At 39.5% G+C, this 142,919-nt stretch overlaps 1 protein-coding gene, 2 long non-coding RNA genes and 1 pseudogene across 3 annotated transcripts in view; 3 read left to right on the forward strand and 1 right to left on the reverse strand.

Annotated features, from left to right (window-relative positions):
• The window catches only part of LOC109047794, a 13,441-nt gene extending 10,412 nt beyond the window's left edge, over positions 1-3,029 (forward strand). The window contains exon 3 of the long non-coding RNA XR_006157412.1: positions 2,713-3,029. This is a non-coding gene — a long non-coding RNA (uncharacterized LOC109047794). The remainder of the gene's footprint in view (positions 1-2,712) is intronic.
• Positions 3,030-23,778: 20,749 nt separating this feature from the next.
• Positions 23,779-24,477, reverse strand: LOC109060113. Its single transcript, XR_006157413.1, has 2 exons — positions 24,245-24,477; positions 23,779-24,094 (listed from the first exon to the last, which is right to left on the reverse strand). It is a non-coding gene; the product is annotated as an uncharacterized LOC109060113 (long non-coding RNA).
• Positions 24,478-48,313: 23,836 nt separating this feature from the next.
• LOC109076602 (NACHT, LRR and PYD domains-containing protein 12-like) lies at positions 48,314-119,104 on the forward strand. The gene is made up of 11 exons (XM_042746018.1): positions 48,314-48,584; positions 59,141-59,226; positions 80,289-80,348; positions 80,443-82,257; positions 82,423-82,596; positions 83,743-83,916; positions 91,752-91,925; positions 102,981-104,774; positions 111,198-111,371; positions 116,725-116,898; positions 119,056-119,104. Exons 2-11 carry the CDS (start codon positions 59,177-59,179, stop codon positions 119,102-119,104), a joined length of 4,638 nt encoding a protein of 1,545 aa, XP_042601952.1. The 5' UTR covers positions 48,314-48,584; positions 59,141-59,176.
• Positions 119,105-123,937: 4,833 nt separating this feature from the next.
• Positions 123,938-126,226, forward strand: LOC109070940 (annotated as a pseudogene).
• Positions 126,227-142,919: the final 16,693 nt, after the last annotated feature.

Genomic DNA, 142,919 nt, shown 5'->3' on the forward strand with positions numbered 1-142,919 from the left:
AATGTACTTGTCGGGCTCGGGCCGAAACCTGTCGGGCTCGGGTCCTGTCGGGCCTAACTTTTATGGCCCGATTTACAGCTCTAAGGCAGACAGCTTAGCCATAACTAGCTCGTCTGATGAGGGACAGACGGAACAGCAGGGAGAAATATTACCCTCAGAAGGTGAGGAAATATGTCACGATCCCGGCAAATGGCCAGCAGTAATAAATCCTGGACTTAAATACACTTTGGTACAGGGAGGGCCACATCAAACCAAAGGAATTATTTTCCCAAAAGACAGTTGGAACAGGAGATTTTCAGAGGCTCATTACAGTCGCACATTAGCTAAACGGGGAGAAACTTGACATTGACTTGGACATTTTCTCTGGTTTATGAAATTATATCTTTTCATGAATTAGAAAGTTTACATCAAAATGGCTTTACAATGATTTACACAAAAATTAATTCTACTCGTGTTTCGTGAATAAGGCCCTTTGTCTGTCTCTCCTCTCCTCTTCTACTGAAATGTTTAAATGTTTTGAATATTTTAGCGATTTTTTAATTTTTATTGAACAAAAATTATTTTTTATTGAAAATGAATGTGTAACCCAGGTGTTTTGCCTTATTCTCCTTATTTGCGGCTCTCCCTCCCTGTGTTCGCGTTGTCGACGGACTTGAGACAGAGTGTTAGCCTATTTTTTGCGTCACTTCCCTTTAAATATGGACCGAGCGCTGTTGCTTTGGTGTGTGTGTGTGTGCGGGAGCTGGTGTGTTGAGCTGGTGTGCTGCTGCAGGTGGGCCTTTAGCCGGTAAACATTCTATTAATTAAACTGCTGGTTTAACTATTATGTATGCCAACCTTTTAGATTGCCCCTACCTTTTCAATTGATTGCTGTTGAGTGACTTAATGATACGGGAACTGGTGAGTTGTCATTGGTTGTTATACGGTGCTAATAGTGTATTGTATGTGTATACGGATCTGTTAGCCGGTGCTGGTGCTGGCTGTACTTTAATCATACTGAGTCTGACTATATTGTGCCTATTTAAATGAGTAATACACTAATAATTAATCTTAATATTGTTGTTAAATTATGAAGTCGTCAACTACTCTTTGATTCTGAAATGCATTTTGAAGCTATTTATTGATATTGTCTATTTATAAGAGTATTCTTGCTGATTGTTAAATTATTTATATTGCTATATGCAGCATTTATATTGAATAATGTGCATGATGAAACGAATGAACTGAGATTATGATTATGATAATATGATGACTTTATTGTATTATGATTATGGTGATATAGTTGCGATGCTTGGAACCAGAGTGGTGTATTAATTGGTCCTGTTTTGTACAGGCCAGGTTCTGTGCATTGATGGCGAGCCACTAGGCCCAAAACTGATGCTTCGGAGTGCATGCATCTACCGATGTGGTAGGAGGTGCTGCAGCTGCTAATCGATACACCTGCACACACACCCTCAGAGACATTTTCACATACCTTTGGATATTTTTATACATCTATATATCGGTATTGAGCTTATGAACTGTTCCATCATGGACTTCCTGGACTCTGCCTGTCTCGAGGGCTGTGTGTTGTGAACCGCTGCAGCTTCATGCACCTTTATATGATTTAGAGAATTCTGAATTCTAAGATTTTTGTATGTTCATTAATAATTTTGAACTGAATACTTCCTATGTGCACGTGTAAATATTGTAAATGCTTGTTGTCCTTTATGTAATACAATTCACAATTGCACTGCAGCCTTGACTCTGTGTATCATTGAACTTCACCTCTTCCTCCTTGAGCCAAACTAGAATCTACTGACACTGGTCCACTATTTTTATTTATAATTGCAGCACTTATATATGCTACAAATGTCTTTCTTATCTGATATGAGGAATGAGTTCAGTAAAAGGTGGATTCAGACTCTGGTGGATGCATCAACACACAGAGACATGCACTTTACACCATGAGCCTGCAGCAGGACTCGTGTCTTTAGTAATGTTGTCTATTCAGACATTGGTGGGTGGAGCTTGTGTAAAGAGTCTCTGCCAACAAGGTGGGCTATTTGTACTTAGTGTAAATAGAGACTCCAAAATGTTCCTTCCCCTCGCTTGGGCCCCAAGTGCATATGGGTCCCTGTGCCTGTGTCCATAATACCCATTGGATAATCCAGAACAGCTCAGACGTTATTCTGAACACATCAGCTCTGAGATCTTCAAGCTCCACAGAACTTCTACAGATTCTTTCTGTCATTGTGAAGAAACATCTTGAAGAATGAGAAGGCTGATGTGTGTGCTGTTCCTGCTGATCTTCTGCACTAAGCAGGGGACTTCACAGTGTAAGGGCTTTCATTTTCAATCAAGACAAAATATATTGTTTTCAGACAGTTTATGGCAGGTTTAGTTTCATTTGTTGCATTTGCACAGGTTTGGCTAATGTTAGTTTTATACCCATTCTCTCCTAAAACTAGTTTTAATCTCACCAACAGATCATCATGCTGAAGTTCCTCTGAGATGTTGCTTTAATTTTATTGACTTTCAAATTCCAACCCAAATGATTGTCAGTGCTGTGAAGATAGGTTCACATTGCCCTGCTCCTGGCATTATGTAAGTATTTAAACCCTGAAATATAGAAATGTGTTCCTTTATTGATGAATCATAATGAATGATTAAATTATTTTGTGTATGCCAGCACTTTAAACAAACATTTTGAATGTGAACTTTTCCCCTCAGGGTTACGACACCTAGAACTGAATTTTGTGTGAGACCAGACGAGTCTTGGATAAAGAGCTTCATGGAGAGGCAGCTTTGAAAATGAAAACACAATACATATGCACAAAATAATACTGTTAATGATTTAAACAACTGTAATCCCTTCTTAATTTTGTATTTTTTATTTTTTTTTGGCTGTATCTCATCAATGTTACAAGATTTGTAAAAAAAAAAAAAAAAAAAACCTGCTAAATGCTGAACCTGTTCACATTTAGCACTCAATATGCTGACATGTGCAGGATGATGATACAAATGAATATTAAAATGCTTGGATATTAGCGGGTGTCTCAACATGGTGTCAAACTCCTTTGAATTTATGAATATTCATGTAAATTGGCATACATACTCATAGAGAAAGACAGCAATAATGCAATTAGCGTATAATTTACACTTATACAGAAAAATAATAAATAAATAACAGACAGATTGTTTGTTTCTGGCTTGTTTTAAGTGCAGTGTCTGGTGGTCAGTCTTCTTAAGTTTAGTGCTTTAATTAAACACATCTGAACAGTTAATCAAGGTCTTTGGGTTTACTATAGGCTAAGTAAGGGCCAAGGATTTACACCTAATTTGGTGTGAAAGCAAAATTCAGATGATGATGAAGATATTCAGATTGAGGTGCTGACAGGACTGAACAAGAGAAGCTGTAGGCCATGTTATTTTCCTGAAGTGAATTTTCAGTAAATTCTGAAAGAAATGTATTTTTCACATTCTCATGCACAACAAAGGACAAGAGAAAGAAGAAGAAAAACAATAAACACAACAGGCTTCCAGCACTTTGTACTTGGACCCCTAATAATAATTCTATACTCAGAAATGGATTTACAAGAATGTATTTTGATAAAAATTCTCTGATATAATGAAGTACCGTCATTCTGGACACATCAGTGAGATACAAAGTAGCTACACAGTGTTGTGTGTGTTGTTATTTTTTCATATGAATGGCTCTAACATCCATTAATGGTTTTATTTACTCTGAGCTGAGTTATGAAATGCTGACTGTGTGGTGATATTTGTGTGGACAATACAAAGGTTAGTTTATTTTGGCACGTTCACATCGGATGGAGGTTAAAGAGCTTAAATGCGAGATTTAATGCACCAGCTTCATACAATCAGAGCAGCTGTGAGAGAATGACATAAGGGAAATTAAAAATTAAGTTAAAAATTAAATTAAAAATAAATCTGTTTTATATATATATATATATAAAATAATATTATATAATGATATATTTTGATTCTTACAATGGATTGTGAATATAAACAGTGGTAATGGTGAAATAATAATGGATCTGGATCTGGATCTGGATCTGGATCTGGATCTGGGGCAGCTGTGGCCTAATGGTTAGAGATTTGGACTTGTAACCAGAAGGTCGCAGGTTCGAGTCTCAGTGCTGGCAGGAGTTGTAGGTGGGAGGGAGTAAATGAACAGCGCTCTCTTCCTCCCTCAATACCCATGGCTGAAGTGCCCTTGAGCAAGGCACTGAACCCCCAGTTGCTCCCTGGGCGCTGGATATAGCAGCCCATTACTCCGGGTGTGTGTTCACGATGTGTTCACTTCTCACTGCTGTGTGTGTGCACTTGGATGGGTTAAATGCAGAGCACCAATTTCAAGTATGGGTTACCATACTTGACAAATGTCACGACTTTCACTTTTCATCTGTTACAGTTTCTTGAGGTATAATATTTGTGTTTTCTAAAATGACAAGATGCTCTAGCAGTCTCTACATTGATTAGTACTGCTGTATTGTGTGTCTTCTAGTGAAATAATGCATTTTTATTAACGCTAAAGCATTATGTACATGCTTCTTAAAACAGGAACTCTGTGACCGTGTTTTGATCAAGTATGACAGAATCAGTTGTGTGCGTTTTCCTATTTTATGGAGACTGAGTCTTCTGAAGTGACATATGGCCTCTGCAGTGTCACTAATATTGAAATATATATATATATATATATATATATGATATATATATTATATATATATATATATATATATATATATATATATATATATATAAAATAATACAAATATTTATTTAATATATTTTAATGAAAAATAACATTTGCTTACCAGTAAGGAATATCGATGGCTGATGTGTTTTTTAATTAATTCACCACTGGCAAGTGTGGCAAAAACAAGAGTTTATTTTAGAGCTTGATTTCAGCATTCAATGCTTTTGTTATATTAATCACATTTATTAATCGGTTTATGTTTTGTACCTGTAATAACTTGTCTGCTGAAAGCATGATAAATAATTAAATGTTTCTTGAGCAGCAACATCATAATATTATACTGATTTCTGAAGATCATGTGACACTGAAGACTGGAGTAATGATGCTGAAAATTCGGCTGCAGATCACAGAAATAAATTACATTTTAACAGATATTCACATAGAAAACAGTTATATTTTAAATGTAAAAATTATTTCAAAATAAAAATGTAAAATTATTTCAAAATGTTAATGTTTTTGCTGTACTTCTGATAAAAAATGGCATGTGTATTGAATATGCATATGCCAAGTCAGAAAGTCAACTTTATTTATAAATGTTGTTTCTATAATATAAATACATTGTAAACAGAAATGCAAGGGGCTCTTTCTCAAAACACTGAGTTTAATTTCTATATGAACAAATGGTGTCTAAGTGTTTTGCAGACTTGGACTAAAGATTATATGAGTGAATGGTTTCACTGAGAGGGTCTCAAGTACCACTTTTAGTGTCTAAGCACTTTTAAAAACACTGTAATAAACAGTCTATTAAAGTGCAAGAGTCAAATGTTCGACTGTGTTTCTGACGTGTGTATATCACATTTTTTCTAAAATGATTTATGCATTTGGCTTCAGTAATTCAGTAAAATATAAATGATAAAATTATCTTCATGTAGTAACATTTTATCCTCTACTGCATACATTTAAATGTCTTATATTTTTATTCAGAAGTCAATGTTAAAGGTAGATATTTTGATAACGGGCAACGCAAAAAAAATGCATATGTATGCTGAGCTCACAACACATGCACACAACAGAAAGTAAGTGTATAAAATTGGCACGGGTCTGAAAAATGTCAAAAGATGAGCATGCAGTGAATCCACACTCTCTCTAACACTACTCTAACCCTGCAGCGCTCCACAGGACTAAAATGTTTGCATGCCATTTTAAAAAGTCAAATTACTGTTTTCATCTGACTCAAAATAACATTTCACAGTGAATGCAAACCCATAGATCACGACATTTTCATCTTTAAAGGCTGCCATTTGCTGTCATTACATTTGCATATTTTAATTCTGTAAATCAGTTTGACTGGTGGCTGAATCAATCAAACTTTTTTTTAGACCAAAAAGTGTCACTAGAAAGAAGAATCGGTTTTGTTTTCTTAGATCAGGAGCTCTCAGCCCTGTTTCTGGTGGTCCAACTTAAGGTTACTGCTTTAATTAAACACCTGAACCAGTTAATAAAGGTCTTTTGTTTTATATGTGAGTAAAGGCATCGAGGTTAAGCACCTGATATCTGGTGACAGCACAATTCAAATTTGATCATAAGATCTTCTGATTTTGTTGATTTAATGCTGAGCTTGACAGGCCAGAAAACATGTTTTCAGAGAAGAAAAGAAAAGTGTTTGGAACATTTTCACGAGTGACAAAGCAGAAAAAGGTTGAGGAGAAGGAGAAGCTAAAAACTACTCTCATGCAATGTTGATACTCAGAAATAGATTTACATTAATGCCTTTATGTGGAATATGTCTATGTGAAGCTGCTCAGTGGACGTTATTCTGAACACATCAGCTCTGAGATCTTCAAGCGCCACAGGAACTTCTACAGATTTCTTTCTGTCATTGTGAACAAACTCATGAAGAATGAGAAGCCTGATGTGTGGTGCTGTTCCTGCATTTTGTAATGTTGTTAGTGGGAAATATTATGGATGTGGATCCACTTTGTAGGGTAGAGCAAAGACACCAACATGCAGTCGCTATTTTAAATGGACAAATTCAATCAAAGGCATTTAAAAGTCCACCATGGCATGACAGTGTTTCTTTGAGTGCACTCTAGGGTGTCAAGTGGCATGAATTCTAAGTATGCTGAATTTTCTGGCGTTTGTGATGTTGTTTTTAGGGGAAAATATTATCAACGTGGATCCACTTTGTAAGTGAGAGCAAAGACATCAACATGGAGTAGCTATTTTAATTTGACAAATTTCATCAAAGGCATTTAAAGTTTTCAAAATTTTCAAATAATTTTGGAACCAGGCTGTAAACATGTTTTTTTCTGCTGTAAAGTTGTGCATTTTAACATGGGGAGTCTAGGGGTTTGACTCCCTTTTGCAGCCAGCCTCAATCGGCCAGTCAATGAATTACAGTTTAAGTCACTTCTGTGTTGGCCTCACAAGAGAGAGCGGGAGGTTGCCACTTGGTCAAAACTGAACGGCATCCTTCCGGTCTTTCTCGTGAAACCAACACGGGAAGTGTTAGGTGGGCGTATATATAATAATAATAATAACAATAAAATCAACAATGACATGCACCTGCTTATTTGGAAGATGTCTTTATGGTCCTACAACTGAATTTAAAATACAATGGAACATGTTTCATAAATGAAGCATTAGAAAAAGGTAATCCACATGCATTACATGTTATTTTACTCTAGAATAATCTTACGTAAGTAAAATATGTTCTGCATTAAGTATGTATTAGATTAGTGAAAAAACAGCATTTTGTCCCGTGCCTCACCAATACCACTGTGGTGTCCTGGAGAAAGACCCTTAACTAGGTGTAACTCTGTAAAAGTTAACAGGACACTTCTGAAAGACAGGTGGTCTTTTAGAGAACGTCCCCTGAATAGATAAAGGGCAACAATAAAAATGATATAATTAATAGACAAGGAACAAGAGAATTTTTGAATGTCATAATGCCAATATTAGCTTGAATCACAGTATAAAGGGTGGCTTTGAGTGGCTTCTTTTAAAGTTGGTCACCGGCCCTCGTATTGAATTTGGCCATCAAAGCATTTGACATGCTTTTTAATCTGCTAAATGACTAAATGTCCATCAGGGTCCTTCCTACTTAAGGGCAATCCTACTGCGACTATATTTGGCCAAAGGACTGACGTTGCCGGGGTCGGGACGAATGTTTGCTGGGATCTCTGTTAAAGTTTTTAAAGCATTTATACACGTTTGCATAAATTCTGCTTTCAGAACGGGTCCATAACAGAGAGATATCACATCCTTAACATTGATTTTTCCTCTGAAACATGAAAATGAAAATTGAAATAAAATTGATCAGGGTTTCCCCCCGCCGGGTCTTAAAAAACCTTAAATTTAGTTGTAATCAAATTTAAGGCCTTAAAAAGTCTTAAATTGTACACAGAAAGTCTTAATTATGATTTCAAGAAATAAATTCAGGGATGGAAAGACCAGAATTGCGATATGCATGAAATGTGATGATAAACTTCAAAAGGCTATGATTTCATGAGCAAAAGTGCTCATTCAAAACACGCCCCCACATGTCTATGTCACGATTTGCGTAATGCTACTCAAATGTTCACGCAAAGAAAGAAGGCGTGGTTTCAGTAACTGCATAGTGTTGATGCAGTCATGTCAGGAAAATGCAGTGTGTTTCTGTGCAAAAGCAAAAGCACTTTGTGACGAGTGGGGCGGGGCCGAGAGCCGTGGGAACGGAGCGAGGCCGGTGGAGTGATTGGGAAATGAGCGACAGACACCTGGCTCCACTCAACCGGTCTCGAGTCCCACGGAGGAGATTGGGAGGATACAAAAGAGGAGCGACGACAGTGAAGGACGAGAGAGGACCAGGCCTGGGCTTTATTTTGTGTTTGGTTTTTGTTTGTGCGCGGCAGTCGCCCGTGAGGGGCTGTTGCGCTGTTTTGGGTTTATTTTGTAATTAAAGTTTTATTGGAATGTTCGCCGGTTCCCGCCTCCTTCTTCCCGTGATTGTGAAGTTTTTATATTATTACACACTTTATCTGGCCTTCCGACAGTAAATGCACTGAAGAATCATTGGTTAAGAATTATTTACAACAGAACAGCACAACCCAGATGTTCGAATTTGTGCTATGCATTTTATTGATGAGAGTTATGTGAACCTAGGAGAGTAGCCTAAAAGGATGGCTGCGCACAAAGGCTATTTCTAAAAAAAAGGGTCAATTTCAACTTTGCTATGACAATCTGGCGTTTATTCTGAATCAGCTACTGTAACTATGTTTTCTTAGTTAAAGTATTTCCTATTGATTGTTCAAATGCGGAGTTTTGTGCCATGTAGAATATCGCGTTGTGTGTGTGTGTGTGTGCGCGCATGAAAGAGAGACAGGGTCACATCAAGTTCAGTTTTATTTCTAGAGCACATTTAAGCACAAAACAAGGCTGACCAAAGTGCTGCACATCAACATTAATATACAGCATAACGAGGAGAAAATCCGTAAACAAATTAAAACACTTCAAAACCCATACAACAACAAAAGCAGATTAAAAGGATTCAAAGGCACATATTACTACGTGTTAATCTCCAGAGAGACAAAAGATGTGTTTTTTTTTTAACTCAATTCGATAGTGAACTGGCAGCCAAGAACCTAGCTGCTGTATGTTTTGAACTACCTGTAACCGAGAGATTTTGGGACGTTGATATAACGAAATAGAGGGTGTTGCAATAATCCAGCCGAGACGTAATAAAGGCATAGATAGAAACCTCCAAAGATCTTTTTTACTTGTTTTTCAGAAAGGGGGGCGCGACGATGAAAAGAAGCTAGAAACCGTAGACAGGACTAATTTGTTTATCAAATTTTAAAGACTTATCAAACACCACACCTAGATTTCGAATATGTGGAGAGATGAAGGAATTTAAGGTCCTGAGATTGGGTTGAATAGCCTACTTGTCCTATGTTCTGAGGGACTAAAAACAATAACTTCGGTTTTATCTGGATTCAAGAACAGAAAGTTTTTAGAAAGCCATGATTTGACATCAGTGAGACGAGCAGTAAGAGTATCAATGGTAAAGTTTGTTTTCTTACTCAAAGGTAAGTAAATTTGTAGGTCATCAGCAGGATCACATCACAGTGGAGTCAGCTTTCTTAACAGTTGCTTGTGTAGCTACTGCAGACACAAACGATCTTCATCACTGTGTCTGTCACGCGATTCTGTTCCACTTTCCTGCTTGAACTGATGGTAAAACTAAGGACATGTTTACTGTCTTTATATTTATGTTTAAACTGAAAGCTGAAGCTTGTGAGGGGCGTTACATTTCCGATGTGTGCTTATGGTGTTCGGCCAATCACAATGCACTGGGTCAGCTGGTCAATCAGAGCAGACTTTATAATATGATATTTCCACCTGTCACTCAAGGGGCCACGCACTTAATTATGCAGAACTTTAAGGCTTAATATCATTTAAACAGATGAGTTATAAAAAAATCACCCCCCTCAGGTTGCCACTATGTTCTAACACATATTTTGGCACTCACATTAATTTCACAAATTATGAAAGACTTGAAACTTAGACTTCATAATTCGCTGATGTATTTCAGCAGGTCACACATACTCAATCGTTATCTGGCCTTATATTAACACATTTTATTCCCATATACAGAGACCATGACATGCACAAAAATTATGTCCATGAATTAAGAAATGTATCACTTTTTTATCGTTCCTTTGGATTAATTAAAAAGTGTTTAAATAATAATTAAATATATATATATAGATATATATATATATATATATATATATATATATATATATTGCTGACTTGCTGAGTTGATCTTGTTTGATCAATTTAGCCTTCTCAAATCATCACGACTGATAGGGGGGTGTTAGAGAATGCTAAGCAACTCAAACGAAGAGCACCCTCAGTTAAAGCTGTATCAATTGCATTTTATTGCAGATATGGCAAACTATCCAGTGCGTCATGGTTTGCACTTAGGACATTGATTTCTGTTTCAGTGTGTTTTTGCAGCATTGTGTAATGTACCCAATCACAGAAATATAGACTATCTGCTGATTTCTTGACTCAGAGGTGTTTAAGTTAACATCCACTCATCACTCAATTTTTTTTATTTATTTTTTATTTATTTATTTTTTCTCAGGTTTTGTGTTCAGCATAAATCAACTCATTATTACGCCCCCCCCCCCCCATCCCAACCAGTCAATAGTTTTTGAACAGTGAGCTTGTTAATGTTTTTTAAAGAAGCCTCTTCTGTTCACCAAGCTTGCATTTATTTGATCCAAAAGTACAGCAAAACAGTAACATTTAGAAATATTTTTACTAGGCTATTTAAATTAACTGTTTTCTATTTGAGTATATTTTATAATGTAATTTATTGCGATTTCAAAGCTATATTTTTAACATCATTACTCCGGTCACACAATCCTTCAGAAATCATTCTGATATTCTGGCTTGCTGCTCTAAAAAACCTTTATTATTATTATTATTATTATTATAATTATTATTATTAATAATAATAATATTTATTATCATTATTATTATGTTGAAAATCATTCTGCACATCACAGAAATAAATTACATTTTAATACCTTAACAAAATAAAATAGAAATAAGGGTGAGACACTCTGTGGTTTCAACACACCACTTGTGCACAAGAAATGCAACTCACTTTCAGGTATTATCACTTGACAAACAACTATTTTAACCTTGCAACATCAACAAGAAACACAACACAGGTCTGGAGCAGGGGAGAAGTGAGCCTCTCCAAGCGGTGTTCACTCTGCTCTTTTGTAGCAGCACCGTCTGCAGCACACACTCTGATGAGCACCACCTGTGGGTGATTTGAAGCTGCCAGTCAATCAGAGAGTGAGAAAAATAGAAAAGAGAGAGCACACACACGGGATACATAACCACACCCCAAAGGGTGGGAAAAAAAAAAAAAAAAAAAAAAAAAAACATACCTCAACAATTAATAATTTCAAAACATACATCCTAGGGATGAAACACCCCCACCACCAAGAATACAAACCATGGTTTGTAGTCATCACTGTCACAAAACCATTTACACTTAAACAGGGGGAGCTCCAAGGACTCTGGCTGGGCGTAGCAATTCCCTGATGCAGCATATACTCAACTTCTGTCTGCATGATCGCCCGTTTCTGTGGATTTACCCTATAAGGATGTTGTTTTATAGGTGCTACATCACCAACATCAATGTTGTGCACACACACGGTTGTTCTGCCTGGCACACCGTTCTGGACCAAAGCAGAGCAGTGGAATGACACATTGACCCAGATGTATTGTATCTGGTGCATTTCATTACCTGCTGCGACGATGTGGTGCAATCGGTCCAAAATTGTGAGAATGTGAGGCGTGTTGTAAGGGCCCATTTTGGCATGACGTAGGAGAACCCCATGCTGTGAAATGGCAGTGCACAGATAGGTGATGTTACCCCCACGTTGCCCTGGGACATTGATTATAGCCAACCTGTGGCCAATGATATTTCTGCCTCTCCTTCTTGCTTTTTTGAGGTTGAACCCTGTCTCATCAATATATATGAATTCATGCAGGATTTCCTCAGCATCCATCTGCAAAACTCTAAAATACAGTGAAAGACAACATTGTGTAGTTCACGATAGGTCTAGTATATTACAGTCAATGTAAAAAAGTAATGTGTGGAGTATGCAACATCACACTGCTAAAGTGAACGTGAACAATACAAACCTTCACATACTCATGCCGCAGCCGTTTGACCCTCTCTAAATTCCGCTCAAGAGCTCTATATAGTTTTTTTTTTTTTGAATGTTGTGTTTTTTGGGTGTGTGTTTTGTGAGAGACCTGATGGACATTATTGAAAATAGGCAATGGTCACTGATAATGTTTGCTTGTAGTTCTCTGAGCCTGATAGCATTATTGGCCAAAACCATGTCTATTATCTATCTCTCTTGTTCTTGCGTGAATATGGGCCCCCTTCCTCCTTGTCGTTCCCGAACCTCAATCCTATGTAGAGAATAATATATGTAACTTACTGTACAATGTCACAAGTGCTGATATGCAGAGCTGGGTAGTAACAGATTACATGTAATCTGGATTACATAATCAGATTCCAAATCTCAAGTACTTGTAATTAGAGTAAACTACTTTTTAAAATACTCGTAATCAGACTACAGTTACTTTATGGATTACATGATTACATATTTACACAATGGTAAAAAGTTGTTCACAATTCATTGATTCTCCTAAATTTCCTTTTTTAACGTTTATATTTTTTCCTAATAAACCTGCCGCTTATATATGTTCGTGATTCTACGAGTTTTTGCGGCGGAGAGGGGGAGGGGTGTCAGTATCGCACTCAGAAGAAATCAGCAACAAGATAATGGAAGATGGAGGGGAACACAGCCTTTAATCACTGGATGTACAGACATAATTTAATTTTTAAAGAAAGACACGGGAAAAATGTCACTGTTCAGTGTAAACTCTGCCTACCACGGATTAATTTGCTGTCCACGGAAATCTTTGACCTAGCAAAATTATTGCTGGGAATTTCATGTTCTTTAATATATTTTTTGTAATGTGGATTTCTCTTCATTGTTACTACCTTATGCACTTCAAGGCCCCGTCCACACAGAGATGGGTTTCGCTGGATATGCATAAATTTTGTATCATATAGGTGTTTCGTCCACACGGATCCGGCGTTTCGGGAAACTGATATTTTTTGAAAACGGGTCCCAGAGTGGATAAATTTGAAAACACCGCCTTTGCGTTTTCGTCTGGACAGCAAATCCGTATATTTTCTGAAACGATGATGTCATCATCCCACGTCTCGCCCCTAGTCAGACACCGCTACGTCACGTATCCGCAACAAAAACATGAACAAACACCGAACGATTGTCTTTTTATTAACTAACATTAACACAGATTAATAAATGTATTGTTCCATGTTCGTTTGTATACTGTGCGCAAGGTTTATGCGCATAGTCCATGTCTTCTCCATTTTTAGTGTAACTCTGTGGCGGAATTACAGCACCACATGCTGGTCTGGCATGTTGGCTATACTACATCGTTTTGTATCGGTTTTGTGGTTTCGTGTGGACCCAGATATTTCTTGAGACGAGGGGGAAAAAAAAGTTTGGATAGGGAAAGCTGTTTTGAGATGAAAGATTTGACCTAGAAATGGTCTTTAATATATATATATATATATATATATATATATATATATATATATATATATATATATATATATATATATAAGCAATGTTATTTTCATGCTCTTTAATATTCATTTTTGTAATATTGTTTGTCTTTTCCTCATTGTTACTATGCACTTAAAATGTTTTGAGATGGATAGAAATGTCATTGCTGTGTGAATTTAGTCTTTTTCAAAATTCATGTTTGCAATGTAGCTATTGTTTGATGTTTTTCATTGATAAAGTCATATACACTTCTAGTGTTTTTTTAGATTTAATATTTGACCTAGCAGTGATATTGCTGTGAATTTCATGTTTTTAAAAATTGTTTTTTGTAATGTAGCTGTTTTCTAAATTTACTTAATTCTAAGTAAATATGCTTTAAAATCATAAGATGTGATTTTGTTTTATTCAGTGTTACTAGCAAACACTAACAGCAAGGTACATTAGTGTTTGTATTTTTTAAGTATTAACTTTCCATACATTGCACTTGAAAATAAGCTGTTGTGGCTTGTTGGTGAATTAAATATATTAATATTAAATATATTAATATTATATATATATACTATCTGTCAATATAGTACAAGATTAGGCTAATTCAATATGTGATATCAAATAAGGGTTAGCACAAATGTAATCTAAATGTAATCCAAAAGTAATCAGATTACGTTACCAAAAATGTGTAATCTAAGAGATTATATTACTGACTACAAATTTTGTCATGTAATCTGTAATCAGTAACTGATTACAATTCATAAGTAATCTACCCAGCTCTGCTGATATGGTGCATACAAGCGGCTGATTACTGTAACTGTAGACAGATCTTCTTTTACCTGTTTTCCTGTCGAAAAGTCCTTATGACACATGCCACTGTATATCTGCTAAGATTTGGCTGAACTCTCAGTCCAGCCTCCCTCAGCGTCAATCCGTGGTTCACAACAAGGTCCACTAGTGTTGCACGAATGTCATTTGATAAGTTTGGTCCTCTTCTTCTTTGTACACGTTCTCCTCCTGCTTCAGGTCTTCCTCTACCTCTTCCTCTACCTCCTTCTCCTCCTCTGTGTACTCCTCCTCTCACCCTCACTCTTCTTCTGACTCCATTTTGGTTGAATGCAGGTGAACCTACCTGCTGTTTTTTTTTTATAGTGTTTAAACCTGATTGGTGTGTCTACAATTTAGCAATCATGTGTTTGTGCACCTGATGGCTGTGTTTAACAGATTGGCTCATAGGTGTCCTAATTTGACAGTCAGTGGTTTGGAATTGCAAGGAAGTGGCATCATGATATACTTCTATGTCTGATGTATACAAGCGTGTTTAGTGTTTTGCAAATCACTGTGTGTAATGTTTTGCAAATAGTGTGAAGCTGACAATGTGCTTACAGTTGTGCAAATCTAGCCTTGTGTTTTGCTCCTTGAGTGTAAGGTTTTGCTTATTGTGGGAAAAGTTTAATTTTAGTGTGTAAGCAATCGTAAAAAACTGTAAACTGAAAAGGAAAGGAAGGGAGAGTGTTGTGGGAGGTACTGGAATAATGGGACCAGACACTCTAGTCTGTCCACTGCTTAGTCTGTCTAAAAATGTATGTGGTCTGTGTTGTAAGGACATATGTTGGCATGTCAGTGGAGGACCTTATTCTGCGTGATTGCAGCATATATTGTGATGTTACCACCACGTTGACCCGGGACATTCAAAAGAGCTCTCTGGCCAAAGATGTTTCTCCCTATTCCTCTTCCTGCACCACTGCCTTTCATTTTTGTTGAAGACGAATGAAGATGAATTATTGTTTTAATATGACTGACAATATTTTAAATATTTAAATATTTAATATGTTAAAGTTAAAGTAAACTCCCAGGTAAAACTGGCTGTAACAGAAAGAAAAGCTGCAGTTTTCCTAGCATTAGATTTACATATTTTAGTTTTAGAACTCTCAGATCTCATCAAAAATATCTTAATTTGTGTTCCGAAGATGAACAAAGGTCTTACGGGTTTGGAACGACACGAGGGTGAGTAATTAATTACAGAATTTTCATTTTTGGGTTAAATATCCCTTTAATGAAACATTCCTGAACCAATCAAGGTCTGGTTTTACTGCAAGTAAGGGGTCAAGGTTTAGCTCCTAAGTTTTTAAAACTCTGTCTTCTATTAACATAATGCATATTTATTAATGCAAAAAGTTATGCAAATGTCCTTTGTTTTGACCAAGTATGACAGAATCAATTTGGGGGTGTTTTCCCACCGTCTAATCAAAATGTGGTCATGACTTGGACAACAGACAAACATTGCTAGTGTGACAGAATCCATATTTTAAAAAACACAGATGGCTATAGTAAAAAGTACATGTAAAGAAATATATAAGTGTTTACATTGTATTCATTAGACTACCATAGCATTTTACAATTTGTAAAGTGGTTTACTGTTACTTTATTTAATGCAGTGCACTCTAAAACTGGTTGACACTTGACATGTGGTTGAAATGACTTCAGGTTTTTTTCTGGTGTTTTGATTACATTTTGACAGTTCTATATATAATTTCAAGTTGCTTTGGAATTGTATTCATTGTGAAAAGTGTTTTACAGATAAATCTGAAGTGAATGATTTATTTAATGCAAGTGGGTAGAAAAAAAAAAAAAAAAACTTCATATGAAATAAATATTTCCAGATAACATTTTCTTAAATTTGCTTTGGCTTTAGCACAGTGGAAATTTAAAAGACAATAATTTAATTAAAATTAATTTATATTTATACTAAATACATAATATAATGCCTAACATTTTTCTCATACCTCATAAGTGGGTCTTTATACATGTAAAACATAGCTAATTTTATAATTTAGGAAGGGAATCATCTCCTGAAAGAAGATTTTCCAGCATGTAGCGTGAAAAACAATTTTTTTATAAATAGGCCTATATTGATAACATAAATTACAGATATAGCCTACATAAAGCGTGCAAAGAGAGCTCCCTAAAAACTGTCACTTGTCTTAGCTGATTGTGATCTCACAAAGGTATAATCAATGCATCTCTCTGTACTGCACAATAATCTTTTATTTACATCGTTATAATAAGATGGTCCTCGAGCTTGCAGAACTGGGCACTGGACAGATACTCCAGTGTTTTAATCGTTGAATGAGTTCTAACTTTAACCCCTCTGATTGGTCATTGCGTCCAATAACTCAACAGGTAGGCTATGTATGTGATTGGCTACATTGCTGAACGCTGTAAAAAGTAAATGGAAACCTGTTACGCTCTCCGAAGTGCAAACACAAATGTGCCAATACCTTTATTGAAAAATCCTAATAGCTTACTGAACACACTATTGCATTGACTCAAATTTTTGCTTCCCTCCCTACTTAAACTATAAATCCATGTGAATATCGGGCTGATATTTCTTCAAAGAAGTCAGAAGCACTTGTGGAGAGGACGCTGGCGCTGTCTGTTCGCCGCTTCTCCAGTTGCGCCAAAATAACGTCAAGTTTTAAACCTTTTTATCTTTTACCTTTTTATCTTTTACTATCCTCTACCCTCGCCACCGACCAGTGGACCTTTTACAAAAAAAAAAAAAAAAAAAAAAAAAAAAAAAAAAAAAAAAAAACCTGTTTACCTCCCGCACCACCGAACTGTGGACCTTACTGGATAGCTAACGTTATCAGGTAGCTTTTGAGTCTAGCGGTGGCCTACCTGTTGCCGCTAGCAAAACACCTGCTCGGAGACTCCCTGGAATTGGTCGTCGCTGCTCGTGCATCGCAGCTGCTACGTGGCTAAAAACGGCCGTTTTTCCGCGCCGCCGCCTCCACTATGTTGAGTTACTCCGTCAACCAGCTGATGAATCTCAACAGTTTCCTCACTCCACCGTGCATTGCAGTGCTTAAACAACTAGGAATTCTCCGCCGTCCACGCTATCTCCATAGAAGTTCCCGCAGAAAGTTTGTCTGCTCACAGATAAGTCCTACCATCCCGGCTCTCTGGTCAGCAACACGAACTGTCGCACCACATACACTGAAGCTGAATGCAAAACGTGGAGTGGACTCCAGTCTGCTATGGCCAGTGCAAAGATTTGTTGCTTCATCAAGTAGCAAAATCGAACTCTTAAATGCACAGTCTATTACAAACAAATCCTGCCTCATTCATGACCATATCCTGGAAAAATCTCTGGATTATATGTGCATTACAGAGACCTGGCACCAACCAAATACCTTTTTTTCTTTAAACGAGAGCTGTCCCCAAGGATATAGCTACCTCCAGAAAGCTCGCAGCACGGGCGGGCGTGGTGGCGGCCTGTCAGTCATCCATCGCAGCGATCTGGATTTATCTCTGCAACCATTACCTGAACTATCTTCATTTGAATGCCTTGCATTTAAATGTAAGTACCCTTCCCCTGTGTTGTTCCTTCTCATCTACCGACCACCAAAATCAAACCCATCATTTATCACTGAGATGTCAAATCTCCTCACAATTTTCTGCACATCCTCTGCCGATGTTATAATTTTAGGTGATATGAACATCCATGTTGACACCCCCTCCTGCCGTTTTTCAGCTGAATTTCTTCAACTACTGGACTGCTTTAACTTAAAACAACTTGTTGGTGTTCCCACACACACCAGGGGGCATACCCTGGACCTGGTCATTACTAACTCTGCCCCTCTCACCAACCTGCAGGTGTATGACCTAGGTGTGTCCGATCATAAGGTAATCTCTATGGATTTTCCATCCCCATCCAGCCTCTCCAAGCCTAAGCGGAATATCTGTTTCAGAAACCTAAAAAACATAAACCCAGAACTCTTGGCAGCAGACTTTCAGCATCTTTCCACACACTTTTTATCAGCTGACGAAGCAGTGGACTACTACAACAGCCATCTGAGCAGCCTCCTGGACCTCCATGCACCTGTTAAAACAAGAACAGTCACCTTCACCCACTCAGCACCCTGGTTTACAGATGGGCTTCGTAAGATGAAGGCAGCAGGGCGGGTCCTTGAGCGGCGTTTCAGAGCCTCTGGCCTCACTGTACATAAACAAATATACCGGAAGCAACAACAAAAATATGCACAGTCCCTTAAAGAGGCAAGGTCACAGTTTTACTCCGATGCCATCAGAAACAGTCCAGGAAATTCCAAGCAGCTCTTTTCCACTATAAAACCACCTTCTCAAACCAAAATCGACCCCACTTACTGCCGCTACAGAAGAGCAGTGCAATAAATTCATGGATTTCTTCACGTCAAAAACTGCACATATTCGCTCTGCCCTTTCTGGTCCTCCCCCCCAAACTGTTCCCCCAACATATACCATCTCCCAACCCCTAAACTGCTTTCCTGAGGTTTCATCAGAAGAGGTGCAGAACATCATCAGGAAGATGAAATCCTCCACCTGTCCCCTGGACCCTCTCCCAACCTCCCTGGTAAAAACTCATATCACCGTCCTAAGTCCCCTGATCACTGCTGTTATAAATCATTCCCTCAAAACTGGTCACGTTCCCCCTGTCTTAAAAAATGCCATTATCACACCTCTGCTCAAAAAACCCACTCTTGATTCGGAAGTCCTATCCAACTATAGGCCCATCTCAAATCTCCCCTTCATATCAAAAGTACTTGAGAAAGCAGTTGCCAGCCACCTTCAGGACCACCTCAAATATAATAACCTCTTTGAAAAATTCCAGTCAGGTTTCCGCTCTGCTCACAGCACAGAGACTGCCCTCGTTAGAGTCACAAACGACCTCCTCATATCATCTGATGCTGGCTCCCCTTCCCTCCTCATCCTCCTGGACCTTTCTGCTGCATTTGATACTGTCGACCATGGTATTCTTTTAAACTCGGCTCCACCTCACTACTGGACTAAATGATACTGCCCTCAGTTGGTTCAGATCATACCTCACAAACCGGACAGAATACATCTCCCTGGGCCACTCCAAATCATATCCACACACAGTTACTTGCGGTGTCCCCCAGGGGTCAGTCCTTGGCCCCATCCTCTTCATTCTATACCTCACCCCCCTTGGCCAAATCATCAGCCGTCACAAAATCTCATTTCACTGCTATGCCGATGACATACAGATCTATGTACATGCCACAGCTGAATCCACACCCTCACAGTCATCTCCATCAAAACTTAGCACCTGTCTGGAGGAGATAAAGGTGTGGATGGAGCACAACTTCCTTCAACTAAATAGCTCTAAAACCGAAGCCATCTTGATTGGCACTCCTCACCAAATCAAATCATCATCCATAACCAGTATCACCTTTTCTGGCACTAACATTCCCCTCTCATCAACAGTAACTAATCTTGGTGTAAAAATTGACTCCCAACTCACTTTTGAAGCTCATATAAATTACTTATGCAAGACCTCTTTCTACCACCTCCGTAACATCTCCAAACTCCGGCCCATTCTCACCTTTTCAGATGCCGAAAAAACTGGTTCATGCCTTTGTCTCCTCCAGACTGGACTACTGCAATGCACTTCTCATTGGGATTCCTGGAAAGAGTCTGCAGAGGCTTCAATACATCCAAAACTCTGCAGCTAGGATCCTGATGAGAGTGCGGAAATATGAGCACATTACCCCCATTCTTCACTCACTCCACTGGCTTCCCATCTCCACCAGGATTGAGTACAAGGTTTCACTCCTCACACATCAATGCATCCATGGACATGCCCCCTCCTACCTAAAAGAACTTATCAACCCACAAACCACAACCCGTTCCCTCCGTTCCACTCACTCAAACCTCCTCCACATACCCAGAACCAGACTGAGGACAATGGGAGACAGGGCCTTTTGTACTGCTGCCCCGCATCTGTGGAATGGCCTCCCTGACTCCTTGAGGGCTCCACAATCTACTGATTGTTTTAAAAAAGGCCTCAAGACATTTCTTTTTAGCAAAGCTTTTGGTCCCTTTTAGATTATTATTATTAACTGCTTATCTTTTTGTTTTTGTTTTTAACCCTGTAGCACTTTGAGATCTCTGATGAAAAGTGCATTATAAATATAATGTATTATTATTATTATTATTATTTTGCTAAATGTATTAATGTAACTTTACGGTAAATGATGTCCTTTAACATACAGTATCTGACTTATGATAATAATGGGGTGCTCCTAACAATTGCTTGCAGTTTAATCTCAGCTAAGAAAAAAACTATAGTGACTAAGGGATTATATTTGGGGATCTGTGGCATTAATTGTTGGACAGCGTGTTCTCTCTCTTACACACACAAAGACGTTATCAATAAATACGTTTTGGGAAAGCCGGTCATATGCGAGTAATTCACATTCACGCGCTCTCTCTTCAGTAACTGCATACGGCTAAATCCTCCGTTAGATCAACATCTTTTGTAACGGAGGCTCTGGGTGTTAGTAAAAACATTCGAAAGTGGTTGTTTCACGTCATGGCCGCTCTATCACATTGGGCTTGCTTTTTCGATAGGCTACTAGCGAGAGAATGTCTCCACTCAAAAGAACTGCACTCAGTGCCGCTCAAAACACTGAGCGTCAGAATCACGAATTTCACACAACAGTATGGGACACCATTAAAGCGGAAGCTACATGACAGTAGACTTGCGAAGCAACAAAACAAGTGGGTATACCGAGGGTATACGCAAATATTGATCCTTAGAATCGTTCTTGCCTTTTTTAGTAACTTAGGTGATACTGTATGAAGCAGACGCGACTGTGCAAAGACAAAATCTGGTAAGTCTTTTATAAGCCCAGAATTTAGATTTAGAGGAATAATCTGAGCAAAATTTTAAAATAACTATCTCTAATGTCGTGCCAGTTCATGATTTTTCTGTTCTGTCATGCTCAAAATAGGACAAAATATCATAAAATAACAGTAAAAGTAATCAATATGACTTATTCTTTACTGTGTGTTGATTATTTGTGTGGAGTTTGTTGCCCCCCTTTTTAGCCTTACAGTCCATCACAGTCAGAATCACTATTTTCTTTTATTTTGCATGCTTCCTTTCATTATATAAATATATCTTTAGAAAGTCAGATGTGTGGATTCACTGCGTACTCATCTTTTGACATTATTTTCAGAGCCGGGACAATTTTATACACTTACTTTCTGTTGTGTGCACATGTTCTCTATAGTGACCAACACCTCACGTGTGAGTACTGCAGGTCTTGTAGCTCAGCATACATATGCATATTTTATTCATTTATTTATTAAATTTCTTTTGCTTGTTTTTGTTTTTTTGCATTGCCCATTATCAAAATATCTACCTTTAACATTGACTTCTGAATAAAAATATAAGACATTTAAATGAAAAGTTTTAAAATGTATGCAGTAGAGGATAAAAATGTTACTACATGAAGATAATTTTTACTGAATTACTGAAGCCAAATTTGAGAAAAAAGTAAATATAGTCGAACATTTGACTCTTGTACTTTAATAGACTGTTTATTACAGTGTTTTTAAAAGTGCTTAGACAATAAAAGTGGTACTTGAGGCCCTCTCAGTGAAACCATTCACTCATATACATACTAATCTTTAGTCCAAGTCTGCAAAACTACAAGCACATTACGTGCTTTAAACTCAGTTTGATATTGTAAAACAATCTTTTAGTAAAACTCTAAACACAGTTCTCTTCATTTCACACATTCAAAACTAACAGCTCTTTTCTTTGATTTGGGAAACACTGCCATTTAAATGCCACACTCATTTACTGATGACCTACACACAGTGATCATGCGTGAAAACACTTGGACATCATTTGTTCACATAGAAATCAAAACTTCTGTTTTGAGGAAGATACAGAGGTAATTACCATGAGTAAACATCTTAGAATTGTCTTATTTGCAATTGTGACTGCTAGAGCATCTTGTAATTTTAGAGAATCATCTTCTCTCTGTCACAGCTGCTCTGATTGTATGCTGGTGCATTAAATCTCTTTGATTGCATTCAAGCTCTTTAACCTCCATCCGTTGTGAACGTACCAAAATAAACTAACCTTTGTATTGTCCACACAAATATCACCACACAGTCAGCATTTCACAACTCAACTCTAGAGTAAATAAAACAATTTATGGATGTTAGAGCCATTCACATGAAAAAATAACACACACAACACTGTGTAGCTACTTTGTATCTCACTGATGTGTCCAGAATGACGGTACTTCATTATATCAGAGAATTTTTATCAAAAGACATTCTTGTAAATCCATTTCTGAGTATAGAATTATTATTAGGGGTCCAAGTACAAAGTACTAGAAGCCTGTTGTATTTATTGTTTTTTCTTCTTCTTTCTCTTGTCCTTTGTTGTGCATGAGAATGTGAAAAATACATTTCTTTCAGAATTTACTGACAATTCAAAATAACATGGCCTACAGCTTCTCTTTTTCAGTCCTGTCAGCACTAAATGCACTAAATCAGAATATCTTCATCATCATCTGAATTTTGCTTTCACCGAAACTTATGTGCAAATCCTTGACCCCTTACTTAGCCTATAGTAAACCCAAAGACCTTGATTAACTGTTCAGATGTGTTTAATTAAAGCACTAAACTTAAGAAGACTGACCACCAGACACTGCACTGAAAACAAGCTAAAAACAAACAATCTGTCTGTTATTTATTTAATATTTTTTGTATAAGTGTAAATTATACGCTAATTGCAGTATTGCTGTCTTTCTCTATGAGTATTTATGCCAATTTATATGAATATTCATAAATTTAAAGGAGTTTTACACCATGTTGAGACACCCGCTAATATCCAAGCATTTTAATATTCATTTGCATTGTCATCCTGCACATGTCAGCATATTGAGTGCTAAATGTGAACAGGTTTAACATTTAGCAGTTTTTTTTTTCTTGTAATATTGATGAGATACAGCAAAAAAGAAAAAAAAATAAGAAGGTATTACAGTTGTATTAATCATTAACAGTATTATTTTGTGCATATGTATTGTGTTTCATTTCCATTGCCTTTTCTCCATGAAGCTCTTTATCCAAGCCTCGTCTGGTTCCACACAAAATTCATTTCTAGGTGTCGTAACCCTGAGGGGAAAAGTTCACATTCAAAATGTTTGTTTAAAGTGCTGGCATACACAAAATAATTTTATCATTCATTATGATTCATCTATAAAGGAGCACATTTCTATATTTCAGAGTTTAAATACTTACATAATGCCAGGCATAGGGCAGCGTGAACCTGTCTTTACAGCACTGACGATTCTTCTGGATGGAATTGGAAAGTCAATAAAAGACCAGCAACATCTCTGAGGAACTTCAGGAGCATCTGTTGGTGAGATTAAAACTAGTTTTAGGAAAGAATGTGTATAAAACCAACATTAACCAAACCTGTGCAAATGCAACAAATAAAACTAAACCTGCCATAAATTGTCTGAAAACAATAGATTTTGTCTTGATTGAAAATGAAAGTCCTTACGCTGTGAAGTCCCCTGCTTAGAGCAGAAGATCAGCAGGAACAGCACACACATCAGGCTTCTCATTCTTCAAGATGTTTCTTCACAATGACAGAAAGAATCTGTAGAAGTTCTGTGGAGCTTGAAGATCTCAGAGCTGTGTTCAGAATAACGTCTGAGCTGTTCTGGATTATCCAATGGGTTTTATGGACACAGGCACAGGGACCCATATGCACTTGGGGCCCAAGCGAGGGGAAGGAACATTTTGGAGTGTCTATTTACACTAAGTACAAATAGCCCACCTTGTTGGCAGATACTGTTTCCACAAGCTCCACCCACCAATGTCTGAATAGACAACATTACTAAAGACACGAGTCCTGCTGCAGGCTCATGGTGTAAAGTGCATGTCTCTGTGTGTTGATGGATCCACCAGAGTTTGAATCCACCTTTTCCTGAACTCATTCCTCATATCAGACCAGAAAGACATTCATTTTCAATAAAAATAATTTTCAATAAAAATGAAGGAAATATTAAAAAATGGAAACATTTCAGTAGAAGAGAAGAGGAGAGGAGGAGAGAGAGACAGACAAAGGGTCTCATTCATGAAACACGAGGGGAATTAATTTTTGTGTAAATCATTGTAAAGCCAATGAAAATTTCGAATTCATGAAAATGTTCGTATTTAAACAGATTAGATAAAACAGATAAAATTTTCTTTTTGGCAAACTGCTGACACTGAATTTTAATGCACTGCCATAATAATATTTTAAAAGTTCACCTCCCCGTTTTATTTATTTATTATTATTATTTTTTTTGTACATGACAGTTGAAAAATGTTCAACTTTGGGTGAAACCAAAGAAATGCAGCACTCGTTACTGTCACTGTGGGAAGTCGTGGCCTAGTGGTTAGAGAGGTTGACTCCTAACCCTAAGGTTGTGGGTTCGAGTCTCGGGCCGGCAATACCACGACTGAGGTGCCCTTGAGAAAGGCACCGAACCCCCAACTGCTCCCCGGGCGCCGCAGCACAAATGATACCCACTGCTCCGGGTGTGTGTTCACGGTGTGTGTATGTGCACTTTGGATGGGTTAAATGCAGAGCACGAATTCTGAGTATGGGTCACCATACTTGGCTGTATGTCACGTCACTTTCACTTTTATAATCAACGGAGGAGGGCCGGGATGAATACTACACCGACCAACCATACTTACTTTGAACAACGACTGAACAACAGTGGAGAAGTTAATATTGCTGGTTACTGCATTTTTATATTCGGTAATATTTTAAAAAATGAGATACTTGTAATACATTGTTGTCAAAGATATTCCAAATCATATCAACCAAATCATCTCAGCTGGAAGAACTGATGTAAACTCGGTTCCCTGAGAAGGGAACGAGACATTGTAAACAGTGTAAGTTGATTGTTTTGGTGAAACACCTTTCTCCTCAAATCATGAAGCCTTATTCTCTTGCAGTAAGGGATGGGAAAGCACCCCATATAAGCAGACGCTGAGCAGCATTTCATCAGAATCTTTTGACTAAGGCCTGGGACCAGGGCTGCATTAAGACCTCACTGGGCCCCGGGGCTATGACTGCAGGGCCCCCATCACAATAATGATATATATAGCTTAAAATGGGATTTTTATCCAATCAAAATTTCTGATGCATTGGAATTTCATAATTCTTGTTACCAATTCCAATATCACAAAATAATAATAATAAGAAAAATACTAGCCTATGTAAAAATAAACTTACTGAAGAAACAGTAAGTAGAAAGTAAACAGTCATGAATTACAACACAACAAGGAAATTGACTTACAAGCACTTCACGCACTGAATAAGAAATATTATATTATATATAAAAAAATAGACTACACATAGACTGAATAGTTTTCACTTTATAAATTCAATAAACATTATTTTACAAAAGCGATTCGGTCAAGGACAGTGAGTGATTTTCTTTCTAATGTTTAATTTACATTATTGACACAAATGGCAACAGCAGCTATATTAGGCTGCTTTGGTGGAATAGTTCACCCAAAAATTAAAGTTATGTTGTTGTTTTTCTAAACCTGTATGAGTTTCCTTCTGCTGTTGAATGCAAAAGTATATATATGGAACAATACTGATAACCAAACAGTTTCTTTGTCCCCATAACTTCCATATATGAATAATAATAATAATAATAATAATAATAAAAACACTATTTGAGTCAACAGGGACCAGAAACTTTCCGCTGGTTACGAATAATCTTCAAAATATCTTCTTTTGTGTTGAGGAGAACAAAGAAATTCAGTATTTAAATTTTTGGGTGAACTCTATCCCTTTTTAAATCTCATCATATACTGTAATGCCAGGATCTCATAATAGCCAACTAGTGCACATGCTTTATCTTTAACTATTAAGGTTAATTTAAGACACAAATGTGTTGTTAGGAGACATTTTGACACATAACTATGTGTATTTGAACGTTCAAACATAAGGCGCGAAAAATAACTTTCTATTAAATTAGTTTTTAAACCACAATGCTTAAAAATGCGTTTAAATGAAAAGCTTACATCATGATGCGCAAAATGAATTTCTCCATCCATAAGTGAATATACTAGACCTAAAGAGTTTGTTCAAACAGAAAAAGCAATATACATCTATCAAGTTAATAATCAAACTAACCTAAAATCTGTGTGGATGATGTCGCTGTGTTTTTATCTGCTCCATGTGTCCGGTCCATTTGCGGTTCCACAACTCCATCATCAGCTTTAGTGAAATAAACTAGCTGTGGATTTTAGTGACTAAATCATATTTTCCCCTCTCTCCTCATTTTTTTCTCACTATTTTTGTTTGTTTGTTTGTTTGTTTACATTTTTTAGAATAGTTTACATTTTTACTTATCGAAGATTGTTCTTTTACATTCAAAAACAAATTTGAATGTAAAAGAACGATACAAATCGTTGCAAAGCAACTTTACAGAAAATTATGTTTCTACAATATTTAGTAGTAGCTTATCAGTGATGACTGTCAGTTCATGTGCATATGGCAGAAATGTTCAGAAAAATCAATAAAAGACCCAAACAAACAGACGATTAACACTATTAACAGCAATTATGCAATCAAACTTATAGCAAAATGTGGTAGTTCTGTATGTTGTCTCTGGGTTAGCATCATGAGGTCCTCTGAGGGGTTGGCATCATCTCTTCTCAGGTGTTCTGGATCCAGACTGGAGCTTGTGTAAATCGGCAAAACAGAGAAACAAATAGAGACATAATTAGCGTAGCTGCTGTTCCAGTCAAGTAAAATTAATTGGTTTAACCCAAGCTAAAGAATAATAATGCACATTTGATCAGATATAACTGCAGTCCAAAATTATAAGATGCATTATTTGATTGCTTGGCCAAAGAGGTGTGTTTTTAATCTAGATTTAAACAGAGGAAGTGTGTCTGAACCCCGAACATTATCAGGAAGGCTATTCCAGAGTTTGGGAGTCAAAGTGAAAAAGCTCTACCTCCTTTAGTGGACTTTGCTATCCTAGGTACTACCAAAAGTCCAGAGTTTTGTGACCTTAGGGAGGGTGATGGGTTGTAGCGCGGTAGAAGACTAGTTAGGTACGCAGGAGCTAAGCCATTAAGGGCCTTATAAGTAAGCAATAATATTTTGTAACTGATACGGAACTTAATAGGTAGCCAGTGCAGAGACTGTAAAATTGGGGTTATATGATCATATTTTCTTGGCCTGGTAAGGACTCTAGCCGCTGCATTTTGGACTACCTGTAGCTTGTTTATTGAAGATTCAGGACAACCAGCTAGCAGTGCATTACAATAGTCCAGTCTAGAGGTCATGAACGCATGAACTAGCTTTTCTGCATCAGAAACAGGTAACATGTTTCGTAGCTTGGCAATGTTTCTAAGATGGAAGAATGCTGTGTTTGTAACATGGGAAATATGATTTTCAAAAGACAAGTTAGTGTCTAATATAACACCCAGATTTTTGAAAGTAGAGGAAGTAACAGTACATCCGTCTAGTTGCAAATTGTAATCTACGAGATTCTGTGTAATGTTTTTTGGTCGAATAAGTAATATCTCTGTCTTATCTGAATTTAATAGGAGAAAATTATTGGTCATCCAATCTTTTACATTTTTAACACACTCTGTTAGCTTAGATAATTTAGAGGTTTCATCTGGTCTTGTTGAGATATATAGTTGAGGATCATCAGCATAACAGTGGAAACTAATCGCGTATTTTCTAATAATATTACCAAGGGGTAACATGTATATTGAAAATAGCAGAGGACCTAGGACAGATCCTTGTGGTACTCCATATTTTACTGGTGATAAATGCGATGAATCCCAATTTAAATAAACAAGTGGTAGCGATCGGACAGTTAGGATCTAAACCATCTTAAAGCCTGCCCTTGGATACCTGTATAGTTTTGTAATCTATCTATGAGTATGTCGTGATCTATGGTGTCAAACGCAGCACTAAGATCAAGTAAAACTAGCAATGAGATGCAGCCTGGGTCTGATGCAAGAAGCAAGTCATTTGTAATTTTAACAAGTGCAGTTTCTGTGCTATGATGGGGCCTGAAACCCGACTGAAATTGTTCATTTTGATAATTTTTTTTGAAGGTCTCGCTGCTATTGAGCAGACACAACTTTTTTCTAAAATTTTTAGACATAAATGGAAGATTTGAAATGGGTCTGTAATTTGCCAGTTCACTAGGATCTAGTTGTGGTTTCTTAATAAGAGGCTTAATAACCGCCAGCTTGAATGGTTTTTGGGACGTGACCTAAAGATAACGACGAGTTAATAATATTGAGAAGCTGGTTTTTCTGCTACAGGTAACAACTCTTTCAGTAATTTAGTGGGTACAGGATCTAATAAACATGTTGTTGGTTTAGATGCAGTGATACGTTTTTTTAGCTCTTCCTGTCCTATAGTTGTAAAGCACTGCACTTTATCTTTGGGTGCGATGGATAAAACTAAAATATTAGACGCTGTAGAATCTACATTTGTTATTGTATTTCTGATGTTATCTATTTTATCAGTGAAGAAATTCATAAAGTCATTACTATTTAACTGTGAGGGAATATTTAGATCGGGTGGCGTCTGGTTATTTGTTAATCTAGCCACTGTGCTAAATAAAAACCTTGGGATTGTTTTGGTTGTTTTCTATGAGTTTGTGGATATGCTTGGCCCTGGCAGTTTTTAGAGCCTGTCTATAGCTGGACATACTGTTTTTCCACGCAATTCTAAAAACTTCCAAGTTAGTTTTTCTCCATTTGCGCTCAAGACTACGAGTTTCTTTCTTGAGAGCGTGGGTATTACTGTTGTACCATGGCGCAGTACGTTTTTCTCTAACCTTTTTCAATTTGATGGGGCAACAGCTTCTAATGTATTAGAGAAGATAGTGCCCATGTTGCCAGTCATTTCGTCTAGTTCATGTGTATTTATGGGTATACAGAGCAGTTGAGATAAATCAGGCAGGTTATTTGTGAATTTGTCTTTGGTGGCTGGAACAATAGTTCTGCCCAGATGATAACGCGAAGCTATATAGTTATTATCATCAATACGCAGAATGCACGATACAAGGAAATGGTCAGTAACATCATCACTTTGAGGTACGATATCTATATCAGTAAGTCGATTCCATGCGTTATAATTAAATCTAGCGTATGATTAAAACGATGAGTGGTCCTGGTGACATTTTGAGAGGACAGTTGACAGTGTAACATTAAGCAGAAGTATTTTGAATGATTTAAACCTGTATCCTGTTTTCTGGGTAACATTGAGAATATCACTATATATTGTTGCAACACCTCCCCCACGACCAGTCTGACGGGCTCATGTTTATAACAGTAGTTTGGTGGAGTAGACTCATTTTGACCAATATAATCATTTGGTTTTAGCCAGGTTTCAGTCAAGCAGAGTACATCAAAACTATTATCTGTGATCATTTCATTTACAATAACTTTGGGTGTGAGTGATCTAATGTTTATGAGCCCAAACTTTAGAAATTGTTTTTGTTCATTTATTTTAAGTTTTTCTGGTTTAATCACACTAAGATTTTTTCTAGATCCTACATTAAATTTATATTTTGACCTCACTATTTGGGGAACAGACACAGTCTTAATAGATTGGACAGCGCAAGTACTTCTAACATTTAAGCGGGTAGAACAAAAGCCATCATGTTTAATTTAGAAGTGTTTTTTGAATTTTCTTCTGTGAACAGTAGTATCAAGCAAAAAGCAACTGTACAAATTTAGAACTCATCCCACCCCATCCCACCCCCTGGTAGACTTAAGGGTAGAGAAGAAAAATAATAAATAAATACATAAAGTAAAATAAATAATAATAATAATAAAAATAAATTAAGTAATATTAATACATAAAATACAATAAAATAATATTTAGAAAAAACAAAAGCCATCATAGCAGTTATTTGAAAATTGTCTTACTAGTCAAATGGAGCGTAGAGTCCTGGAGATGTTGTCCGAGAGGAGATCCGCTCCGACTCTGCTGGGGTGCAGGCCATCAGCGTGAAAAAGCCTAGGACTCTCCCAGGAAAGATTCCAATTATTAACAAAGAGCAGTTTCTGTTCTTTACACCATGACAATAACCATTCATTTAGAGCAAAAAGTCTACTGAACCCTTTCGTGTCCTCGTAGATACGTGGGCAGTGGTCCTGACACGATGATTGTCGCCGCGGGCGTCGTGCTACGCACCGTCTCGATCAGGCTCCTGAAGTCCCGCTGCGTGGTGTCGTTAACCCCAGCGTGAAGCATGACCACTCTGGGGCTCTTGTCGGCCTTCAGGATCGCGGGTATATGCGCAGAAACATTGAGAACACGAGCACCAGGGAAACAGTGAGTGTGCACTTTACCTTCGGCTAACGTAGCACGGATGTGTCGGACGATGGAGTCTCCGACGATCACAGCGTCGCGTTCCATCTCACGAACGTGTCGTCACCTGCACTCAAAGGTAGACAAACATCCGCCATTAAATCAAGTAACAGTGAGTAAAGCAATGGTAATGTGTGTGAATAGAGTATTAGCAATGCACGTGGGGTTTAGCGACACCACGCTGGTGATGCTAATGGGCTATAAGCTACTAGCGGACTCGGGAAATCAAAATAAAACTAGTGATAACAAGGCGCTGTGATTGTTTTTGTTGTAGAATACGATAGAGGATATATTCACATGTTATAGAAACGAAAATGATGGTGTATAAAATAGATTTCAATAATAAAAAATAGACGATAGAGAAATAACGTGACGGAGCTCAAACTAGAGGCATACGCTAGCAACAAACCAATAAATGTGTTGATATGGCATGCTGGACTGGAAACAACATAAACTCTGAGTGAAACAAGCTTGATATTCAGATTATGATTACATTTGGTTACGCAATCCAAAATATATGTTCATGGCTTTGATTGATTATAATAATGATTAATGACTTTGTGTTTCTCCTCTGATGATGTTTCTGTGAAAACAGGTGAGGAGCTGGAGTTGGATGTTCTGTTGTCAAACGCTGATGAAGTGCAGCATCAGAGCAGAAGAAGCACAGAGTGGAAGAAGATCTGGAGAAGAACTGATGGAGTTCAGAGAGAACGGATCTCCATCAGAGATAGAAACCTGGGCCCGGTTCCCCGATAACGCTCACTCTTAGTGCGCTAAGAAGACTCGAAAGATATATCTTACCAAAGTTGTTTATGTTCCTAAGTGTGTTCCTCGAAGTGTCCCTTAGGAAGCTTCTTATCACGCTGCCTCTTACGTTCGACGTTACAAAGGCGCTGTCCCAAGTGAAGGTGCTGAATAAGTTGGCATCGATTGCTCAGGAATCGATTTTCCACTTCATGCGAAGGTGCATTACGGCGTTAAGAAAGACAACACGTTCTATGCAAACGAAACATTCCTCAAATTATTCCAGTAACATTTATTTTAACATAGTTTAAGTTATCCGTAAAATATAGACTATTAATTAAATTATCAAATCGTCAGTAATATGTTCACACGATATGTTGTGACAGGTAGACGAACCGGGTATCCCTCGCTAATCATCCACCCCACTTGAGCCGTTTCTTGACATGGATTTAACGACTTCTAAAAATTATGTAATACACTTTTATATTAATGGTAAGGTACTTTACAATCAGAATTCCCCTGCATGGCGCAGAAGGGCGTTGGTGCCAGTGTGGATGCACCTCCACACCGAGGTCTTGCTTAGGCTGTAGCCCTCTCCCACGACCTCGATGAAGCTCCCTGTAGCAAAAAACTTTAGCGCTGCAAGCAGCTGGACTTCAGAGCTTAAAGCAAAATTCCTCCGCATTACCCTGGCAAGCGCAGGTCTGAGAAGGTCCAGCAGCTCCATAATGAGTTGTCTTGGGAGGCGATTTTTTTTTTAATATAGCACGTCAGGCAAAATGTCAAAAGGGCTTAAGTTTTGCCGAATAAAAAAATTGACATGGACTAAATGCGGCCGGCGCCGTCTTTGATTCAATACAAGGACACGTTGGATCGCTGCCATAGTTGGTCGCTTACTGGACACCACCATGCTTACCCATTTATAGATCTTAGCCATTTAGAGACAAATTGTTTGCCAGATTTTAATTATCAAAAATGATTGCCAATTTAAACGCTTTAATGACATTACGAAATAGCCTCGGCTAATTACCCCCATATTAGTTCCGATACCAAATAAAGTCAACTTCATAAATAGGCCTGTATCCATTGCAAACATATTTTATTATTAGTCTTAAAATGTCCATAACATAAAATCATTGTTTAGCCACAACATTGTCAACATACCATAGTTTGACTTGTACTGCGCTGCGCTGATTTCTAAAGACTGCTGCACAGTGGCGGCGACTAGAGTCTTGAGCTTAAACAATGCTAAGAGAGAGCTTACGAATGGTCCAGACCAACCTTATGAAAGTGTGACTTACAGAAGATATACTTAGCGTACGAACGTGTGTCGGGAATCGTGCCATAACATTAAGAGAGAGGTTAAGGAATAGGTTAAGAACTACTTAGCGATAAGAACGTTTTGGGGAACCGGGCCCTGATCATTAGTAATTTCACAGCCAGAGACACAGGAACAAACAGTGTTCTGAACCCTGAAGGAAACATCTTGATCACAGTCACAGTCAGAGTAGAGAGAAACTCAGTGATGTTTAGAAATATTATGTTTAAACAACAAATTAATATTAAACTGTGAGATTAACATTTCAACATTCTGTACAGAAGCAAAGGAAAAACTGCACGACACTGATAAAGACAAAACTGATGACTCTAAATATCGTTGTAAGTACAGCAGAAGGCATCGATAGCTCTACAACAATCTTAAACAGTGAACATAAAAATCGAAAGAGAACTTTAAAAATAAAATATGTGCTCTCCCTACTTTTCCCTTTTAGCTGTAGGCTGCTGGAGTTTGGCAGCTGCACTGACTGTGTTTTTGTGGTTCTGCTGGCTCTGATTCTGACTGCTGTCACGTTACACAAGTGCCTGCACAGAGAGTGTTGCTACAGAGAGAAAATGGGGACTGAAGCATTGAGGGCCTATACTGACGTCTGCAGAGGGCCCGGTGGACCCTGATTAAACCGTACAGGTGTGAAGGACACCTAACTGGAATTCACCACGTGACTTGAACTTTTTTAATACCGTAGACATCAAACACTTTCTGACATTATAAACTGTTAGAAACAATGTGTGTTCAAGATTTGGCTCCAAATATCAAATGTGTGTGATATCCCTGGACTGCATGGAATCAAAGTCTGAAACTAAAAAATCAGTCTGTGCTCATCATTTCTGTGAAATCTGTCAGCTCTGACTGAATGAACAAAGGATAGCACCATAGCAAGGCACATAACTTTTTTTTTTTTTTTTTTTTTTTTTTAATTGGTACAAAATTCATGCAATTTATTCCATGGATCTGCAGAAGATACTGTCAACATATTTCTGCAATATATTAAAATTTTCAGTATGTATGCACACGCACGTGGGCTAGACCCCACGTTTTATGGAATCCCATGTGAAAAAATACTCTAATATAGTAATTCATAGTAAATTTTTTTGAACCATACTGTAGTAAAGTGTATTATACTGTATCTATTATAATTTTGCAACACTTTGTTAATGAATGCTACAGCATACTATGAACTATAGAGAACTGATAAACTGTAGTACATACTGTAGTATACTTTAGTTTTTACTACAGTAAACTGTAGTGTATTGTAGTATAATATACTCTATAGTTGTAGAAAACGTACAGGAATACCATATTGGGTAAAGTAATTTGTTTATACTATAGTTTGTTATATTACCACAGCAACTATAGAATTACCACAACAAATTTATTCAAGTACTTCACTATAGTATTGTTTCAAAAACACTATAGTAGTTATCATAAATTACTAAAGTATTTTTTTCATGTCTTATTATTGTGTCCTCATTAATTTACTGTATCTGGACTCACAAATCTCACAGAGTTTCGTTAACCACGCGTTTATGCAAGATTATAGACTACATTAGAGCTAGATCTGCTTTGACAGAATCATCCAGCAGAGGACAGTAAACACCAATCATACTCCTCACAGTGTAGGCTCCACATTCCCAGACTCAGCTCATGCGTGGGAAATCATTTGTTTTTACTGTACTTAGATCTCACTACAACGTGCAATGGTTTACAAAGTTTTAGACACATATCAGACTACAGCTTGCATTAAGTAATCGGGTAAAATGACCAGGAACATAACCATCATAATATTTGTCTAAATACTTTTATTTACATGCACGTAGATTAAAAAACGAATATGTAATAGTAAATATGTGAAGAATATGTAACTCTATGAATTACAAGCGAAAGGGCATTTTCCAAAGAAAATGTTGCAATAATGTTACAACAATATTATTATTCCAAGGGAATGAGCCATTAACGCCTTTAAAATATATATATTTATATACTTACTTGGTTTAGACTACACCAATAAATTACATTTGTATGACGGTAACTTCTTTTCCATATTATTATTATTATTATTATTATTATTATTATTATTATTATTATTATTATTATTATTTTGCTCAGCGAAACGTCAAACGAGTGTCCAGAATAAAAACAAGTAGCTACCGCCCGCTCACGAGACTATAGCCTATACTTTCGGTTTTGATTTTTTTTTAATGTCGTCGAACACGCAATGGTTTACAAAGTTTTGACACCTGAACATTAGACCCCCGCAGAACTTTCTCCATGTAAGTGTTCATGTTTTTAAATATTAATACAGTCTGTGTGTTTTGTTGTTATCTAGATTGTTGTGTTTCCATTTGTGGGAACTGTACGCAGTGAGTCAACATGTTTATTCTGTGCGCGATTATGACGATGTTTTTAGCGAAGTTTTTAATATATTACATATATATAATCTTATAGAATCGTTACAGTGTTAGCCTACTGAATGTGTAAAGCCTGTTGTAAATTTGACTGATCATTTTGAGGAATCATTAATTAATTATCATTAATTACACCAAAGATTAAGATTATAGTTTGATTAAGATTATAGACTTCTTTTAACGTCACATTAAGTTCCACAGGTGTTAAATATTGAGATAGAATGAAAGTGAAAGTGAATGTTTATATTTTAGCGATCAGGAGGGGGTTTAAAAAAAAAAAAAGAAGGTGTTTGTAATGTGTGTCTTCATCTTCACATAAACCATCTTTTCTGTTTTCTCATCAGGTTTTTCAAATCTCTGCGGCTGCTGTTCTGCTTTATCTGTTACAGTGGTAAGTATTTGTGTTTACAAATTGTAACTTTTATTTATTTATTTCAGTAGCATGTAGAGATGTTGTAGTTGATTGTTTCACTTTCATTTCATTTAGTCAAGTGATGTGGGTGATTGATTATGAAAATTTCCCACCATGGTATCATCACACACAATGACATAAATGTGTTATCAATGCAGTTCGGTCCTGTTCATTAATTAATAACTGCACTGACACATCTGATACAGTTTAGCATTTTTGTCATCAACATTTGAAGCTTTTGAAATGTGGCACAGCTAATGTTATTGGCTCATTATTACTTTCATTTATGTAGTCTTTAATCCAGTTAACTAAAATATTTTAGATGACCTTGATTACAGAGAATAAACAGAAACACATGTATTGATACTTTTTATTAAATGAACTGTCTGTATTTGCAGGAACCCCTCGTGCAGGAACTAAACTTGTACATGTGACAGGAAAAAAGGGAGACAGCGTCATCCTGCCGTGTGAATTTGAGGCCAGACAGATTTCTCATTATCATTTAAGCAGTTGGTCAAAAACGATCTATGTTTGTCAGAATGAAGAATGTGAAAGTGAAAATGGACGATTATTTAAACAAGGAAACTGTGACGTCGTCATCAAGGATCTGAGCTTCAGTGACGCAGGGAAATATGTTTTGAGAGTCAATTACAATAATGCTCAGTCAATGCTGGAGCGACTGACCCTGGAGTACTATCTTCATATTCAGGGTAAAGTCCAACTGATTAAAGCATGTGGCTTCTGGTTTTCCTAAAAACAGTGTAATAATGTTGGTGTTGCATGCAAGGCCATAACCAAAGACATAAAGATTGACACGTCCCATCTAATATTCAGATTATTTAAATTCAATACAGACTTTCCAATGGCTGATTTTTAAAATAATCACATTTTGTCCCCTAATATGTGTTTATGGTCTGGATTGATTCCACTATAATAATAATGGTGAAGGATGAACTGTCTGTCTGTTTGTCTGCTCAGATGAGATTTCTGTGAAAATGGGTGAGGAGCTGAAGCTTGATGTTCTGTTGACCAATACTGAAAAAGTTGTGCATCAGAACAAAATCAGCACAGAGTGGACGGAGGTCTGGAAGAGAAGAGCTGGGGTCAGGAGCGATCAGTTGACTGTCAGAGATGGAAACCTGAACATTAATGCGTTAACCTTCACTGATGCAGGGACATACAGAGTTCTGGACTTTGATGATGAAATCTTGATCACAGTGACAGTCACAGGTGAGAGACACTCAGTGGATGTTTAGAAATATTATTCTTAAAGTGGACAGCTGAGGTTTATTCATGATTTGAACAGCAACTGTATAACTGATCTTTGATATTCTCACAGGATCCGGTACAGACTCAAAGGAAAACCACACAGATGATGACAAAACTGATGACACTAAACAAGTTTGTAAGTAAAACAGGAGACAGTAATAAGGGATTCATTTTCTTCTAAAGGTTTTGTGGTCACTGATCAAAAAACAATAGGTGTTTATCAAAACTTTAAACACATTGAAAATTATATTTCACAAAACCAGGTGTGTGAAGTAACAAATTACAAATACTGCTGTTACTGTAATTGAAGCTGCAGTCCATAACTTTTTTTTGGTTAAAAATGATTTAAAATAGATTTTTGGGCAAATACATAACAAGCCAGTGTTCAGTCTTCAGTCTTCTTATTTTAGCCCGCGATTCACAACAGTAAGCTTGTAATAATGTTTTCTAATTTGAGTGGTACAGGTAGATTTTTGTGGGAAATTGAAACTTGAAGTTGAAATTGGCTGAAACTGGGTTATGTTCCAGTTTTAAATGTGCATCTGATTACAGATAGCCTATGCAGGATTACACAAGATTTGTATTTTAAAGAGAACCAGTTCAAAGAACAAAATTTTGATTTTAGTGTTAAACGATTTCGTTATATAAAATTTGAATGGTATGACTATTAGAGATTAGACTGTACAGAACTTGAAATCTACATGCTAGTAGATTTTATTAGAAAATGTAAAACTACTACAAACAAATGCCTTTCATAAATTTTCCCTTTGTATAATTATATTTTATAAATATATAACAATGTATATAAAAAATACTGGATATACAAATTGACACAGACCAGTTACACCACCTGGCCATGTTGCTTCTACACTGTAAAAAGATTACTGAGAAATTTACAGTAACTTGCTGTCAGCAATTGGCAAGTCAAGTCAAGTCACCTTTATTTATATAGAGCTTTAAACAAAAAAGATTATGTCAAAGCAACCGAACAACATTAATTAGGAAAACAGTGCGTCAATAATGCAAAATGACAGTTAAAGGCAGTTCATCATTGAATTCAGTGATGTCATCATGCAGCTCAGTTCAGTTTAAATAGTATCTGTGCAATAATTTGCAATCAAGTCAACGATATCACTGTAAATGAAGTGTCCCCAACTAAGCAAGCCAGAGGCGACAGCGGCAAGGAACCAAAACTCCATCGGTGAACGAATGGAGAAAAAAAAACCTTAGGAGAAACCAGGCTCAGTCGGGGGGGCCAGTTCTCCTCTGACCAGACGAAACCAGCAGTTCAATTCCAGGCTGCAGCAAAGTCAGGTTGTGCAGAAGAATCATCTGTTTCCTGTGGTCTTGTCCCGGTTGTCGTCTGAGACAAGGTTTTTACAGGGGATCTGTAATTGGGACTCTAGTTGTCCTGGTCTCTGCTGTCTTTCAGGGCTGTAGAGGTCCTTTCTAGGTGCTGATCCACCATCTGGGCTGGATACATACTGGATCCGGGTGACTGCAGTGACCCTCTGACTTGGAAACAGACTGGATCTGGTGGCCACGGTGACCTCGGAATAAGAGAGAAACAGACTAATATTAGCGTAGATGCCATTCTTCTAACGATGTAGCAAGTACATCGGGTGTTATGGGAAGTGTTCCCGGTTCAGGTTTACCTAATTAATGCAGCCTAAAAATCCTTTAACGGATTTGGATATTAGAAGCATATTAGTGTGTTATGTGTAAACCAGGTTAAAGAGATGGGTCTTTAATCTAGATTTAAACTGCAAGAGTGTGTCTGCCTCCCGAACAATGTTAGGTAGGTTATTCCAGAGTTTGGGCGCTAAATAGGAAAAAGATCTGCCGCCCGCAGTTGACTTTGATATTCTAGGTATTATCAAATTGCCAGAGTTTTGAGAACGGAGCGGACGTGGAGGATTATAAGTAACAAAGAATGGCTCATTCAAATACTGAGGTGCTAAACCATTCAGGGCTTTATAAGTAATAAGCAAGATTTTAAAACCTATACAATGTTTGAAGGGGAGCCAGTGCAGTGTTGACAGAACCGGGCTAATATGATCATACTTCCTGGTTCTAGTAAGAACTCTAGCTGCTGCATTTTGGACTAACTGGAGTTTGTTTACTAACCGTGCAGAACAACCACCCAATAAAGCATTACAATAATCAAACCTTGAGGTCATAAACGCATGGATTAACATTTCTCCATTTGACATTGAGAGCATAGGCCGTAATTTAGATATATTTTTGAGATGGAAAAATGCAGTTTTACAAATGCTAGAAACGTGGCTTTCTAAGGAAAGGTTTCTATCAAATAGCACACCTAGGTTCCTAACTGATGACGAAGAATTGACAGAGCAGCCATCAAGTCTTAGACAGCGTTCTAGGTTATTACATGTTACTGTAATTTCACAGTAACTTATTAAATACTGTATTTTTATTACAGTAAAAATCACAGTACATGGATTATATTCTGTATTTTTTATTACAGTAAAAATCACAGTACCGTAATTGCAATCAGAGTAATAGAGTGCTGTATATTTAACACAGCAAAATATTATTTTAATATTACTGTGTAAATTTGTGTGTAGTGTAAAAGGAGATGGTTTTTGCCACAAAAATAACATTTATCGGCTTTAAAATGTGAAAATACATACAAAAAGCATATAAAATAGATATCAATTTTGTATTTTTCAGTCAGTAATCACTTTTTATTTTGCATAAACCTAAAATTTATAGTTTTTTAACTTTGTTTGTGACTGACGTGGTTCCAGTACGGAGCCCCGCACATGGCATGCAGGAAAAAATAGTAGGCTAAATCATGTGCACGATTTACTAATTTGTTCCCTCTATGTACTAAAACGTGCACATGATTACTATTTCGTTCACTCGATTTATAAATTGTGCATGTTTTAGTACATTGAGGGAACGAATTAGTAAATCGTGCACAAAATTTATTTATTTTTTCTTGCATGTCATGTCTCCATATTCCAGTAAAGGGTATATGTCAAAGATCACATGACAATCCAGAAAACTCATTACTGCCGCTCGTCAGAGAAAGTATTAACAGCATTACAAATTAACATCGATAATGTTAATTATTTTACCAAAATAAGAGAGATCACACAAAATGACAGCGATATCTATTAATTTTATTCTGAGGTAAAACGCTAACTTAGCTAAATGTTTTCAATATCTTTTTCAACATCAGTGAGAAGAAAAATAAAGAACATTTATATATCAATTTTCAGACAGCTGCAGCCAAAAGTTTACATACACCCTTGCAGAATCTGCAAAATGTTAATTATTTTACCAAAATAAGAGAGATCATACAAAATGCATGTTATTTTTTATTAAGTACTGACCTGAACAAGATATTTCACATGAAAGACGTTTACATATAGTCCACAAGATAAAATAATAGTTGAATTTATAAAAATAACCCTGTTCAAAAGTTTACATCCCCCTGACTCTTAATACTGTGTTGTTAGCTGAATGATCCACAGCTGTATATTTCTGTTTAGTGATAGTTGTTCATGAGTCTCTTGTTTGTCCTGAACAGTTAAACTGTCTGCTGTTCTTCAGAAAACCTGATTTGTGGTTTTCTATCTAATTTGTTGAACCTGAAAAATCACTCAGGTCCCACAAATTATTTTTGTCTTCCAGCATGTTTGTGTATTTGAACCCTTTCCAACAATAACTATATGATTTTGAGATCCATCTTTTAACACTGAAGACAGCTGAGGGACACACATGCAACTACTGTATTACAGAAGGTTCAAACACTCACTGATGCTCCAGAATTTAACTTTTGTCTTCTTTGAAACATGTAGCTTCTGAGCAGGGACGGACGGGGAGTAAAAATGGCCCTGGATTTTCCCCAAATAGGCACCACCACAACTACAAACAGCCAGTAATATCTCACAGTATATTACAGCAGTCAACGCATCGCATTTATGGCAAATGACATAAAAAAACAATAGTGATTGAAAAACAAATTATTATATTAACTAAAATACTTGAAATTTACATAAAAAGAGCAGAATGCAAAAAATTTATATGACATGATAAATGTAAACATAGAATCTAGAAACCTTAAACAACAGAACTTTTCTACAATTTGAGTATTTGTGTGTGTGTGTGTGTGTGTGTGTGTGTGTGTGTGTGTGTGTGTGTGTGTGTGTGTGTGTGTGTGTGTGTGTGTGTGTGTGTGTGTGTGTGTGTGTGTGTGTGTGTGTGTGTGTGTGTGTGAGAAATATGTGTTTGTGTTTGTGTTTGTGTGTTTGTTTTTGACCTTTTTTATTCCAAGGCCCCCCTCCTCTCCGAATCAAAACTGCAAGGCCCCCAAACCTTATATTGCCCCTTAAAATTCATTTTTAAATGCCTGATTCAAAATGTATTTATTTATTTTTGTTATTCAATTTTGCATTTGTATTTCAGTTTTGTGTAATATATATATTTAGGTGTTTTAACATTTTTGATTCAATGATTTGATTATTTATTTATTTTTTTGATCTGTGACTGCAATAACTTTGCTGTAAAATTAATCCCACACAATGAGAGCTTTAAGAGTTTAAAGAACATTAAAAAATGTGTTCTCTTCTAATTTCCCTCTTCCAGCTGTACTTGACTGGATTATGCGTGTTGGAATGGGTTTTTCTGTGCTTCTGCTTGGTCTGGTTCTGATTACATTCATCATCAGGAATCCCCAACCGGTACACTATGCATTTTACGGTTATAATAATTTCAGACAATATATGTTGTCGAACTAATGTGGTTCAAACGACGGGGATGTGACCGTGTTCGGGAAGCAGTCGTTACTAGTTCATTTCCACAACAATGCATCATACTTTGGGTGGTTAATCAGTGAGTTACCTCGTTACAAGAAACACACCCCAGATCAACAGCTCTGCAAAGGATTCTGTCAACATATGTCTGAAATATTGAAGTTTGTTTGCATCAATGTTTATTTCTTTTATGTTTATCACTGTAAGTTGTTTTGAAGTAATCTGTATTATATGATCTGTATTGTATCTGTAATTTTACATTTATATTTAATATTGCATGAGGAAGAGTCCTCACTTTTCCTAAATTATCTTCATCTTCATCTTCATCTACAATGGTTTTCCTTACCAATTTTGCTTAAGCTTAATAAAGAATTTGCATTATTCTTTTTAAAAATGCTTTAAAGAGTTATTGTAAAAAATAAATAAATAAATAAATTTAAAAAAAGTTGCAAAGCATCGTTTAAGAGGCCTCTTTGTTGATGTTATTTGTCCACATGTATTTTTTGTACGAATTAAGTAATTTTTTCCACTGTTCATAAAAATATTTGTATATATTATGAATATATATATAAAATGATCTGAAAAGAAAATGTAAAGTTAATTTCTGCTGCATTTACTAACAATCTAAACAGCTGCATGACAGATTCAGACACAAGTAGAGCTGAAATCTGCTGCTCAAACTGTTATAAACATAAACATATCTCTGAAACTCTAGATGCTTCTTTTTTTCTCTCTTTCATGCACTGAAAACCAACTAGCTGAACCAACTTAAAAAAAAAAAAATTCGTCTTGTTACAAGTAATCGGTTTACTTTTTCTTAACTGAAAAAAAAAAAAAAATTAAGTTTGACCAAATCAAATTTCTAAAGTCAACTGAAACTAAAAATTCACTATCAACAAAATATATTTTTTTGATTGTATCACAAATTATCAGTATACATCTATTTGGATTAACTTAAATTTGTACACATTTTTAAATCAAATATCCAGATAAATACAAATCTAAATTGTACCTTGTTTGGAGAAGAAGAAAAAAAAAAAAACTTTTTACACTCTTGAGTGTCAAACATTATGTTTATTACATCACAGTGAAATCTTCAGTACTCACTGACACAATTTCCACTTTTTTGCATAGAAATCTGAGGAAGAATTTACAACAGTTAATAATGAAATTGCTTTAAAACTTGCTTAATAAAAGCATAACATTCCAGAATAGAACATTCATACAACAAAATTAATGACTAAACCCGCTCACAGTCCAGATGGACTTGCATTAACTTAAAAAATAAATACATAAATAAATAAAAATTATTTTAAAAAAAGAAGAAGAAAGACAGTCTCTAATATTTGGACAAATTTAAAAAAAACAAAAAAAAACAAACAAACAAAAAAACATTAGATTTAGTGTCAACATTGTAAACTTTTCAAGATTTCAATACATTTCATTTCACTTCATTTTTCAGGGAAATCGTCATAATAATTGTCATGTACTCACCCTCTTGTAGATCCAATCTATCAGACTTTGATTATCTTCAAAACACAAATTATGATATTTCATAATGAATCCTGAAAGCTTTCCTTCCCTTCAGTGACAGTCCATGTAACCAAAACTTAGAAGATCTAAAAAAAAAAGTCATAAATGTGTCATAAAATTAATCCGTATGAAATGTGTGTGTTTATATGTGAATAAAAACATGAATTAAATCTGTTCATCATAGAAAGCAGTTGTATCTCTTCACAAGAAAAAACAAAAAAACAACAAATTTTTGGTTATCTAAACTTTCTATGGGTGGACAGAACAGAAATGTCTCAAGATTCATTACAAAAAAAAAAAAAACTACTGGACACGACATGTTGACACATCATGCCGCAGCAGCTTGAGGCTGTCTACACTGGACGCGACAAAGTGACCTTTACAAATCATTTTGAACTTTGTGTCAGTACGTCATAAACAGAGCGAGGCATCAGTTTACTGTCAGGATTTGTCATGTCGAGTCGAGCCAGCGCTAGTGCAGCATCACTGATTATAATGGACACAGTGAAAGTCTTATGGGTTTGGAACAATGTGAGGGTGAGTAAATCACAGATTTTTCATTTTTAAATGAATTAACTCTTAATTCTCTGTGTCCAGCTGTAGAAACCAACAAACAAACAGGACTGTGTCCATGGGAACAGAGCTAGTGAAACACAGGCCATGCATTTTAGCCTAAAACATGTTTAATAGCCTATTTGCAACCAGGAGCGCAACTGCACATTTGCCGAGGGGTATGCAAGATCAGTGTCGGTGCCCCGCTGTATTCTAGTAGCCTCTAACACTAACTCACACAAAACTTTCTGCAACTTTTTTTTTTTTTTTTCATTTTTATTTAAAGAGATAATTCATGGAAATGTGCCATGCTAAGTGGAAGATTTCTGCCAAGATTTGATACGGCTGTTCCAGATCTTAATAAGTTTTTAATAAATGATTCATTAAAATGCCAAAAACTGTTTAATAATTATTTTTAATAACTAAGCTTTGATTATTTATAACGTTTTATCTTGGCCAAACAACAGTGTTCTTGTACATATGTATATTTTGTACAATTTTCAATTTAAAAACACATGTTTAAATAATATATGTATATGATTATTTTGTCTGCTGAATAATGGATTTGCATTATTCTTGTAAATCTGACAGAGCATGTACTGTAAAGAAAAGCAACAAATAAAGATACATTTAGTTGGTTTGTATTCTGTATGAATTAAGTATTTTCCGAGTTATTTTACTGTGTTCCGTAAAATAATGATTTATTGATAATAATATGATGAAATATTAAAAGGTAAGCTGCATCAGTCAGAATCGGAGCTGAAATCTGCTGCTCAGACTGTTGAGATCAGATGGAAAATCATCAGAGATCTTGTTGAAAATAAATGTCAGTCCCTCTAAACATCAGACACAGCTGTATGTGGAGCCACACAGTCAGAAGCAGCACAGTATTTGGTGGAAAGTTTTCTCTTTTTATTTCTTATGTCCTCATTATTTGACTGTATCTGGACTCTAAAATTTTTATCCAAGTGTCTGCAAGCTAACAGACCGACATCTCCTGACAGCTCAGTCTGCTTTAAAAGAAAAACCAGCAGAGGGCAATAAAGAGCAGTGATCCTCATCAGAGTGGGAGGCTCCATCATTCCAGACTCAGGAAGCTCAGCTGTGTGGGAGCGATGCTTTCGGTTTTGTTTGCTCGGATCTCGCTAAAGCTGCAGTGGTTTAGACACACAGAAAACTCAAAAATGCTGGTTCAGCCTGTTGGGTCATTTTATTGGGTTGTTTTTAATATTTTTACCCAGGTGCTGGGTAGTTTTTCTGTAACTAAGTTGTTGGGTGATTTTTAACGCTGGGTTGAGCTTGTATCTGATGAAACATCCGAGAGTTACAGTCAGAAGAACACAGAAGAGAGCTGTTCTCAGCGCCGTCGATTTGGTGCACTTCTACAGCGAAATAAAGGTTTGTATACATTTAATATTTCATTTATAAAGTCTTCACTGTGCTGTAAATTGTATTATTTTATGAGATGTCAGTCAGCAGCGGTCGCTTCGCTCGATGGAAACGCCTTTTGTCTTGCAAAACAGAAATGGATTTTATTATATATTCGTCATGACTTTGGCATTCAGTTATTAAAGAATGAAACGGTACAGCAACATGAAAATCAACACAGTTTGGGGAGATAGAAAAGGAATCTGGTGGAGTTTGCAGAAAACTATTTGATTTAATATTTTTATGATTTTTTTAAAATATGAATGTATAGCGAGGTAAATAGCATTAGTAATGATTTTGGCAAGCAGTTATTAAAGAATGAAACAGTACAGCAACATGAAAATGCGCAGCCGGTATTTCAATGTTGATTCAGCGTTGAAACAACGTCAGGTACCAGGTTTGAATCAACGTTGAATAACCTTTCGATTTTGCAGATTGGATCAACGTTTGAAATCGCGACACTGTTTCAACCGTCTTTGGTTGAATAATGGTCGTTCTGGAGACCTTGGGTTAACGTTTGAATTAGGTGTTGATTTTGCAAAATGAATCAACGTTGATAACACGACGTTGTTTCACCGTGTACCTTGCACCATGTAGCCTATAGCTGTGTCCCAAACTTAAGTGCATGGACTCCGAAGTGCGCATTTGAAGTGCGAATGCGTCTGAGCGTCACTACTAAGGCTGACGAATTTCGAAAGCGACTTCAAATGCGCCCTTCATTTCCCATGAAAATGAAGTGTACATCTTATAGACACTTCGCACCCTACCATATCCCAGAATCACTTGCGTGCATATGACGAAGGTGTTTATATTCAGAGGCAGGTGAGAGTTCTGTGGAGGAATTCACATTGAAATGTAAGTATTGTGTTTTCATTTACTCAAATACCTATAGCGAAAGTGTTTAAAGCCAGGGTTTTTTTTTAACATAAAGCCCACAAACAATAAGACAGCCACTATATAAGACAATGGTCTTTCCCTTTGTTGGGTTTTTGAAGTGCTGTCATGCAAGAGATGTCTATGTTTTAACCAAACTTTAGCACTTCAGTATTTTGTATGCATGTCCTGCTGTGTCATATTTTCTAATGTTAAGATTGCAAACCTGTCTTTTTTCATAAGTGTTTCCATTTTCTTTTGTTTTAATACTATTCTGGAGAAAGTAAGCTTGTGTTTTTGTTGTTAACAGGCATGGTTTATTTGTGAAGTGTCCTGAGACAGGTGTGGGAGCGAATGGACAATACATTCTTCATTAGCCAAGAGAAAACAGTGGGGAAAAAATGAGTACATTACAGTTTTTGCAATGTATTTTTTAAATGTCATATTGTCAATGAAACAACCTAATTTCTGTAGTTTATTTTTGTGATGCAAGTTAAAAATGAAAAGCATAAATTGTATACATTATTCATTTTTTTTGTGTGTAATTTATTCGTAAATAAGCCTGAGTACTTTCTGTACATTTTGTATTTTTGTTTTGCATATTCACGTGTAAATAAAAGAAAAGTGCTTATGTACATTGTTAATTTTTTTTAATGTAACAATTTTTTCACAAAACATTCTTTTATATGTTTATTTGTTTGTCCTGTAAATACTTTTTTACACATTGAAACAAATTGTTCTATACATGATAGAAAGTACTTTTTACAACTATTTACAACATAGCTTAGGTTTAACATCAGAAAAACAGCATCAGTTTGAGCCCAGCGCTGCCTCCGTGTGTTCTGGGGTCTTCAGGAGGTCAGTCTCTTGGTGAAGGCCAGCACCTCCTCAGAGACTCGGAGGACAGTGCGGTGACAGTGGAACGAGGCACATGTCAAACACTCTGGAGACCATCTGTATGATGTACCGCTGGCAGACAGATCAGAAACACCAGGGTCTGGATCGTGGCACACCATCACTGTTGCCGTTCACTTCCCAGTAGATCCAGCAGCACAGTCAGGGGCTCCCTGCTCAGAACAAAACCATTAAACACTGTCCAGCACTGCCACATTCAGCTTTATCCTGCAGTACAGGGGTCTGGTCTGATTTAGGGAAAGAAGGAAAAGAGAAATTGTTTAGAGCTATGACAACGTAATTAGTACAGGAAATATTGACATACTTTAGTAAACTACTTTTAGTAACTACCAATACCATATTGGGGAAAAACTACTACTCATATTTAAAACCTTTTAAACCCAAAAATATAAATTACAAACCTGGAGCAACTGAAGGGTGAGTAAATGATTACACAATTTTACTTTTTGGCTGAACTATCCTTTAAGTAAAAGTATTATCTTGCATACTCTAATATACTTAAGGTATTGAGAGTAAAAGTAAAGGTATGTGCAGTATTGTCTTGAAAAAATAATTTGTCAGGATGGTTTTACATTAATGATACTGCTGCACTTATGTGTATGTTGCAGTTTACTTCTAAATATGCTCAAGGTTATTAAATTTAAAGTTGCTGGACATTAAGCTGTACTATGCTCTATTTTTTTTAAATACAGTTTTATTTTTATGGTTAACTGCCTAAAAATAGGGGTTGCAAACCTGTCTACATATGGTCAAGACAATAAACTACATAAAATTGCACCTTTGTAAGATATCAGTCAGCAGTTTTGAACTGCTATGGTGTGTATTTTGTAGTTTTTCGTATGTATCATTACATTATTCAAGCAAGCTCCAAGCCAGTACCTGCATTTAAAGTTGTAATCCGACAAAAGACGCAGCAAACCAGTGTAGTTTACCTGGCCTCGGTCTTGGCTAAGCCTGAGGTACATCAATGTCTCCTCCATTATGAGTAAATCAAAAAAACAAAAACGAGCAATTCTGCCTCCACCTATCCTGGCAGGACTGTCCTCTCGTAAGCGCTCTTCTCTCACCTGGTCACGGAATTAGGAAATCCTGTGAAGGCGGAGCATCTCACGCACTTCGGAGAACCCTTCGTGCACTTCGGAGGTCTGGTCTTCGAAGTCCGTGGCCTTCGAAGTGTGCACACTCAACTTTTGGGACACAGCTTATATGTAGCAAGGTAAGCAGGAGAAGGGGAGGGGTGATTGGGGAGCCACTACCAATCCCATTGCAGCTTGCTGATAGGGTTGGCCAAATTTAAAGGACAGGGCAATATGGAAAGGCAGCTGGGGTCCTTGTAGCACCAGTTAGCTGTTTGGCTAGTAGCCGTTGTGGGGCTGGGTGTCCTGTGGTGTAGCGCTTTCTCGCAATTGTGCGTAAGCCTGTATTTTTGTGGTGTACTACTACAAGGGATGTTTTATTGTACCGATGGAGTCACCAGCACCAGTATAGATTTAATTGTTTTTTTAATTGAGGGTATTTGAATCCATTCATGGGGGTATAAGTTTGTAATGATGGTAATATGGTTATTGTATTACATTTTAGAACTGTTTACCTGATGGAATAAATTCAGGACCATCATGTATTTGTTTGGCTGTGCACCTTAAAGGTATGGTTAGTAATTTTGAGTTTATTGTTTTTTTTTGTTATTTGGATGGACTGACACTCATGAAAAATATTCTAATTCTGTATAGGGTGTTGGATGTTGATTGCTAGTCGCTGTTCTCGTATATTATTTTTTTGTGTTATGTTTGTTTGGTTTTATGTGATAGTTGTGAAAGTGACTGCTCCCTGACTTATTTGTGATAATTAATTTCCTAGCCAGCTTTAGGTGTGGTTGTTGTTTGTTTATGGTCTTTTTGTTTGTATTGGTGGCTGGCTAGTGGAATTGTTGATGTATTTTTTTTTTTTTTTCTTCATGTATTTAATCTAAGCTGTTCTTTACCCTTGATCAAGCAGCAGGGGGTATTTTCCCATCGTGATTGGTGGAGAACTAGGAGTACAATTTAATAGAACCCTTATAGAAGTCTTGTGGGTCGATTTGGTGGTTACTAATTGTGAACGTGTATCACATATTCCAGTTTGTAGTGAAGGGCATATGGGGGTTTGCTGTGGTTTTCCTAGAATGCAGTGAAATGTCTCCTGTATAGGTAGCTCAGGTTTCTTTGTGTTCCTAGTTGGTCAATTTAAGAAACTGTTCCCCCTGTTAGCTGAATCAGTTCATGTCCTGAATAATTTTATGGTATTGTTTAATAAAGAATTCGTTTTTTTTCTATGACTTATTGTCTTTGATCGATCTCTTTTTTTTTTTTTTTTCCTTTTTTTTTTTTTTTTTTTTTTTTTTTTTCTCTGTTTTATTTGGCCCTTGTGGGTGTTACATAAATACACCATTGTATGTTCAATTAGATCCTAGTTTGCATTTAGATCAACACTGTACATGATAAAGGCTAAAAATCAAATGACTGGCAGCAAGGGCTTCACAATCAACTTCAATAAACTACCACATGCTCATAATTGTGTAAAACAACAGTTTTATTTTGGAAACATACTGTATAAAACAGATGAAAATAAACACAAACTTTATTTTGCAGAGTATGTATGGATGTATTGTTAAAAACATGTAGAAGAACAATCCAAATACAATAATATTTAAAGGTTTTTTTTTAAATAATTTGGCATATCTTTGCATATAAATGCATATTTTGTGCGGCACTTGCTAGAGAAACCTTTGTACCTTTTATGACTGAAACCAGCTGATCTTTTATTGTCCTTTTTATTGTCCTTTCTGACGCTGTCCTCTCCACTCTCTCCCACTTGTGCACTTTCTGTACTGTTCTGTATAAATTAAAACACCAAAAATAAATCCTCATAAAATATCAACTTTGATATTGTGAAATATATTAAACTGAATGCAAAATAAATCACACAATATTTTCAATTTACACTTCAGTAACAGTGGGGTTGGAAACAAAGTGCAACCACAACACTATTCATTAAACACTTATTTAATGTATTCAGATGAAAGTTTACAACAAATTATTTACAAGCAGTGTTTTCAGAGCCCTCAGTTACACTGTTTTTAATCAGAAACACTAGAAATACAGTGTAGTAAAACAAGTACATTTTTATTAAACTAAGTAAAATCACAACCTATCACAAAAGGTCCATGAATCTCTACCAGAAGTGACAGTGCAGTGTAGCAGATGAACGATTTCTTAGCAATGTTTCAAGAATAAGATGGATCCTTAATGACTCTACAAGGGGAAAGAAGAAATGGTTTACTGAAAAGTTCTTAAAAAGCAGGATTTCATTTTATACAATTTCTTTAAACCAGTGGTTCTCAAACTTTTTATACCAAGTACTACTTCAGAAAATATCTGTCTCTCTAAGTTCCACCATAATGACCAACATTAAATTTCAGCAGCCTAGTAGGCCTAACTATTCAGCTACAGTACAAAAATGAGGCAGTTTTATTTCTAATAAGAATATTTATTGTTGTCAGCCACTTTAACATTGTAAATACACAGTTTGAGCATTAAAACTGCACTGTGCTTAGATACAGGTAAATGAAAACTTAAAGGTTAAATTTAAAATGTGTTATAACTAAAGTTAGATAACTGTACTGTACTTAAATGTAAAAAACACAACAAAAGACGTACTCAAAGATTTAAATTAAAATTGATTAACATTAATTTATATTTAGTGATTCCCCTGCGTAACCACTAGAGGGGGCCTGACACTTTGAGAACCACTGCTATAAACAATCCTAATTAAATTTTTAATTTATTTTCATTAATTCATTTAAATTGTACCGACATTTGCAATTATGTTTCAGAAAACACTTAGACTATTAAAAGACCATTATAAGAATAAAAACATATATAACACACCTAATGCATGGGATTCATATCAGGAAAATGTGGAAAAATCTCTAAATGACTGGCATTAACACATAACCTACCAGCAACACAGCAACATCAGATGAGCATCTAACTTGAGCATCTGTGATAAAGCAATACAAAAATACACACACAGGTATTTATCTTCTGCAGGTTACATGTCCTTTAAGTTACCCATTTATGAACTCTGGTAATGATATACTTTACTATTTTCAAAAGATAATAAAGATAGTGCTTTTCTTACCTTATTTTACCAGGGGCCTCATTTATAAAACTTTGCGTAGATTTCATCCTTAAAGTGTGAGTACGCACATAAGGCAGAATTTGCGTACGCACAAAAGTTTTCAGATTTATAAAACCATGCGTACGCCAGAACCTGCGCAAAAATTCCTTTATAAATCCCAGTCAGGGGAAGATTGTATGTATGTGCATCTTTAACTAGACTCCTCCCCGAAATCACCATACATGGAGCTTACAACGCCTTGTTTTACTTTGCATAACCTCATCTGCATATCATTTCCATGCATATTCCCATGCACGTGACACGATGTTTAACACTGAGACATTAAGGAAATATGAGATGGGGACTATAATGCCATTTGTGCCATACACTTTAATTTTTATTGCTAAAAATTATCCAGTATCCTTGTTATGTTTAATAATATATATATGAAAATATCCATAAACACAAGATGGTTTAAAGTTGTTTTCAGATATATTTTAGAATAGAGTTGATCTCATTCTTTTCCACTGGCCAAATAGTATTTCAATTGTTTTAAAAAAATCAAATTAAATGTATGCAGTTTTTGCTGATGAACATCTTTTTAGCTTTTTTTTAGTGGAAACAGATAAGTCCATATTTACTGCAGTGTAAACACAATTGTCTGATTTCGGCTTGTCACTGACAAAGTATTTTAAAAAGGAAAGGTGCAAATCTTACCGTCGTTTCCTCCTAGTTATATCCTTCAAACATAGTGGTATTTTTCATTATGTTGTGTTTGATGCCTTCACACGACATCAACACCTCCGTGCAGCTGCGGTTGTACAGTAAGCTATTATCATTGGTCCTATACCGGACAATGGACCGTTTGACCACTGAATACAGCAGTGTCCGTTTGTTTTTAGGATGCAGGGGAATGTATTGAGGTTATAGATCGAAAAATAATAAGCATAAATAAAACATTTAAAAACACATGTACAATAATAACGCACAAAACTGAAAAACAAATGCAATTTTTTTTTTAAAATAACAAACAACGCGGTCATGGATCGAAAAATAATAAGAGTGAATCAAAAATGTAAACACATTTAAAATTATATTGCACAAAACTGAAACATGAATTCAAAATTTTCCAAAATCGCAAACAAAATCAGGTTTCCTGCTCGTATGTTATTTTTTTGTGTGCTTGTGGTCTTTTCCCCTTTGCTCTTGTTTCCACGTTCTGCGCTTTGCGTTTCTAAATGTTTTGCGGTTAGAGTTTCATGTAAATCAGGGCGGGCTTCAGCGCCACCATTGGGCCACAAGTTCTAGATTGACAGCTGCTCCTCTAGCCAATCAGTCCAAGGGGGAGTTGACGTCACTCCAATGCGACTCGTGGCTGCTGTGGCAGGTGTGTGTGAAGCTGGATAACCAGCGTCAGCAGGCAAATCCCGGACGATCTCAGGCAATTAGCCATAAATATTTTGTTAATGGGTGACAGAAACATTCCCTTTGTGTGTTATGATATTTTCTGCAAGCTCTGTGTAGTCCGAGTAGGCCGATATGTAGCACGCTAACACGTGTCTTGTTAGTTTGGTTTAGTGAGCAATACTTTATATTTTAGGCAGTAGGGCTGCACTATAAATCGCACGCGATATTTGATGCGCAGCTTGTCAGTAAAGCCGGTTCTGTAATCAGCGGTAAATCTCCATCACCTGCGCACTTTCATGGAGCAGCATTTACTACACAGAGCCGTTATGCTGCTCCATGTGAAAGCGCGCAGGTGATGGAGAATTACCGCTGATTACAGAACCGGAATGCAAATACAGTATTTTATGTGTTATATTGTGGTTGTAGCTAGAAGGGATACAGCTATATGAAACCAACATTAAATATTTTTTTTTCTACCAATTAGATTGTGTTTTTATTAAAGTTAACCCCTACCCCAACCCTACCCTTACAGTAATGCAGATACATTAAAAATCATTGTTTAGCACGAGAAAAAGGACGCGATATTGATGTGCGTAAACCCTGGTAGGAAATGTCAGGACACCGCCTTTACTGACAAGACGCGCATTAAATAGTATCGCGTGCAATTTATCGTGCAGCCCTACAGTGCCTAAAATATAAAATATTGCTTACTAAACCAAACTAACAAGACACCTGTTAACGAGCTAGATATCGGCCTAGTCGGACTACACAGAGCTTCCAGAAAATATCATAACACACAAAGTGAATGTTTCTGTCACCCATTAACAAAATATTTATGGCTAATTACCCGAGATCGTCCGGGACTTGCCTTCTGACACTGGTTATCCATTCTCACACTTCACACTATTAATCACGGGATTGGGATGGGACAGGAAAAAATGTCAGCGGGAGTGGGCGGGACCGGGAATCGTAATAACACTTTGATCCCCAACTTTATACACAAATATAGCCTACCTTTTAAATAAACTATAAACTGTAGGCTTATATTTTAACTTTGAACTCAATTCTACTTCCCCTGTGTCTTTATGTTCTCCTCCTGTCTGCTTTGGTGTGGCTGGTTCAGTGAATGACCTGCGCGTGAAGGACGGATTGTTAATGGCTGGTCTATGTGGTAATACAGTAGCCTACATCGGGCAGGACATCCAAAAGCCCAGCTATCATTCATAGACCTCAAATATAGCTTTTCAGCTAAAAGATGTATGTAGTCACAACTTTACATGGCCGCTCAATCTAATGTTAACCCACAGAAATGTGCGCTATTGAAGTGTGTGCGCAAACTGAACAGCAGCGCGCTCACAGCAGGACAGATAGAGGCACCGGTGCTCTCACTGGCTCTTAAAATACTCCGTAATCTTTGGTCATACAGATAAAATTAATAAATCTTTCGAATCCGTATACGTTCATTTGTGTGCACTCAGAATAACAACGAAACGTTGTGCTTCTGTAAAATAATTAAAGCAAACGATGAGGTTTCTGTCGTCTCGGTCATGTGAATTTGAGCGAGAAACTTCGAAACTCTGTGTATGAAAAATAAATCTATAGACAGAGAAATGTCTACGCTCATAGAAAAAAAATAAAATAAAATAGAAAACGTGTGTGTTAGCATGGATGTTTTACATTAAATTTAATGTGTTTGCAATGCACAATGTGCATTAAGATGGCTTTCAGTTCAATAAAATAAAAAAACTACATTTTTGAATTTTTATTTTAACTAAAGTGGGCATGCTGTGATCTGTACTGTATTTTATTTTTTTGTGACAGATTCCGCCAAAAAGAAATACAACATAGTTGGGAGGGAACGTGAGTCATTCTTCCGGGATTGAAACGGGAAGGGATTTTCCCCCAGCTTTTTTGTGTGATTGGGACGGGATGGGATTTTATTTTGCGGGAGTGGGACGGTAGATCACCCTCTACTTCACACACCTGCCAGAGCAGCCACATCAGTCCAAGGGGGAGTTGACGTCACTCCGATGCGACTCGTGGCTGGATTTACCACTGTGGCAGGTGTGGGAAGTAGAGGTCGACACGTTTTCAAATCTCTCCCGTCCCACTCCCGCGGAAAAAAAGATCCCATCCCGTCCCAATCACACAAAAAAAAAAACTGGGGGAAAATCCCTTCCCGTTTCAATCCCGGAAGAATGACTCGTTCCCTCCCACTATGTTGTATTTCTTTTTGGCCGGAATCTGTCACAAAAAAATAACAATAAAATACAGTACAGATCACAGCATGCCCACTTTAGTTAAATAAAAAAATTCAAAATGTAGTTTTTTTTGTTATTTCATTGAACTGAAAGCCATCTTAATGCACATTGTGCATTGCACACACATTAAATTTAATGTAAAACATCCATGCTAACACACGTTTTCTATTTTATTTATTTATTTATTTTTTTCATTTGAGCGTAGACATTTCACTGTCTATAGATTTATTTTTCATACAGAGTTTCGAAGCACAAGAAACCGCATCGTTTGCTTTAATTATTTTACGGAAGCACAACGTTTCGTTGTTATTCTGAGTGCACACAAATGAACGTATACGGATTCGAAAGATTTATTACTTTTATCTGTATGACCAAAGATTACGGAGTATTTTAAGAGCCAGTGAGAGCACCGGTTGCCTCTATCTGTCCTGCTGTGAGCCGCGCTGCTGTTCAGTTTGCGCACACACTTCAATAGCGCACATTTCTGTGGGTTAACATTAGATTGATCGGGCCATGTAAAGTTGTGACTACATACATCTTTTAGCTGAAAAGCTATATTTGAGGTCTATGAATGATAGCTGGGCTTTTGGATGTCCTGCCCGATGTAGGCTACTGTATTACCACATAGACCAGCCATTAACAATCTGTCCTTCACGCGCAGGGTCATTCACTGAACCAGCCACACCAAAGCAGACAGGAGGAGAACATAAAGACACAGGGGAAGTAGAATTGAGTTCAAAATTAAAATATAAGCCTACAGTTTATAGTTTATTTAAAAGGTAGGCTATAATTGTGTATAAAGTTGGGGATCATCATCAAAGTGTTATTACGATTCCCGGTCCCGCCCACTCCCGCTGACATTTTTTCCTGTCCCGTCCCAATCCCGTGATTAATAGTGTGAAGTGTGAGAATGGATAACCAGTGTCAGAAGGCAAGTCCCGGACGATCTCAGGTAATTAGCCATAAATATTTTGTTAATGGGTGACAGAAACATTCACTTTGTGTGTTATGATATTTTCTGGAAGCTCTGTGTAGTCCGACTAGGCCGATATCTAGCTCGTTAACAGGTGTCTTGTTAGTTTGGTTTAGTAAGCAATATTTTATATTTTAGGCACTGTAGGGCTGCACGATAAATTGCACGCGATACTATTTAATGCGCGTCTTGTCCGTAAAGGGTGGTGTCCTGACATTTCCTACCAGGGTTTACGCACATCAATATCGAGTCCTTTTTCTCGTGCTAAACAATGATTTTTAATGTATCTGCATTACTGTAAGGGTAGGGTTGGGGTAGGGGTTAACTTTAATAAAAACACAATCTAATTGGTAGAAAAAATTATTTAATGTTGGTTTCATATAGCTGTATCCCTTCTAGCTACAACCGCAATATAACACATAAAATACTGTATTTGCATTCTGGTTCTGTAATCAGCGTAATTCTCCATCACCTGCGCGCTTTCACATGGAGCAGCATACACGGCTCTGTGTAGTAAATGCTGCTCCATGAAAGTGCGCAGGTGATGGAGATTTACCGCTGATTACAGAACCGGCTTTACTGACAAGCTGCGCATCAAATATCGCGTGCGATTTATAGTGCAGCCCTACTGCCTAAAATATAAAGTATTGCTCACTAAACCAAACTAACAAGACACGTGTTAGCGGGCTACATATCGGCCTACTCGGACTACACAGAGCTTGCAGAAAATATCATACACACAAAGTGAATGTTTCTGTCACCCCATTAACAAAATATTTATGGCTAATTACCTGAGATCGTCCGGGATTTGCCTGCTGACGCTGGTTATCCAGCTTCACACACCTGCCACAGCAGCCACGAGTCGCATTGGAGTGACGTCAACTCCCCCTTGGACTGATTGGCTAGAGGAGCAGCTGTCAATCTAGAACTTGTGGCCCAATGGTGGCGCTGAAGCCCGCCCTGATTTACATGAAACTCTAACCGCAACATTTAGAAACGCAAGCGCAGAACGTGGAAACAAGAGCAAAGGGGAAAAGACCATAAGCACACAAAAAATAACATATGAGCAGGAAACCTGATTTTGTTTGCGATTTTCGAAAATTTTGAATTCATGTTTCAGTTTTGTGCAATATAATTTTAAATGTGTTTTACATTTTTGATTCACGCTTTATTATTTTTCGATCCATGACCCGCGTTGTTTGTTATTTAAAAAAAAAATTGCATTTGTTTTTCAGTTTTGTGCGTTATTATTTTACATGTGTTTTTAAATGTTTTTTTTTTTTATTATTTTTTTTTTTATATATGTGTGTGATATATTTTTGGGGGTTTTGTTATCATATTGTCCATCATAATATCGAAGTAAGTGGGCATCAATTGATCATTGTTCTCACTAAAATATTTCTCATAACATGTGATCTGTAGTTTAGTTTAAAGATGATTTATTACTCCTCGCTGTCATTAAAACAACATACCACAGGAATTTTTTTTAGCCTATTGTTAAAAAAAAATATGTAATTAAGTTTTTTTTTTTTTTTTTGGAAAATTATGTAATTTCAGTGTTTATATCCATTATTGCGAGTGGAGTATTTAATGTAAATGTGTATATCGACATGAAAACAGAGTTTAAAATCGCTGTTTTGCTTAATTACTTTTCTCACTCCAGGAAAAAGAAGTGCGTACGCACGGTCAAGAGCATCCTTACGGTGCGCACTTATTTACGCCAAGTTTATTTTTTATAAATCCCGATATGTGCGTGGAAAAATGCGTACGCATATTTCTATGCCCATTTTGTGCGTACGCAACGTTTATACATCAGGCCCCAGGACCTCTCAGAACACCTCTGACCCTTCTTGTGTTCACATTAGTTTTTGTTCTCCATTGACATGTCACAACTCAAATTCGCTCAAAAAAAAAAAAAAAATGTAACAGGCAAATATTAAATAATTAGGGACCGACAACGAGCAGCAGCTCACAGTCAGCCGCCTCACTCACAGAAAGACGATAATAACCGTCATATTTTCAAATGTAGAAAGGCGCGAACCATTTCATTGTCCAGTTTCCTGGATGACAGCCAGATTATACATTCATGCAGTAAAGCAATAAGCAATAAAGTAAAACCACCAATAGGAATTGTTTCAGTGTGATAAAGCAGCGAAATGTATTTAGTTTTATTGTTGTTAATGATGATAATATTTAACATATAGCCTAGTTTTAGATTTTAGAAAAGGTATCATGATTAAAATATTGTAAAATGCTATTAAAATAATAATAATAGTAAATAATTTAATATAAATAATTTAAAAGTTTGTTAACCTTTTTCAACCATTTAGCTTTAAACATTTTCAACATCGTTTCAACATTAAAACAACTGTCATTATATCAACCATATTTCAATGTTGAAGGTTGGTCATGTGCTGGCTGTTTTTCAACCGTTCAGTTTTAAACGTTGAATCAACGTTGTTTCAACGTTGAAACAACAACCGTCATTATTTCAACCATATTTTAACGTTGAAGGTCGGTCATGTGCCGGCTGGGTGACCACAGGGGGGGATGTAGAACAAGAATTTGCAGAAAAGTTTTATTTTATTTTTTTTCTTTATGAATTTTTAAAATGTCTACCAACACCAAGTGTCTCAGGCCAAAACATGCAAAAAACATTTTACAGACTCATTGCAAATGTTTTATTGAAAGTGTAATACATTAAATACAATTGAAATAATAAAATACCATTAAATAAGAAGTGCCTGTATAGTGTTTTTCTGTGTAAACTAAAGTCAGTATCTAACTGAAAAAGAATATCTGCTGATTCAGATGATGTCAGTTCTGAACATATACAATAATATGATGACAAATCTAATTAAGCCAGAAGTAAAATCTTGATTACTTATTAGAAATCAGAAGTCAGAGTCTTTTGTTTTCTATAAACACACACTTGTTGTATTTTGTTGTATCTGAGTGTTTCTGTCTCATCAGACGTATCTGTGCAGCTTCATGAAGACTGAATAAATCATGGAGGACACACAAGCATTCAGAGACGGAGATGTTTCTCCAGGATGCAGGTATGTCAAAGTCTTCATATGATCTGACACTGTACACCACATAACCAGGGTGTTTAGGACTTTAAATACTGACACCAAAACACCAAAGACACCACAGACAGATAGACAGCTGGATGGATAGATGACATTATCCCTGGACAGTGTCATCACTCTTTCAACATATCTTCAGCTTCATTTATTTCAGCATATTTATTTTTTGGATAGACAACATTCACGTGTGAAATTTATTTTCATGTAAAATCAACCAGTTAGATTCTTGTCTACTATAGGCTATTATCTCTGTTATAGGGCTGTGCGATATGGACAAAAAAAACCTATCACGATTTTTTGATCAATTTTGCGATTTCGATTTTAATCACGATTTTGACACACACAGACATGCTTTACAGTCATAAATGCATTCAGCATAAATTTGAAACATATTTCCAAAAGAAAACCAATGAGAGCTTTATCAAAAAGTTGTAACTCCTCTAGAACAGACATAAGTCAAAATAATCACTAAATAAAGATGTCAAACAAAATGTCTAGACATATGGCAAAATAAAATAAAATAAAATAAAATAAAACCTGTGTCCAGGGTTTTTTTTTTCTTTGCCATGCATTGGTCATAGAGCTCATTGTAGCGGTGCTGAAATATATTTATTGCCCATGGTTCACACGTACTCCGTCAGCAGTGCGTATACAGTATGTGTATGCGGTCCAGAAGCAGCAGCGAGAGCGCATCATTGTAACGCGAAAGCACATTAAACAGAGTTCCCACGCTTCTTGAAAGTACTTGAATTTCAGACATATGGATTCAAGGCCAGGAAAGTACTTGAAAACTAACATAGGTCCTTGAAAGTGCTTAAATTAAATTTGAAATCAGTTTTGTTTATGCTGATATAACAGAACAAAACACGGGGGGGTTATCTGTTTGATATCTGACACGATCGCGTGCAAAGTTGATTCTGTGCTTGCTTGATCTTATAATATATATATATATATATATATATATATATATATATATATATATATTATATTATATTATATATATATTTTAATGTTGTTGATTTAAGTAGCAAATGAGAATAGCTAAAATCAATGCATATATTTTGAAACAAAGGTCTTCTTTATGATTTTTGATTATGATAATTAAAGCAACGCTTTTTAAATGAAAGAATATGTAAATGTATTGTATTTGGGGTAAAAAGCGCCCCCGCTGTAGCGTGATTAACATGATAATTAATAGACTGCTGACTTTTCCCATTTGTTGACATGATATTCAGATGCTAAATACCATATTATGTTGGGTATCCTGAAGGTTCGGTATGTGGTGGTAGATCACTCTTTATAATAATGAACAGCAGAATGGAGACAGAAGACTTCCACAAGCGGCACTTTTTACTGAACACCGTCATAACAACAACACTTCCTTAAACACAGCCTTTCACGTGACGTCACTAACCAATCAGAAGCAAGGACTTAGACTGAGATAAACGTGAGCAGAATATCCTTACTGCATTAAATATGTAAACCCATAAAGGTGTAAATAATTAACTGACTAAACATTGTAAATATACTTCTAGTATATTAACTCAAATATAAATCATATTAAATTCTAAGCATTACAACTTTCCAACATGAAATATGAACTCCACTTCTAAACCTTACATTTCCTCCCCCACCCACAAAGGAAACGTCCCCGTTTCCCATCAAATAAACAAGTAACAGTCACCACAGCAATAAACCAACTGTATCAGTTCAGAACATAGTCCTTAAGGAATCTTGGAGGTCTAACTGAACGTTTCCCAGGGCGTAGCAAAGAACCAGAAGCCTGAGGAGTGGAGGGGGACAGTGTCAAACTGGCCTACTGGGCCAAAGGAGGGAACTGAGCAAGACTGAGTCAGGGGGGAGAGCGGGATAGGGGCTGTGGTCGGGGTTGTGGATGGCCAGTGGGAGGGACTAATGAGGGAGTATTGCCCTGGCCAGATAAGGTGTAGCTCCTCGTGGCTGCAAACTTTTAAAGGCTTAAAGGGCAAAGCACCTGATAATGCAGTCAAATGAGGGAGTTGAGACTGCAAAAAGTCACGTGTAGGTGTCTCATGTCCACAATCTGGCACAGGAGCATAGTAGGGTCTGAGACGGTTGTAGTGGACAATCTGGGACTTATCAGACTGATCCAGGAGATAGTGAATCCTGTATGTCACTCCAGGAGAATCCACATCAGATCCTAGGCACTCTAATATTTCAAAGGGGCCTTTCCAGTGAGGAGCAAGTTTTTGTTTTGCTGTAGTGGGGTCATTTAACCAGACAAGGTCTCCCGGAACATAGGGAGTGTGCTTAACACTCTTGTCATACTGTCGTTTCTGCTGATTGTGGGCATAATCTCTGTTCCATGCCGCAGAACTGAAAGCGGACTGAAGTTTCTGTGTCAATTGTGCAACATAGTCAGCAGGAGAACCCGTAATAGACAAAGATGGTGTGTTGTTAGGTAACAGCATGTTGACAGGCATCCTGGCTTCATGACCATGTGTGAGGAAGAATGGTGTGAATCCTGTTGTAGAGTGTGGGTTGGTATTGTAAGCCAAAGCAACTTGGTTGAGGCAGTCATCCCATTCCCCAGACTGCTGAAGAAGTGTCTTGGCTAACTGATCAATAAGTGTCCTGTTGAACCTCTCAATCATGCCGTCACACTGAGGATGATATGGGCTGGTTCGTGTTTTCTGCACGCACAGCAGGTCACACAGATTTTTCACCAGGTCAGATTCAAACTGACGTCCCTGAGCAGTGTGAAGCATTTCCGGGATACCATCCTCACAGATGAAGTTTTCAAACAGACATTTCGCTACTGTTATGGCACGCTGGTCTGGAATGGCATAAAGGTTTACATACTTGGAGAAATAATCTTGGACAACAAGCACATACCGGTTGCCACGACTCGTGATGGGGAGCTCGAGTATGTCAGCTGCAACCTTTTGGAATGGCTCAGTAGCAACAATTGTTTTCATTGGAGCTCTCTGATAAGGTGTGGGACTCCGTGTGGCGTCACATGGAGTACATTGCTTGCACCACATCTTGATGTCACGTGACATAAAGGGCCAGTAGCACAGCTGTTGAGCACGTTTCAGGACCTTATCAGCAGATGAATGACCAGTTACAGGATTTCCATGCAGCATCTGCAGAACAGTGTCTTTCAAAGCATGAGGGAGAATCAGTTGATGGAGCACTGATGTTGTGGATGGGTTGAAAACTTTACGGCAGAGTACACCATTATGAAAAGTAAGTCTGTGGAATTCTTGCCAAAGTGCCTTCTCAACAAGTGTGCGTTTTTTCATGCGCCAGTATGGGGGTTTCTGTCCCTTAACTGTCCAGCTAATAACCTCTAACAGTACGGAGTCTTGCTGTTGTTCCTTTTTAAAATCCTCTTCAGGGAACTGCAGCACAAATGTGGAGGAAACAGACTGTTGAACACACTGTGAGGAGGCCAGAGGAGGTTGTGGTCCAGTCAGGTTACAGCAAACTGGCTTTGTATCAGTACTGCAGAGGCTGTGATGTACAAAACTGACCGGACTAGACAGACTCACAGGACTCAGACTAGAATGTCTCTTGTCAGAGTGCGGATTACCAAAAGCACTGGAGGAGGTGCTCTGCTCACTTGGTCTGATGTCAGCGGGGCGACGTGACATCGCATCTGCATTGAGGTGACTGTGGCCATCCTTGTGAATTACAGTCCATTCAAAAGGATCAAGTTCAAGGGCCCAGCGTGCACGGCGACCAGTTCTGTCATTGTCAATGGGTATTTTCCTGAGACCCAGGAGAGGTTTGTGGTCAGTTACAATAACAAAGGGCTGTTTGTAAAGGTAGTGGCGAAAATGTCTCACGGCCCAGACAATGGCCCAGAGTTCTCTGTCATATGTTGACCATTTTCTTTCTGCTTTTGTGAGAACATGACTAGCATAAGCAACCACTTTTTCTTGATCCCCTTGTCTCTGAGCAAGCACAGCACCAATTGCAGAGCCTGAAGCATCTGTGTAGAGGGAGAATGGCACAGTAAAGTCAGGGAATGCGACCACAGGAGGGTTTGTGAGTGCATGTTTCAGGTAAGTGAATGCATCCTGACATTGAGAAGTCCATTGGAAAGGTGCATTCTTCTCTGTGAGAGCATGTAGAGGGACACTGTGATGTGCAAAGCTTCGGATGAATTTGCGGTAATATGAACAAAGTCCCAGAAATGCTCTTACTTCTGTAGCTGACCGTGGAGTAGGCCAGTCTTGGACACTTTTCACATTCCGCGGGTCTGGCTGAATGCCGTCTTTGGATACAACATGACCCAGAAACTGTACTTGATCCCTGGCAAAACAGCATTTTGAGGGATTCAGCTTCAGGCCACTTGACTGGAATCTGGAGAGAATTTCTTCCAGGTGCTGGAGATGTTCACTGAAAGAGCGGCTGTAGATGAGGACATCATCCAGATACACAAGGCATGTTCTCCATGGGAGGCCACGAAGTACCATTTCCATCAAACGCTGGCATGTGGCTGGAGCGTTGGTGAGACCCATTGGCATAACTTTAAAGTGATAAAGGCCACTACCTGTTGTGAATGCTGTTTTTTTCACGGTCTTCCTCCTGCAGCTCGACTTGCCTATAGCCATGTTGTAGGTCCATTGTGGAGAACCAGGCAGAGCCCGACAAAGCATCCAGTGCGTCATCGACTCTCGGAAGAGGGTGGGAATCTTTGATTGTCACTGTATTAAGTTTTCTATAGTCCAGGCAGAAACGCCATGTGCCATTTTTCTTGCGCAACAAAACAACTGGCGCAGCCCAGGGACTGTAGCTTTCTTCAATGACATCTGCCTTTAACAAGTTGTCAACTTGAGTCTGTATTTCAGCTCTCTGTTCTGGTGTCACTCTGTAGGCTCTCTGTTTAATTGGTGTGGCCTCACCAGTGCGGATTTGATGCTTGATGATGCTCGTGCGACCTCTGTCCTCTGAGTGTTTACTGAATACTGCTGAGTATTTCTGAAGCAGTGATTTCAGAGACTGAACTTGGGAAGGTGACAGGTCGCTGTCATTTATCTGGACAGATGGAGCTATATCATGCACAGGGGAGGTTGCACACCCTGTCCCTTCCCCTGATACGACGTCAACAGATGAAACCGAATGAAAACTCACCCAGGTGTTGACCTGAATGCAGCTCAACGTCATCTCGGGAGGGATTTAAGATTCGAACCACAGTTGTACCATTCTGAACCTCACTGAGAGAATGTGCCACAATGATGTCACACAATGGGTTGGGCATGAGAACACCATAATAGTCAGTTGGCATGGGAGAAGCAGGTGTAGCTGCTGACACACAGGCTGTGATGAGAGTTTCACTCATAGCTGGAATCTTAGTGGGCGCTAGCACAGATACATTACAGCAGGCGGCCACTTCATGTCCTTTGGGCAGGAGAGGAATTTTCATGTCCCAAAGTTGCAGCATTTTGTTGTTTATGTCAAGGAGGGCATGGTGTTTCCATAGAAAATCAAACCCAAGAATGACTGGCTGGCAAGCACCTCTGAGAATTTCAAAGTCCTGTTGCCATACCTGATGTCCAAGTCTGATACCAATCGTTAACTTGCCTAAAATGTCCAGGCACTGTCCATCGACTGAGCGAGCTGGCAGAGAGGAGGGTGTCATGGGGCGTTTTTTTCAATGCTGGGTGAGAGTTACGAAAATCTTCGCTCACAATGGAAACAGTAAAAACCAGAGTCAATTAAAGTGCACACTTCAATGCCCTCAACAATAGCCAAGATTGTAGAAGAGACAGAATCATCAGAGTGTGAGTCATTCTTGTCAGGCATTAACTTGGGGAAATCCTTCTGGGGCAGTGAGACAGTAGCTGATGTTTGCCCCTCAACAGCAGCTAATGGAAGTTTCCCTGACGGTTGGAATCAGAGTGCGGGTATCGTTCAGGAGACTTGAAGCGAACACTACCTCTAGCGTGTGGACTGGCATCCCTGTTTCCCTGTGGAGCAGGACTAGGGCTGCGTCTGTATCTGTTCGTATCATCCTTGTCATGGCGACCATACCTGGAGTACTGATAGGACTGGCGTGAGGGAGAGCGATGCCGGTCACGTCTGTCATTGTCATGCCATTGACGGTCTCTCTGAGTAACAGGGGAAGGAGGACAATGGTCATAGCAGGACCCTGTATCACGACCATGATACTGCTCAGGTGAGTAATTGTCCCTGCGGTGTTGTCTGTTATAATAGGGTTGTGGAGAGAGACACTGCGTGCACTGTATCGAGCATCGTCAGAGGAAAACCTTTCAGTTTGGGAGTCCAGACGCTGAGCCAGGTAGCTGTGTTTCTCTCTTAATAGGTGTACTTCACTTTGTAAGCTGTTGACAGTAAGAGTCAGCTGCTCAACTGCATGCAGAAGCTTATCATCAGTAGATTTAGGACGAACCATAGCTACCTGCTCTGAAGATTGAGAGTGTGGAGACCCTACAGTTGTCAGTTGGAGCGCTGCACGCGCCCTCTCACAGCGGCTGGCGATACGCAGGGCATCCTCAAGAACCTCCGCACCCATCTCATGGACTTTTGACTGAAGATTTGGGTCCAAGCCAGCAACAAAGCGGCGAAATTTTTCACCCTCCAGTGCATTGTGGTCATAGTTGGGAAAGGCTTCTAATACAAGACGAGTGATGTCAGCACTGTACACATCCAAACTTTCACCTGGTCGACGAGGTCGAGCATTCACATGTGTCTGGAAGAATGGCAGGGAGTATATTGGTCCAAAAACGTCCCTGAGTTTCTCCTTTACTGAATCATAGTCCTTCTGGATAGAAGAAGGAAGGCTGTCCCAATACAGAAATGCAGCATCTGCTAGGCGAGTAGGGAGGACGGAAGCCATCACTGTATACAGATCTGTATCAGTTGAACTCATAGCCTGCACTGCCACTTCAAAACGTCGAGACCAACTTGTGAATGATTCAGTCCCATCTCCTTTAAAAGCAGGTGGAAGATCAATTTTTAGGGCACTGGAGACAGCACATGTGGCTAGAGAAACAGCACCTGTTGATGTAACGTTAGCATCTCGCCGTCGTCGTGTGGGGGAAGACTGCAGCCCAGTTTCACTTTCATCAGCCGACATGGTGACAAAATGTCCAGTCCCAAAACTCACAAAAGCACGTAAAGTGGAAAAAAATAAAAATAAATAATAACTAAACAAATACCGCAATAGTCCCTTAATATCTCCACACTAGTTGTTAGGTAATCCACTGCTCTCAAAGAGTGTAAAATCCAGATAGCACACAAAAAAAAAAAAAAAATGACCGCATCCACAGTTCGTAGGAATAAAACTCGCCAAATGTGCAAAAACCACCAAAATAACACCACGCTGCCACCAAATGTAACGTGAAGGTTCGGTATGTGGTGGTAGATCACTCTTTATAATAATGAACAGCAGAATGGAGACAGAAGACTTCCACAAGCGGCACTTTTTACTGAACACCGTCATAACAACAACACTTCCTTAAACACAGCCTTTCACGTGACGTCACTAACCAATCAGAAGCAAGGACTTAGACTGAGATAAACGTGAGCAGAATATCCTTACTGCATTAAATATGTAAACCCATAAAGGTGTAAATAATTAACTGACTAAACATTGTAAATATACTTCTAGTATATTAACTCAAATATAAATCATATTAAATTCTAAGCATTACAACTTTCCAACATGAAATATGAACTCCACTTCTAAACCTTACAATATTATCGTGCATGGGTGGAGCAAGAGAGAGACTCTTTGTTCTTGTCATAGCATAACTATTTGGTGTTTTAAACCGCGCAGGTGCCCGAGAGAGAGGAATAAATCATAATCAAATAATCACCAATAATCAGAAAAAAAAAAATAAAAAGGAAATACTTTCAAACATACTGATAAACTAACGTTAAATATAAAAATACTGTATTTAAAACGGCTAATTAGTCGGACGCAACGGTCATATCGCGCGTCCTGTGACAAATTTGCCGCATCTGCGCACGGAAGTTATCAGTCTAAATGTTCTGCAAAGTCAGTAAACGGTAAAAATCAATAGTATATTTCATTTGAAGTCCAACAGTTTAACACTAATATTGGACATAAAAAAACACGGTAAATATAAAGTAGGCTATTCAAAACAGGTAAGTTAATATATTTGAAGGTAGTGTTGAATTGAACTGATGCATCAGTCATACAGCGCTCTGGACCGCGCGCCTCATGACGAGCTCGACGCACCGCCACAGAAACAATGAGATGCATTCTAACATAACTGTGGCATTAAACTCAGTTAGTGAGGGCTCGTTTAAAATATTACACATATATAGGCCGTTCAGATTACTTGTTAAAGTGCAATGAAAAACCTTATATCTGCAGACGATGTACGACGTCTGTTTGTGGATAGAGACTTCACCGGCTACATGTGCTAATCCTCGTGTGTGTGTGTGTGTGTGAGAAATGCGGTGCTGAAGTGAAATAGCTGGGCAGTTTGATAGCTGAATCATAATAGGCTGCCTCATAACCTGCGGGTCGGGTTGGGGCGGGTAAGAAAATTGTACTTGCGGGGATGGGTTGGGGCGGGCCAAAATAATTTCATAAAAAGCGGGACCCGCGGGTTGGAAAAAACCCCAGTATTGGGCGTGGTCGCATAGAGTTAGTGAAGGGAGATGTAAAAAGTGAGTGAAGTGAGTGAAAAAGAAAAGTGACGTGACATTCAGCCAAGTATGGTGGACCATACTCAGAATTAGTGCTCTGCATTTAACCCATCCGAAGTGCACCACACACAGAGCAGTGAACACACACACACACTGTGAACACACACCCGGAGCAGTGGGCAGCCATTTTATGCTGCTGCGGCGCCCGGGGAGCAGTTGGGGGTTCGATGCCTTGCTCAAGGGCACCTAAGTCGTGGTGTATTGAAGGTGGAGAGAGAACTGTACATGCACTCCCCCCCACCCACAATTCCTGCCGGCCCGAGACTCGAACTCACAACCCTTCGATTGGGAGTCCGACTCTCTAACCATTAGGCCACGACTCCCCTAAAGGTCCTGCCGGCCCGAGACTCGAACTCACAAGGTTTCGATTGTGGCAGGCGAGAATTCTACCACTGAACCACCAATGCGGCGAGAAGGTAAAATGTAAAAAGACTGGACATCGCGTTGGTTTACATTTCATTTTATTTATTACTTAATATTTGTTGTCGATAAGACTTGCTTAGTTTAAAAGTAGACATGTCAAGATTTCTATAGAAATATCTCTCATATCTTTTTGTAGAGTATTTGTTAAGTTTCAGTTCATTTTAATAACGTATTTCTAAATGAAGATCACGCAGACAAAGGCTGCAGACAGCGCACTCTGTTTGTTTTCTTTATTTTATAAATGCACAAAATTTTCTTATTATGTGTGTATACAAATAAAAGTAGACCCTTTACAGATTCTATTGATGAATTGCTCTTACCTGTACGATCAAAACTGAAAGTGTAATTTAAGTTATTTTCGGCGATATGCCACACAACGCCTATATGGAGACTGAATAAAAAATTTATATTTTTCAAAATGTGCAGAAAATAGTACAAACTCTGCGAAAGTGAATGTTTTGAAGTATTAACTTAAACATTATAAAAAAAAACAAATGAACAAAAAAAAAAAACATTATTTTAGCTTAAGGTATTGTATCTATGGTCCTCTGTGGGCCTTTTACCCCGTGCTGGGGCGCCTCTTCCCCCGTGTTGGGTAAAAGGCCCCTCTTGCCACCTCATACATTTATAGGATTTTTAAACAAAACAAGTAACTTGAATTGTTTATTTTCACACAAAATCAGTTGCTCTGTTAATAGTCAATACAAACATTTTTGTATTTATTATTTTGTATGTATTATTTTGAAATATAACATTTAAGGCGCAGTGAATAGCACAGTTTTTCTTAAGGTGTGCCTTTAGCCCCGTTGTACCCTACCTCCCGCGTTCCTGCATTGTGTTTCCTGCTCCCGTATATGGCATATAATTTTTCGCACATCAGTGAGCCGCTATCAATATGTGGGGTATTTAAATAGGGCAAATCTCACGGTAGCGGGGGTTTTTACCCTAACCGGAGATTTGCGTCCCGCGGGGAACCCAATCCCAAAGTCTAGCGCATTAACCTATGGAGAAGCAGTGCTAATTAGGCTATCAGTCTCAATGCCGGGAAAGTGCAAATTCAATGGGATTTACAATAAAAAGAGATTTACAAAATAATTTTAATAAATATTATCACAACATTTAGCAGCTATTTATTAATTAAAAATTGAGACATTCTTAATTTAAAAACTCTTACAAAAACCACAACAAAAACCAGTGTAATGCATTTTTTTATCAATATTTCAGAAACTGCATTTGAATATTAGCAGTATTGAATTTAATGGTTTTTAAGTCCTTTAAACACGACTGTCTAAAACGGTTGAAATTTAGAAAACCTACACATTCAAAACATCATTATTACTCTGACATTTCTTTATGTAAATATTAAGTGTAAGTGAAATGGTAAGAACAGTAAGGACTTTCATGAAGTTATGTCCTGGGGGTGTGAATTTCAAAGGTGCTTGATTTAATAAAATGGTACTTTAAAAAGTCCTTGAAAGTCCTTGAATCTGGTGTTCATGAAAGAGTGGGATCCCTGATTAAAATAATGCGAAAAACACATGAACAGAACAGAAGTCACTTCTGTCTGTCCCTAATAATACAGTACAATTTGACAAACTATCTGTACTCTGGGGTTTTAATAAAAACTAAGAGCCACGTTGACTTAGTACAGACACAGTGAGCACATCTTGACTGTAAATATGGGAAAACAGAAGAAAACATGACTGCTACAAGAAGAGTGTCAGGATAGGCACATGAGGCAGAGGTAAGTGAATTCAACACCAAGTTTATTATTCACAATACTAGTGCGAGGTGAAATAGCAGGAGATATTAGGTGCAGATTCTGTGACGATCACTCCGTGAGCGGTGAGGTTCAGGTGAGTACGTTCGGAGATGAAATGCTCGTCCTTTCCTTTGGTATAGGCTCAGCTATGTACAGTGCACTTGCTCAGCACATTCGAGACACTAGAGATCGAAGGGGAATCAGGGAACGAAGGTTTCTCAGGAATCCTGGAGACAGTAGCAAAGAGACACGGAGGTTAGTTCTCAAAAGTACGTATACGTTACGTCATGGAGCTTCTTCGGCTGAGGGGCAGGCTGAGGATGGAATCATGAGGTCTGTTCCTGCTGGAGGCTTGACGGTGAACTGAACTTGGGGTGAGTGCTTTATAGTGCCTTGATGAGATCGCTGATGGTGAACAGGTGAGGGTGATTAGTACTCAGGGGAAAGTGATCATTGTGGATTGGCTGGGACCGCGCTTGCCAGGTCCCTGACACTACCCCCCCTCCAGGGTCCGCTCCAGCGGGCCTTACTCTCCGACGTCGTGGGGGTCTGCCTCGGGGCCGCGGAGCGGGTTTCTCTGGATGCTGGGCATGGAACTCTGTAAGTAGATTGGGATCGAGGATATCTTGACGAGGTACCCAACACCTTTCCTCTGGTCCATAATCCTCCCAGTCCACTAGGTATTCAATTCGCCCACCACGACGTCGGGAGTCCAATATTTCTCTTACGGTGTAGATGGGCTCGGTGTCAATAGGTGGTAACGGGGGGTTGTCGTCAGGGACCGGATCTGCAGAGGGAACAGATACAGGTAAGCAAAGAGACATGAAAGGTGGGGTGGATTCAGTACTGTGCGGGTAACTGGAGTCGGTAGGTAACTGGGTTGATCTGCCGTTCTACTGGGAATGGTCCGATGGATCTCGGGCTCAATTTTCGACATGGTTGTCGTAAGCGGATGTCTCGGGTAGAGAGCCATACCAGTTGCCCTGGCTGGTAGGTAGGAGCTTGCTGCCGGTGAACATTTGCAAAGTGTTTGTGACGATTTACTGCTTGCTGAAGGTGGTGGTGTGCCTGGTTCCAAACCCTCTCACTGTTCCGGAACCAGGCATTCACTGCTGGGACCTCGGATGGCTCACCGGAACAGGGGAGGTTGATAGCCTAGGACACATTGAAAAGGGGTTAGGTTGGTGGATGTCTGTCATAGGGAATTTTGGGCATATTCTGCCCAGACTAGATAACGGTTTCAAAGGTTTTGGTTGCGGTGGCAAAAGGTCCTGAGGAAGCGGCTGATGTCCTGGATCTTGCGTTCCGTTTGTCCATTTGCCTGTGGGTGGTAGCCGGAAGTGAGGCTTACTGTGACGTTGAGCAGAGCGAGGAAAGACTTCCAAACCCTGGAGATAAACTGGGGGCCTCTGTCCGAAACAATGTCTTCTGGAATGCCAAAATTACGAAATAAATGATTAAACAGAAGTTCTGCTGTCTCAAAGGCTGTGGGTAGGCCCTTCAGGGGAATCAGTCTACATGCTTTTGAGAATCTATCTATGGCTACAAGGATGCAGGTATTACCCTCAGAAGCTGGGAGGTCGGTGACGAAATCCACTCCAATGTGGGACCATGGACGATGGGGAATCGGCAATGGGAGCAGTTTTCCGGTAGGTAAGTGTCGAGGTACTTTGGTCATGGCGCACAGGGCACAGCCTTGGATAAATTCCTTGATATCCTCTTGCATTCGAGGCCACCAGTACTTCGGCTGAAGAGAACGGTGAGTGTTTTGCTGACTCCGGGATGACCTGTTCCCACAGATGCGTGCGCAGAGGAGATGAGGGACGTACGGTGATCTTCAGGGACGTAGATCTTACCCGCGGGACATGTAGGTGGAACTGGCTGGTGTCGTGACTGTTCTAGAAGTAGTTCATCTAGGTCCCATTGTATGGGATTGACAAAGAGCCGAGTAGGGATGATGGGTTCTGGCTCCTCCGGTACTTCTTCATCGGCATGGAGACAGGACAAGGTATCGGCTCTGGTGTTCTTGGATCCGGGGCAGTAAGATATTTTGAAGTGAAACCGGGTAAAGAACAAGGCCCACCGAGCCTGGCGAGGATTGAGTCTCTTTGCTTCCTTTAGGTATTGGAGGTTCTTGTGGTCTGTAAGCACTAGAAATGGTTGCCTGGCTCCCTCTAACCAGTGCCTCCACTCTTCCAGAGCAAGTTTCACCGCAAGGAGTTCTCGATTGCCAATATCATAATTTTTCTCAGCTGGGGATAGTTTCCTCGAGAAGAAGGCACAGGGCATGGGTTTCGATGCACTCTCTGAGAACTGGGAGAGGATGGCCTGTGGTAGAGGCGTCTACTTCCACTATGAACTTCTTCTCGGGGTCTGGGTGGTGAAGCAAAGGGGCTTTGGTGAAGGCGGTCTTTAACGCCTGGAAGGCTTGTTCCGCTTCTGGGGCCCATTGGAGGGTCTTTGGTTTTCCTTTAAGGAGAGCTGTAAATGGTGTGGTGATCATACTATAATGGTCGATGAAACTGTGATAAAAGTTTGCGAAACCAAGGAACCTCTGAAGATCTTTGATGGACTTTGGAGTTGGCCAGGATGTAATGGCTTCGGTTTTCCTGTCGTCCATTTTAACCCCTTTTTCACTGTGGTAGCCCAGGAATTCGATAGAGGTTCGGTGGAAGACACATTTCTCGGCCTTCACAAACAAGGAGAACTGTCGTAGATGATGGAGCACTTGGGAAACGTGACGCTGATGTTCACTCTCGTTGCGGGAGAAGATCAGTATATCATCTATGTACACAAGGACAAACTGGTTCAGGAACTCTCTGAGGACCTCGTCCATGAAACTTTGGAATACTGAAGGGGCATTTACTAGACCATATGGCATTACTAAGTACTCATAGTGCCCTGCAGGGGTGATGAAAGCCGTCTTCCACTCATCTCCCTTCCGTATTCTAATTAAGTTATAGGCGCTTCGTAGATCCAGTTTTGTGAAGATCCGAGCATCACGGAGTTGTTCTAAGGAGGATGGCAAGGGAAGTAGGTAACTGAACTTTACCGTGATCTTATTCAGGGCTCTATAGTCTATACAAGGTTGTAAGCCTCCATCCTTCTTCGGAACGAAGAAGAAACTAGCCGCCGCCGGTGAGGTAGAAGGTCTAATGTAACCTTGTTTCAACGCCTCTTCGACGTATTCCCTCATGGCTTCTTGTTCCGGGATGGACAGGGAGTAAACTCTACCCTTGGGAATGGACTCTCCAGGGACAAGATGTATGGCGCAGTCCCAGGGTCGATGTGGTGGTAACTTGGAGGCGGCAATGGGATCGAAAACGTCTGCGAAAGAGGCATAACAGGATGGGACATTGACAGACAACTTTTCTGTGGGGCTCTCAATAGATGTAGAATTCATCGACAAGGTAACAGGGGAATCATTAGCGGCTTGTGTGGGAAACCAGTGATTTATGGCTAGGCAGTCGCAACCCCAGTTTAGAATTTTTCCCGTAACCCAATCAATGGTAGGTTGATGCTGAATGAGCCAAGGGCGGCCTAGAATCACATCTGCTTGACTATTGGTGAGAACAAACGGGGGAAAAGGATTCAGTATGGGTATTGTCTACACAGAGGGTAATGGGTGCGATCTTGAAAGTCACATACCCCTTGTTGATCTTAGCTCCGGTTACTGCGTGGCTGGAGTACGGTTTGTCGGTTTGAATTCTCCGGAGATGGTGGGTGTTGTCCCGAAATGAAGTTGCCCGCCGATCCAGAGTCCACAATGGCGGTGGCTGCCACATTGATATCCCCAGACCTCAGAGTTACACATATGGTGAGTGGGGTTGATACAGAAATGTTGGGAAGTACTTAACTCACCAATACCCATCGGGGACGTGATGGACAGGTTCGCACGAAGTGTTTTCCACTGCCGCAGTAGAGACATCGCTTGTGATCTCGTCAGGGATTTCGTTCTTCGGGGGACAATCGTTTGCCTTCAAATCTGCATTCTCTCAGGTTGCGGGTCTGGGATTTTCTCAGGTTGGCTCGGTTCCGAAACAGGAGTTGGGGCATGAGTTTCCTGGTAACAGGACTGGGATCTCAAATGAACTCGGAGGGCTTGTTGCATAAATTTCTCCAATCCCAGATTATCATCGTAGATGGCAAGCTGTAATCGTAGAGTGGGATTTAATCCTCTTTGGTAGACTGTTAGAAGTGCCTTCTCGTTCCATCCGCTAGCCTTCTGTCAGGATAGGCACATGAGGCAGAGGTAAGTGAATTCAAAACCAAGTTTATTATTCACAATACTAGTGTGAGGTGAAATAGCAGGATATATCAGGTGCAGATTCTGTGACGATCACTCCATGAGCGGTGAGGTTCAGGTGAGTACGTTCGGAGATGAAAGGTAAATGCCACACAATCCTGGGTGACTAATGCTCGTCCTTTCCTTTGGTATAGGCTCAGCTATGTACAGCGCACTTGCTCAGCACATTCGAGACACCAGAGATCGAAGGGGAATTAGGGAATGAAGGTTTCTCAGGAATCCTGGAGACAGTAGCAAAGGGACACAGAGGTTAGTTCTCAAAAGTACGTATGCGTTACGTCATGGAGCTTCTTCGGCTGAGGGGCAAGCTGAGGACGGAATCATGAGGTCTGTTCCTGTTGGAGGCTTGATGGTGAACTAAACTTGGGGTGAGTGCTTTATAGTGCCTTGATGAGATCGCTGATGGTGAATAGGTGAGGGTGATTAGTACTCAGGGGAAAGTGATCGTTGTGGATTGGCTGGGACCGGGCTTGCCAGGTCCCTGACAAAGAGAGGCCATAAAAACACAATTGACCTGTCAACATCTAAATTACTGACAGCCCAAATAGCTGTGTTTGTTCTTTTTTTGAGGTTCAGTTTGTAGTTATAAGTAAAGTCTACCGGAGACAACTGTAACAATAAAAACTCTTTCGAAGTGCCGCTTAATTTTTTCAACGAAAAATGTTGCTAATAAATTGCAAGTTGTTAGCGAGGGAGTCAAGGTTAGTTTCGTACTAGGGCAAAGATGTCTATTAATAACAGTGTATCTTAACATTAATAATAACAGCAAATTATTCACGTGGAGAATTATTAGCAATGATATTGGCAAAATAACTTGCTTTATAATACTTTACAGCATTTTGATATTTGATCAGACTATTCCTCAGCATTTGTAGGGAAATATGCAGTTTATCTTTGTTCCACTTTCTGCTCTACTACATCCCTGTCTTAGAGCTCTAGTCTATTCATTCAACCATGGTTGCACATTGGCTCTTTTTTGAAATCCATGATGCTAGAGCAGACATAGTTGAATGTTGAAATTAATTCTACTGGGTCCGCAGAGGGTGGTGCAGACTCAATTCAAAGGATTGAAGGTGTGGCAATATAGGCATTTAAAAATTCTGATGATGTGGAAGGAGAAATAATATGAGAATATGTAAAAGACAATGAAAAAGCTCGACATATACTTGGAAGATTTACATTAAAAACTACTAGGCAGTGATCCGAAAAACTATTAATCATGAGATCAAGATCACAACAGAAACAACTAGTGACAAAACAAGATCAAGAGAATGGCCATGTTCATGAGTACTACACGTCACAGATTGAGTCAAATTAAACGAGTCCAGCATTTCTAAAATCTCTGCAACCATAGGTTTTCCAGGGCAACAAACATGGATGGTAAAATCTCCAACAATTAGTATCAAATCAGACAAAGGGACAATATAAGAAAGGAAATTGGAAAATTCCCTAATAAAGTCATTGTGGTATTTAGGTGGACGATACACGTTTACACAAAGCAATGTTTTTTTTTAAAGAGATCGCAGTCCTACTGGCAAAGGATGCGATAGAGCCAGTCCCTTCAGCCGATATGGAGATGGGGTTATATGGCCACTACTTTGTTGTACCCAAGAATGGTGGTGGGTTACGACCGATCTTGGACCTGTGTGACCTGATCCGGGCCCTTCACGGTTACCGTTCAAGATGTTGACATAGGAACGCATATTCGTGTGCATCCGTCCCTGAGATTGGTTTGCAGCGATTGACCTGAAGGACGCATACTTTCATGTGGCGATCCTTCTGCACCACAGACCATTGCTGCAGTCCACATCCAAAGGACGAGCATATCAGTATGAGGTCCTGCCCTCCGGGCTGTCCCTGTCACCCCGTCTCTTCATGTAAGTTGCAGAGGCAGCCCTTGTTCCTCTGAGAGAACAGGGCGTTTACATTTTCAACTACCTCGATGACTGGCTCGTACTAGTTCAGTCTCAGGATCAGTTATCTGCACACAGGGACTTGGTGCTTTCACACCTCAGCTGGTTGGGCCTTTGGGTCAACTGGGAAAGGAGCAAACTCTCCTTGGAGAGGATCTCGTTTTGTGTTCGGTTGAGCATGCCACATGTAAGGACGTGCTCAGTCGGTGTTGAACTGCCTGAATATGTTCAAGGGCAGAACAGCGGTCCCACTGAAACTTCATATGAGACTGCTTTAACACTGGCTCCATGGCCAAGTCCTGAGGTGGGCGTGGCTATGTGGCACTCACCGGGTCCGAGTCACACCGGCCTGTTACCAAACCTTCACCCCGTGGTCAGACTTTGCATTTCTCCGGGCAGGAATGCCCCTAGAACAGGTCTCAGGCATGCTGTGGTTCACATTCCTGGTCTACACAACCTGGCAGCCGATGAGCTGTCACGAGCTGTGCTCCCGGGCAAATGGAGACTCCATCCACAGATGTTCCAGCTGATTTGGAGACATTTTGGAGCCACCCAGGTAGACCAGTTTGCCTCTCCTGAAACCTCTCACTGCCAGTTGTTCTACAACTGGGCACACTCAGCATGGATGCACTGGCACACAGCTGGCCACAGGGCCTTCGCAAATATGCATTTCCCCCAGTGAGCCTTCTTGCTCAGACACTGTGCAAAGTCAGGGAGGATGAGGAGCAGGTCCTGCTTGTGGCACTACTGGCCCACTCGGACCTGGTTCCCGGAACTCATGCTCCTCGTGACAGCCCCTCCTTGGCAATTTCCTCTCAGGAAGGATCTACTGACTCAGAGATGGGACACCCTGTGGCACCCACGTCCAGACCTCTGGAAACTTCATGTCTGGTCCTTGGACGGGACGCGGAGGTTCTAGGTGACCTTCCCCAAGAGGATGTTGACAATGTTGATTCGCATCACTTCGGCGAGAGTGAGGTATGTTTGTGACTTGAAGTGGAACCTGTTTGTCGAGTGGTGTTCTCCTCACCGAGAAGACCCCTGGAAATGTCCGATCAGAGTCATGCTGTTCTTTCTGCAGCAGGGGTTGTAGCAAAGGCTGTTTCCCTCCACAGTCTATGTGGCTGTGATTGCTGCCAACCACCCACAACCCTGTGGAAGGGAAGTCGGTGGGGAAGCATGACCTGATCATCAGGTTCCTTAGGGGGGCGAAAAGGCTAAATCCTTCACGGCCCCCCTCTATACCCTCTTCAGACTTGTCTCTAGTGCTCAGAGCACTACAGCAGGGCCCATCTGAGCCTTTGCAGACAGTCGAGCTGAAGTTTCTGTCAATGAAAACTCTGCTCCTGCTTGCACTGGCCTCCATTAAGAGGGTAGGGGACCTGGACGCATTTTCGGTCGACGATTCATGCCTAGAGACTCTGGTAATCCTGAGGCCCCGGCCCGGCTAAGTGCCCAAGGTTCCCACTACTCCCTACACTCGATGAATCCGTGAGAACCGGAAGAGGGCTGGGTTTCATATGTAGAGACCTAAGTGGATCCCATATGTGTAAAGTCCACAGTATGGCCTCAGACCCCGTGTTTCCCCGGCAGACTTCTGCCATTTCCAAAAGGGTTACAATCACCTCCAGTCTTCCATCTGCACCTAAACGGATGTTCATATGTGTATTTTCTTCCAAAACCTCCTTCGGGAAGGATGGGGCTTCGGCAACATCCCTGTTCCAAGTGGAATGGGTACGTTTTCCCAGTGTTATCCAGTCTTATTGAGTGTGTAGTGCCATAGCAGCAGTAGCTGGTCTTCTTGTTGTATGCCCTGGCCTGCGCCAAAAAGTAGGGGCACAAGAGGCTTCCACAGGACACTGGAAGGGGCAGTATCTGGGGCCCTTTGGTAGGGATCCCAATTCATCGGCCATCCGACGCGACGTCAAGAGTGACCGGCTGAAAGGGAACGTCTTGGTTACGTATGGTAATGGTATGGTAATGTCACATCCTGTCGCCACAGCTTCTGTACCACTGCTGAGCGGCCAGGTCACCGGCTCGGCTCCGAAGCGAAAACCTGAATATGTGCTGCACCGGCTGCCTACTTATACTCACGCTGTGATCAGCGCCAGCTGGATGCAATAATCGCATGCCAATGTGCATTGGCTCATTTAGTTTACACTTGAAGTAGATTGGTCTCTCTAAACGAGATCCCAATTCTTCGGTCATCCGACGTGACATCTCCATTCCCCTCCTTCAGGGAATGAGGGTTACCATACGTAACCGAGACATTACTTCCACAATAGGAGTGGAATCCACAGCGTTCATCCATGTTTCCTCAATAAATAAAAAAAGTCCAAATCATTTGATGTGTAAAAGTCATTTTAGGTAAATGTCTTGTTTGTAGGCGATCTGGCGTTAACTAGCACCATCCTTACCGAATTGTTCCTGATTGGCGCCCTTGTGTCTCCGTGATCATCATCCTTCCTCAAGTAATGTAATTTGTCCAGATTCAAGCCTCTCTTATGGTAGACCGATTTGGCAGAAAAGCCTAGACAGGGCACTCGGCACCTCTGGACAAAACATACGAAAACAAGGGAGTCGTAAATCACCCGCCCTCGAGGCCAAAGCGATCCTGGATCTCCTTGTTTTAGCTGACACACCTGCTCTACATCCACGTTTCCTTTTGCGTTTCTTCCTTCCGGTAGTGGTCTTACAAGCCAGGGGGGAAAAGTGGCATTGACCAGCATCTGGTGCTGGTCACTAAGGAAATACATCAACTTTGCACTGTGGATTGCCGAATCGGCTTTCACCATGGATGAAGTGGAGTCCAGCCTGGGGTCGTCACATGTGGTTGCCACAAGCTCCTTCGTCGAATCTGTCAGCCGCGCTGTTCTCAAGCTGCCTGCCTCTGCTCACTCAAGCCGGCCAGAGCTCACTCTAGGCCGCGGCTCACTCTAGGCCTCCACTCACTCAGCGTGTGTGACGCTGTTTCTTTGAGAAAGCGAATCTACTTGGTTTGGCCTTCCAAAAAAGGACATGACTAGAAATTGTTTATATCACGTTTATAATGGGTTACAAGTGGTTTATAATGGGTTACAGCACTTACAAGCGTGCACTTTGGTAGAAGTCAATTCAAATTGTCATCAGCAGCCATTAGTTTGGTAAAATTGAGCATCAGAATGGACAAATTTGTTTTTAAGGGAGAAAAACAAAATGTGGAAAATGCCAGCGAAGGAACAAACAAGAATAATTGCAGTATCAGCAGTGAAGGAGAGTGCTGGACTTTCGGTTTGCCACGCCACTCACTTGAAGATGTTCAGGCAAAAGGAAACATCCACACTATGCAGCTATCATCCTTAATTGCAGAAATGTGGCAAAACATCTCTGGAGAAACCCTCAGATTAGTGCTTTCCATATTCGGCTCAACATAGGCATTTGTGAATACACATTTTCTGCAATGTCGCGCTTCAAGTACGCTTACGTGCACGTCTTACATACTGCAACTTACTATCACAACTTCATTGTGCTGTTACTCCTTTCGAGCCGAATTTCACAAAATTGGTCAGCTCCCGACAGCGTCCGGTGTTTTGTTAGTGGGGAGTAGAATTATTTATTTCAATAAATGTAATCGATTAGCTATCATAATATGTAGGCTGTAATTTCAGGTTGGTTTGTATTGGTGACGTAATATGTAAATGATGCATGCGGCCCATGAGGCTTTGCACTTGAACCATAGTGTGGCCCAGTGGGGAAAAGTGTTGAGAAAAGGTTGGGTTAGATTGGTTTATTTGTTTTGATTGTTTTTTGTTGTTCTGTGTGAGAGGTTAATTTCTAAGATAATTTTCTGTCATTTCAACACAATTGTAAGAATTTCCCTTGCACACATTTGGTTTTTCGACTGTATTTCACTGCTTATTGTATTGTCTCTGTTCTGTCCATGTTTTTCCATAATTAGTGAGCAGTTAACGGACACTCCAGGAATATTTAGGGGAAAACACATGCCATCTAATCTGAGGTACAGGATTTCTGTCTAGGCTGTCGAGATTTTTTTTTTACTATCAGTTTTACTCATCTAATTTATGTCTTAATCTAATGTTTTATACTTTCAGTCATGACACTCAACTGGACCAAAGCAGATTCAAATCAGATCTGCTGAAGAAGTTTGAGCGTCTGCATGAAGGGACAGCAAAGCTGGGAAACCTAACTCTCCTGAATGAGATCTACACAGAGCTCTACATCACAGAGAGTGACAGTGGAGAGATCAATAATGAGCATGAGGTGAGACAGATTGAGACACAATCCAGGAGAGCAGCAACAGAGGACACAGCCATCAAATGCAATGACATCTTTAGAGCTTTACCTGGAAAAGACCAAGCCATCAGAACTGTGCTGACAAAGGGAGTCGCTGGCATTGGAAAAACAGTCTCTGTGCAGAAGTTCATCCTGGACTGGGCTGAAGGGAAAGAGAATCAGGATGTCCAGCTCATATTTCCACTTCCTTTCAGAGAGCTCAACTTGATGAAGGACAAAACACTCAGTCTTTTAGATCTACTTCATATCTTTTTCCCTGAAACCAAAGAAATAGAAATATCCAGTGATGAATATAAAGTGTTGTTCATCTTTGATGGTCTGGATGAGTGTCGTCTGTTTCTGGACTTTAAGAGTAAAGTGAAACGGTGTAATATATCTGAATCAGCCTCAGTGGACGTGCTGCTGATGAACCTCATTGAGGGGAATCTGCTTCCTTCTGCTCTCATCTGGATCACCTCCAGACCAGCAGCAGCTGATCTCGTCCCCTCTGAGTGTGTCCATTGTGTGACAGAGCTACGAGGCTTCAATGACCCACAGAAGGAGGAATACTTCAAGAAGAGAATCAGTGATCAGAGTCTGGCCAATACAATCATCTCACACCTGAAGTCATCAAGGAGCCTCTACATCATGTGCCACATCCCAGTGTTCTGCTGGATCTCAGCCGCTGTTCTGGAGAAGATGTTGAATCGAGGAAAGAGAGGAGAGATTCCCAAGACTCTCACTCAGATGTACACACGCTTCCTGATTCTTCAGACCAACATCAAACAAGAGAAGGATTATGATAAAAATGTCAAAGAGGAAGAAATGATTGTCAAACTGGGGAAACTGGCTTTTGAGCAGCTTGTGAAAGGAAACCTGATCTTCTATGAGGGAGACCTGAGAGAGTGTGGCATTGATGAGACAGAAGCAGCAGTGTACTCAGGATTGTGCACTCAGATCTTCAGAGAGGAGTCAGGCTTGAATCAGGGGAAAGTCTTCTGCTTTGTTCATCTGAGCATCCAGGAACATCTAGCAGCTCTATATGCACATCTCTCCTTTACAAAGAACTACATAAATGTGTTTGAGCAAACTGAACAAAGTCTCTTCTTTAAAGTTTTAAACTGGATTTATAACATGCTGTACTGGTTTCTGAATTATTCATTATCTTGTCTGCATCAAAGAGCTGTGGATGAGGCTTTACTGAGTAAGAATGGACATCTGGACCTTTTCCTGCATTTTCTTCTGGGTCTTTCATTGGAGTCCAATCAGACTCTCTTACGAGAACTACTGACACAGACAGGAAGCTGCTCCTACAACAAAGAGGAAACAGTTGAGTTCATCAAACAGAAGATCAGGGAGAATCACTCTTCAGAGAGATCCATCAATCTGTTCCACTGTCTGAATGAACTGGGAGATGATTCACTGATGCAGGAGATCCAGGGTTATCTGAGATCTGGACAAATAGGAAAAACCAAACTCTCCTCTTCACAGTGGTCAGCTCTGGTTTATGTGCTGCTGACATCAGAGCAGAAGATGGATGAGTTTAATCTGAAACCGTTTATTGGAGCCCAAAATCCAGCAGATGAAGTTCTTCAGAAGCTGCTGCCTGTGATTAAAGAATCCAGATCAGTTCAGTAAGTCAAACTGACAACAATCACTACACTGAGAAAACATGATCACATTTAGCACTTTAGCATGTGCTTTCTCACCAAAGCCGTAAAAGGAAAAATCATACTGTATATCATATATATCAGTGTTTCCTGAACTGAGAGACTGAAGAGTGTTATTGTTCTCTACAGGTTGTATGATTGTGGAGTCACAGATGAAGGTTGTGCTGCTCTGGCTTCAGCTCTGAGATCAAACCCCTCACACCTGAGAGAACTGAATCTGTCTGGAAATAAACTAGAAGTGTCTGGACTAAATCTACTCTCTGATGAACTGAAAGATCTTCATTGTAGACTGGAGAAACTGAAGTAAGAGTGTATAAATGTTACAGCCGCTGCCATAACATAAAAGAGGAGTGACACAAAGGCTCGGTCAGTTAGGGGAATTTACTAAGATAACATAATTAACTAAGTATGGGAGAAATATAGTCAGGGAAAATAAAAAGTAAACACAACAAATGTGTCAGGACAGCCGCTCAAGTTCCGCCGCTGGAATGTGGCAACTTGGCTTCAAGTCAGGGATCTCCAACCCTGCTCCTGGAGAGCTACCATCCTGCAGACTTCAGTTCCAACCCTGCTCCAACACACATGTCTGTAATTATCAAGGAGCCCTGAACACCTTGATTAGCTGGTTCAGGTGTGTTTGATTGGGGTTGGAGCTGAAATTTGCAGGACAGTAGCTCTCCAGGAGCAGGGTTGGAGACCCCTGCTTTAAACACATTCTAATGGTCTGCAGTTGTAAGGAATCTGCACAATTAAACAAGACAAAGGGTAATTGCCTTTTCCTAGATAAATCAACATACACATGTAACAATAAAAATCCAGCATATTCCGTCATTATCATCCCACTGTAAATAATGAATGATATACAAAAAAAAAGTTAAAAGTACAAAAAAAAAGGTGCAGTCAGATAACTGAGGATAACTTTTCTTAAACTTAATTAGATTATTTTAAAAGTGTATGACATAATTTTATAAACATGAATAAATTTAGCAGATGCTTTAATCTTAGGCATCTTGCATTACATTCCCTGGAATTGAACCAATGATACTGTTTGAGTAACAGAATTGCTTTATTCACTACAGTATATAGATGACGATATGATAATTGTTTTCATTTTTTACAGATGTGTTGAGGATGTTGAAAAAAAAAAAAAAAAATATATATATATATAATATATATATATATATATATATATATATATATATATATATATATATATATATATATATATATATATATATATACATATATATAATTATTTTTATTTTTTTTATGGTACCTGTACTGAAATGACCCCCTCTGAATTACTATGTAGAAGTGGGTCTAAACCTTTAACTGGATCTGTTAATCGTGTCGTGGATTAAGCCTTTCTCTTTCTGTTTGTGAAGTTGCTGCTGATCTGAGCTGTAGATCCTGAACTGAGAGACTGAAGAGTGTCATTGTTCTCTACAGGTTGAGGGATTGTGGAGTCACAGATGAAGGTTGTGCTGCTCTGGCTTCAGGTCTGAGATCAAACCCCTCACACCTGAGAGATCTGAATCTGTCTGGAAATAAACTAGGAGCATCAGGAGTTAAACTGCTCTCTGATCTACTGAAGGATCCTCGCTGTAAACTGGAGAAACTGAAGTAAGAATGTGTACAAATTCAAATTTTCCATTTTTTTCATCCGACTGAGTATTGAATAATATGAAAAATAAATTAAACAAAAGCAAAATACAAACAAACAAACAAACAAATGCACTGTCAGATAACTGAAGAGAATGTTTCCTTTAACTTAACTACAATATTTTTTACAGTGTCTTACATCTTTCAGTTACATTTGCATTAATGCATGTAGCAGATGCTTTAATCTTAGGCAACTTGCATTGCATTCAAGTTACACATTTCGTGCATTGAACCAGTGATCTTGGTGTTGCTTGCACCATGGTCTTGGTTGCTTTATGTCATATAATGATGATGTGAAGATGTTTTCATATAATACAGATGTGTTGATGATTTTGGGGTACTCACATAAAAAATTTCAGTATCATTCTTATGATGCTGAAATTAACCTCCTCAAGCACCATGAAGAAGCCGGTCTGAACCTTAGACTGGATCTGTTAATCATGTTGTGGTTCCCTTTCGATACTTCACTCATACTGCGTATAGGGAAAAGCTAATTTTTCCTCGATACTGAAGCCTTTTTTCAATAACGCAGTGCTACTGCACTGCCATTGGTTTAATATGTAAACTTTTTTTAAACCAATGACAGCGCTGCGCGAGCCTGTGGCGATGCAGCGTGCCAAAGCCTGCCAAAATGGGCAGGGCGAATGGCTATATAAGCAGGCAAATCGCCAGAGGAAATCAGATCTTACTCCTTCAGCGACAACTTCACTTCGTTGGATCTCTGCTGAATGCCTTCGCCTGGAACGTGCTCTCGCCGTCGAAGAGGCACCGCAGCGGACCAGCTGAGACCGTCGACCGCCTGCAGCGCCGGCGTTCTAGCATCCAGCCGCTTTTAGCGCCGTTCTCGGGCCGGCCGCTTCTCAGCGATCTCCTGCCGCCATCCGGCGATCACAAAAAGAGCTTTTTCCAGCGGTTTTCACCGCTCTAAAAGAGCGTTTCTAACGGCGTTTTAACGGTGGCGGCCATGCCGCGCCACAGCTGTGGCACATGCAGAGCCCCTCTGCATGATGATGACGGCCATGGTGAGTGTGTTTTCTGCCTGGGTAAACCCCTCGCTGAGGCTGCACTCACTGAGACCTCATGCTGCTTTTGTGAGAGCATGAGTCTCACCTCTCTGTGCTCGCGGATCGCTTTCTTTAATGAAAGTGATCCCGCCCCTCGCGCCCCCCGTCTTTTTCCTCCTGCGAGCTGGCCAGGAAAAGACAGCGGGGAAGAGGGGCTCAGCGCCCGGATTTGGGTGAGCTCATGCCGGCTCAGCACCCGCGTGCCTCACCCTCTCCAATGAGAGAGCCATCCCCTGTCCTCTTCTCACGCCCAGAGCAGCGTCCCTCGGCTGAAGTGAGCGACCTTGTCTCTTTTGGCGGATCGGAGGACGAGCCGCTTGACGACTCCATGTCACTTGGCGCTTCTGAAACGGAAGACTGGGCCGGGTGATTCTGACCCCGCCCACATGCCGTCACTAGAGCCCATCGACGCCAAAGCTGGGATGGATGCCGAGCTTCTCTGCATCCTCTCTAAGGCCGTTGAGGAACTCCATCTGGAGTGGGCTCCCCCTGAAGAGCCGACACACGGCAGGCTGGACGAGTGGTACCTGCCAGGACCCCGCCAGGCCCCCCGCCAGCACTCTGCCCCGTTCTTCCCTGAGGTTCATGATGAGCTGACGAAGTCGTGGTGCGCCCCCTACTCGGCCCGCCTACGCACTTCCTCTGCAGCTCTCAGCTCAGTAGACTGCTCTCAGGAGAAGGGCTATGAGCAATTGCCGCCCCTGGACGAGGCCGTGGCTGCTCACCTCTGCCCCCCTACAGCTGTGGGGTGGAAAAGCAAGAGAGCCCTTCCTTCCAAGCCCTGCAGGACGACCTCTGCCATGGCTGGCAGAGCCTACACTTCTGCGGGCCAAGCCGCTTCAGCACTACACACCATGGCCATATTGCAAGTGTTCCAGGCAAAGCTTATCGGTTCCCTGGATGAGTCTAGCTCTAGTGAACCTGCTTTTCGCGACCTCCGCAGCGCCACAGATTTGGCCCTGCGTGCCACAAAAGCCACGGCCCAGGCCATCGGACGATCCATGGCCAACCTGGTTGTGCTGGAGCGCCACCTCTGGCTCAACTAACAGAGATTAAGGAGAGCGACAAAGTGGCCTTTCTCGATGTCCCAGTCTCTCCATCCGGTCTCTTCGGGCCAGCCGTAGAAGGGTTTACAGAGCGCTTCACTGCAGCACAGAAGTCGTCCCAGGCCATGTGACACTTCCTGCCCAAGCACTCCACCTCTGCCCCGAGTCGCCCCAGGACTGCGCCGACTCAGCACCAGAGCAAACCTGTCCCTTTTACCCCCCAGGCGACGCCCTCTAAGGAGCAGCACCCAGCTCGCCCCACTAAGCGCGCTAAACCGCCTAGACGTCAGGGCCCCTGGCAAAGGATTGTGCTGGACCCGATGCCCTCTAAATCCTCCTGATCATTGGGGATGAAAGAGGAAGGGGCAAAGTCCCGCCACGGCCGGACCACCCCAGAAGCTCTCTCGCCTGCCTGCTATGCGACCTGGGCCCACCGTTGTTGCGTCCACGCAAAGCGACATTGTTATGGCGAACACAATAAATATTTCACATTTTCAAAAAGAGAGCAGTTTTCCGCTTCCACACTCGTCAGTGATCAGGCCCCTAATCAGCGGCCTGCCATCCGACACTATCCAGCCTCTTGTCATGCGGGCCATCCCCGGAGTGTCCAAGTGGGGGTTGGGGATAATAAAACACGGCTACTCACTGCAGTTCGCCCGAAGACCCCCGTGTTTTCGCGGGGTGATTCCCACCTTGGTAGAGCCGGACGATGCTCAGGTCCTCCGCACCGAAGTGATGACGCTGTTAAGGAAGGGAGCCATAGAGATGGTTCCTCCCTCAGAAAGCGAATTTGGGTTCTACAGCCTTTATTTCCTTGTCCCCAAGAAAGATGGTGGTCTCAGACCCATCTTAGACCTCAGACACCTGAACCTCTCCCTCATGAAACGAAAGTTCAGGATGTTGACATTGAAGCAGATCCTCACGCAGATTTGCCCCGAGGACTGGTTCTTCTCGCTGGACCTGAAAGACGATTCTTAACCCTCTGGAGTCTAAGGGTATTTTTGGGGCCTGGAGAAGTTTTGTCATGCCCTGACATTTGTGCTTTTTTCAGTTTCTTATAAATATCTAAATGGCTAAAGTCTAATCTCACTGTAATCAGCACAAACTAGGCTATAATAATATGTGAGCAGCATGTATGTACATGATTGTGTTTTTGAGAAAAAAAATGTTATGCGTGGTTAGTGAAAAACTAAAAAATGTTAAATCACTTGAAAAAGGCAATAAAACACATACAGAAAATTGGTTCCCAGGAATTTTGAGAACTGGAGCTTGTAGCCTAGAATTTTTTTTTTTCTAAATGATGTGTAAATCATCTTGTTTACTCACTTACAGAAAACGATATATTGATTTAAATTTTCTAAGACAGTTTTTGTTGGTAAAAGTCATATGCGAGTAGGCGTCAACTATCATGAATTCACACCTGAGAAGACAAAGGCCTGCATAATGAGCTGCATAATGAGCCATTCAGTCAGCTGTGTCACTGAGAGGGATGAGTTACAAGAAAGAATGTGAGGACAAAATAAATCTATATAATTTTATGTTTGTAGTTTATTTAGAATACATTTAATTATCCCACAACATAATTTAATATTCACTTGTGAGTGCAGTTAAACAGTTTATTAGGAAAAATCAAAGCTGACTTTCAAACTGAATTTTTTGCATCATTACTCCAGTCACACAGTCCTTCAGAAATCCTTTTAACAATCTTATTTTCTACAAAAAAAAACATTTATTGTTATTATTATCATCATCATCATTATTATTATTATTATTATTATTATTATTATTAATGTTGAAAAGAGCTGAGAATATTTTTTTTTAGGTTTTTTAGGGGGGATAAATTGAAAGAACAGCAATGATTGTTACATTTGTTACAGTTACATTTATTGTTACATTTTATATTATTTACATTAAGCTTTTGAATGGTATAGTGGGTAGTGTATTGTTATTGAAACTTCATAATATTTCACTTGATTATACATTTAGTCAGGAATTATAGTTTGGAAAAAGTCTTTGGAAAAAGTCTAACTAGTAAAATGTTTACACGTTATGTGAAAACTAGTACAAGTATATAAATAAATAAAAAGAGACTTACTCATGTTTATGAACTCTGCTGAATAAAGTGCTTCATTCTTTTTTCTGAGGAAATCCAAATCTCAAATCCTCAACCACATCACATCTTTTTGGGGTGAATTATGTCTTATTCCTCTCATCGCGAAGCAAACAGTAAAATAATAAAAACTTGAAGAACAGTCTCGCTGCGTTGTCTTCTGTTGTGTGGGCGTATTCAAAAGCCGCGCGCTTCAGTGAAACATTTGAATCTCAAAAGCGCGCTCGGCGCGCGGGGGCGTGGTCGCATTAGAAGATAATGAAGTGAGACGTGAAAAAACGGACATCGCGTTGTTTTCATATGGATTACTTTATCACAGAATATTTGTTTTCAGCAGCACTTGTTTAGTTTAAAAGTAGACATGTCAGGCTTTCTATAGATATCTCTCTCATGTCTCTTCGTTGAGTATTCACTGAGTTACAGTTCATTTTAATGACGTATTTGTATCTGAAGATCAGCGCAGACAAAGGCTGCAGACAGCACTCCTTGTTTGTTATCTTTATTTTATAAGTGCACAAAGTTTTGTTGTTATTATGTCTGTATACAAAAAAAAGTAGACCCTTTACAGATTCGATTGATGTATTGCTCTTATCTGTACGATCAAAACTGAAAGTGTAATTTAAGTTCTTTTCGGGGTTATCAGGAGAAAATACCACAAAACGCGTATACGCGTTAATCGACTCCAGAGGGTTAAGATTGGTTTTATAGGGTGTGGCTTACCAATATACAGTCCTTCCCTTTGGGCTGTCTCTAGCTCCCCGCACTTTCACGAAGTGCATGAACGAGGCGCTTTCCCCTCTGAGACAGTTCAGAATGTGGATTCCCATCTATCTCGACGACTGGCTCATTCTGGCCCAGTCACGAACCGAGCTAGAACACAACAGATCCGTGCTCCTGAGCCACTTAGAGTGCCTAGGACTCAGGGTCAATTTCGCCAAGAGCTCACTGCTCCCCAGCCAACGTATTACATTCCTGGGAGCGGTTTTCGACTCAGCCAATATGAGGGCGGTCATATCACCAGAGCGCGCTCTGGTACTTCAGCAGCTCACGGCCTCCGTCAGGAACAAAGCCTGTTTCCCTCTGAAGTTCTTTCAGAGGATGCTAGGGCTGATGGCTTCCGCCTCCCCAGTTTTACAGCTCGGCCTCCTATGAATGCGGCCCCTGCAATACTGGCTGAAACTCCGGGTCCCACCTCATGCTTGGCGGCACGGCCGCTTTCGCATCAGGGTCAACCAGGCCTGTCTAGCAGCCCTGGAGCCTTGGATGAACCCTGTTTGGTTCAGTCGTGGAGTACCCCTACAGGCGGTTTCCAGAAGGACGGTGCTCTCAACAGATGCGTCCAACCTAGGTTGGGGTGCTCTGTGCGAGGGCAGACCAGCCTTCGGCTCGTGGTCGCACGAGGAAAGCCATCTCCATATCAACTGCCTCGAGATGCTGGCAGTAGAATGATGCCCTTCAATCCTTTCAGGCGATCCTGGAAGGGCGCCACGTCTTAGTCCAGTCGGACAGCATGACAGTGGTGTCCTACATAAATCACCAAGGCGGCCTTTCGTCCAGCCGCCTCTGTGCACTGGCAAAGCGCCTCTTGGAATGGGATTACCCAGGTTGCGATCGCTCAAGGCGACACACATACCTGGCTAGACGAATCTGGGACCAGACATGCTTTCGCGGAGCAATGTCCCCTCGGACGAGTGGATGCTCCATCCCCAGACGGTTCTCAAAATCTGGGAGATTTTCGGGAAGGCAGAGGTCAACCTCTTCGCCTCAGAAAACAACTCTCATTGCCCAACTTATTTTTCAAAGGACACAGATGCGCTGGCCCACGACTGGTCCAGCCTCCTTCTTTATGCTTTTCCCCCGATCGCTCTGATCCCTCAGGTCATCAGACGAGTCAGGGAAGACAGGCACAGAGTCCTCCTGGTGGCCCCACTCTGGAGGAGCCAAGTTTTGGTCCTCAGAGCTATTCAGGCTTTCCATGAAAGCCCCATGGCAGATCCCCCTGAGGCGGGACCTCCTCTCTCAGGCGAACAGGACAATCTGGCATCCACAGCCAGAACTGGGCTCTGCATGTATGGTCCCTCGATGGGAGCCTCTGAGCCTCCCCGGGGACGTGCTACACACCATTGCTCAGGCAAGAGCCCCGTCTACAAGACGCCTCTACGCCCAGAAATGGTCAGTCTTCGTTGACTGTTGCTCAGCACGAAAAGAAGACCCTGTTGAGTGTGACGTATCTCCGATACTGTCATTTCTCCAAGAGCATCTAGACAAGGGTCTTACCCCTTCCACGCTCAAGGTTTACGTAGCAGCCATTGCAGCATTTCATGCTCCTATTGCTGGCCAATCAGTGGGTCGAAACAGCCTCATTGTGCGTTTCCTGAGAGGTTCTAGGCAGTTGAAGCCCCCACGTCCTCTTACCGTTCCCACTTGGGACCTTCACACGGTCCTTGGAGCACTCAAAGGACCTCCCTTTGAACCGCTGCGGTCAGCTGACCTTTGGCCCCTAACGCTCAAAACCGCTCTGCTACTTGCTCTAGCATCGGTCAAGCGTGTTGGCGATTTGCAGGCCCTCTCGGTGAGCCCTGCATGCCTTGAGTTTGGGCCCAATGACTCGAAGGTCATTTTAAAACCCAGGCATGGCTACGTCCCTAAAGTGCTCTCGACGCCATTCAGAGCAGAGGTAATTTCCCTCTCAGCTCTGCCTCCATTGTCAGGTGAGCGAGAGCTGGATTTGCTCTGCCCAGTGAGGGCTTTGAGAATATACATTGAGCGGTCACAGCCGTTCAGGCAATCTGACCAGCTTTTTGTCTGCTTTGGTGGCCGCACCTAGGGGTCTTCGGTCTCAAAGCAACGCCTCTCACGTTGGATAGTTGAAGCTATCGCTCTGTTATTCCTCTATGGGCCTTGAGTGCCCCATAGGAGTAAGAGCCCACTCTACTAGAGGGATGGCCTCTTCATGGGCCTGGTCTAGTGGTGTCTCTATCAAGGACATCTGTGAGGCGGCCGGCTGGTCCTTGCCGTCCACTTTTGTCAGATTCTATAACTTGGACATCCCGACCTTGCATGCTCGGGTTCTTTCGGTTTGATACGACGGCCTCTATCAGACTCCGTCATCATACCACCTCCAGGGAGCTAGCTCCCTCTTAGCAGTGTAGCGTCAAGGGTTCGACGGCTCCGGCCCTCTCACTTATCCTCTGGACCCCAGGGTGTTCAAGATAAGTCTTGTCATTCCCTACCGTGGTACGGCGCGGTTGAATTCATTCCCCATACGCAGTATGAGTGAAGTATCGAAAGGGAACGTACTCGGTTATGAACGTAACCTCGGTTCCCTGAGATACGGAACGAGTACTGGGTTATATGCCGTGCCACGAGGCTGCGGCTTCTGTGTGGTCGCTTCAGTCGTATTACCTGATTTCCTCTGGCGATTTGCCTGCTTATATAGCCATTTGCCCCGCCCATTTTGGCGGGCTTTGGCGCGCTGCATCGCCACAGATTGTGATTTCTGATTGTGAAGTTGCTGCTGATCTGAGCTGTAGATCCTGAACTGAGAGACTGAAGAGTGTTTATTGTTCTCTACAGGTTGAGGGATTGTGGAGTCACAGATGAAGGTTGTGCTGCTCTGGCTTCAGCTCTGAGATCAAACCCCTCACACCTGAGAGAACTGGATCTGACTGGAAATGAAATTAGAGATTTGGGAGTCAAGCAGCTTTCTGATCTACTGCAGGATCCTCGCTGTAAACTGAAAATACTGAGGTACGTTTGTATAAAATGTATAAACATCCTCTGTTTTTCTCATATGGTGAATAATGATTGCTATGCAAAAAAAATAAAAAAAAATGCTGTCAAATTAGTGATGGGAATATTTATTTTGTCTTCACTAGATTCTTTCCAACGTGTCTTACATTTACTTATTATTGTTTTTATTAAAGGAAAACATTATTGGATGAGGTGAAGATATTACTAGTATGTCCATAAAAATGTGTTAACCCTCTGAGGCAAAGACCGCACACAATCTGTCATGTTTTTTAATAATAACAGTGAAAATAACTAAAAATACGCCATTTTCGTCATTTTTGATCGTACAGATAAGAATAAGGCATTGTTTGAAACTGCAAAGGGTCTATTTTTATTTGTGTGTAGTCATAATAACAACAAAACAATGTGCTTTTGTAAAATAAAGAAAACAAACAGGGTGCGCTCTCTGCTGTCTCGATCCCTGTCATTTTTCTTCACAGACCTGTAAATAAAATAACCTGAATCTCAGTGAATACTTGCCTCATAGACATGATAAATATATGAATAGAAAGATTGACGTCTACTATTAAATGAAGCAAGTCATATTGAAAACAAATATTCTCTGATAAAGTAATCTGTCTGAAACCAGTGAGTGGTGGAATTTTTCCTGTCTTAGCTCATTATCTGTAATTGCGTTAATGGCCACGAGCCGAGCAGCTATTGATTATTATAGATATCCACGTTAGATGCGCGAGCCTGTAAACGCCCTCATCACCACCATAAACAAAGCCTGTGGATTTCATCAAGTTCATCTCGACTACTTTTTGTTTTTGGAAGAAAACTCACTGAAGGGCTTTTCACACTTGAAATTGTTAACCCTGGGCAGAGGTGGTAAGAGTACAAAAATATTCTACTCAAGTAAAAGTACCATTACATTAATGAAATTTTACTTAAGTACAAGTAAAAGTACCATTCTAAAAATCTACTCAAGTAAAAGTAAAAAGTAGCTCATTTAAAATTTACTCAGAGTAAAAATTACTTTTTAACTACATTTTAACAGTGGGAGGGAGGCATAGGCCTATTAATCTCAAAGTAGTTGTTTTTAATTAAAGGAATCAGTAGAATAATAAGACATTTGGGCTGTTACCAGGCAAATCAGTATCAACAAACTCATCTTTTCAATGCAGAGGAAATGCAGAAGCTTCATCAGAAGTGGCATTTAGATGTATTTACACACTGTTTAGTGCAGCACAAAAATGCATTTAACCTGCAGTTAAAATTCATGAATAATGTTTTGATATACAAGACCATAAAATGTTGAATACTCATTTGAAATTATAAGAAATTAATTATATAAAAAAAAAAAAAAATATCAAAAGATACTTTAAATGTGAAATTAAAATGGCCAGTATGTGTCAGCAAGTCACTGTTAATAAGTGAGTCTTTGCGATTGAACCGAATCATTTAAACGATTGATTTATTCAGGAACGAAACACTGTCATGTTGCAAAACTGTGCTTTGGTGGATGTGTTTGGAATTATTTTTTTGTTGTAGAAATAGAGCAAAAACAGGCAATATGGTGTCTAAAACGCAAGTCTCTTAATGAACTTGTTTACTGACCTGTTGTTATATATATATATATATATATATATATATATATATATGTATGTGTGTGTGTGTGTGTGTGTGTGTGTGTAATCATGATGATTTTTGGAGGAAAAGACGGCATTCTTTGTCTGATTTTGATTTACTATATGAAATTATATAAATATGCAAATTTTCTGCCCCTATATCTTCAATTTTGTGATCATTCTAAATGCATTTTACAAGACTGAATCACACAGTGAAAGAACGTTATGGAATTATGATATTATAGCAGACGATATATTTCGCACACTCCGCACCGTCTTTTTGGCTAATTTGTGCAAAACCTCTTGCTAAAATGTCAAAGCTTCATTTTAACCACCAATGCAACGATGCAATTATTTAGCTTACCTCTACACGCTTGCGAAGGTTTGATGTCTTGTCGAGATTTTATTAGCTGCTAGTTTGGTTTCCCGAGGTAAGCTCAGCTTACACTGCATAATAAAGCATAAATATGGCCAGGGGTTCACTTCATTTCCTTCAACTTCAGAATATGATGGGGTTTCGTTTTCAGCGGGGTCTGCACCACTAACGCCTGTTTTGTCCGTCTGCATCTTTCTTGTGATTTTAGCGCCAGTTTGCCCTCCTGCCCATTATTTACTGCAGTAGTTTCCAGGGAGCTATTTTTTTTTTTTTTTTTACTCAGTAATTAATGTGTTTTTAAAATGTAGCGAAGTACAATACTTCAAACAAAATATACTTAAGTAAAAGTAAAATTACAGATTTTAAAAATTACTTTAAAAAGTAGAAGTACACAAAAAACCTACTCAATTACAGTAACGCGAGTAAATGTAATTCGTTACTTTCCACCTCTGACCCTGGTTTATCTGTAATCATGTTTCAGACTGCTATAGCTGGGGTTAACTGTTAATCCTAGGTATTCATTAACAGACGTTTCACACTGTACATTCCTAAACCCCGGGTTAACATTCTTATTTGCATATTAGCGGTGTCACTGTCATTGATTGCAGGGACGAATTAACGCACGTGCTCAAGGCACTAGACCAGAAGGGGGCCCAGCCGAAATAGCCTACTGCTTCTCCAGGAACGCAATTTCAGCTGTGCCCCCTCAGGATTTTAAGAAAAGTGTATTTTGAATGCAGTTTCCAAAAGGCCAAAAATGACTGAATAATGTATATATATAATATATAATATATATATATATATATATATATATATATATATATATATATATATATATATATATATATATATATATATGATACGATCAGAACGTTCAGTGTGGCACAGCTTCCAAACTCAAATTTGCGTTCATGCTTTAGCTGGTGCTGAGCCAGACGTGTTTTTACAGTGCTGCTCATTGTTACCAATCACACAGGATTCTGTTGAGCTTATGAATGCAATGGCCAATCAGAAGTGTTCAGATGAGTCATCGCTGAAAAGCCTGTTTTTTGTTCAGTGCACGCGCTCGTTGACTGAATGCTGCTCTAGTGCAGATGTGTGTATGATGTAAGATATTCATTTCACAGTATAAACAGCTTCAGTGATTATAATGGGAGTTGTTGAGAATGCTTGGACTCTGTCTAGACTGAAGTTAATATTCTTTGATAACGCAAATATTAGGAGCACCAAATACGACTGACCAGATCATTATCATATTTGTGAATCCGCTCAGGGAATCTTTTTTACGTGTTTTTACGTGTTTTTGCAGCGTTGAGTAATGTATCACATTCACAGAGATATCTCACGAACCGCTTCATAAACAAAGTATAGACAGGTTGTAAATAAGAGATTCATTGTGCAGAGTAGAGAGCTGATTATAAATGAGATCACCATGAACTAAGATGAGTGACAGCTTTTAATTATTTTTAAGGGTATTTGTAAATGTGATACTGATTTAAAACAACAGTTCAATAAATTAAGTTAATATTAAGTGACTTACATTTTCTGACTATAACACTATTGTCTGATTTTGCTCTATTTCGTGTCGAAAATAGTTTGAAACAAAGTCTCAGCTGAGCCGCTGCGCATCTACATGTATGAATAAACTGCGTTTTTAAATGAATCTAGGGAGTCAAAATTCAATTACCCATTCATAAAGAGAGTCACTTGCTTCATTCCTGAATGATTCAGCTGTTCGAATGAATCAAATGAATGAATAATTCAGTGATAAAATCAGTGACTTGTCTCCACCTGGTGGCAGTTTTATTTTTAAAGTATCTTTTCAGTTATTTAAATCATTTAATATTTCTATATTCAAAATGTTATATTTAAAACATTAATCTTAACATGAATTTATGGATTTAATTGCACTCCTGCCACCTCTGAGCCTCATTAAATGTCTGAAAATACACCTACAAGCCATTTTTTTGTTCTTCTGTTCCACCTCTGTACAAATTAATTTAGTTAATATTGATTTATTTTGATTGGTAACTTATTCTTTTTATTCTACTTGTTCTTATTCTGTTGTTTTAATTAGAATTTTTAAAATGCTTATAAAATATATATATATATATTGTGATGTGGGGAAGAATCACTCGACAAGTTTTGGTTTCGTGAACGACAAAGGCCCCGGAGGGTGGATTTTTATTAACAGACAAAGTGCAGGGTGGCAAGCCGGTGTGGGTAGGCTGGTGCTCAACGGTGCTCTTCAGTGCTCAATCCAAGGGAAAGTGGGTGTCCAAACGTGCTCCAAAAGTGGTGGGCTGTCGGTCACTCGCTGCTTTCTGGAGAGAAAATGAAAGAAAGGGTTAGTCCAGCGTTTCATTGGCTCGAGACCAGTGTCTGTCCTGTCTGCTCAGCAGGTGCTGTTTAAGAGCCGTGTTCTAACGAGATGCAGCGGTGATCGATCAGCCGGCAGTGAGGACGTGCAGGTGTGCCTCATTGGTTGCCAGGGCGACGCTGATTCCTCCTAGGATGCTCGTCACATTCCCCCCCCCTAAGCGTCGTTCTGGTCCTGCGGACAAACGGTGAAAGTAGGGGTGAAGTTAGGGGAGGGCGGGAAATGACCCCCGACAGACCTGCATAAGCTGTCCAGATTCGTGAGAGGCCATCCGCATTCGCGTTGGCGGCCCCGGCCCGATGGCGCACTTCAAAGTGGAAGTCCTGGAGCGCTAAGAACCAGCGAGTCACCCTGGCATTGGTGTCCTTGGAGCGGGCCATCCATTGTAGGGGCGCATGGTCGGTTACCAGGGTGTACTTGCGTCCCAGAAGGTAGTACCACAGCTCCAGGACTGCCCACTTGATGGCCAGGGCCTCCTTCTCCACGACGGCGTAGTTCCTCTCGGCCAGGGACAGCTTCCTGCTGATATAGATGACCGGATGCTCCTCGCCTTCCTGGACTTGGGACAGGACTGCTCCCAGTCCTGCGTCGGAGGCATCCGTCTGCAACAGGAAGGGGCAGCTGAAGTCCGGAGCGCGAAGGACAGGTGCGGACGTGCTGTCTTGACCTGGCCGAAGGCCTCTTCTGCCGACGGGGTCCAGCATACTTTCTCCGGCTGCCCCTTCCTGGTCAGGTCTGTCAGGGGGGCGGCTAAAGAGGAGAAGTTGGGGATAAAACATCGGTAATAACCCGCCAACCCCAAGAAGGCTCGTACCTGGGTCTTTGTCCAGGGCCTCGGGGCGGAGAGGATGGCCTCCACCTTCTTCTCCTGTGGACGGATGAGACCTCGGCCGACTTGGAAGCCCAGGTACTTGGCCTCAGAGAGGGCTAGGTGGCATTTTCGGGGGTTGGCGGTGAGTCCAGCCTGCCGGAGCTCCGAGAGCACCCTCCGCAGACGATCCAGATATTCTACCCATGCCTCGGAGTGGATCACGACGTCATCCAGGTAGGCGGCCACGTATGCCTGGTGGGGCCGCAGGAGGATGTCCATCATTCGCTGGAACGTCGCGGGGGCCCCGTGTAGTCTTCGGCTTGGCGGCCTCGGAGAGCGGTACCTGCCAATAGCCTTTGGTGAGGTCCAGGGTACTGATGTACCGGGCCCTTCCCAGGAGGTCCAGCAGCTCGTCGACCCGAGGCATGGGGTACCCGTCGAATTTGGAGACTTCGTTCAGGCGGCAGAAGTCGTTGCAAAAGCGGAGGTTGCCATCCGGCTTTGGGACCATGACAATGGGGCTGGACCACGGACTCCGGGATGGTTCTATTACCCCCAACTTCAGCATTTGTTGGACCTCTTCCTCAATAACCTGCCGACGAGCTTCCGGGACACGGTAGGGCCGTTGCCTGACAATGACTCCTGGGGGTGTCCTAATGTCATGCTGTAGCACGTTGGTCTGCCCGGGCAGGGAGGAGAACACGTCCTGGAACTGACTGACCAGGTGCTGCAGCTCCGTCTTCTGGGTGTTCCCGGACTAACGGCATCACTCGGTCGATCCGTTCCCTCATGTGTCGGACGTGTTCGATGGTGCGATGAGGGGCAGGCTGCTGCTCCCACGCTTCCCGGGCCACGTCCAAGAGCCCCCGTGGTTGACGGCCGAACAGGAGCTCGAAGGGGGTGAAGCCAGTTGAGGCCTGAGGAACCTCGCGGATCCCAAAGAGCACGTAGGGGATCATGAGGTCCCAATCCCGCTTGTCCTCCGCTGCCACGCATCTCAGCATTTGCTTGAGGGTTTGGTTAAATCTCTCCACGAGCCCATCCGTCTGAGGGTGATAGACTGTGGTCCTCAACTGCTTCACCCGCAGCAGCCTGCAGAGGTCCGCCATTAGCCGGGACATGAATGGGGTCCCCTGGTCAGTCAGGATCTCCGAGGGGAGGCCGACTCGGCTGGCCAGCAGAAACAGCTCCTGGGCGATGGACTTCGCGGTGGCCTTCTGCAGGGGGACTGCTTCTGGGTACCGGGTGGCGTAGTCGACGATGACCAGGATGTGCTCATGCCCCCGGGCAGACTTCGGCAACGGCCCCACTATGTCCATTCCAATCCGCTCGAAGGGCACCTCGATGATAGGCAGCGGGATGAGCGGGCTGGGGGGAGGGGTCCTGGGCGACGTGGCCTGACAGGTCGGGCAGGCTTGGCAGAACCGCTTTACTTCGGCCTAAAGGCCTGGCCAGTGGAAGCGGTCGCGGATGCGTTGGGTGGTGTTGGCTGCCGCGAGGTGACCTGCCATGGGGTGGGAATGTGCCAACTCCAGGATGGTCTCGGTCTTGGCTCGAGGCACGACTAGCAACCTTTTCTCCTCCCACCTTCGCTGGGTGACACAGTATAGCAGGCCGTTTTCAACAATAAAGTGTGGGAGAGGATGGGGCCGGGGGAGGACGTCTTCTCTATCCACGACTTCAACAGTGCTTGAGTCGGTCGTCCTCCCGCTGTTCCCTGGCGAACGAGCCCCCTCCAGCAGCCTGTTGGTACACCTCATAAAACAAGTTAGTAGGCTGGGAGGGGGACTCACCTTCTCTCCCACTGTCGGAGGCGAGCAGCGCCGGACGGCGGCAGGGTGCTGGAGGCCGTCTCCATCTCCGACGGTTCCCCTTGGGGCTGGCAGGCTGAGTAGCGGCGGTGAGCAGTCTGTTGAAGCCGGGCCAATCCCTTCCCAGCAGTACGGCCACCGGTAGGTCCTTCACCAGGCCAACCTCCACTGGCCAGACGCCTTGGGGGGATGAAATGGTGATTCTCCGGGCCGGTACTTGGTGAGTGTCTCCATGTACACAGGTAATCGGGAGGAAGCTTTTCTGCCCGCTTCGAGGGGGCACAACCGCGACTGGATGAGGGTGACCGCACTGCCTGAGTCCAGCAGGGCCTGGAAACGTTTCCCTTCCACCGTCACCTCTGCTTCGGGGGCTCCCGATGGTATGCGCTGGTGGACGATGCAGCCTGCCAGCCATGCTCGCGGGGGTGACTGCGGTTCAGAGCTGGGCATGGGCTCATCCCGCGGTGGGGGAACCATCGGCCTGCTGACTGGTCGGGGTGCACCTTCGAGCGGGCCTCGCGCCTGGACCACCCTCCGGGGGAAAGGTGGCGCTCGGTCCCCGGCCTCGCGGTGATGGATGGCATCCGCCAGCTCGATTGCCTCCACGAGGTCCTGGGTGTTGGCAGGGTTCCTCATTCCCACCGCTTGCCGATGGGTGCAGGGTAATGCGCGGAGGAGGCGATCGACCACCACTCGCTCCGCTACCTGTGCTGAAGTGGGGCTTCCTTCCAGCAGCCAGTGTTGAGCGATGCGGCTGAGCTCGGCGGCCTGGGCATGGGCTGGCACCTGGGGCTTGAATTCCCATTCATGGAACTGTTGGGCCGCGCAGACGGGTGAGAGGCCGAGCCTCGCTAGGATCTCTCGCTTGACCTCATGATAGTCTTCTGCGGCCGCAAAGGGAAGGGAGAAGTAAGCACGTTGGGCTTCTCCGGTGAGGAGGGGTGCCAGCGCACGTGCCCACTCGTCCTCGGGCCACGCCTCGCGCTGAGCGGTGTTCTCGAATACCTGGAGGAAGGCTTCCACACTGTCATCCGCGGTCATTTTTGGTAACAGCCGGGTGGCTTGGGCGCGAGGATCAGGTAGCGGAACGCGCTGGGCGGCGGTACGGACGGCGGCGAGTTCTTCCTCCGTCCGGCCCTGGCGAGGTGTTCCACAATCTGTTGCTGGCGGATGCTCACCTCCGCGAGACGCTGCAGAACCTCTTCCATCGTGGGGCCGAGCGTGCCTCTTTCCATGGTGCTGGGGTGTGCAAACATGGAAGAGAAAAAAAAAGGAAGAATTAAGGGCTGGGGTGGTGAACTTGCCAGTGATTCTTCACCGATCTGCCCGCATTCTCCACCACTGTGACGTGGGGAAGAATCACTCGACAAGTTTTGGTTTCGTGAACAACAAAGGCCCCGGAGAGTAGATTTTTATTCACAGACAAAGTGCAGGGTGGCAAGCCGGTGTGGGTAGGCTGGTGCTCAACGGTGCTCTTCAGTGCTCAATCCAAGGGAAAGTGGGTGTACAAACGTGCTCCAAAAGTGGTGGGCTGTCGGTCACTCGCTGCTTTCTGGAGAGAAAATGAGAGAGAGCGTTAGTCCAGCGTTTCATTGGCTCGAGACCAGTGTCTGTCCTGTCTGCTCAGCAGGTGCTGTTTAAGAGCCATGTTCTAACGAGCTGCAGCTTTGACCGATCAGCCGGCGGTGAGGACGTGCAGGTGTGCCTCGTTGGTTGCCAGGGCGATGCTGATTCCTCCTAGGACGCTCGTCACAATATATATATATATATATATATATATATATATATATATATATATATATATATATATATTTTACATTTGACAAAAGATGTCATAGAAAAATGCCAAAACAAAATTCCACAAAGGTAAAAAAAAAAAAAAATCCTAAGGCCTTGGGATGGCAAATTTTTTATAAAATTTTGTATTATTGATTATAAGGGGCTCCTAAATTTTTGACTGTGCTCCTATATTTTTTAAGTTAGGAGTACAAGTGCTCCTAAAAAGAAAAGTAAGCATAGCCCTGACAGCCATATCTAGTACAAGTTAAAAGACAGGTTTTATGCATAGGCTAATAGATTACACTAATATTAGGCTACTTTTCCCATAGCCCATTTTAGATAAACTAACATGATCTATAAAGGTGTAAGAATCGTGATATTTTGAAATGTAACAAGTTTGGCAAAATTTCTAGTAAAAAAAGGAACAAAATTTCAACCAAGGAGGGCCTTTAATCGGTCCGTGCCCAGGGCACCACTTTGTCATAATCCGTCCCTGACTGATTGGACGAACAGCAGGCAAACGGTTTACACGCTTTCCATCTTTTTACATTTCTTACTTTTCTCTCACCGGCTGCTGTTTACACGATGCACGTTTCCTTTTACTGACATGATATTAGCCTCGCTGCTCAATTTCCGATTGGCTGTCTGTTGCCAAGCGTCCAGCAACAACAAGCAAAAACACCGCTCCGTATCACACTGAACAAACTTAGCACCGCAATGTGGGGTTAACACCACAAATGCTTAGCTCCGTATTGTGGGGTTAACACCGCAAATGCAAGTTAAAAGTAGTGCTAAAACTGCTTTCAGATTACAGGTGTGAAACGTTTCTTTAGCTGGGGTTAAAAGTGGTGTTTAGAACGACGATAACCCGGGGTTAAGTACAGTGTGAAAAGCCTATGAGAGGAATAAGCAAGAATTTACCTCAGAAGAAGAATGCAGTGCGTGGCTTGATCCAGTGAAGGATCTCATTCTGATGAGTAAGATTCAGGGCCGGCCAGTGGCATATGCAGAATAGGCAAATTCTAGGGGCGCCAAAATGTGGTGTTTGTTTTTTTTAACTATTTTTTTTTATTCGGGGTTAACACCGCAAATGCAAGTTAAATTCATCATGATACAAATCGTTGCAAAGCAGCTCTACAGGAAATTTTAAGTTTCTACATTATATTTAAGAGTATATTTAGGTTATTAGTGGTGACTATGACAGAAATGTACAGTAAGAATCATGCAGTTAGTTACAAACTGCATGTGATTAAACAGACGTTGAACACTATTAACTGCAATGATTATATGTTGCGATTAAACTTATAGCAAAAGCTTTTTATTATTACAAATACTACTTCAATACAATAAATTAAAAATATTACAAAAAAGCGATTGTCCCACAAAAACATAACTATTTTATTGCTCTCCCGACTCACCCCGGTTCTAAGCAATATTCCCAGCACAGCCGCACTTCCACATACATCAGTTACCTTGTGTCTAAGAGTGTTTTACACAAAGGTGTGTGTCTTTTCAAGTCTCTGTATTTAGATCAATGTGCTCAATAATGTGTCTTTGGCCTTCACTGTGTATATTTTGATTATACTGTATTGTAAATAAAATACAAATACTCAAAACCCCCATTATTTTCCTCTCCTCACATTCTTTATTACCTGCCTCACATTCACAGTGACAACACAGATGCCTCATGAAGGGCCTTTTGTCTCTCAGGTGTGAACCACTAAATATTCACATCCATTGTCACTCCTTGCATACGGCCGAGTGAGCAGGGTGAAAGAAAATCTAGTCTACGACATCCATTTTTTTTAAAAGTCTTGTGAACAAATGATTCAATTTTTTATGAAAATATTTAACTAGGCACACATCAGCTGCTCTGAGGTACAAGAGTTTATTCAGATAGATTTATTTTAAAAATGCTACTTCGTTCCATAATGAAATATCTACTGTGTTTTTGCTCTGGCCCGCTCAAAAGATAATTTTATTGGGGCCCTGAAAAACTATTTTCATTAGCAACATAAAAAGAGAGAAAGTAACTGGCAATATTGCCTCTAAAATGTTTGTTATTAAACTGTTGTATCAGACTCACAATCATGCTGTTGATCTGAATATCAGCACAGCTTTGATCACCAACAGCCTTGTGCTACAGACGAATCACTGCCATGATGATATTTGAACAACAGTACTCTTGGTCACATGATATTGCTTAATTATTCGATCTAAACAAGTGTTAATTTATCTGACTAGAGTTTTTCCTCTTTATGTTGTAACATCTTTTTATATTTCAGTCATAACTTTCAACTGATCCAAAGAATGCTTAAATTAAATCTGAGGAAGAAGAGTCAGTGTCTGTATGAAGGAACAGCGATGCAGGGAAACTCAACTCTCCTGAATGAGATCCACACAGAGCTCTACATCACAGAGAGTGAGAGTGGAGAGATCAGTAATGAGCATGAGGTGAGACAGATTGAGACACAATCCAGGAGAGCAGCAACAGAGGACACAGCCATCAAATGCAATCACATCTTTAGAGTTTTACCTGGACAAGACAAAGCCATCAGAACTGTGCTGACAAAGGGAGTCGCTGGCATTGGAAAAACAGTCTCTGTGCAGAAGTTGATCCTCGACTGGGCTGAAGGAAAAGAGAATCAGGACGTCCAGCTCATATTTCCACTTCCTTTCAGAGAAATCAACCTGATGAAGGACAAAACACTCAGTCTTTCAGATCTTCTTCATGTCTTTTTCCCTGAAACCAAAGAAATAGAAATATCCAGTGATGAATATAAAGTGCTGTTCATTTTTGATGGTCTGGATGAGTGTCGTCTGTCTCTGGACTTTAAGAGTAAAGTGAAACTGTGTAATATATCTGAATCAGCCTCAGTGGACGTGCTGCTGATGAACCTCATTGTGGGGAATATGCTTCCCTCTGCTCTCATCTGGATCACCTCCAGACCAGCAGCAGCTGATCTCATCCCCTCTGAGTGTGTCCATCGAGTGACAGAGGTACGAGGCTTCAATGATCCACAGAAGGAGGAATACTTCAGGAAGAGAATCAGTGATCAGAGTCTGGCCGATACAATCATCTCACACCTGAAGTCATCAAGGAGCCTCTACATCATGTGCCACATCCCAGTGTTCTGCTGGATCTCAGCCGCTGTTCTGGAGAAGATGTTGAGTCGAACAGAGAGTGGAGAGATTCCCAAGACTCTCACTCAGATGTACACACACTTCCTGATCCTTCAGACCAACATCAAACATGAGAAGGACTATGAGAAGACAGTCAAAGATGAAGATATGATCCTCAAACTGGGGAAACTGGCTTTTCAGCAGCTTGTGAAAGGAAACCTGATCTTCTATGAGAAAGACCTGAGAGAGTGTGGCATTGATGAGACAGAAGCAGCAGTGTACTCAGGATTGTGCACTCAGATCTTCAGAGAGGAGTCAGGCTTGAATCAGGGGAAAGTCTTCTGCTTTGTTCATCTGAGCATCCAGGAACATCTAGCAGCTCTATATGCACATCTCTCCTTTACAAAGAACTACAAAAATGTGTTTGACCAAACCAAACAAAGTGTGTTATCTAAGATTTTAAACCAGAAGAAAAATGTTTTATCATCTGAGCTGCATAAGAGAGCTGTGGATGAAGCTTTACGAAGTAAGAATGGACATCTGGACCTTTTCCTGCGTTTTCTTCTGGGTCTTTCATTGGAGTCCAATCAGACTCTCTTACGAGAGCTACTGACACAGACAGGAAGCTGCTCCTACAACAAAGAGGAAACAGTTAAGTTCATCAAACAGAAGATCAGGGAGAATCACTCTTCAGAGAGATCCATCAATCTGTTCCACTGTCTGAATGAACTGGGAGATGATTCACTGATGCAGGAGATCCAGGGTTATCTGAGATCTGGACAAATAGGAGAAATCACACTCTCCTCTTCACAGTGGTCAGCTCTGGTTTATGTGCTGCTGACATCAGAGCAGAAGATGGATGAGTTTAATCTGAAACAGTTTATTGGAGCCCAAAATCCAGCAGATGAAGTTCTTCAGAAGCTGCTGCCTGTGATTAAAGAATCCAGATCAGTTCAGTAAGTCACACTCACAACAATCACTACACTGAGAAAACATGATCACATTTACCACTTTAACATGTACTTTCTTACCAAAGCAGTAAAAGGAAAAAAATCATATATCATTTATACCAGTGTTTCCTGAACTGAGAGTGTTACAGCAGCTCCTATAGCTGCCGACGGCTTGGTTATACAACACACTTTTTACGCACATCAACAGTCTTGTAGTCCATGTCTACTTTTCTGTTTCTTTATTCACCAAATGCAAACATTAAACATACTTGAGAGACGGTGAACATCTAACTTGTGTGTGGTAAAAACTGTATGCGTTCCCCCACCAAGCCTACCTCCCTCTACGTGTAAAACACCGGTTTAAAAACACTCTGTGCACCTACTGCCCCCACCTGGTGACAGCCCGAAATACATTTACATTGACAATGGCTCCAACACACCGGCCCCATAATTGTTGGTATAACTACAATTATTTCTTAAATTATACAAGGAGCCAAAAAACAAAAAAGGTGTGTGTGTATTTCTTGTTGAAGATCAGTCCTTTATATCTTCAAGCAGCAAGCAGAGCTTAGAAACCGGTCTATCCAGTAGTCCTGTTTTTGTCTTCAACTGTACAGAGTGAATAAATCCTTTTTTGTCAGGATATGTCTGGATGATTTTGCCTAATGACCATGAGCCACATGGAGCAGTTGGATCCATGATGACTACTATATCACCGACAACAAAGTTTCTACGTGGTTTCATCCATTTTTGATGTTCCTGAAGCAAAGGAAGATACTCCCTTATCCACCTTTTTCAGAACAGATCAGACAGATATTGGACTTGCCGCCATCTACGTCTGATATACAAGTAACTTTCTTGAAAAGTCCTGGAGGAAGAAGTGGTTTTGATCTTAATTGTAGGACATGGTTGGGCGTGAGAGCTTCCAAATCGTTTGGATCGTCTGAAAGCTTTGTGATAGGTCGGTCATTAAGAATGACTTCAGCTTCACAAAGAATAGTGTGAAAGCTCTCATCATCCAAGCATTGTTATCGAAGAGTGGAGTACAAAACTTTCTTTACAAGGCGAATGAGCCTTTCCCACACACCTCCATGATGGGATCCTGCAGGAGGATTAAAGGTCCATTTTATTCCTTCTGATAGAAAGGTACGCTGAATTTCATCATGATCCAATAACTTCAAAGCTTCCCTAAGCTCCCTCTGTGCTCCAATAAAATTCGTTCCATTATCGGATATTAAATGCACTACTTGCCCACGACGACACATGAAACGACGAATGCAATTTATACAGGAATTTGTATCCAGAGAGTCGGCTACATCAAGGTGTACTGCTTGACTAGTCATACAGGTGAACAGAACTCCATATCTTTTCACAACACTGCGACCTCTTTTCACATCAATAGGTCCAAAGTAGTCCACACCAGTATTAGTAAAAGGAGGCAAATCTGGCACAATCCTTTCCATTGGTAAGTCGGACATTTTCTGTTCTCCAAATTTGCCTAGAAAACGTCGACATACGACACACTCAGAGATTACTTTTCTACAAGCAGAGTTTGCTTTAATAATCCAGTACCTTTTCCGCAATGTTGACAACATGTGGTTTCTCCCTGCATGGCCTAGTTGTTTATGAACATGCTGCATGATAAGTTTGGATATATGATGTTCCTTTGGCAGGATAACCGGACATTTAATCTCCTCAGGCATTGCTGATCTACTAAGTCTTCCACCCACTCTAAGTAAACCATCAATCAATACTGGATCAAGCTTGTAGATGTTACTACTCCTTTTAACTCCAGATGTTCCACTTTGCAGAGAAGAAATTTCGTGTTTGAATGAACCACGTTGAGAAAATCCAATAATTGCTGATTCTGCTTGAGAAAGATCATTTGGTGTAAGACCTTGACAACGGAATCCAGTTCGGAACTTTTTAATTTCCTCTTCAACTCTGTCCTGTTCTAATGCAAAATTACTCGTTCCAGAAGTAACAGAGGACTGAATGTGTGTCCTGTGTTGCTTGAGCTTCCAGAGCACATCCTTGAACTTTAGAATCCATGCTACTGCAATTTTCAATTTTTTCCAATCAGAAAAATAGTTCAAAAGTTGATTAGTAGCAGTGTCGAAACCTTTGGAAATGGTAGCCATTACTACTGTGTCCTTTTTAACCTCTGGATCATCCTTCAAGACTTGGTCACAATAGGACTGTGGCCATTCTTCTAAGGCTTCCAACAGGAAATCTGGACCCTGTATCCATCTATTGGCTTTCAAGAAATTTTCAACGGACATGCCTCTAGAGGCATCATCAGCAGGATTCAATTTTGTTCCAACATGTCTCCATTGTACAATGTCTGTTGCATCCCTGATGACTGCCACTCTGTTTGCCACAAACGTATGGAACCTCTTTGCATCATTGGCAATGTACTTCAAGACAGTTTGACTGTCTGTCCAAAACATTGACTTGTCCAAATCCATTTGAAGTTCCTTCTTGAGCATCTTGTCAACTCTGACTGCCAGAACAGCTGCTGCAAGTTCAAGTCTGGGTATTGTTATCCGTTTTAAAGGAATGACTCTGGATTTTCCAAGCATAAAGGAAAGTCTTACCCTTTTGTTTCCATCTTCCAGACGCAAGTAAGAAACTGTTCCATAAGCACACTCACTTGCATCTGAAAAGTGATGCAATTGAGCCATCTTGATCTTTCCAAAATCCTTTGGCATGATGCATCTGTCTACTTTCACCATAACTACCCTTTTGAGATCTTGCAGCCACTTTGACCACTGACATGCCAAAATCTGTGGCATTTCATCATCCCATCCAATGTTTCTTTTACATAGTTCCTGTAATAGTAACTTAGAAGGCAGTATTAATGGTGAAAGAAATCCCAAAGGATCGTAAATAGAACTGACAACAGACAAAATGCCTCGTCTTGTGTATGGTCTTTCACTTACGGCAATCTTGAACATGAATGCATCAGATTCCACACACCAGTGTAACCCAAGCGCTCTTTCCACAGGTAAGTTGTCTTTATCCAGGTTGAGATCTTTTGTTGATTTTGACAGATGTTCTTCTGGAATACTTGCTAGTACCTTACGACTATTACTCATCCATTTGGATAACTGGAATCCTCCTTTAGAACAAACTGCAGTTAAATCTTTAACCATGTGAAGTGCTTCCTCTTCAGTGTGAACAGATGTTAAACAGTCATCTACATAGAAGTTATGCAAGATGGTATTCAAGACTTTGTTTGGAAAGCAATCTTTGTAATCCTCCACAAGTTTTCTCAAAGCATAACTGCTACAGCTTGGTGATGAAATTGCCCCAAACAAATGAACTTTCATTCTATACTCTTTAAAGCTTTGCGTAATGTCACCATTTGGCCACCACAGAAAATGAAGAAAATCCACATTCCTCTGTGACACCTTTACTTGATGGAACATAGCCTCAATGTCTGCCATCAAAGTCACATGATCTTGCCTGAACCTGGTCAAAACCCCCAACAATGTGTTGGTGAGATTTGGGCCTTGCAGTAATTGTGGATTCAAGGACATTCCTTTAAAGACTGCACTACAGTCAAACACAACTCTAATCTTCTTTTTTTTAGGATGGTATACCACACACCTTTCCATCATCCCGCTGTAACTGATCTTGTGGTATTGCTTCAGCATACCCCTTGTTGATAACATCAGTGACGAAGGCTGAGTATTGTTCTTGAAACTCCTGGTTTTTAGTGAACTTTCTTTTCAAGCTCATTAAACGCTGTTCCACAAGGCACCTATTATTAGGCATGATAACATCATGCTTCCTAAATGGCATGTCAATACAGTAATGAACATTTTCAGTGGTAACTGACTGATCCATTATCTCCATAAAACGCTGATCCTCTCTAGACGGTTTGAAGTCATCTTCTAAAGATTTCTCATTGAAATCGTGATTGTACTGTGCAACCAGTAATTCTTCTATCTTGGCAACTGAGATCCTATTAGCAGTAACTGATTGAAAGACAGTCTTCCTTCCATCATCAGCTTCTTTTACAAGACCGTTTATGACCCACCCCAATAGGGTCTTAACAGCATAGGGTCCTTGACCATCACTATTAATGATCTCCCATGGTTCCAAGAGCTTTGGAGCATTTGTACCAATTAACAATTCAACTTCAGCATCCAGTTTGGGAATATTGACAACATCCAAATATTTCCATTTTCTTAGATCCTTTTGATCAACTACATTGCTTTTGTTTACATATTGTCTTCTGAGTAAAGACTTCTGGCAAATCCAAGAATTTATCCTCAGACATTCCTGATACCTCTAATCCAGTGAGCACAGATGTATTTACCACATTTTCGTGTCCCATTGTTCGCAGCAATATGCACTTCTTTGTCCCATTCATCTTCAGCTTCCGCATAAGCCCTTCGGTACAAAAAGTGGCTGTACTCCCTGGATCCAAGAAGGCATATGTTGTTACGGTAAAGTCTCCAAGCCTAGACTTCACCTTAACTGGCACAATAGACAATGAACAGTCTTGTTCTCCGGCCCCAGTATGAGCATAGGTCTGCAGAGTAACAAGAGCATTAATCACTAGCTTTTCTTCAAAGGGTTTACTCTTAGCTGAGATATGCAGTATAGTAGGATGTTTCTGACCACACACACAACAAGTCCGTTGACTTGTGCAATCTTTACTAAGGTGTCCAATTTTCAAACAAGCAAAGCAAAAACCATGATTCTTTAAAAACTCAATCTTTTGACTGTGAGTCATCTTCTGAATCAAAGGGCATTTTTCCAAAACATGGTTTTCTTTGCATGCATAGCAACAAGATGCAGAGCTGTGCTGTGATGAATGGACTTTAGGCTGAAAACCTTCAACAGTGTTTACTATAGCCACTGTAGCTGAACGCTGCCCTTTACCACTGTAAGGAGGAGCAGATTTAATTTTATGTAATATGGGTGGTTGTATATCTTTAATATCTCCAAAGAGAGGATCTGTGAGAACCTTAACCTGATGTTCAATGAAGTCCACCATATCTGTAATCTTAATCCTACAACCATTGCGTTCTTGTAACTCACAGGCTACGGCTCTCCATTTTTCCCTGAGTCGGTAAGGCAGTTTCAACATGATGTTCTTAAGATTCGATGAAACATTAATCTCATCCATATACTGCAAGTTTATCATCACATTGCAATACCCTCTCAAAAACAAAGCATACGCTTGCAAACCATTGATCTCATCAGGTTTTATTACAGGCCAATTCAATGCCTTTTCCATGTAGGCTGCTGTGATTTTCAACTCATGGCCAAAGTGCTCCTTCAACAAATCCTTGGCTTTTTTGAATCCTTGTTCAGCTGGCATATGCTGACAGCTTCTCACCAGTTCTCTCGGTTGTCTTCTAGTGTACTGTTCTAGATAATACAAGCAATCCTTTGAATTTTGTGGTCTTTCTTTCAATTCCATGCTCAAAAGTTTGAATAAAAGCCGTAAACTGTAAAGGATCTCCATCGAAGATTGGAATAACTCGAGGAGGTAAAGAAGCCATATCCCCCCGATGAGCAAGCTGGGCTGTTATATTTGCCTGTTGCTGCATGATGTTGTACAAAATATTTTGTCCAGTATCAGTTTGCGGAGAAGTTTGTGAAGAATAAACTTGTGATTGACAATGAGAGACTGGATTATTGTGGACAGCAGCTGCCACATTCTGCATACTTGAAGTTTGTTGTGTGATTGAACAGTGCATTGGAATTTGAGTAGAATTCTCCGGCAACTGTAGTTGTACATTGTGATTCAATGAACGTGATTTTTTACATTTTGAATCATCAGAGGGTGGCCTTCTACTACTTCCATCATGCGTAGTTGTTAAAACTGACAACTTTGCAACTTTTAAATTCAAACTTCCAATTCCGTTATACGGAGCCTTTAAACAAAGTAAACAGCACCCACCGGCCTTCCTTGGTTTCCGTCCTATGTCCACGTTGCAAACTTACAGCGAGCAGGATCCCTTTAATCCTCATTCACCGTCCTTTGTTTGGAGTTGATACGGAAACCACTTCCAATAGCGCTCCACGTATAATCCATTCAACACATCTTCACGATCCAACGGGAACCAAGTTTTTACTAATGTTACAGCAGCTCCTATAGCTGCCGACGGCTTGGTTATACAACGCACTTTTTGCGCACATCAACAGTCTTGTAGTCTATGTCTACTTTTCTGTTTCTTTATTCACCAAATGCAAACATTAAACATACTTGAGAGACGGTGAACATCTAACTTGTGTGTGGTAAAAACTGTATGCGTTCCCCCACCAAGCCTACCTCCCTCTACGTGTAAAACACTGGTTTAAAAACACTCTGTGCACCTACTGCCCCCACCTGGTGACAGCCCGAAATACATTTACATTGACAATGGCTCCAACAGAGAGACTGAAGAGTGTCATTGTTCTCTACAGGTTGAGGGATTGTGGAGTCACATATAAAGGTTGTGCTGCTCTGGCTTCAGCTCTGAGATCAAACCCCTCACACCTGAGAGAACTGAATCTGTCTGGAAATAAACTAGGAACGTCAGGAGAGAAGCTGCTCTATGATCTACTGAAGGATCCTCGCTGTAAACTGGAGAAACTCTGGTAAGATTATATAAATCTGTCATCATCTTTCTATGGTCAATAATGAACAAAATAAACACAAAAACGAAATAAAAATCTAAAATGTGTGTTGAAGATGATTTTGTTTAGTCTTCATTAGATTCATTCAAAAGTTTTTGACAGTTTTATTATGTAAGCATTGTTCTCATTTTATGCAAAATATATGAATCACCCGTGTGAATTGTATTTGTGTGTGTGTGTGTGTGTGTGTGTGTGTATTTTGAATCTTTCCTGGTCTCTCATACTCTTTAGCAAATCAGATGTGAGCTTATCATTCAACCAATCACAACCCGCTGAGAGTACACGACTCAGGGGCACAGCTTTGTGCACCTTATGCTCAATATGACTAAACACCTTCTCTGGCAGACTCTATTTTGGCCGAAAGTTACATAAATGACTTACTCAATCTGCTCCATCCCTAATTGGACATAAGGCCCATAAATAAATTACATACACTACATATAAAGATTGCTGCTCACGAGTCATTCTGACTAGACACATATCTAACATAGTTGCTTTAGTTTTCTCCAGATTTATATTGCACATGAGAAACACACAACTATGTTCCTCAGGCTATACAGTATGTTCTAAACACTCAAAGTTTCAATTATCATATGATCTTTAATATGGATAACTTAGCCAACAGCACTGAATATCTACATCAACTTTCCTAATGATTTCATTTCAGTCTTCCATAATGTACCTTCTCAACATCAAGTGAGTTAATAAATGTGTTAACAGACCATTACACTGAAGAGCAGTGAAACGTAATATTGTGTTTAAAATATAACACGGTATCAGGTTCTTACTGATCTGTTGTATAAAATCGCATTTAAACTCGTGATATTCGGGTCAAAAACTGCACTCGTGTAATAGACTACTGCTCTCCCTGCTTGTATGATATCAATATTGTATGATATAAATATGAGACAAAAACACCTAAAGGGGCATTTTTTGCACCAATATCTTGAATTTTAGGGCATAACTGCATTTATGGAGTAGTTGTCCTGCATCATACTTGTTAACAGTAAACTGTATGAAATGTAAGAGGATGCACAGGTCTGGGGGCAGGGTTACATGCATAAATAGATTATAAATGCATTATTTTTTTATAACTAATTAAGTTTACATGTTAAACTGACAGCCCTAGTTTAAATACATCATTACATATTGGTATTTTTCTAAATTTGCACACTTTTTGAGCTGAAAGCCCTAATGGATGTGTTTAGTGAAGATCTTGGAATGCAAGTAAACCAGAGCAGACATGACTGAATATGAATGTGTGGTTATTCTGTTCAAAATATCAAATATCATCAATGGTTGCTTTTGTAAGGAGTGAATGTTGACAAAAATAATCTGAGGCTGTTGATGATCTTTGCAGGTTAATTAGAACTGAAATTAATACTTTACATTATCATTCAAACATAGGTGGAAATCTCGGGAGGTCAGGATCCCCCTTCTGAGGGTTGTCTCACCTAAAAATATGAATAAAAACCACGCAGTGTATTGTAAATAACAATGTTTATACTTTAAATAACTTTGTAAGAACAAAACAAAACAAAAATGCGTTTTAAGTGTAGAAACATTTTTAGTTCCATTAGTTATGGAACTCGGCTATCAAGACTATTTTATGCACTTAAACATCGAATGAAGTGATTATTTTCTCTTTAAAACAGATGACGCAAATGTATTTTTTGATGAGTCTGCTAAGATTGTAATAATAACGTTACCTGCTTGACAGATAGTAATGTCTACAACGGACACGAGCGCTTACAAGTACAATTTTAGCTGTATTATTTGTGTCCCCTTCAAAAATTTAGAAATTTTGTGTTTATTGTCCCCCTACTAAAAGACAAAATTTACGCCCTGCATTCAGGCCTGGTGAATGAACACTGGGATATTAAGTGAAGTAAAGTGTTTGTGGATTTGTGAGTTATAACACCTTATGAGGACATTGATTGGCTTTTTTTCTGTTTGATGTCATTGACTAAACGTGTGCAAAGCCGAGTCTAGCGCTCTCAGCAGGTTATGATCGGTTGAATGGTAAACTCAAGTCTAATTTACTAAAGAGTACGATGGACCCACATAGAGAGCTCAAAGAAGACTTCAGGAAAGTTTCAAAATAAACACACACACACACACAAAGCAATTCACACACAAACAACATGATAGTACTATTAATACTGTAGTCCTCTGATTTCATTTTATATAAACTGATGACTGAGATACAAAATAACACGTGATGCATTTGTATAAAACAAGACAAAAGTAGACTGTGTTTTCCATATAACCATACTGATGAAGGAAAGGATCAGTGAAGGGGAGGAAATAGATCAGAAGGAAGAGGTGTGAAGGAAGGGAGAGGATAGAAAGAAGTTTTCCTGCAGTTTCCTCTCGTTTCTCAGAAGATTAAAGAAGACTGTCTGAGGTTCTCTCAGCCTTACAGTGGTCTGTTATACAGCATTGCTATTGACAACGGTCAGTATCAGGAAATAGCAATGTTGTGACTGACCAATCAGAATCCAGTATTACTGAGAGCTGTGTAATAAATGATTTTAATATATGATGTGGAGGCAAAGAACCAGTCAATGTGAAGAGAGACACTGTGTGTGTGTGTGTGTGTGTGTGTGTGTGTGTGTGTGTGTGTGTGTGTGTGTGTGTGTGTGTGTGTGTGTGTGTGTAAATTACCTTCATCTGTGCAGCTTCTCTCTACTAATAGTGAAGCTTTGAAAAGAATTGCACCAGAAAACATCAATGTTTACTTTACATTAATTCATTTAGCAGATGCTAAAATTTAAAATGGGAGGAAATATCATTATGAAATAAATGTTTTTCTCTAATACACATTGGCCACAATTAACGGCACCCTTTTATTCAATACTTTTTGAAACATTTGCCAGTTTAACAGCTCTAAATGTTCTCCTATAATGCCTGATGAGGTTAGAGAACACCTGACAAGAGATCAGAGACCATTCCTTCATCCAGAATCACTCCAGACCCTTCAGATTCCCAGCTCCATGTTGGTGCTTCTCCTCTTCAGTTCACCACACTCTCATTTTCTGTAAGGTTCAGGTCAGAGGACTGGAATGGCTATAGCAGAAGCTTGGTTTTGAGCTCAGTGACCCATTTCTGTGTTGTTTTTGAGGTTTGTGTTTGGGTTATTGTATGGTTGGAAGATCCAAATATGGCCCATTATAAGATTTCTAACAGAGTCAGTCACTTACTGATTTTTTTATCTGTTGGTATTTGATAGAATCCATGATGCCATGTGTCTAAACAAGATGTCCAGGACCTCCAGCAGAAATATAGGCCCACAACATTGTCCTTGGAGAGTCTTTAGCCACTCAAACTCTCCTTTTCACTGTGCATAAGGATGATATAGATACACGTCCTCTTCCAGGCAGATTTATAACATTTTCTGTTGGTTGGAAATTCTTAATTATTGCCCTGATGGTGGAAATGGGAATTTTCACTGTTCTTGCTCTTTTCTTAAATCCAATTCACTAATTTGTGAAGCTCAATTATCTTTTGCTGCACATCAGAAATATATTCTTTGGTTTTTCTCATTGTGATGGATGATTAAGGGAATTTGGCCTTTGTTTTCCCTCCTCTTTATATTTTTGTGAAACAGGAAGTCATGGCTGGATAATTTCATGTTCATAATCACCCTGAAGTACTCAAAATTGTGAATATGAGTGGGAATATACTTCAGAGACAATTTACTCATAAGAATTTCTATAGGGGTGCCAATAATTGTGTAAAACGTGTAATTGAGAAAAACATTTATTTCATAATGATATTTCCCCCCATTTTAAATTCTTATTTCCAAAGAAAGGTTAGAATTTTTTAGATAAAACACCAAAAGGATTAACAATGCAGATTAATTTTCACAGCCTTCTTTGATCATATTTACCAAGGGTGCCAATATTTTTGGCCATGACTGTGTGTGTGTGTGTGTGTGTATGTATGTATGTGTGTGTGTGTATATATATATATATATATATATATATATATATATATATATATATACATATATACATACATACAGTATATACTATCAGTCAAAAGTTTTTAAACATTAAAATTTTTAATGTTTTTAAAAAAGTCTCTTCTGCTCACCAAGCCTGCATTTATTACTGAAAAAAATAACCTTCATCATGTCAGCTGGACAGCATTCCCTCACTATGGACACATCGTTCAAGTACAAAATCCAATTGTAGTTTCACATCCTCAGTGTGTGAATCACATGAATCACAAAGGAGTATTTTAAAATAAGTGACTACGATAAAAAAAGAAAATCAAATTCAAACCAAAATAGATGATTTCCTGTTGATTGGTGGGTGATTAAGAGCCCTTGCTCAACAGCAATATTTTAGGTTTTGTTAATGTTTAAAGGCTGACAACTAGAGATTCGTGTAAATTTTAAGCATGCTAAGAGCCTCAAAAACACCTGAAAAGAGTATTAAGGTTTAACATGTTGCCATGGAAACACTGTTTAATATATCAAAAATCAGCCAGGTCTTGACGTCATTCTGACCAAGTTTGAAGAGTTTGGTGTGAACAAAAGAGGATGATTTCAAAGCATTTTGTAAGTGACACTTAAAAATTACAGTTCTGTCATCATTTACTCAATGTGTGTTTTTATCAAACTTTTATGATTTTTTTTTTTTTTTGTGTTTATGAGTTTATTATGTTTTTTGAATAATGTTGGTAACCAAACATTTGCTGGTAGCCATTGATTTTCAATAGTTTGGACAAAAATATGATACATGTCAATGACTACCAGAAATTGTTTGGTTACCTAGAAAGAAACTCGTGTAGATTTGTAACAAGTTGAGGCTAAGTAATTGCTGACAGAATTGTAATTTGTGGGTGAATTATCCCTTTAAACAGATCAAAACACTGATGCAAAGTGGAGTCTGACTGCTAAATACATAATAAAGGACATGAAACATTGTTTAAATGGTAATTATCTTAAGTAAGCTCATAAAGTATATGAAATAAAACTAGCACAGCTGTATAAGAAATCTGTAGCCAGGGACAACAGTAACAAAAGTAATACAAATAATAATCATTATCCATAATAGTTACTGATTCATATCTTATAGCATTTATCAGTGTGTTTTCATATCTTATATAGATGTGTTGTTAACTTTGTGGTAGACTACATTCTGACACTGATACTGAAATGAATCTCCTCAAGCACCTCACAGAAGTGTTTGTGAACCTGAGACTGGATCTGTTAATCAGTTTCTCTTTCTGATTGTGAAGTTGCTGCTGATCTGAGCTGTAGATCCTGAACTGAGAGACTGAAGAGTGTCATTGTTCTCTACAGGTTGATGTATTGTGGAGTCATAGATGAAGGTTGTGCTGCTCTGACTTCAGTTCTGAGATCAAACCCCTCACACCTGAGAGAACTGAGTCTGTCATTTAATAAACTAGGAGCATCAGGAGTGAAGCTGCTCTCTGGTCTACTGAAGGATCCTCACTGTAAACTGGAGAAACTCTGGTAAGATTATATAAATCTGTCAGTATCTTCCTAAATGTTGCTGCTTTGTTGATTATGAACAAAATGAAAACCAAAACTGTGTCATAAAGAAAGTGTCCTGTAGTTAATTGAAAATGATGCAATTTTAATCTTCATTGCATTCTTTCTAAAGTTTTTGACACAATGTTAAAATACTTATGATATTATAGGTTGAGTGGATGATCTAAAAACAGCTGCTTTATATCATACAGATGTGTGTTGATGATTTGGGGTATTTACAAAAGAATTAATCAGTTCAGACATTTTCTCTGATATTGAAATTAACCCCTCAAAACACATGTAGAAGCAGGTCTGAACTGAGAGATTGTGCTGTGTTTGTCTGAGCAGTCATTGAGGAGCTGTCAGTGTATTAGATTTCTTCATTACATTAAATAAATACGTTTGACCAAAGTTTTGTTGGCAAACAGATTTATTGGTTAATTTAAAAGTTTCTGCACCCCTTCTGCACGCAGTTTCAATTCTCTGTATGTATGTACTATACATGTGGAAGAACTGACAATAAAGCAGACTTGACTTGACTATACTGTTTAGATTTTTAAATGCATTGTCTTCTTATTGATCCACCAGTTCACATTTAAAGCTCTGTGTGTTTGCAGGGTAAAAACATGGGTCCATTTTTGCATTTGTCTGAAATCTAAACGGAACAACAGTTTTATTGAAAATGCACATTCATTCTCTGCCAGCAGGTGACGCTTTTGGCAGAACTATAACTATTTCCCCGGTGACAGCAGAACACAAAGCAGCGCAGCACCGGACTTTGAATGTGCAGCGCTCATGAAATCATAGCCTTCTGAAGTTCAATCATCACATTCAGCATATCGCAATTCTAGGGCCCTATTTTAACGGTCTAAACGCAAAGTGTAAAGCGCACGGCGCAGGTGCACTCAGGGCGTGTCCAAATCCACTTTTGCTATTTTAACGACAGAAAAACATTTGGCACGCCCGGGCGCATGGTCTAAACGGGTTGTCCCTATTCTCTTAATGAGTAATGGGTATTTTTTGGGTGTAACGTGCAATAAACCAATCAGAGTCTCATCTTCCATTCCCTTTAAGAGCCAGTTGCGCTCGTGCCATGACGGATTTGTTATTTACACGGCGGAATTTGGCAAGCGCAAAGACAGAACGCGTCTCCGAGATGAAACGGAGCTGCTCGTGTGCAAGCAAATAGAAAGCCTAATTCTGATACATGCGATGACTACCCATCATGACATGTAGGCATTTTTATATTTAATTAGCCTACAAAAAAATCTTATGCATTGTAATCCTTTAATTTTAAATATTTGGCATGTTTGTGTGCTGCTGTGCGTCCCTGTGTTTAATAAGCAGCGTGTACGCGCGTTGTGGACCCGCCTATACTAACACGCTCTTTACATAACAAAGAAAAAACATTGCGCCAGACTTTAGACCAGGTTTGAGTTGGTCTAAGGCGCAGTCTATTTTCAGCTCCTTAAAATAGCAATGCACCTGGACACACCCCTTTTTTGGACCAGCACGCCCATGGGCGCACAAATGAGCGCAAATGCATTTGCTAATTAAACGACGTGGCGCTGGACGGGAAAATGCGAACGGCGCCGGACTGAAACTAGCAAACACACTTGCCCTGCGCCTTGCGTCGCATTGCGCCGGGTGTATGATAGGGCCCCTAGTCTTTACATCCCTAAATTTAAAACCTCTTAAAATCTTGTCAAATTCTTAATTAAAAATGAAATAAATTCTTAATTAAAATTCTTGTACAAATTAAGACTTTTTAAGGCCCCCTCGGAAACCCTGTTTAAGGTAGGATTGTAGCACAGTTCTTCAGTGCTGATGTTAACTGTCAGTCTTCAGAGAATCATAAATCCTTCTAAAACTTGGTTTATACATCTGTAAATTGGCTTGGTGTGAAAAATAATGTTGTTTTTTTTTTTTTTAAACGAAGCATTAACACATGTTAGGCTGCACCCCATAAACACAATCAAGTCTAGAAAACCAGTCAACCACCCCTTTAATATAAAGTTGCCAAGGCTTCAGACTGGATCTGTTAATCATGTTGTGGTTTCTTTCTGATTGTGAAGCTGCTGCTGATCTGAGCTGTAGATCCTGAACTGAGAGGCTGAAGAGTGTCATTGTTCTCTACAGGTTGTATGATTGTGGAGTCACTGATGGTTGTTGTGTTGTTATTGTTTAAGCTCTAAAATCAAACCCCTCACACCTGAGATATCTGGATCTGACTGGAAATAAACTAAGAGACTCAGATGTGAAGCTGCTCTCTGTTCTGAAGAATGCTCCACATTATAAACTGCAGATGCTTGAGTAAGTAGTGATGATTAAAAATGTTTGACTTTTAAATTAAAAGTTAATATAGTTTCTTATTCTTAGGTTACTTTCTTGGTAATTGTGACTAACATGTTTAAAAAGAGTTTGATTCAGTTTATAGTTTAGTATCTTGATGTATTTAGTATCTTGATGTATTTATTTCAAAATAGAACAGTATTTCACTAGTGAAAAATAAATATACTTGTATTTGAAATACATTTATTTCATGCTAAGTATACTACAAATTAATTTATGTATTTATTTACTTAATAAAAGCACCCTGCAGTTGTACTTTTAGGATACTAAACTGAATTGGAAGTTAATTCTGCGAGACAGACTTTTCAGGATAAGAGATTGACTAAAAATGAGCTCCTAAAACTTACTGCAGATTCTGGAAGATAAATTCTTCAAACAGTGGTTTAAAAGGATGTGATGCTGGTCCTTCAAGAGTCACTCTCAACTTATCTGTCCATAAAGCCTATAAAAAATAGTCTTCATGTATTTCACAACACTTCAGCATGTGATTCTTATTAAGTGAGGATCAAATTTCAGGATTTTTGACCCAAGCAAAGTCTCTGAGAACCTGACAGCTTGTGATTCTGGAGACTCCAGGAAGCTGCAGTTCTGGAAAATGCTGGCGCTGGAGACTAAATTTTTCCTGATGGTTTTACATTTAATTCTTCACATTAATTCTTAATTATTTTGCTGTTAATGTGTATTTTCTTCTCCACCTTTTTTTTCTGACCCCGCTGACCCAATGAGCATTTCACTGTCCAATGGTCATGCCTTAACTTCGCAATTTCTGTATTGCATTAGTTTTGAATATGTCTCATGGGGATTTAATCATTTTTGACTTTTCAGTCTGAGTTAAATCTCTTTTTTGGCTCATTTTATCTGTAAAAGGAAACCTGTCTAATAATTCTGCACACCTGAATATAAGGAGTTCACTTCCAGCCTTCATGGACAATTATATATCATATATAAATTATTAAATACTAAATTAATAGTAGTTAAGATTGATGTGGTTTGGAATTGGTAAAATGTGCTTGAAAAAAAAAAAGATCAGAATATCAACGTGCCTAATAATTATGCACACACTGTATAGTCATTGTTTTTTATATCTGAAATTATGAAATTAAATATTTTGAGAGGATGTCAGTTTTAATGGAAAGATGGTAACTATTTATAATTACTTTAATTGTCATAAATAAAACTGTGACAGAAAGAGAACAAAATTATGGTTTGGATGCAGAATCAGAATCTGAACGGTTAAAAAGAGCTTTAAAATCATACGTCACAGGGTTAGTTTATAAATCTGACTAATAATGCAGATAGTTTGTTTTAGTTGTTGTAAAGTGGATAATGCAGTAATGTGACACACATTTGCTTGTTTTTCTTTCAGCTTTTAGATGTTAGTCTGATCTTCTCTGATCGCTGATGGTGAATAAAGAGCCGCTACAGACAGACATCACATTCAACAGAATCAACACACAAACACACACTGATTGTAGTTAACACGTGTTTGTGCAACTTTACAGAATCATGATATTCATGATTAGGTGTTTGTGGAGGTTTACTTCTTTTTTTTTTTCTTCTGAAGTGACTTTTGTACTGGTACCACATTTTACATAATAATATTGCCAGTTTTTTGTGACAGTATGTGTATTTTCTGTTCAATTCATATTATAGTAGATTTTAACTCAATGAAAAAACAAATGTGTACATCAGGTTAAAATGTGTAAAACCTAAAATGTATAAAACATTTATACCTTGGTAAAGTATAAAAATCTCTACTAATCTCTACACTCTGAAAGTAAAGTGAATTGATTTTGTACAGTTTTTATCATCTTTATTCTAAATAAATTGTCATGATGATTCAGTTTTGATGTGTCAGGATTAAGCAAAAGCTTACAGACGTCTACAAGATCTCGCACGACTGATACACATTAGATGGTACACTACATAACAGTATTTTCTGTCTATGAAAACTATTTTATAAAACTTGGCCCAAAGTATATTTTTCTTGTTGAAGAAAGTCAATTAATTTAAATTCTATTTTTGATCCAAAAAAACAAACAAACAAAAAAAAAAATATATGTACATAGATAGATAGATAGATAGATAGATAGATAGATAGATAGATAATCAAAATAAAATTTCTAATTAAAGACATTTCTTTTTATAGTTTTCATAGACAGGAAATAATGTTATGGGCAAGTTATTTATTTTTCATTTGGCTCAAGTTAAAAAATATAGATGTGAAATCATTACCCTACAGTTTTTTTTTAATTGGATGAATGAAAATATTTCAGAGTAATTTCCAAGGTAAATCTATATCATGTTACGTTCCCTCTTTCTAATCTAGGGGCCGGAAAGAAGCGTAACAAAAAGTTGCGCGGAGAGAGTGAGAGATCTCCCGTCTCCAGGTCCCAGGACAAACACAAATCATCACACCAGTTTTAAATATAAAAAAACATACAAGGTTTATTTTAAATTAATCAGTGGGATACAAACATAAGGCTCAAGGAGGGAAAATAGCCAAAATAACAAACAAAAGGAACTCTAACTGAGGGTTTGTGAAAATACCTTACCTAGCATTAGAAGAAAAATTTAAATAAAATACAGACTCTTCCCTTAATCCCTCTCTAGTTAAACACAGGATAAAATATGATCTCAAATTAAAGGGCATCCTCCTCCCTACAAGTGATCTCACAATAAAAAGAGAACAACGTTGACAAACATAATCTTGAAGGTAACTGGCCACACAGGCTAACACAGCCCAGCTGCATACAACTAGGGCTTTACTGTGAAAGATTATGGGTTTTAATCAACTTTAGTCAAATGTATTTGCAATCAACTGTATCCAACTGTCCATATAATTAGCCTCTTAGGTCAACATCAGATCAATGAATGGGCTCTCCATGGGAGAGATCCTATCAAGTCATCATAAGGTTACACTATCAGTGGCTCTCCATGGGATGTTATTGTATTGTTTGTAGCACATTTGTTACCAGGTATAAAGGTCTGGTCTCACAGACAGTAACTTGGGTTAAGATTGTTTGAAGGATGACATGCTAACATCACTGCTGAAGAACTGCTACACTGCTACCTTCAATAACTTCTTCTCCCCACAAGAACTTTGGTCAAGCTTACTTATTTTATGTATTAGAGAAATCTAGTACATTGGCGAGCCACCCAAACTACTGCTCAGCCAAATATAGCAAAATCTAACAATTTGGCGAGAGCCAGCCAGGAGAGACTGACAAGAAGAGAACTCGCCAACTGCAATAAGAAGTGAACAAAAGAGTTTTGGAGATTCTACAGTTTTTGTGTTGAAGATCAATAGACTGCGTCTGTGGACACAAGTTATTTGAATCAACTTGATCCTGTCTCAAAGATCCTAATTTGGTGAGTGAAACTATCAGCTCTCTAAAAGACCTTAAATAACACTTTTTCATAAGTAAGCAGATCATTTGATGTATGTAGTGTAACCATAATAACCAGTGTAGCACTGTTTAAGAAATATTTGGCTTAGGCCTTTCTCTTGAGTCTGTAGGAACCTTTTAAATGATTTAGTTAATTCTCCTGAGACTGTAGGAGCTATAGAAAAAGTGGTTATAGCTTGGTCCTGTTCTCTTGAGTCTGTAAGAATCATTTAAGAAAGAGGTTTAGTCCGTTCTCATGAGACTGTATGAGCCATAGATGTGTAATTATAGGCTTAGTCCTGTTCTCTGGAGTCTGTAGGAATTGTTTAAAAAACAATTTAGTCCGTATATCAAGAGATTGTAGAAGCTGAGGCTTGGTCCTTTCTCTTGTTGTCTGTAGGAATTGTGTAAAAAAACAATTTAGTCCATTTGTCCAGAGACTGTAGGAGCCATAGATAGAATTGGGACTGATGTTGCTGCAAGAATTTGGAAAGAAACAATTTAGTCCAGTAATCAAGAGATTGTACATTTACATTTACATTTACATTTAATCATTTAGCAGACGCTTTTATCCAAAGCGACTTACAAATGAGAACAGTAGAAACAATCAGATCAACGAGAGAACAACTGTATACAAGTGCTATGACAAGTCTCAGTTAGTCTAGTACAGAACACGTAGCCAGTACTTACCAGAAAAAGGTAAGTACTAGTATTAGTTAGTTAAGTGCAGGCAAAAAAGATGAGTCTTTAGATGTTTTTTGAAAATGAGTAAAGACTCAGCTGTTCGAATTGAGATTGGGAGGTCATTCCACCAGCTGGGAGCAGTCCAGGAAAAAGTCTGTGATAGTGATTTTGAACCTGATTTTGGGATGGCACCACAAGGCGTCGTGCACTTGCAGAGTGAAAACTTCTGGAGGGTGCATAAGATTGAACTAGTGAGTTTAGGTAAGTTGGCGCCGTGCCAGTGGTCGTTTTGTAGGGCAAGCATCAGTACCTTGAATTTGATGCAAGCGGCTACTGGTAGCATGTGTAACCTGAAGAGGAGAGGAGTAACATGAGCTGTTTTTTGGCTCATTGAAGACAACCCTCGCTGCTGCATTCTGGATCAGTTGTAGAGGCTTGATAGTACATGCAGGAAGGCCCGCCAGGAGAGCATTGCAATAGTCCAGTCTGGAGAGAACAAGAGCTTGGACAAGAAGTGGGGTGGCTTGCTCTGACAGGAAGGGTCTAATCTTCCTAATGTTGTATAAAACAGTTGTAGAAGCATAAGCTTGGTCCTTTCTCTTTATGTCTGTAGGAATTGTTTAGGAAGCAATTTAGTCCGTTCATCAAGAGATTGTAGAAGCAGAGGCTTGGTCCTTTCTCTTTTTGTCTGTAGGAATTGTGTAAAAAAACAATTTTGTCCATTCGTCCATTGACTGTAGGAGGCTTGGAAAGAATTGGGACTGATGTTGCTGCAAGAATTCGAAATTCTTGACTGGGTGCTAATTCAGTAGCCACTATTGTACTTTTGAAATAAATGTTCAAACTGAGTTAAAAGATGATGGCATAAAGTCATTAAACTATAAGTTTGTTTGCCTTCCGTGAAACATACGGAAAGATATAATGTAAATTGTCTAAGAGACAAATTTGAAAAAGTAATTCAGCCTTCTGAGCTAGAACTCAATTCAGACATTAAACAAGGAAAATTAGCCTGAATGTAAATGTTTTGTTTTAAATGTAGGATTGAAAACCAAGCTGAGCTTTTAAACTAATGATATGTCTGTGTAACTGAAAATGGTCAGTATAACAGACTGCTGTGAATTTAAATCTGAATAAGTGCCTTTAACAGTTCTAACACCTTTTGTTCTGTTTTCACAGTTCTGAGGGCACTTTTCCTGTATTTGCCATGGCTGAGTCTGCACAAAACAATGGCAATAGTTGTGCATTGAGGCCAACAACAGAAAGACATGGGACAGAACCTCCAAATGTTACCATTGATCAGATGTTGGATAATCTGAATGCATATCTGGACAAAAGGCTGGGACTGAGGAAGTGCCATGATGACATGTGCCAGAAGTACAGCATCAAGTACTCAGAGAGTGGACTATGGGCTTTGCTGGACATTAAAAGGCTTATGGAAAGATGCAGCGCTTAAGGACAAACACCAACAGAGATGGCTGTAATTTTGCTCAAACAAATTCGACAGCATCTACAGAGATGTGTAACTGACAAATTACAACATGAGAACAAAGCAGAGAAAGCAAAGGTTCGAGCACTGGCTGAACAATTACAGACTGTAAAGAAGGACAAAAGAAATACTGTTACATGAGAATGACAAGTTGCTAACTTTGCTCTCCAAACGACTGGAATCAAAATCTTCATGCAGCTCTGATAGTTGCTATGCAGATATTAACACACATACTGAAATTACAAAAGACAAACTGAAGGTTAGACTTGCTCCTGTAATTATTAAGAACAGACGGACTGAAGTTGATACTGAAAAAATGAAGAGGAGTATGAGGAAGATGGTGAACGACTAACTCGCACAGTAAAAAAGGTGGTAAAGAAATATGTTCCCTACAGAACATACCAGCCAGCCACTCCAGAGCAAGTTGACAAATGGTCAAAAGAATTGGCAGATGTGTACAAGCAACCATGGAAAGTTTGGCAATATCTTCAACGCTTTCAGAAAATCTACAATTTACATCCACTGGACAGTGTGATGATTGTTAATGTGAACTTAAGAGACAATGACCAACAACGACTTACAGAAAGTGTTGAAAGAAGGATTGGTGAATCTCAAGAAAACACTGAATCTGGATGGGCAGCAGTTCAAACCTTATTTGAACTGAAACCTGCAGAGGTTAATTGGGCCAAAATTACCTCTTGTGTGCAGAAGACAGGGAGAAAGTGTTGCAGAGTTTGAAGAACGCTTCAGACAAACTTGGATGGAACATGCTGGTTTGAACAACAACATTGAAGAACTCTGTGAAGACACTAGCATGCCTCTTAAAACCACATTTGTGAATGGACTGAAACCTGAGGGTTTTCTAAAAATCCTAAAATCAGGTATGACGACTGGGACAGCATTGGAACAACATTTATGCAGATGTTGAATGGTCAGCAAAGATTGAAAGAACACAGGAAGTCGACTCTCAGAGTTTTACAATCCAAAACCTTGTCATACAACAACAGGACAATGGGGTATGAAAAAAGTGAATATCAGAGACACTCAAGAGAGAAAACTCAGGGAAGATGTAGACATTGCAACGAAGATGGGCACTGGATTCGTAATTGTAAGCTGAGTTTGAGACATCAAAGTGATGAGGACAACCTGTTGAAGAGGTTTCAGCAGTTGACAGCCAAACAAAAACAGATTCTGCTAAATGCTGTGGAGCCACAGGGAAACTGAAGAACCTCTCTCTGCAGCACCAGCTAATGACATCTCATCCAAAATCTGATGGACTCCATGTGTATGCAAACAAGAAAGGAAAAGCATACACAGAAACCTCAACAACTGAAGCCAAAGATGATGTCCTAGTAGGCAGTGCTGCTAAACAAGCCGTAAAGGAGAGAGGTGAACATGCAGCGGCCATTAAGACAACTTCAGCAAGAATAACAAACAGTTCTTCATAGTAAACAGATTCAAATTGAATTGTCCAGGAAACAATCATCATTGTTAATGGAAGATGGAAAAAAACTACACGATGACAACCAATGCATTAAGGAAAACCACAAGGAAAATGGACTATGCCTTTTTCAACATGTCACAGGCCAGCCTATGTCCAATGAAAATCTAACATCTGACAGCCTTGTCCAAACTGATGAAAGACTCAGCCTGGCAGTACACAATGCCAAGAATCAAGTTTTGGCACCTCCAAAGGGGGGCCATGGTATAGTGCCCAACAAATGGGTAAAGATTCAAAAAAACTGATGTTGTCACAAGAATACAGATGGGAAAGACCAACTGAGGATCTTTTAGTATCTGATGCAGCAGTTAAGGCACTGGGAAACAATGAGTGGATTGATGTAAATTGGCCTAGAGATGAGGGATAGATGGAAGTAGTGTTTTTCAGAGTCCAGATATGGCGGGGCTAGGGTTTTTAGGCTCTAGCTTGTCGCCTGAGGACGAAAGACATGAACATTTACCACTGATAAACACTGTAGTGTCCTGCCAACATTAAATAGGGGCAGTTTTATTGGTAATTAGGCATATTTAGTTTAAAACTATTTCTTTGGAAACGATTTGTTTCCCTTTTCTCTTGTGTGTGATTGTAGGTGTCCCAGCATTTTCAGAGGATGAACAAAGACATCCAACACTTGGACCAAACTGCACTGGCCACCTAGATGAACAATCCTGAACATCCACAGAACACAAGATCGCAACATTAAAATTAAAAAAAAGAACTTAGGCATTCAAGATAATGCAAACCTCACCATGAACTAATTCTGTCATCTTATGTAATGGAACCTGTATACAGCATGTGTACATGACTACTAAAAATGATAAGTGTTTTGTATGTTCTTTTTATTTGTGTGATCAAAACATGATCAAAGGGGGGATTGAAAGATTATTGGTTTTTAATCAACTTTAGTCAAATGTATTTGCAATCAACTGTAGCCAGCTGTCTTTGTTTACAAAAGTGTGAACCAAATGGCCCATATAATTAGCCTCTTAGGTCAACATCAGATCAGTGAATGGGCTCTCCATGGGAGAGATCCTATCAAGTCATCATAAGGTTACACTATCATTGGCTCTCCATGGGGTGTTATTGTATTGTTTGTAGCACATTTGTTACCAGGTATAAAGGTCTGGTCTCACAGACAGTACCTTGGGTTAAGATTGTTTGAAGGATGACATGCTAACATCACTGCTGAAGAACTGCTACACTGCTACCTTCAATAAATTCTTCTCCCCACAAGAACTTTGGTCAAGCTTACTTATTTTATGTATAAGAAAAATCTAGTACATTGGCGAGCCACCCAAACTACTGCTCAGCCAAATACAGCAAAATCTAACAACTGTAACACTCTCCAACTATTTAATGGCAACTGTTCACACAGAGTTGCCAAACTCACATAGAAGTTAGCACACAGCATACCTTCTTTAGTGTTCACACAAGCCAACAAATTACAGCACACTGAAAGTGACAAGTGCTCTCTCCCTCCGTTTGGAAGTTTCTGGGTCTTTTATATAGTGCTCCACCCACACCTTAACGAGCTGGAACACAATTCAGATGGCACTCCAAACCTGTGACGTGGATAAGAGGAGCAACAGAGAAGCACAACAGAAAACATACCAAGACAAGCACTACCTTTTACACCAGCAAATGAAAATACAAAGATGTCCCTATGGATGTAACACCCCCACCGATAAGATTTTTTTTGGCATTTCACAAAATTACAAGAAAAACAAATGCAAGTTAATCCACATGATCAACATATTACATCACATTTTTAACAGTGCATTAACAACAATGTTTGGGCACTGGACAAGTGAAATCAGGGGGCTTATGTTTTGTGAAACTACCTCTACAATTCAGTTAAGGTTTCTGCACAATTTCACATGCAAGCCACCATATTTGAGGTCGGTACATGCGGTCTGTACTACTTGTTGGCTTCCACAATCAGAGAAATCATAATTGGGCTTCCACTTCTTTGTTAGCACACCATTATCACAGAAGCAGTTCTGTCCTCAGGCACTTGCCCAGAAGTTGACAGTACATCAGAACACTGACCAAGAGAAGGGTCGGTTTTCTGCACACCACTTAACTGAGCTTCAGCAACGTAAAATCCAAGTGTGTTTTTACTCACATCAGTTCTCACTAATGCCAGGCTTGGTCATCTGCTCACATCTGGGAGATTCAGAGAGGCTGGCCAGGGAAAGGCATTAAGGTCCACACGGTCTCCAAACATGTCCCCTGCTGGTGGGCCACTGCAAGGGAATACATTAGTATAGCGGACAATACATTTCAGTGTGTTAGGACAAACTCATCTGCCAGTAAAGCAGCATCCAGAAGGGAAGTTACTTTGCTTATTTAGATGATTTAGGTAAACAACTTTTAAAATCCTTCAGCGAGAGCAGTTCCTTCAACTACTAAAGAGTCTTGCTGGAGAAACACCACTTTTCAAATAATGCTCTCTTCTCCCATGCAAATTCTACATGTGTCTGTGTTGCTGCTTTCGTACTTGCTCAATTTCAGGCGATATGCTTCGGTCACTAATTCAGCTCTTTCTGAGAACAGTGGCTTTAACAATGTCATAATCAAGACTTTGCTCAATTGGCAATGCTGTGCAAATTCCTTGAGCTTTGCCTGTCAGACTACATTGCAGGAACAATGCCCACTTGTCCTTGGGGCCACCCAAGCTTACCTGCAACCTGCTCAAAAGCAACAAGGGAAGCATCAACCTCAGACTCGCTAAAGGGAGGCACAAAGCTTGATATGCTTATGAACATCAAATTCATGATTTTGTTCAACATCTGCAGTGTTATGTACCTAGGTGTGGAGGAGGAAGCAGAAGGAGCACTAGAGCGCAGAATAAAGAAAGGTTTTCCACTCAGGTCCCTACCCTGCAAATCTAAACAGCACAATTTAATAATATCGCAGTCTGCTACCTCAACTTTGAGTCAAGTACATATTTCCATTCTCCTGTTGTTTAATTTTGAGGTCTAATTCTTCTAAATGAAATGGCCAAAACAGAATCATAATTGGCAGTCTCATTAACATCTATACCAGGAAGAACCTCCTTAGCTACAGCCTCTGCTGCAACTACAGGATGTCCTTCATCTGCACTGTTGGGTAAGATGCCAGCACACACCAGCTGATCAAGAGAGATGCTCTGAATACCTGTTTGGTTGCCTCTCTTGGCACCTCTTAATGAAAGGAGTCTACAATCAAAAGCAAACTCTTTTCTTACATTCATTGAAAACCACTGTGGTGGGAGAAAGGGTAAAACGCGTTCAAATCAAACTCCAATTTAAAAAAAAACAAAGACTTCTCTTCCTATCACTATCACACTATCAGTGCCTAAATTAATCTGCAGCAGTCAGGTACAGTCACGTTGATACAAGTGTCATCGTTATATACAATAGGAACGTGACAATCGTCTCTTAGCTGTGGACCTAAAGATGTCTCTGTGCTGGCCATCTCCAAAACCAGGCTTTGATTACTATACAGAGAGACTAGAAGGAGCATATCTCTTCAGAGTGGCTTCAGGACCTATAGGGATGCAGAAGCAACGGTTAATCCCTCCAAACCCTAAAGTTGAATAATTACTATATTCTTATGAGCTACACCATGTAAAATCTTACACCATAACAGATAATGATGGGTGCCGGTGTTTCATGCAGGAACTCAAGAGCATCCTTCATAAAAGCATTATACTAAAAAACACATAAATAACACCAAGAATACCTTTTATTTTACTTCTGACTCATGGTAGATGTCAAATAGTATGATTTATGCATTCTAATCACTACTCACTAGAAGGGGATTGTGGCAATAACATGAATGTTGACAGTGGACATGTCTTTGCTCTGTGAGAGTAAAAAGAGAACATAAGCAGACTACCACTTGCCATTCAAATATGAAATGAAGAAACTCTCTTAGAAGTCTCAAATAAACTACAGCTGATATAAAATAAAGTGTAAAAGATTTATACATGTGCTCAGACCTCTTCATAGACAAGTTTCATGCAGGCATTTCTAGTCTGCAAGAGAAACAATCAAAATAGCTAACACACACATACTAGTCTAAACTCTTTAAACAAAGAAAACACATAGCTTACAAAAGCTCATAGCTTATTTTACAATTGATTTGATACCTTTACCTCAAACGGTGTCAGAGTTTAATTCATTTAACTGGGTATGAAAAATATGGTTTTAGTAAAGTGTTTTTTTTTTCATAATCTGAAAAACAAGCAGTGTGCATTATAGGGAATATTATTTAGAGATTTTTACAGTTGGTTTAATACCTTTGGAAATTTACCCTTGTGCAACATAAATGACATATTTATGTCTATCTGATTTAGTTTGGACTCAAAACATAACAGGCACAAAGAGTTTGATTATGAAATAAAATACTATTAAAGTGTGAGAATTAACTTGCGCTAGTCTATGGATGAGCGCGACCCGCTGCACATAGTAGGCGCTTCAGATCAAAGCCTCTTAGGTCGATGACCGCGCTCGTCAATGTCAGAATGACTGAGATGGCCCAATCAAATCAAAGCAGGCGGGGTTTACTGTTGACAGAAGCAGAGCGTGAAGCGTCAGTTTAACATTAAAGAGAGCGAGATAAGATGAAGCTGCAAATCATATATTACTCAACTTTTAACAAAACGTTTTAGATAGAAATGTTAAGTGACCGACACAGTACCGGCTCCCTATACGCAGAGTACGCAGTTTGCGAGGGCACCAACTCCCGGGGGGCACCATCCCAGTTGCTCAAAAAAAAAAAAAAATTAATTCGCTTGAATTTATATATATATATATATATATATATATATATATATTATATATATATATATATATATATATATATATATATATATATATTGATGAACGCAGTTTGCAGCATAAGCACACATGTTGCACCCTTCTGGATCTGCGCCCGCGCTCGCCCTCACCTCATGTTGGCGGCTGAATGCAATGATCATCATAATTAAAATAACGCATATTGCTTAATATTCTAGTTTTCATGACTTAAAATGTATTATATAAAAACAATGAGACAATAATGATTGGTTAATTAATAATAATCATATGGTTTCATTGAATAACACTTAAAAAAAAAACATAAAAGCTAATACAAAATAAACAATTTACATTATTACAAATGCCTGCAAATGGCATCAAAGGGTTGGCACAGTGGTTAACCTGTCTATAAGAAAGACCTGAGAGAGTGTGGCATTGATGAGACAGAAGCAGCAGTGTACTCAGGATTGTGCACTCAGATCTTCAGAGAGGAGTCAGGCTTGTATCAGGGGAAAGTCTTCTGCTTTGTTCATCTGAGCATCCAGGAACATCTAGCAGCTCTATATGCACATCTCTCCTTTACAAAGAAATACATAAATGTGTTTGACCAAACTGAACAAAGTCTCTTCTTTAAAGTTTTAAACTGGATTTATAACATGCTGTACTGGTTTCTGAATTATTCATTATCTGGTCTGCATCAGAGAGCTGTAGATGAAGCTTTACGAAGTAAAAATGGACATCTGGACCTTTTCCTGCGTTTTCTTCTGGGTCTCTCGTTGGAGTTCAATCAGAGTCTCTTACGAGAACTACTGACACGGACAGGAAGATGCTCTTACAACAAAGAGGAAACAGTTGAGTTCATCAAACAGAAGATCAGGGAGAATCACTCTTCAGAGAGATCCATCAATCTGTTCCACTGTCTGAATGAACTGGGAGATGATTCACTGATGCAGGAGATCCAGGGTTATCTTTTTCATCAGAAAAATTAAAAATGGCACATTATGCCGAAAAGGTTGCCGACCCCTGGAGTGGAAGAAGATCTGGAGCAGAACTGATGGAGTTCAGAGAGAAAGGATCTCCATCAGAGATAGAAACCTGATCATTAGTGAATGGATTTGCATTATTCTTGTAAATCTGCTTTGACAGAGCATGTACTGTAAATAAATAAAATACATAAATAAAGATACATTTAGTTGGTTTGTACTGTGTATGAATTCAGTATTTTCCTAGTTATTTTACTGTGTTCTGGAAAATAATGCTTTATTGATAATAATACGATGAAATATTAAAAGGTAGTTTAATACGTTTACTTACAGACCAAACAGTCTCTTTGTGAAGCTGCATCCGGTTCAGAGAATCAGAGCTGAAATCTGCTGCTCAAACTGTTGAGATCAGATGGAAATCATCAGAGATCTTGTTGAAAATAAATGTCAGTCCCTCTAAACATCAGACACAGCTGTATGTGGAGCCAAACAGTCAGAAGCAGCACAATGTTTGGTGGAAAGTTTTCTCTTTTTATTTCTTATGTCCTCATTAATTGACTGTATCTGGACTCTAAAATCTTTATCCAAGTGTCTGCAAGCTAATAGACCGACATCTTCTGACAGCTCAGTCTTCTTTAATAGAAAAACCAGCAGAGGGCAATAAAGAGCAGTGATCCTCATCAGAGTGGGAGGCTCCATATTTCCAGACTCAGGAAGCTCACCTGTGTGGGAATGATGCTTTCGGTTTTGTTTTGCTCGGATCTCGCTAAAGCTGCAGTGGTTTAGACACACAGAAAACTCAAAAATACTGGGTTCAGACTGTTGGGTCATTTTATTGGGTAGTTTTTAATATTTTACCGAGGCTGCTGGGTAGTTTTTCTGTAACTAAGTTGTTGGGTGATTTTTAAACGCTGGGTTGATCTTGTATCTGATGAAACATCCGAGAGTTACAGTCAGAAGACACAGAAGAGAGCTGTTCTCAGCGCCGTCGATTTGGTGCACTTCTTCAGCGAAATAAAGGGTTGTATACATTTAATATTTCATTTATAAAGTCGCTTCGCTCGATGGAAACGCCTTTTGTCTTGCATAACAGAAATGGATCTTTATTATATATTCGTCATGACTTTGGCATTCAGTTATTAAAGAATGAACAGTACAGCCACATGAAAAATCAACAAAGTAGTATTTGGGGAGATGTTAGAAAAAGAATCTGGTGGAGTTTGCAGAAAACTATTTGATTTAATATTTTTATGATTTTTTAAAAATATGAGTGTATAGCGAGGTAAATAGCATTAGTAATGATTTTGGCAAGCAGTTATTAAAGAATGAAACAGTACAGCAACATGAAAATGCGCAGCCGGCATTTCAATGTTGATTCAGCGCTGAAAACAACGTCAGGTACCAGGTTGAATCAACGTTGAATAACCTTTCGATTTTTGCAGATTGGATCAACGTTGATAACACGACGTTGTTTCACCGTCGTACCTTGCACCATGTAGCCTATAAATACACCTTTGTATGTTCAATTAGATCCTAGTTTGCATTTAGATCAACACTGTACATGATAAAGGCTAAAAATCAAATGACTGGCAGCAAGGGCTTTACAATCAACTTCAATAAACTACCACATGCTCATAATTGTAAAACAACAGTTTTATTTTGGAAACATACTGTATAAAACAGATGAAAATAACCCCAAACTTTATTTTGCAGAGCATGTATGGATGTATTGTTAAAAACATGTAGAAGAACAATCCAAATACAATATATATTTAAAGGTTTTTGTTAAATAATTTGGCATATCTTTGCATATAAATGCATATTTTGTGCGGCACTTGCAAAAGAAACCTTTGTACCTTTATGACTGAAACCAGCTGATCTTTTATTGTCCCTTTATTGTCCTTTCTGACGCCGTCCTCTCCACTCTCTCCCACTTGTGCACTTTCTGTACTGTTCTGTATAAATAAAAACATCAAAAATAAATCCTCATAAAATATCAACTTTGATATTGTGAAATATATTTAACTGAAAACTGAATGCAAAATAAATCACACAATATTTTCAATTTACACTTCAGTAACAGTGGGATTGGAAACAAAGTGCACAACACTATTCATTAAACACTTATTTAATGTATTCAGATGAAAGTTTACAATATTAACAAATTATTCACAAGCAGTGTTTTCAGAGCCCCCAGTTGCACTGTTTTAATCAGAACACTAGAAATACAGTGTAGTAAAACAAGTATGCTGTGCTCCTGTAGCTCAAGTGGTAGAGCATTGCGTTAACAAGTGCAAGGTTGGGGGTTCAATTCCCCGGGAACACATGATAGGTAAAATTGATAGCCTGAATGCACTGTAAGTCGCTTTGGATAAAAGCGTCTGCTAAATGCCATAAAATTTAATTTTAATTTAATTTTAAGTACTTTTTATTAAACTAAGTAAAATCACAACCTATCACAAAAGGTCATGATCTCTACCAGAAGTGACAGTGCAATGTAGTAGATTGAACAATTTCTTACCAATTGTTCAAGAATAAGCTTGATCCTTAATGACTACAAGGGGGAAAGAAGAAATGGTTTTACTGAAAAGTTCTTAAAAAGCAGGATTTCATTTTATAACATTTCTTTTAAACCAGTGGTTCTCAAACTTTTTATACCAAGTACTACTGTCAGAAAATATCTGTCCTCTCTAAGTTCCACCACCATATGACCAACATAAAATTTCAGCAGCCTAGTAGGCCTAACTATTCAGCTACAGTTCAAAAATTAGGCAGTTTTATTCCTAATAAAGAATATGTTATTGTTGTCAGCCACTTTAACATTGTAAATACACAGTTTCGCAAGCATTAACATTGCACTGTGCGTACATACAGGTAAATGAAACTTACAAGGTTAAATTAAATGTGTTATAACGTTTTGTGTTTTTTGACAAAAAAAATGTGGTTTTGTTCTCCATTGACCATATCACGACTCAATAAAAAATTCCGCGCTCAAAAAAAAAAAAAAAATTAACAGCGCAAATATTAAATAATTCGGACCGACCGAGCAGTTACAACGAGCAGCAGCTCACAGTCAGCCGCCTCACTCACAGAAAGACGATAATAACCGTCATATTTTCAAATGTTAGAAAGGCGCGAACCATTTCATTGTCCAGTGTCCTGGATGACAGCCAGATTAACCAATCATGCAGTAAAGCAATAAAGTAAAACCACCAATAGGAATTGTTTCAGTATGATAAAGCAGGCGAAATGGTATTTAGTTTTATTGTTGTTAATAATGAAATATATTAACATATAGCCTCACACACCTTTAGATTTTAGAATAGTAAATTCATGATTAAAAATTGTAAAATGCTATTAATAAAAAAAAAAAAATAATAATCGTAAAATAATTTAATATAAATAATTTTAAAAGTTTGTTAACCTTTTCAACCATTTAGCGGTCAAACATTTTCAACATTGGTTCAACGTTAAAACAACCGTCATTATTTCAAACATATTTCAATGTTGAAGGTCTGGTCATGTGCCGGCTGGGTGACCACAGGGGGAGATGTAATAACAAGAATTTACAGACAAAACAGTTTTATTAATTTTTTGGTTTTTGGCTGCTCAGATTGATTTTTTTAAATATGTCTAACCAACCCCAAGTGGTCTGCAGCCGAACCTGCAAAAACATCATTGCAAATGGTTTTCAGTGAAAGTGTAATACATTAAATACAATTGAAACAATAAAATACCAGTAAAATAAGAAGTGCCTTTATAATTTGTTTTGTCTGTGTAAACGAAAGGCAGTATCTAACTGAAAAAGAATAGCGGCTGATTCGAGGGGGAGGATGAGGCCAGTTTCTGAACCTATACAATTAATATGTGAACGATAATCGAATTAGCCAGAAGTGAGAATCTTGATTACTGATTAGAAATCAGAAGCAGATTCTTTTGGTTTTTGCTATAAACCAACACTGTCTTGTATTTTGTGTTGTCATCTTAGTGTTTCGCGTCTCACAAAACGTATCGTGTGCAGTCGTCATGAAGACTGTGAATGAATCATGTAGGAACCACAAGCATCCAGAGCTAGAGATGTTTCTCCATGATTCAGGGTATGTCAAAGTCTTCAAATGATCTTACACTGTACACCACATAACCAGGAGTGTTTATGACTTAAAAATAGTGACACCAAAACCCCAAAGACACCACAGACCTGTATATCAGCTGATGGATAGATGACAGGATCCCTGGACAGTGTCATCACTCTTCAACATATCTTCAGCTTGCTCGTTGTGCGTTCTTCATTTATTTCGCAGATATTTTTTTTTGCGGAGACAACACTTCTCGTGTGAGAATTTATTTTGCATGTACAATACCACCATTTGGATTCTTGTCTCTACTATAATTATCTCTTTTCAACGTCGCATAAGTCTTGTAAGTTCAATTTTCCGGGGACAGATCCAACGCATCAGAGCCCACAGCTGTGTGTCCATGAAGAGTACACCAGTCTTAGAAGATCCAGTAACATTTTCAGGAAGACACACATCACTGATCTCAGGTACAACCATTTTTTATCATCAAATTAACGGCACAAGATGGACACTCCATCACGTTAATAGAAAAAACACATCAACAAACCGAAGTCATCTGCTAGCTGTCCCTAATAATCAGTACACTATGACAAACTATCTGTACTCAGAGATTTAAAATCTGAAGAGCCATCTTGACTTGTTACAGAAAGGACCACACACGTGAAAAACATCCGGACTGTTAGATACGGGCAGAGCAGAAGAAAACAGCACAACTGTGCCTGGTCACCTTACGGACAATCAAACTTTAAAGTCCCAATTTAACCAAAAATATAAAACTCCTTTTTTGGCAATTATTTTGAGATATGGTTAAAAGCAGTGGTGGTCCGTCAGGGTCCGCAGGGCATTCTCGGTTGCCCCTATAAAAAATAAGAAATTGTTTTTATTATTTATATTATTATTTAAGGTATCATTAGTTCATATATGTGTAATGTACAACAAGAAACAGGCCTCTGATGTAGATATTCGTTGAGGTTGAACCTGTAATATCATAGCATATAAAAACAGTCATGCAGCACCGCACATAGACTGTATAAAATCAGGGCCAGCACTACAGATAGTGCTTCCTGTTCAAAGAAGTCGCATCAGAGAAGAGTTGTAACCGGCATTGCGACAGAATCATCAGCCAATCAAATTTTGACATTCCATGACAGCCGCCCTCTGGTTCCAGTGACGTGCCCAGTGCTTCCCCAGCTAGGGTTGCCAGGTTTTCTCGACAAAACCCACCCATTCGCGTTTCGAGGTGTCCAGGAGTAAAAAACACATTTTTGGCAGGGTTCCCCTGGTAAAATTCACATTCCAGGGGCTAAATATCAGGTCATTGAGGTCGCTTCAACCAGCAGACATGAAAAACAACCCGCGGCAACATTGTTAAAGTAGCCCAATTTGGCAACACTGCGTCCATAGTTTATGGGAATTCCAACTCTGTTGCCGGCACCTCTACACCAGATCTTTTTGCCGATCTGCCTTTTTCAGGTGCTCTTTTGCAGACAAAAGAGGAATAACTGAGAAAGGATAAATACTTAAACTTAATTCGCTAACAACGGTTTTGTGCGCCATTTCAAAGATTGCACCTATAAGTGGCTAACAGTTAGCACAGGCACAACAAGTTATTTGGCCATGTTTATTTTTTTTAACACGAGTAAGGGGACATGGAATGACGGGACGCCGACTTTATTTACAAGTGAGAGGTGAGTGTTTATTATTTGACGAGTAATGAATCATACACATTGTTATGGAGGTGTACGTGTTGTTGATAATACTGTGGTGTGTGGATGCCCAGCATTTGTACAGTTCTGCTGTGGGTGCGTCATCATTTTAGAGGGGAGGGAATGTTCATAAGAGGCTGACTCCAGCTCCTTGTGCATGACTCGTGCTTGAACTATCCGTTCCGCATAAAAAAATGTTGGGTGGTTGTTAACCCCTTCCCCCCCTCAGTGTTATTGGTTGTAGTTTTTTTAAAGGAAAGTTGCACCAAAAATGGCATGCTTCAGACAGCAGTTAACATTGAACAGACACGATATAGTCTGTTAAAATGTATTGTTGTTTCAATAAATGCTGCAATGACTAATTCAGGGGAGAGTTTTTTTATTTAAGCTCCATGCCTACTCAGTTGTCTTTTTCAACATACCCTGTCATGAATGGAAAAAATATATTAATAATGTGTTTGCCGCTGTGATGTAATGGTTTTGTCATTTTTTTAGATCTTTATTGGGAATGTATCCATACTGTAAAAGATTATCTATATCTATCTGTATAATTTAACTCTGTCTCTAAAAAACTCTTGTATTACTCCAATTTCTGATGTGCTGTTGAATAAACATGTTGCCCTAGTCAACTGTATTCTGACAAAAAGCATGACTGGGGTGGTCATATTGGGTGAAGTGAATTGAATACTTTTATTGAACAGCAACAATCAACAACGACAGGGATGATTCAAAAGGATAAAACAAAACAAAGCCCAAAAAGCCATAGGCTTGTCCATTGTGATTCCTTAAGGCAGAAGAGGAGTAACAATACACAGTACTTTAACAACATTGAGGACGATTGAAGCCAGGAAAACGCGGAGGACGCATAACAAAAAAACAGTTAATAATGAAAACACACTATTAAAACACAAAAAACAAAAGGGAGAATAAATTCCCAAAGACAAAAGCAGACACTTACAAGCAGACAATGCAATTATTCCTACTGCTTCAAGGAATTCTATTTCCTTACTTTTTTCTTTTTTCACTCTTTATAAGTTCTTAACCATTTTTTGTGAAGATTTAAAATGATAATGGAAAAGAGCTCTCAACAGTTTAAGGTTTTAAAGGTAAAATCATTCCCACAAGACAGCTGCAGAGTATATAGGAAGAGTACTTTTTCCACACAGCTCTTAAAGCGGCAGGCCTGTAATCATGGAACTCCCCGGATGCAGTAATTGTGCGTATCACTAATTTTTGAAAAGTAATCACATAAATATTTGGGCCAGATTATTTCTTATCTTATAAACTAAAACACAGTTTAAGTTGAGAAACCCTCTCCTCCACTCTGAGCCACCCAAGACTTGAGAAATGGTTAGGAAGAAGATGAGTTCTAGGATGTAATTTAAGGATCACTCTGATTGGTTTATTTTGACAGATCTGTAGCTTGTCTTTAAGACCTTTAGTAGTGCCTGTGTACCAAGATGGACAGGCATAGTTAAGATGACATTGAACAAGCGCATCAGCCAGGATTTTTAATGTTTTACTATCTAAGAGGCTGGATATTCTTGCCAGGAACTTAGTCCTTTGGCTTACCTTTGAGATAATTTTTCGAGCCATAAGCTCCCCTGATAGTTTGTTATCTAATATACAGCCAAGTAAGTAACTGCTTCCTTGGCTGTAATTTCAACAATACCTACGACTACTCTGAACCCCATAGCCTTTTTCAGTTTATCTCTGGACCCAAAAAGAATTGATTCTGTTTTACCAAGGTGGATAGACAACTTGTTGTCTGTTAGCCAACACTGAGGTTAAGGTTCTAAACAAGCGCCTTTCACCCTGTTTTGCTTTAGAGCTAAAATAGCGAGTTCTGCAAATAAAAAAAAATTTCATTTTATGCTGGACATATCTTGCATATAAAAAAAAAAAAGGGGCCCCCAAATTTTTTTTTAAAAGGGTTCTCAAAAAAAAGCCATAGGGGAAAGGGGGAATTTATTTCCAATGAAACCCGCTTTAGAACATTTTCTGATTTTTTTTATGGAAATATGACCCAGAAAAATGGCCCCCAAAGCCTTTTTGCCGCAAGCTATTGGGCGAAATTTTTTTTTATTTCAAAGGTTCTAAAAAAAAGGAGACGTAGAGGGCAACAGAAATTCACTATCTACGAAACCCGCCTTAAAAATTTTTCTGATGTTTATTATGGAAAAGACCCAGAGGGGAATGCCCCCCAAAGCAATTTCTGGCCCAAAAGCTATTGGGCATGTCAATTTTTTGATATTTAAAAAGGTTTCCCAAAAAAAAAGGAGCATGAGAAGGAAGAGTTTTCTGCTTGAAGTTCAGACTTTTTTTTAAATTTCCCCCTAAAAAGGATAAATAAAAGGAAAAACAACAGCTGATTGCGTTCATATTTATTAACAAAAAACAGTTTTTTTAAAAAATTTACACGACATATATTATGTATGTTTTTTTATGTATGTTTGGTGTATGGTGTGTGTTTTTTTGTGTTATTTTTTGGGTTTTGGTGAGTGTAAAGACAGAGACTCCGTATGTCCATTTCAGGTGTGGTGGTAACAAATTATTATAATTTTCCCAAGGGGGGGGGTTCAAAACATCTTTTTTTCATAACAAACACAAGAAAATTTTGTAATTCAATTTCCTTTGAGAATTTTTTTCGGTAATACTCAAATTTCCCCCTTTTTTTGTTAAATTTTCAAATAATGTATTTTGCACCCCATTAAAGAAAGGCCTCTACGCCCTGGAGACAGCGGAGACCAGGACAAAGATGAGCCCCAGAGACAGACCCCCTGAAAGACCTGTCTCGCGACCACGGGGACAAGACCCGGGAAAAACTTTTATTCTTCTGAAACTGATTTTGCGCAGCCTGGTTTTGAACTGTGGTTTGTTGGGTCAGGGAAATGTTTGCTTATTTGGGGGACACTTCTTTAAAATAAATTGTGGAGATTGCAAATGATTGCACAGAACTTTTTAAACTGAACTGGGTGAGTTTCCCAAAAAAGCTTGTAAGGCAAGAAGCTGTAAAAACAATGCGATTGATTTTAAATATTGGTTTTTTCCCAAAAGCTTGTAACAAAAGTACACTTGAAAATCATGTAGATCTAGGGGGTTTCTGGATAATGGTAAAGTTTAAATTTCTGTAAGAAGACAGTTTTATCGGTCCCTGCAGGACAATCAGAGAAAAACCTTTTTAAAACTTGTTTCAAGTGCAATGGATTATAATTTGATTGTTTTATTGTCCCTTTTATGACTTTTTCTTTTTTTTTATAGCTTTTTATTTTTTAATTTATAAATGAAATAATTAAAGGGGCAGAAAAAAAAGAAATACACATTAAAATTAAAGACTGAAAAAAAAAAGTATATTATATATATATATATATTAAAAATATTATACTTTTCTATGTAAGAATATTATAACTTTATATAATTTTAAATTGATTTTTTAAGTTATTATTCCCGTGCCCCGTTGGAACGCGCAAGGTTAATCAATAAAAAAAGTGACTACAATTTGAGCATTTTATAAAGGGGAATTTCCCCGACAAACGGATAGCGACTTAAGTTCCTTAAAGCCCCTTCGTGCGACGTGTTTAAAGGGATTTTTGGGAAAGCAGTAATAATAATGAGATTAAAATTCTAGGAAAACGTCTCAAGCGCTAAGATCAAACTTTTGAAGCAGCCCGAAAGATGACATCACTGAATTCAAAGGAACTGCTTTCGTCATTTGCATTGACCATGTTTTCCTATGTTTTTCAGTTGCGACACAATCTTTTTTGTTTTAAAAGGGTATATAAATAAAGGGGACCTGATTTACTTCACTAATACAATTTAAATACAAATGGGGGGGTTTTGAGCTTCATATTTTTATAACAAAACATCATAAAATGTTTTTTTACCGGATTTTATTTAAAAAGAATTTTGAATTATTTTTTTTTTGGAGGGAAATTCAAAATATTTAATTTTTGATGCCACTTGCTTTGTTGCAATACATTTTCTTTGGGGGCATTTTCTCGGGTCTATTTCCATTAAAACACAGAAAAGTTCAAGCAGGATTTTGTTAGAGAGGAAATTTCTTTCCCCCTACGGCTCCCTTTTTTGAGTCCTTTGAAATAACAGAATTTTGACCTGGCCACTATGCTTTGTGGACATAAAGTTTCTTTAGGGCCATTTCTTGGGCATATTTCCATAATAAAACATCAGAAAATGTTCTAAGCAGGATTTCGTTTTATGTGAACTCTTTACCCTTAGTGCTCCTTTTTTGAAAAAAACCTTTGAAATAACAAAATTTGACATGCCCCAAAATGCTTTTCGGCACATAAAGTTCTTTTTGGGGGGCATTCTTCTGGGGCAATTTCCCAAAAAGACACAGAAAAGGTTTTAAAGCAGGATTTTGTTAAAAGGAATACTCTTACCCTCTACGTGCTCCCTTTTTTTGGGAAAAACCTTTGAAATAACAAAATTATGCGCCCTATGCTTTTCGGACATAAAAAAATTTCTTTGGAGGGGATTCTCTCTGGGTCAATTTCCTAAAAAAACATCAGAAAATGTTCTATGAGGATTTTGTTAAGTGAATTACTTCTCCCCTTACATGCTCCTTTTTTGAGAACATTTGAAATAAAAAAATTTTGACCCCAATATGTTGCGGGGAATAAAAATTGCTTTGGAGGGCATTTTCGGGTCACATTCCCTAATAAAAACAATTTTAAAAATTTTTAATGCGGTTTTGTTAGATGTGAATACTTTTTTCCCTCTAATGCTCCGGAACCTTTTAAATAAAAAAAATTTTGACATATCAATATGCTTTTGCCACATAAAGTTGCTTAGGAGGGCTTTTTTGGGGCATTTCCTAATAAAACATCAGAAAAGTTCTAAGGGGGGGTTTCGTTGATAGTGAATTCTTTACCCTACGTGCTCCCTTTTTTTAGAACCTTTGAAAAATCAAAATTTTGACACCCCCTATGTTTTTGGCACATAAAGTTTCTTTGGGGCATTTTCTTGCTGTAAAAAACAATTAGTTGAGTTTACTTGGGGAAAAATGTGGGAAACTGATTACC

The sequence above is a fragment of the Cyprinus carpio genome, chromosome B19 (assembly GCF_018340385.1).
Source record: "Cyprinus carpio isolate SPL01 chromosome B19, ASM1834038v1, whole genome shotgun sequence".
Taxonomy (NCBI): Eukaryota; Metazoa; Chordata; class Actinopteri; order Cypriniformes; family Cyprinidae; genus Cyprinus; species Cyprinus carpio.

Coding starts and splice junctions, on each gene's coding strand:
- LOC109076602 (XM_042746018.1), top strand. CDS start 59,177: ATGGAGGACACACAAGCATTCAGAGACGGAGATGTTTCTCCAGGATGC. Junction 59,227..80,288: donor GATGTTTCTCCAGGATGCAG/GTATGTCAAAGT, acceptor TTCCATAATTAG/TGAGCAGTTAACGGACACTC. Junction 116,899..119,055: donor TGTAAACTGGAGAAACTCTG/GTAAGATTATAT, acceptor TGTTCTCTACAG/GTTGTATGATTGTGGAGTCA.